This window comes from Athene noctua, chromosome Z, assembly GCF_965140245.1.
Source record: "Athene noctua chromosome Z, bAthNoc1.hap1.1, whole genome shotgun sequence".
Taxonomy (NCBI): domain Eukaryota; kingdom Metazoa; phylum Chordata; class Aves; order Strigiformes; family Strigidae; genus Athene; species Athene noctua.
This window is the reverse complement of record NC_134077.1, coordinates 72849789-72993967: the sequence shown is the minus strand read 5'-3', so window position 1 is coordinate 72993967 and position 144179 is coordinate 72849789. Positions and strand designations below refer to the sequence as shown.

At 40.7% G+C, this 144179-nt stretch overlaps 1 protein-coding gene across 1 annotated transcript; it reads right to left on the bottom strand.

Annotated features, from left to right (window-relative positions):
* Positions 1-45039: 45039 nt before the first annotated feature.
* Positions 45040-106797, bottom strand: ARHGEF28 (Rho guanine nucleotide exchange factor 28). Its single transcript, XM_074931371.1, is given in 29 exon segments — positions 45040-46179; positions 62649-62973; positions 65749-66216; positions 67968-68015; positions 68099-68137; positions 71927-72012; positions 72724-72855; positions 75497-75679; positions 76536-76624; positions 77308-77486; positions 79004-79080; positions 79966-80220; positions 81079-81196; positions 81558-81680; positions 82586-82836; positions 83292-83432; positions 84263-84381; positions 84487-84634; positions 85216-85267; positions 86767-86822; positions 87199-87325; positions 88693-88816; positions 89368-89407; positions 90411-90491; positions 92725-92836; positions 94137-94281; positions 96732-97033; positions 99436-99566; positions 106612-106797. Coding segments are annotated over 29 exon segments (4197 nt in total). The 5' UTR covers positions 106697-106797; the 3' UTR covers positions 45040-46018.
* Positions 106798-144179: the final 37382 nt, after the last annotated feature.

Sequence of the window (144179 nt, the reverse complement as noted above, 5' to 3'; positions counted from 1 at the left end):
TGCCCCATCTGGGAGAGAGAAATGCCGTGTTACTTTCTGGAATGCAGCCTCCCCTACATGTTGTAACCTCTCTAGGAAAGTTCATGCTAGAATATTCACAACCTTGGCATCACTGCAATAACTTATCCTTTGAAATCTTCAAATTAAAGGAGAGAAATTGGTATTTCATGCCCTTCAGGCCTAAACAGTAGATTTAGAAAATGAGTTCCAGTAAAATAGCCTGATAGAAAGAATTTTACAGGATTTGCTACTGCTGCCACATCCTATTGCAATTATCATAATTTGATGTATTTGATTTGCAGCAGTCCTTAGGAGTCAAAACAAGGAGAAGGCACCCTGCTGGGCTCTTTAGCACTCCTGGGTACAGCACAAGGGTCTTTGCTGCTCCAAGTGTTCTATAATCTAAGTAAAGTTTAAAAAAAAAAAAAAAGTATAAACTGTGCTGCTTGAAATAATGGTGGGGAATCATTACCTACTGTATTCTTCAGCAGACAGTGTCTGTAAAGAAAGATTCCACTTGATCTGTAATTGCTCCATTTGTACTCCCTCACTGTTTTTCTACAGTTCCTACACACTTAGAGGAAACAGCTGTTTTCCATGACTCACCTCAACTCACCTTCTGCATTGTATAGCACATTAAGCTCTACCATTAAAAATATTGTCCAAATTTGTCTTGTTTAAAAAATAATGATAGTACTCAAGTATGTCATATGTGTATATATCACCTCAGTTTCCAAACTGCTGCACAACGTGAGGATGAGTGAATCTTTACAATACTCACAAGGTAAGTACAGCAGGTAAATATTGTCCCTTACTCAATTATGAAAGTAGCAACAAAGATTTTTGTATGCTGTAGGGTTAACAGCATGTAGGTGCCACAGAGCAATAGTATGGTTTGCTTTATTTTCTCTGCCCTCTCACTGGTGTGTGAGGACCTGGGGTCTCTGCAGGACAGGAAGCTGATCTCCCTCATGGCATTTGATGTGCATTTCCTCATAATGCAGATACAAAAGGACAAACATTTCTAAGTGAAAACTGCACCCGAATCATTAGGAACAGGAGTTCATTACTGCAAATCACAGCATATCATATCATATCAATCATTAAAATCCCATATTTATTTGCATGCCTGCAGAGCATCTTGTGTTTTAATTATAGGAAGAAATCAATTTCACTGCAAGTAGTTTAGATAGTGGATTTTACTTTTCCAATGTCATTCCATTTGTCAAAAAGTACCAGTGTTGTTGTCATTATCACGCATACTAGCTAGAAAAACTCCTCACAGTCAAAAAAACAAGTAGCTGTGAGATACCCTGGGTACTTCATGCAAATAGATGGACTGTGAGAAACAGGACACTCTGAAACTCTCCTCTTGACAGGCTGTGTAGGAGGGTGAAAATGCTGTGTGGGAATAGGCTGACAGACAATCTTCAGTTTGGTCAAAAGAAACTCTTTTGCTAAAGGCAAAACCTCTCTCACTAGCATGTCAGATCACTAGGCTAATAGCAAGCGAACTTTCTGGGTTGAAAAAAGAACAAAAATCCTGCATAACAAAAGCTGAGTTCTGCATATGAACATACCCGTTCATCTAGAAGTCACAGTCAGATTGTAGTATTTGTCTGGCTGTAAGGAGGGAAATGGTTAGAAAGAGACAGCCTGCCTCATGGGCAGCTAGTCTTCCCTTTCCTCTGATTTGTTGTTGGAGATTTTTAATTACATTTTGATCTTCTTTTGAGGGATCGTAAATTGCAGTGAGAGCCCTCTCACTGTCTTAATATTTTAGAATGGCGACAGCAGGAGTAAGCCAATGCCTCCTCCTTTAATCACAGTACCATGCTTCAAGAAAATGAGACAAAATGACAGCCAACCCTTGCAATACCTCTTCCTGACAAACCCTGCAAGCTAGTGCCAAATTCAATACAATCCATCATTTTTGTTCAGTTTCTCTCTCAACACAAGTTGTTGCTTTCTTACTGTGGATTTTATGAAACAAAGCCCTTGGTTGGTAAATAAAAGGATATCCTTATCACTGTACCAGCAGCTCTTTCCCCAGTAAAAGATGCTGCATGCAGCTGGAAGAGAAACTCAGCCAGCTCAGATGGTGAGACGCCCACTGCAGGTCATGTCAAGACCTGCCATCCCCCCACCTGTCCTCACTTCTGGTGGGTGGCAGGACAGCAGCAGGGCTGTCAACACCTGCCCTGAGATGCTCACCCCAGCTCTCAGGGCATATGCCCCACTCTGCAACATCACCCATTTCAAATCCAGAACGACAATGATGCACCAATGCACTTGCAAGCACATTTAACAGTTTTGTTTTTTACACTGTACACTATTGTTACAATCTTACAGCCCTTTTTGTATTTCTACTGACTCTTAGCAAGGCAACTCACTGCCTCTCGTTGGCTATAAAAGCTGCAAAATGGAGAAGGCAGAAGCCTCATGTCTGGCCACAGCTGCAGAGCTGTTGGCTGCCCTTTGTGCACAGCCCCCAGCCCCAGCAGGTGCTGGGACTTCCTCAGCCTCCCCACATCTGGACCAGGGACTGCAATGGCACATATCTACCCCAGCAGGATGTCATGTGGGGGGGTCAGAACAACTGTTTTGTTTAGCAGTGAGAAAACACAAGGAGCTTTAAACCATAATTCAGAAAAAAAAAAAAAAAGGCCCAATTTTAGCATGATAACCTCAATCCTACATCACACTACTGGGATAAAATAGAGATCTCCATTCTTAATTCCTGAAGAGAGCACTGCAGAAACAGATGCTTCAGCCTCTGCCCCTCAGAAAATCACAAGGAAAAAGAAGGATCTTAAAAAAAACTCTTTATGGTCAAATGATTCTTGAAACAAGCTATTTTGACCTGAGGCCCAGAGACCCCTAGAACAATCTAGAAGATGATCTAATCTATATCCACTGCCCATGATGACAGAAAAACTCTTTGTGGTGAGTTAAAGCAAGGAGCATGTGCTGCTCCTAACGGCTTTACCATCATCCTGCAAATGGAGAGGTCCCTCCCTGTGGGGAAACGTCAGTGAGCAGCCGCAGCTCACTGTGAGGTGGAGGTGGAGGAACTCCAGCTGAGGAAGCCATTACCTGGTGTTTGCATTGGCCCCGGTCATCTGAAAAGGGGGATGAGCTTGGCATTTAGTTTTCTTGAGTTTCTGGAGAGAAGAAATGAGAAAAAAATATGGGCAGGCAGAAAAAATCTCTTCCTCAAATCTCCCAGCTGTCAAATTTAACAGGACAGCTAAGGAAAGGGAGAAGAGTAATCAGGAACCAGGAATCGCTAAAAGCAGAGTTATAAAATGTCCAGAAAATATGCTGTCTTGGCCTGAATTGCTCCTGCCTCCCACACAGGGTATAAAGGAGGGACACCTGCCAGGAGCTGTCTGTGCTGGAATAGGATGATAGTGGATTCAAGATTAGCTACTTAGTGATGGATGAGGAGGTTTCTGACCATCCTAGAGCTGCTGGATTTTAAACGGGCTGTTCAGGCAGCACTGCACCTGATCTTTCCACACTGAGTCTCAGGCTTTGTTGCTATGACTTTGATCCTCCCTCATGGGCTCTCATGCAACGTGTTTTCTCTCACAATCCACATATGAATAAAATATGAAAAGGTGACCCCCATCTTCAAGCTGCATTTCTTTGCTTGATGTAGATACTTTGGCACATATGCAGGCAGTGTTTGGTCCGAAAGAACAAGCCAGAAGAAAGGAAACAGAAGCAGTAGAGTAATAATACTTCACATTCAATCATTCACCATGCCAATGGCCCTCAAAGTGCATGTGAATGAGATTCAGAGATTTGCTGCTACACATTCACTCTTTTCCAACCAGCATTATTCTATTATCAATATTCTGCAGGCACCTGCTCTTGGTTTTGGTATGTGTGTGCTTGCATTGAACATCATCACTGCCTTCCCTGGATATGGCTGTAGTCAAGCACACTTATGCAAAGCAAACATTGCACAGCGGTAGCCTCTGAAAAATGAAATCCTTATGCTTGTGTCATAGCAGTAGGAAGATCACAACTTTTTGGTGTTTGATTCTGATCTCACACTTGTTCCCTGCTAACGGAATTTCCTTGAATTCCAAGCAGACACAATTTACACTAGAGTGAGATGCTCCTATGGCTCTGTGAGTGTAAACTACTCTCAGTCAGTTACACATACTGGTCCAGCAGAGTAATAGTCACTCCAGGACTGAGTTCTTCTACTCCTTCCATAGCTGACATCCCACTGAAGACTTGTTAGCAGCAGCAAGTATATGTGAATCTTTAATTTTCCAGTGTCTGACATCACATCGGCACCGGTGGGATTAACCAGCCAGGCCCAATCACAGCAAAAAGCACCATGATGACAGATTTTAAGCCTGACCCAATGCTGTGAGCTCAGCATTCATTTCCAGTGGTGAACTGGAAGGACCAAAATATGACAACAGTCTGAGAAGGGCTTAATCATCATTGATATTAATTGCAGTTTCCAGCTTGGGACCTATCGATCTGGTGAAGCATTTTTATGTGCTTGTTAAAAAAAAAATAAAAATGCCAGCATGAATTAATAATGGCAGGAAATATTAGAAGCTCCCTCAGGTACCAGCAGAAGAAAAAAAGATGCACAATTTTCTTTATGTGTACATCATTTACAGTGCCGAAAGAAACTAGCCTGCTGAAAGAGACAACAGCTTCCAGGTGAAATCTGTTATTGCTTTATCTCAGACCCCTGAACAAACACAGGGCCATTAAGGAGATGTATAGGAAAAGTTGGTTTATTACTGCTTTTAGATGCTGTTTTCTACACTGAGAGTAGGCACATGACAAATTTGATGGAGTCGTAATACCCTTCCTTGTGAGGACAAAGGACATAAAATATGGAGCAAAATCTTTATCAGATAAATTAATCTACAAATGAGTGAATGTCTGAATCTAAATATTTGTTTGTTCTTTAAAAAACCTCTAGCAATAGAAGCTGATTAAAATGAGGCACTGGAACATCAATGTGAGACAACAATCAAGATCAAGACTGATAGCTGAAAGTTTCCACAATAAAATTCACACTGACACCATTCGTGTAAAAACAGCAGGACAGCAACACAGCAAGCTATAGGAAAAAGACAATAAAGGATATCAGAGACTGAATGCGAGGCTTGAGACTGCCATCATGGCCAGATGAGCTTGCAGGCAGCTTTTCAGACACCACCATCATAACATATATAGACAGGAAGAACCCTGCTCCCCAGGGCAAGATGCTACCTCCTGGTTTTTGCAGTAAGCCACCAGACAGGAATGTGCAGCATTTCCCCAGCACAGATGATGCACTGCAAGTTCACACCCTGCCTTACACTACAGTGATTTGTTCCCACTCCAAGAGTTACTTCTGAGCATTAACTGTAAAAAAGGGAAGGCTGTTTGCTGACCATGTGAGGAGCATTTTCATGTCTTTGCCAGCTGTTACCAATCGTTCAAGAGGAAAGGACAGTTGGGAAGTTGCTCACAGGCAGGAGATGACAGGATTGAGCTCTGCAGGACTCACTGTGTCCTCTACCCAGACTCTGCCAAGAGTGCTGGCAGGCCCCATGGGCTCACTGCCTCCAAAAGCTGGTGGGAGGAGAAATCTTTCTCCAAAGCTTTCAGGGTAGCACTGTGCAGCCACTGTCACTTGGTGAACCTCCAGTCTGGGAGATGCACTTGTTCTCCTTGAGAGCTGTGTGTTTTTCTGACACCACAGCTGGCATCAGTGCGGGAAAATGAAGAACTGATGTATTTGTTCTGGCTGAAAAGCAGAGGCGAAAATGCATGATAGTTGGTGGGGGGACAGCCAGAACAGTACTAGCTTCAGTGTCTTCTGCTAGCATTTCCAAACTGGATTAAGCTAAATGGCAGCAGATCATCAGATTAAATTCTATGCATACTATACAATATGCATAAATACCACATGTATTAAACTATATGCAGATTACATGGCATAGCAGGGAAGCACAGGATCAATACAAGTGTAGAAATAGCTATTAGGCTTTTAAATTCCCACTTTCACCTTTTACACACTAATAGTCCTCTTAAATACCTCATGTAGCCAAGCTCACAAATCTGACACATTAAGCAATAGATTTTGTCAGACTTTCACACTATCCTAAATTATCTAGGTTTGATAAACCCTAACTATATCACTTTCTCCATTTTCCCACAGTGTCTCCTGGTGAGGAAAGTAAAAACTTTAATTTCCAACTACAATATCCTTCTCAGCTTTTAAATAAGATTTCCCCCACCCAGAAAGGTTAGAATTCAGCTTTCTAACATTGCTGCAAAACCAGTGTCCAGAACCACAGTGCACAGATGCCATAGCTCTGTGCTACTGCACAGTGTAGCAGGTATGATTTTTACACTGAGGAACCCAGAAACCCCAGGGTACCTCAACAGAGACTGCAGAATGCAACTAAGAAAAGTAAGACCATGTCAGCAGGCTAAAATGTACTATCTAGGCATCCGTGCCTTCACTAAAAAACAAACAAAAACCCTTAGCAACTAAAACCAATTCATATAGCACAAATATAAACTACAATTGATTTTTTGCCTTAGTGTGCGTACCTCTGGAAAGTTGAATTTTCCTCTGAAGAGGAAACAATGTTTTGCATGTAGTCAGAAGAGGGTCAGGTTTTTTGTTTGTTTGCTCTTTAAGGATAATAATCTACAGTCCATGTCAGAAATGAGTTTATTATAAACTACAGAGGATCATGAAGTGTTTGAGTTTTGGTGACACTCCTACTTACTTTGAGGGTTTTCGATGTTTACATGACCTGTGACTCAGGGAGACAGCATATGCTAAGAGGGTGTGAACGTTACTCGTCCACTGAGAGTTTAGCTTGGTGTTGGAGTAGTCCAGGATGCATTGCACTAGCCTAACTCTGAACTGGATTCAATGCCTAAGAGAGGAACAATCTGGAAAGAAGAAAAAAAAGCAAAAATGGTCCTTTTTCAGATTCAAGCATTTTTCTTTAGCTCAGCCTCGGGGTATCTATGGCTACAGCGATGTTATCGTGAGGCATGCACAGATCTGAGCAGGAATCCACCACGGAAGGAACTGTCCCTGCCTTCGAGGGACTCACCTTTGCTTTCATTTTCCTCCCTGTGCTGCTGCCTCGGGCTCTCTCCTCCTGCCCTGAAGAATCGGAGGTGTGAGCACTCTCCCTTCCATCGGCACAGAGTCCAACAGTCAGGGTTGTGGTCAGACTGAAGTGGGCACTGTGTAAATCAGGGAGTTAAAAATAGTAAGACGTCTGCTTTGCTTCCCTCAGTAGTCTATAATACCTGCCAAAAATGAATTGGATTGTTCTTAGGCTAATGTTTGTCGACCTGTGTTCCTGTATCGTGCAGGTAATCACTGAAACCTGTGTTTACTTTCTTAGCCTACCTATCATAATGAACCAAGCAGTCCATGATAAGATCAGTATGCATTTTAGAGCACATATAAATTGGGAGATGCAGGAAGGAAAGGACAAGCTGAATGCTGGAATTTGTGCCTCCCTTTGTTTAAATCCAAGTACAGAGGAGCTACCCATACAAATACTTCAAAGCATGTCATGAGTGAGCAGCTATTCAGTACCAGCTAACTCTATCATTACTGAATAAGTAACAGCATGCTATCAGGCAATATTAATGTTGGATAGTGGCCGGCAAAAAGCCATTATGGGCTTTGTTATTATTAGTTGGGGTTGAACAACTTCACCCTTAACATTATGGAAACAAATTCTTTCACCCAAAGATAGAAAATGCCCTCAGAGGCAACTGACACATTTTACTTGTGCTACAGTACTTTTGATTTGTCTGTCCTCCTATTCTCTCCTCTGGTGATAGGGATTTGGTAGGTGGAGGGGAAGATGTGATGAGGATCTAACACTCTCAGACTGTGTAATCGTGCTGACAAATTCAGTTTGCTACCACTTAGTCAAATTTTGATAGGATAATCAGCCTCTGGCCCCTTTGTAGCCTGCTCTGCTTAACTCACTGGAGGTTTTGAAGACTGGGGCACTGGTTTATTTCTCTCTCTGATTACTGCTCCTGCTGTCTCAATGCTCACTTGAAATCACCACAAGTAGGAGGACCAGGAAAGCCTGGGCATGCAGAGTTAAATCAATCCAAAGGTTGTTTGTATCACATTAAATTTTTCCTGCCATTTGCTACATATAACAAGAGGCTCTCAAATGAGGTAATGCACGTGGAAGGCATTGATAATATATTTTGACAGGTATAGTAAATTAATTTGGAGACTACTATAAACAGTGTGAGAACATAGATTTTATTGCAGTTTCATCTGTGGAGAGATGGCAAAAAATATCTCTTTTCTTAGTAATTTAAGAGACTGTATTTGCTTCCAAAATACTTTGATGAAAACTTCAGCTTCTTAGACAAGGAAGACTCCACTTGACTGGCCAGAGTCCAGCAGAGCTTTAGCAATTTAAACCAGCTGAAACCGTGGCCCACAATACTGTGTTTACACCCTCAGCCCTGGAGAACATTTAAACAGGACAGATCCAAGTTTCTACAGCCAGTGGAAAGACTAACATGAATTTCAGAGCTACACTGAGCCATTAGCCAAACAGTTGATTTGTTTTAGGTTAAATGAAGGCATGTAAGAAAACAAGTCAGATTTTCAGTTTCCAAAGCACAGATTTCAGAAGGTGAACTGATTACTGAAACCAATCAGGCCAAAGAGTTGTAAGGTACTTCAGCTGAAGGAAACCTGTAATTGTTTTCAATAAAAATTGCAAGGATCTCTCTGGAATTCACTTCACAAGAAAGGGAGGAAAACTTGCAGAAAGGGACTAGAGACTGAAATGGATGGAGAACCACCTTAGAAAGTCTGGCACAGCATCCATTTGGAAAGGAGAAAAGAGCTAATCAGCAAAGAAAACTTCATTTTAGAGGTCAGGAAGCTCAGGGCTGGGGTAAATATTGCCAAAAGTCAAACCAAGTTAGAAGTTTGCAGAGGAAATTAAATAGTAATAATAAAAGGAAATAGTAAAAAAGTTATTTAGCTATTGAAACACAAAGATTTTAAAGGACAAAAGAAGTGATGTTTTTTGTACTGAGAGGATTAGAGCTGGCAGAAGTGTGTGAAAAAGCTAAATGAAACTCAGCTTTCATTTTCTGTAAGAACATTAAAATCTGGAGAAAAGGAGGACAAAGATGGGGTGAGTGTCAGGAAATTGGAAATACCTCCTCAGGGGACAAGAAAAATTCTGAGAGCTGGATGTGCTCAGCCAGCAGGAAGCAGATCCCTCACCACAGGACACTTGGAGACCTGGCAGCCACTCCAAGTAATTTTGTTGAGCCATGAAATGGATCCACATTACTTGAGAAGAGTAAATACAGTATAAGAAAGTGAACTTGCATCTAAAGACATGTTAGGTTGACTGTAATAGTATGCAAGTGTGTGGGGTGAATTTTAAAGGTAATTAATCATTAATGATGTGATGATTAATGAAAAATCAAAGAAAGAACAGCTTGGGCCTGCCAGCTGCAGGGTACCAGGCCAGCCTATTGCCTTTCCTTGCAAGAGAGGGGGTTGATTGCTTTAAGGAAGGTAATTGCAGCTGAGCAGAGCTGTCTGAACATCAGATAAGCACACATGACACAGGAAATCATTAATTAAAGCGGTGGGAGAAAAAAGGAAAAGCACCCAAACTGTAGCAAGAAGGTAAGAAATGGCTTTAAAGGGACATGGCAACAGGTTGTGCTGAAGGAGAACTTGTAGCCTTTCCCAGGGGAACCAGGATCTTTTCAGCTGTTTCTGTCAAGGGCCATGGTTGAAAAAGTAGGGGTGTGTTAATAAAATTTGCTCATTAGCCACTTGCAGGAGACAGCTTGACACAGAAAGACACCTGAACATAGTAGAGGTAGAAACAGATAATCTACAAGCCTAGAGTATTAGTAGTAATGTGAAATTCAACACCCATTTCAAGATCATGCCTTTAGTATCTAACAGGAGTGTAATAAACTATTGTAACTAATTTGCTAAGTTAAGCAAGGTGGGTACTGTAATAAACTATTGTAACTAATTTGTTAAGTTGGGCAGGGCGGGTACAATACACTTGAATGATCTGTAAATGTTAAACCATAAAAATGTAAAGTGTGCCATTCGGATCGGAACAATGTACCCGTGTCTCAGAAACCCCACCCAGAGCTGACATGTAACTGCTGCTTGAAGAGAAGCCCGCCAAAAGGATGAGATTATGAGCCTTTTGAAAGATCCAATAGGAGAAAAGCGCGCCAGGAGACCAAGGCTTCGAGACTTTCGAAAGACCCAATAAGAGGAGGACATGCACCCCAGCAACCCAAATGACCAATGGAAAAGAGCAGGACAACTATCTGACGGGAGGGGATTGGTTAGAAACGATGGCACAAGAGTATAAAAAACGCTGGGTTTGGAACTTGGTGTGCGTGTGGCAGAGTTGCGGCTCTCCATGCACCCGGCGCTGCTTTGCCTATTGCTTCCCACCCTAAATCGACTGAACCCAAATAAAAATATATATTTTTATAAAAATTGGCTTTGTCTGATTTTAACAGGAGGATTTCTGCAGTAGCCTGGGGATTCACCCAAGGGATTCGCTACTCCATTTCTGTTTGGGGAAGTGACAGAGAAGGAGAAAGAATGATACAGAGAAATGATTACTTGTTTTAAGATTTATTTACTCATTTACTTATAGAAAACTGTTCAGCAACTTATTTACTTACTTATAGACTTATAGTGGTTTTAAAATTGTTAAGAATCCTGCTTGCTCAGATTGTTTTGTGAAATTTTACCAAGGACTACAGTATTCATCAAAACAAAACAGTTTACTGTGAAAATCTACCAGGGGCTACAATGTTCAGCAAAATATTATGCTCTGTCCTTGAGAAACAGGTGGCTGACACTAACTAGTTGGAATTTTGCTAATGAGTAGAGATAGTTGTAGACCAATGGTAGAAGTTCTATTGGTTCTCTTAGATAAGATAGAAAAATAAATCAGCTGGAAAACACTTTTGTTATTCAAGAAATTGGCCAAGAGAATCTGCGCATGCTCCGTGGAAAAAACAGGGTGAGAAGGACTACAAGCCTTCCTCCCAAAGACCCCCGAAGATGACCACCAGGAGACAATATGCAGGTGCAAAGACAACATAAACTGCTGACACCATGCTTTCTAACTAACCCAGCCCTACTCATGCATATGTATGTTTGTGTTATGTAACCCAATGAATATGGATATCTATACTCTACAAGTTTTGGTAAAATGTGCGGTGGGGGTGCAAGCTTTGTGGAGAAATCCCCTTGCACCCTGGTTGGAGTAAACATCCCTGCTTTATAACTCTATTTGAGTTGTAGAGTCTTTTTTTCCACGAATAAGAATGGGAAATTTTATTCACTTATACGAGTTACTATGAGTCACCAGGGTGATATGGCTGTACAAAATGCAAATGTCATACTAGATTTTGTTAGGGAAAGTACTTGAGTAGATATAGGGAAGTGTTCACAGCCTTGCACCCTGATCAGTATTACTTGGAATATCAAGAACAGCCCAATAACCCATGCTCAGGAGAGAGAAATTCATATGGAGGAGGTAAGACTAAAAACCCTAGTCTGTGTCAAGAACCTAGGAGAGTTTGACTTGCTTAGCAAATCAAGGGCTCTAGTGTGCTTGAAATACTGATGTCTTGGTTAAGTAGACTGTATAGCCAAATGTGCATTCTGGGTTCAAAGAACAAGTATCCTTGAACATATGTCTTCCTAGGGATCAGCCCTCATCTTCTAGTCCTAGTTTCCTCAGAAATCTCTGGGGTGGTACTGACGTGAGGGAAAGTGTATTCCTGACAATGCCTATCTCCATGTCTGGTAAAGCATATCCTGTTTTCTATCAAGTTTGGACTTCCTCACCTATTACATCTGGGAAGGGATGAAGACACACCCTTAAGATAAAAGGATGAGGTAATCAGAGATGTTGCTTTGAAATCTGTCATCATACCTGGACTTAAGTTCTAAAATATCCCTCTAGCTACAGGTAATCAGAGGCCTGTCTTATAGAGAGATAAAGGTAGGAGACATGAATCTTACATTAAGGGCTAGATCCAAGGTGTGCTTTCTTATTCTAAGAGACTCAGACAGGGAAACTTTTAGACAGTTTTTGATATAATAGCTCAATGTCTAAAGTACTTCTCCAAGTAATGGGTGAGGTGGGCTGAATAGCCGCCTCAGCCTAGAAATCTCAAACACATACCTTCCTCTATTTCATAAGAGAGGGTCCTAACCTATAAGCTGTAGGTGAATCCGGGGTATGGAGATAGTTCACCTTTAGTGTTAAAGCCATACCACAGGGCATCTGAAAACTAAGTATTTGTGAGGCTATGGAAGGAGCAAGGAAGAGGGAATGCAACGTATTAAAAGGACTTGACAGAGAGGAAGATAGGCAGACAGAGCAAACAGCATGAGCCTTGTTCCTTCAAGAAACTGGAATAAATAGTAGTTAAAGTAAGCAGAGACAGGAGTGCAACCTGTCATGTGATCTTTGTTATATCAGATGATCATTCCTTGGAAGACCTGGAAGATAAATGCAAGTGTCCTTGTGCATAAGGTCATGTGGTGAAATTTGGCTTGAATTACAAAACTCAAAGAACTTACATGTAAAGTCACACAGCTAGTGAATCCCAGACACACACAGGTGTGGAAATGGTTGCCCATCTGGCCATTTTACCTGTACATCATCTAGATTAGTCCTTTGGGTGGAATTCATCTCACCTGATCAATATGAGACGTCAGGTGGAAGCTAGTTCTCCAGGTGCCCCCATGATCAGTGAACGGAGACAGGTGGTTCAGCACTCCTACCTGGTGTGCTCACCCCATACCGAGGCAGACCAGCCTGCTTTCTTCACAGGTATCTCTTCTGGTTACAGGGAGAGCTGGACAGCCAGCTTAGATGACATACCCAGTGTCTGAGAGCTAATACCAGATGGGACAAATCCCACCATGCAGACCTTAATACATAAAGATCCAAGTCATGGGGACTTGGGCTGCTCTGGGGTTCAGATGTTTTTGGGAATTGTACCTGACAAAAAGCAGAATAGAGAATGAAGATCATCTTACCTGTGAGACACTTCAGGCCAAACAGCTGTGGATCAAAGTGTTTAATAGCTCCACTGGCGAACATGATAGATTTTTTTGCATGTTTAGCAAACCTAATCTCTTCATTTAACTTAGAAAATCTACAAGCTCTCCTGGCACACTTGTGGAGTTTGTAACCTCTGTGATCAGATTAAACCAATGGAACATATGTGTTACAAGTGCCTAGTAGTTCATATGTTCCTTTCCTTCCATCTTCCTTTAACACAGCAGAAAACCAAAACTAAAAAACTACCATTAAGACTAAAAAAATAGAGCATTCAGATCCCAGGAAATCTCCCAAATCAGACATTCCACTGCAGAAATAATTCTGTCCCACTTATCTTTCTACTTTCTGTGAGAAGTGTTTATCATCAACATACAGGAAGGCTACATATAGCGTTGTTCTACAGCTGGCAACGTTCACTTCAGGAGTATCTTCCCTGTTTCAGGACTTGATTTCTCAACCTGAATTTTTTCATTAACTTTAATGTTTTGCTTTTTATTATCCTCCCATTGGGAAATGACTTGACAAAATAATTAGGAATGCCATTTTGATGCAGGAGTTCACTTACCACACACCTACTGTTTTCCTGTTTGCATTTGTGTAACAGTGCTCTGCATGTGTAGATAAACAAAGAAGAGTCCTGCAGGTCCAGGAATAAGTCAAATATAAAGAAAGAAGCGGGCAAGCCAAGATAACTCCTGATTGCCAAATAATTCTGAGCTTGTTGGACACATCAATGGTTTAGAAAGAGCTGAGGTACATTAACAAGGAAAATGCTAAGAGTGAGCATTATGGGGGGGTTATGGCTACTCTGCATCCAGAAGGCAGCCCAGGCTGCCCCAGGGTGTGCCAGACACAGCCCAGATGCAGCAGTCCTGAGGGAAGGTGCAGTTAAAACCGATCTTCTGGGCGCATGGGACCCCCGCACTCTAACACCCCCAGCACTGCCTATGCACACTTCTGGTACAAGCTACCCACAGGCAGTCTCTGCAAGCTGCCACTGAGGTTGGGTGAGATGGCATAGGGTGGGAAGCATGGCTGCTTTGGGGAGCATTTTCCAAGGCAGTAGAGAGCTTTTGAGTACACAGTTTGAAAAAGGTTCACCTCAAAACACTTCACAAGGAAAAGCAATAGCAAAGGTTCATCAATGTTTAAGGTGGAAATTCTGGTAAGAGCTTCAGAGGTTTCACACTGTGGGCAATCCAATGCAATGTGCAGGATGTGAAGACAATCCTTTCTGTGTGAGCACAGATGTACCTGGCACTGCAAAGGTGCCATCAGAGAAGCTCTTGTGCCTCCTCTGACTCTTATGTTAAGGTAAAGCTCTTGCTACATGAACAACACCCTGAATCACCTCTGGTATTTACTACATACCGTTTAACTGAATGGGGCCCAGGGCCATGGCAATTTCACAGACAATTTTTTTCAGAAGGGGTAGTAAGTCTTGGCTTCTAGGAGTTTTCTGGAAGTGCAAGTGTGACTGTAAGATCAAGAAAGGTCATTATGAGAAAGGAGCCACAGTCTTAGTGCTGTGACTTCTGGCTTCTGTCTGGGGTGGAATGTGAGGTTTTCTACACATTAGGGATGTCAGGCTCTGTGAGCCACATTTAGTTCATTTCTGAATTAGGGTATTTGAATGTGGATCTAGATCTGCATCTTCTTTACCATAAAATCCAGAAAAGATTCTAACTAGGACTTTGGTTTGAGCTTGCCTCCAGAAACTTGTTCTTTGTCTTCACTATCTAAAATCAGCTTTTAAGTTATTTCACCATTTTTTCCTGTGTGCTTATGCACATGCACATATAAATTTCTTTTCCACCTTTTTAAAAGAACTGCCATCTTTTCATAACTAAAAATCAGGACGTATGCCTGCATTCGATAGTTTGCAACTGAAGAGCAGGCAAACTGGCTATTTTTATCCCTATTTCACCAATCTCCTCAGAAAGCAAGATCTGACTACCTTTCTCTTGAACTATCTTTCCTCTGAGCTTCTGAGCTCACTGTCAGTTGCAATCACATTTGACAGACGGACAGAAAGTCTTAATTCCTAGTTTTGTTAAAATTGGTAAGTACTTAGAGGAGAAGATTAACTTCTTCAATGGAGGCAAGTTTTCAGGGCACCAATTCCTCCACCAGCACATCTCACATGAACGCCAAGCCCCCCAGCTATCTGCTGGTGAGGCACAGCAAGGAGTTGAGAAGAGAGGACTTGGGGGGGGGGGGAGGATTTTGAGGGCAGAGGAAGGAGCTGTAGCTTTTCTGGGAACCATGACCATGAGGCACTGGTGTTGTTGCTCTGAGTTAAGGGTAGGCTGTTCTCATATGCTGAATCTGGTTTTGCATATGCCACTCATTGAATTCGGTAAGAAACATGCAATAATTTTGCCACATTATACACATGCAAAGAAAATGGTATTGCGCTCCCTTCAGAGAGAGTGTTAGTGTACCTAAACTGTTCCCAGACACTCTATTCTGCCAGAAAAAACTCCCATTTATCTCAGTATTAGTGGGAGCAGACCAAGAATGTTCCACTTGGAAGTGTTTTTTCTGTTTCTGATTGAAAAGAAATTTTGTCTCTTCTGTGCCTTCCTGGTTGGTTGGATTCACATAAAAGTGCCTAATTCCTGTGGCTAAACTTGGAATTAACCTATATGCAGGCCATCAAGCTCTCTCTTTTTTATATATTTCTGCAGTGGAAGAATAATGAAGTTCTCACTTGTTTCCCTACTTTAGGTATTTTTAGAATGAAATGTAGTGCAGGTGCCTTTTGTGCCCTTCTTTTGAACCAGGGGACAAGAAGACATTGCTGACTGGTAGACCAGCTCCAGGTCAAGTCTTTTACAAAAGTATAATTCTGTGTTACAAGCTCTAAACTACTTTTGAGTTCCTTGTGTGAAAGTGAGTACATTCACACTTGCTCTTTCTGATTGATAGGCTCAAACTTTGACTGTTGCTACTCATGATAAGCACCAGCCTGCATGCTTCAGAACAAAGTAATTCTATTCCCCAGCATTTGGACCCTGAGCACTTCTGCTCTTAGTGATGTGGAGTCTAGCAAAAGCTTCAATTTTGTTTTTTCCCAACATGTGTCTATGGACACATCCAATCCTTCTGCAGAGCCATGGAGCATCGCATGACCAGCTGCAGCATTTTCTGTAATGATGTAATTAATGCTGGTGATAGGTGCCGTTATTAGGAATTGAGCTGACCCTACAAGGTAAACCTGCAGAAGGAAGATGCAGTTGTTTGATCACAGTCACATCACTATAATCACAGTCCTCTTTCTGCGATCTCTCTGCTCTACTACAGTTGCTTTATGACTTTTAAAGTTCCACCATAGGCCAGTTTGTAGCCTGTTTCGTCTGAATTAGTGATGGCTGTGTAACTTGTATGACAACTTATTTTATTCTTAGTAGTGGCTAAAATTCACTGCCTTTGTTCCTAACCATGTCCTTACATCAAGTCCCAGGCAAACACCTTGTGCAGCACCTCAGGGCACACAGCATACACATGTGTCTGGTTGTTCCTTTACGTGCTGCATCCTGCCAAGCAGGAGCATTCACAGTCATGAGTCAGGTCTCAGTGCTGCGTGAGAGTCTCCTTAAAAAAACAATAATTCTTCATAATTTTACTCTTAAGGAACTGCTGGGGAGTTACAGCTTGCAAATTGTTTTACAGAAAAGTAGGAGGGTTGTTCCCATATTCCTGTGAATCAGGTTGCCCCATTCCCATGGGAGTTCAAGATTCCCACTGTTTTCATTGCTGCCTACCCGGACCCAGGCTGAAGGCAACGGAGAAGCTCTGAAACCTCCCACAGCACTTTTTGTTCTGGCCTGCTCTGAAGACGAAGGCAAGTGAGATGATATGGTTAATCTTTTCCAGTGAAGTCTAGAGAGAGGATCCTGAGCTATCTAGCTGCCAGCTAATGCTGCCTTGGCAACAGTTTAATGGGCAATGGCCTGTACTTGAATGACTTCAAGAAGAGATGTAATCAACCATTCACTATCTTTCTTCTTTTCATTAAGTTCAAAGTACTATATAATCACTTCAATTTTCTTTCAGCAGTGATAAGGCTCAAGTATAAACCACAAAGCCTGAACTCTCGGTCAGCCTCCATGTTTTATCCTGAATTTATCTTCAGCCATCATCAGGTGCTGTCTTTCTGCTGACCCCATATGGAAACTGGCCTCCAAGGAGGGTCAAGTATTCACTTTCATACTCCTCTGTGCTGAGTGGCTTTTCCTGGAAATATTAGATAAAGCAATTTCTTTTCATTTCAGGCCATCCCAAGTAGATGCTTTATTAAAAAATCTACTTTAAAGCAATTGTTTTTCTCATTTGCTATAGGTTTATAGATTGAGACTATGGCCAGGCTATTTTTGTATTCACCATGCCAGAAACAAAGCCTAGTCATTTATTCTGCTTGTAGAAAAAAAAAATATTTTTATCTTAAAAAGATATTTAGAGAATATTGTCAAAAACTCTCTTCCCAGTCACTACCTGGTCAGAATCTTCAATATGACTCAGAGCCAGATCCAGTAACAGCATTTAGGGATGCAGTTTAATTAAGTACAAATTAAGAAACATTTGCATTATTCCTGCATTTTACATTGAACACTCATTGATGAAACATAGAAGCAGTGCTGACAACAGAAGCTGGGATTTTCCTTGCCTAAGTCCTTGCCACATGGCTCTTCTCTTGCTCACCAGGTGAAGCTTGGTTTATTTGCCTTGCAGCAGCACCAACCCCAGGAAAGAGGAGACTGCAGTTTTCCTGGCAGCACTCCTATGGTCTAGTGTGGGGACATCAGCTGGGACAGTCTCCTGAGATGTGGGAAATAGGGGTTCATACCTCTGTGATGAAAGTATTTAAAAATCTCCCTTTCTGTGTGAATGGCCTTGCCACTTGGTTCTTAGCAAGGTGGGATCACACTTTCAGATGGCTTCTACAATGTACCTGAAAGTCTGGGGCACCACTGCCTTACAAGGACTCACTCACATGATGATGCTCCGCCTACCCAGCTACTCCTCAGCCCCCACCTCAGGCTGTGGCTGTTGGACCCCACAGCTCCTGCCCCAGACCTCTGCAGAGCAGCTGCTTCTTCCTCCAGACCCAAACAGGCGGACTCTTGGGCTCATCCTTCACCCAGAGACAAGAAAAACAAGCACCTGCTGATGTACACAGCCCATGTCCTCAACTTGGCAATGATCCTGCACCACTTTGAATGACACTGCTGTCCTGCCTCTTTTTGCTGCAGCCCATAGGAGGGATTTGCACAGCTCTGAATCTCTTGATGCAGGGGTTGTGATGCCAGAATGTAGTCCAGCTGCCCCTCTCCCTTGGCAATCCTCTCCACACCGTGGAAACAAGCTCTGCCACATGCGGTGCACTATTGTACCCATGCTATGCCTCCTTGCTTCGGGAAATATCTGGACTCCAAGGCCATGCCCCCACCTTTGGTGTAGGGGACACTGCTGACTAGATGCCCTGAGCAGCAAGGTGCACATCATCACTGGGGAGTGGGGCAACATCCTCTACTTTGAAATTAGTTTTCAATACCAAGACACAGTCACAGATCTGAAATCAGTCATGTGGTAAGTATCTCCAGTATCCTTGCACATGTGTGTGTGTTCATGCACATGCACCCACACACACATTTCATTCTGTACACATACAGGTACAATCCAGTGCACAGCTGGTGAACCTCAGTAGCCAGAGTACACCCCAAAAATGAAATACAGGTGTATATCCTTATTTCAGTGTCGATCATACAGAGAATGAAGGAGGTTCCTGGTGTGTAACAACATGACAGGACATGCAGCAAAAACACAGAGCACTCGCAACATACTTTGGAGCAGTGAAATTAAATATTAGAGGTAGGGCTGGCACCTCCACCCATTCTTAAGGTTATGAGAAACTTCCCATTGTAAGACCCTGTTTTCAGTTCCTTATACACCAAATGTTGACTGCCTGGACTGATATTTATGTGTGGCGGATGCTTGCATCAGGTTTCTCCAGTACTGGTTTCTGTTGTTGTAGATATTGTAAAAAGTTGTAGTTCAGGCACTTAAAATTACAGAGCGAGGAAAGTTATGTTCCTTTGCCTTTGTTTAAAAAATAGTCTTGAGGCCTTTGCTCTGAGCATCTCAAGGTGTCCTGCCACCTTTGGGAAAGATCTGACAGGCTGAATAAGACTGCTTTCACCCTATACATCTACCTTCTGTCGTGCTGTGAAATCATTCCCAAATTTGTCCAGTTCTAAGTTTAAAAAAAAAATCACCCCTACTGAGTGAAGAACTTGATTTTATCAGTTGAAATCCTGAAGACTATTTAAACACCACCTGCCCTGCACACATCAATGTGTTCACACCTGCAGAGCTCTTGAGTCCCCTGTCCATACACCTTCAGTGGCTGAGTGACCCACTCCAGTGGCAGAACAAAGTTCTCCCTTTTGCCTGCTGTGGTGGTTTAGGCCCTGCCGGGACCCGAGACCACGCTGCCGTTGTCTCTCCCCCACCCTCGGACTGGACGGGGCAGGGAGTGAGATACAAACCCGGGGGTTGAGATAAGGAAAAATTTAATACAACAGTGTAACAAATAATAAACCAAACAACAACAATAGCGATAGCAATAACAATAAACAGTAATAACAATGAACAGGACAAGAGATATACAGAGATATACCACAAGGATACAGCAGTCCCATTGCGGGTACCATCAGGGACAAAAGCAATCCCAGAAACTGTTCCTGTGATCTGGCACCTGGACCTGACATCAGCATGGTATTGAATAGCCCAGCTGGAACTCCCTCCCACTGCTGGGTAAACTTAACCCTACCCTAGCTGAACCAGGACACCTGTCATAACCAGAGCCCTGAATGCTAGATATAAGCCAAAAAGGCCAATCTCTACCCAGCTGTGCTACATACAGCCCAGTGCCTCCCCTCAGGGTGCTTGGGATGAAAGGGACTTGCTGAGACCAAGAAACCTGCTTCAGCTGAGGCAGGAGCAAGGAACGAGTGTCCACAGGAATGAAAGGGACTCCAGTTCTTGGAGGCACCACATATGTGCTTGCTCATCTGGGATCTCACTCACTTGCATTTTAAAAGTACCTTTCTTTTCCTATTCTCTGGGTAGAAAGCCACTGCATGTTTCTCTGATGTTTAAGCATCTTCCTTTAAATTACAGCCTAAATGTCTTTGTGGGAAGTTTGTAACTATTTGTTCTCATGCCAATTCTGCCTTTTAATAGCAGTTTTCTTGCTTAGGCATTTTTTTCTTGGCTACATTTGTAGGCTGCAGCAATACTGGTGGACTGAGCAAAGACAGAGCAGGCATGAGGAGCTCAAAGGGAGAGACTGGAGTTTTTGGTATGGGGAAAAAGCCCTGACTCCAAAGTGGAGATGGAATGAATGGCTCAGGGTCTAGGCCCTAAGCTGGCAGTGTTCACTGTTTGTCCTCTACTAGCTATAAAAAAAAATAAAATCTTTCACCTCAAGGGACCAAAAAAACCCATAACCCCAAAGCAGTGCACTGTAAGGAACATCCTGTTGTCCTCTGGGCAGGAGCTACAGTGTAGTACAAACTTCAGGTACATAGTCACAATCTGCTTTTTTCAACAGCATCCAGTGTGCAAGATAGACCAACCTCAAGGGTGAAACAAATGGACTTCCAATAACACCAAAAGTCTGTCTATAAATAGTCTAATATTCCATACACTCAAAAAGAAGTGTCTAAAGTTAGGGAATACTTCTGATCCTAACCATTCTATGCTTCAGCCTGTCAACTCTAAAACATAGATAACTCTCACCATCATCCTACAGAGCTAGTGGGAGGATATATTCATTATTGTTTGTGAAACAGGTTTCATAACGGTAAGTACCACAGAAAAGCCTATAAAGCAGTTAATAACTTCATTCTTACTGCAGGATTTATAGCGATGAGTAATAAATAAGGTATAAAAACTCATATTAAATAACAAGGATGGAAAAAAACACTGAATAATTGCTCACTAAGGAGACTTATCTGCCCAGTGTACTTAATGAGGCATAGATATAAGGGAAAATTAATATGTGATTGTCTCTAAAACTGTGCATGCTGCATAAGGTGTGAGAGCAACAGAGGTAAGAGTGTATAGGCGATCTTCATTCTGGCATTTCCTAAATTTTAATTAATTGATATAGCAACCTTAATAATGTGCTTTAGCACATGTCTGTGTGTTTGTTGTGATAAAAATATAGAGGAAAAAAGATACCCATGCATTCATCATATTATTTGTACAGCCTCATTATTGCTGCCTTTTTATTCTTCTGGAAAGCATTATACGGGGTTGCTGTATAAGGCAGCTCAGGTTTCCAGTACAATATCCTGGATTTAGGTGCTTGTGCCACAGAAAGAAATATGTGCCAGACTGGGTCTCAGCCTGCTCAGCAAAGCAGAGGGAGAGCTGAAAAGCTGTAGGCCTTATTAAAACCCTGTCACACAAATGAGACATCTGCTACAATGTATTTTTCCAATGCTTCCAAAAAGGATAAACTGTTAAAATTAGCATTTTTGTTACTACCCACTGAGCCAGCAGCTTTCCCAATACCAGCCCCTGTTTCTGCCCATGGTGCATTTGCTGGCAGTGATAATAGCATGTATGCACCTTGGCTGTGAAATGACTATATTTTCCCATCTGATTATGGAACTGAAATTGGAAATGGATTTCTTACCTGGGAAAGACCTTTTCAACTGCTCACTAAGTGAAAAACCTATGAAGGACTGAATGGGAGGTAACTGAGCTCTGTTCCCTGCTGCGTCCAGGTGTGATGGCATAGATGGGCCCCAGTGCCAACTCTCTGGAGTGTGGCATCCACTCTAGCCAGCACCAGAATAGGCAGGCAGCAGGGCATGATCTGATGGGCTGAAATCTGCAATACCTAGGGGATGTCCGGTAGCGGTGTGGTGTTTCCTGGGTATTGTTCAGCTCAAGAGAGCTACTAAGTTTAAAATAAAAATTAAAATGGACTATGCAATTTGGTTTTCCATGAATACAACAAACTTGATGCATTAAGCATCAAGTAGGCCAAAAATATAACACTTCATTAATTCATATGTACATATATAGAGAGACATATACACACAAACATATTTATATATGTTTCTGTATGTTTCATGTATAGCGTGTATCATGTTAAGGAGGTGGCACAATGTGCCCATAGTCACACAACAGGACAAGGGCGTGCCTGGGTTGAGCCGTCATGTTCCCTGCTTCCTAGTTCAACCCTGTCCTCTGGACTATGCTGTTTAGTATCACGGGAAACCAGCTTGTTAAAGGTACTGGCAACCTGCAACTCAAGCAGCCCACTGTAATTAAATGATGAGTGTCTCCTCTGCTGCGAAGAAGGGCTGAGAATTTAGGCAGCACACAAAGAGGAAAATGCTCATCCTCTCACTAGCACACACTGGACCTCAGGAGCAATGATGTGGGCACAGTTGTCCACACACAGCGCTAGCTCAGGTTTCCAAGGCAATATCCGGAGTTTAATGTACTGATATCTCAAAATACAGGTCCCATGCAACCTAGTGGGGTGGTATAGATTAAACATTTTGTTTAATGTCATTTTTAATGTATCTCCTTTATGGTTGTTCTTGCCCTTTTTATTTCTTCTTCTGCACTGGAATAGGTATTTTATGCGATTTCTTTGTTTTCACTCTGAATTTTATAGTTGTGGCTCCCTTTTTTGTTGTTGTCGTTGAACTTCCTGCTCTGTTACAACTTTTTTTTTTTTTTTTTGTACAGAGCAGCTTGCATCATTTCCTCTATCTCTCTCTGGAGTTTCAATAAATACATTTCACACGGTTCTTGCAGTGTTTCTCCTTTTTTATTTCCTACCCAAGAGATAAAGATCTGGAAATCAAAGAACACATGTGAAGAGATAAGTAAATGTGAGAAAGAGCCTCATTCCCTCTGGAGCAAGAGCATCACCTCCCAGCATCTCCTGAGCAGGTCCTTCAGGACCAGTGCACGAGTTAAGGCATTTATAGCTAGCATCACTCTCCTTTCTTTAAGACTTTCTGGTTGTGGGCACTTATTCTGTTTATTTCTGAGCTAGTTATTTCAGGCTTCTCACAATTTATGTTTCAACAGTGAAAACTGTCATCTGAAATACTCCCATAAATTCATTAATGACACCTCAGCTTTTGAAAGCTGAGATCACAAAATCCTCCTAGTAACATAATTTAATGTCAAAGTCCTAACTTCTTGACAACTTTCTGAGACTTACATGGACAATTTTAATTGTTTAACCTTGGTGACTGAGCCCTGAATGAGGAAAGAAAGCTCTCTTTTAGAGGTGTTCAGAGCTTTGCCTGAAGACTGCCAGCTGTACCAGGATGCACTGCGAAGGTATGCATTATTGCAGACCTCTCCTCAGTCCTTTTTTTATTATCTTCATCTTGCTAAGAAGAGCTGGCCATTGCCAATACAACATGACTTTGTGTTCTCTCCCTTTCCCTCATTCTCAGATGCAGAGGCCATTCATGGCAGCTGTCGATTCAGATGACAAAGCCTCCCTGATACAATATAATACATCATCTCTGCAACACAAAAGTTGTGAGGGAAATAAATCTTTGTCCCAACTGATTCAATCAAGTGTATGAGAGAGGTATATAAAGGTATGGCAGGCTTTCTACGAGATCTCCATGCTGCATACTGCATGCAGTGTCTAATAAAATATGAAACATTTAATTACAGTGAGTGATTACTCTCATTTCTTCAGGACCCTTAGAGCTGTGGTAATTTGATGAAGGAAGATTTGAAAAATGATATGTGAGAGCAGAAATGATGAAACACACTGCATGAAAAAAACTATGCTACCTAAACAAGGGCACTGCAGTACTTTTAAAAGAAACCTCTGAGTTTTGATCCAAAATAAAGGCATCTCCTTTAAAAAGAATGATGTGCTTCTCGACCAAGATACAAGAAAAGGCACCAGTTACACTTATAGGTTTCTCCATGGATTTATTATTTTTGGGGATTAAAACAGACTTGATGGTAAAACCCAGTGGGATGTGACCTCTGTGTTTAATCAAAATTATTATTCACTTGAAAGTCTCCTACAAGGCAACCTCACTGTATTATCACTCCTAAGCCCTGCTTATGCCTTTAGACCATTAGGTTTAGAACATGTGTGAGTTACTGTTCTATCACCCACGAACTTATTATAAAAGAGACTTAAGAGAGAAGGAGCTAAACTAATCAACTTGTTCGGCTATTATGCAGAAGAGCTGCATCCATTGTAAGGGCTACAGGAAAAGTACTGAGGGCTACAAGCTGGGAAGGACGTAGAAGACTAACTTACAGTCCTTTGCAGAGCATCCACACTGACATGGCAGTCCTGAGGAGATAGCACCAGAAAGAAAGCTAGGAAAGGGAGTCAAGGAGGATGTTAACGTCGCATTCACCTCTCTCCTGTGACAAGCTTTGCTTTTTGGTCTCCCCTCTCTTGCAAGATACCACTAAATGATCACAGCTGCTGAACAGCAGAACAGTCTGTTTCTTCACAAGTGACCACTTGAGTTGTGCACATTAATCTACCGCTGGGTACACAATGGTGTGGCAAGGCAAGAACACTAGCAGCTACAATTGCTTTCACATGCCAGTTTGCTTATTTAAATGAGTTAAAGCTGTGCATACTCCTGAAGTAGCCATTTTTATAAATGAGACTGGAAATGACTCAACTTTGCAAGCAATGATGCAGCTGTGATGGCACCTGTCCAAATGTCCTTAATGCTCATCACCTAGCTACTAGGAGATCCAACTCCTGTTTCCCAGGTTATCCATAAGCATCTGAGATCTAGCCCGTGTCTAGGCATCTGCCTTTTAACCCTGATGCCTCTGGCATATGACCACAGTGCAACATCTACCCAGCACTCCTTTTCTATTCCCTGTTCCTCAGGTGTAGTCCTGGCTCTTGAATGTAAGCACAGCCTGTCCCAAAAGGCTCAATTTTCTGTCCTACAAAATATCTTTGTGAAGCCTTCGAAAGAGAGAAGCAAGCAGACATGGATATAAATAGCCTTTTCAGAGACCATGTAAAGACACTGTCATGTTCCCTTACAAAATAAACCACAAGATTTGACGTCATTAAGCATTAAGTGTAAAATCTTCCAGTCCACTACCCTCTCCTCAGAGATCCCTGAAACTCTACCAGAGCCTGACCTCTCCAGCTTAGAATGATACCTAAGCCAAGTTTTCATGATCACCAAGCCCACACCTGTCTATGTTCTTAGCTTCCCCTGTGTCCCTCCCAGTGACATTTTTCAACTTGCCTTTCTTTGTCTTGAGGTTGGTAATTTTTAAGTTTCTCCAGTCCTTCAGATAACAGGAAGGACCACCTCCCCCCAGCTTTGGCAAAAGTACTATCCCCAAGCCCTTCATCATCTGTAGGTGATAACAGAGTTCACGCCATCACCTCTGTCTTGGTGCAGACCTGGCCCAGTCTGCCTGTGTGTGCCGGTTACTTAGGCAGCAAAAAGTACAGCAATTCATGGGGCAAAAATCTCATTGTACCTGTCAGGATCCACCAGCTGTACAAAGGGGCTCCCCAGATTGCTGCAGCAGTCCTGGCATGTTAACTGCATCTTTACCTAAAAAGGCCATAGACTCCAGACATGGGTGGTATTTCTTAGCCTGTCTTTTTCATTTACCTCTAGAGTGGGACTGATATAGCTTAAATGATATAACTGAAAGGTAAATAATAATTTAAAAAAAAAAAGAGCACAGCTCTACACCACAGGCAATTCAACAGCTAGGTGACCAAAAGATGCTATCATAGGAACCTAAATTTGTAGTTATTGTCGGTGAAAAATACTGAAGCCACAGCAATGTTTTTATCAGCTATTTCTGTGGGATCTTTTTTTTAATGAGATGAAAAACATTTATAAAGCATGATCTGCTGTATCATATAATTTTGATATTTTGATTTGTGACTATATATCTCATTTTTATTGCACAATGAGAAACGATGAAGGGAAAGCATTTAAATTTACTCTTGTATTAAGGTGAGATATTTTTGCCTGTGCCTGTGAACACAATATAACTCTTTGTATAGACTAGGTTTTTCAGGAATGACTTTCAGTGAAAAGTACCTTGTCTTTTACACAAATATCGATCAACAAACTTTCTCAGTGTGAGTTTGACATACAAATTAGATACACACACTTCAGCTGCATTGTTAATATTGCTCTGTGGTTATGTGCTATATATATTCTCTTGTAGCACTTGTAAGCTGCAGTCCTGAAACAAGAGCCATTCAGTGGGCACAGCTAGCATAGAAAAGCCTTACCCCAAAGACCCAGCAAGCCAAATATAAAAACAAGAAACACTGAAATAACTACTGTGTACAGATAAACAAGACAGTGTTGGTCAACATCACATACACTGTTCGTGGCTCATGACAACCTAGCAGCTGTCATGTCTTCGCAGGACACCATGGGAGAAAGGATTTTTAAATAGGTCTAACCAAAATTTTAGCTTGGACTGAAGGATGTGGTTCTGCAGCACAGACATATCTCAGGAAATACTGTAGAGCTGGACAGACTGAAGTTTATGTTCCTGGCTAGGACTACTCAGAGATAAGAGGTATGGAGAAACAACAAGGCAGCCAACAGCAGAGCTGTACAGGGTACTGCAGAAAGTTGACAAGGAGCATCCCCTGAACAATGTACCTCTCTGGGTAATTAGGGGATGACAAATTACAGGGGAATCAGAGGAAGATGTTCTAGTTCCATCATGAGTGTTAAGACATTTTATTGAAATGAAAAAATGCTAATTTAATGGCCTATGAGTAATTTGTTCTGAGCTCCTCTCACAGCTTCATACTAGCAGGCAGTACCATCCAATACTCTCACATCAGTTTCAGAGCAATTACAAAACAGAGAATAACCTGCAGAGAGAGGCTGGTTACTTATTTTCGCATTACCACTTAGACCAGTTAGAATAGCAGAACGTACTCCAAGTAGGATTTTGCTATGGCTTAATCCCAAAACAGAACATCTAAAGTACACACTTATTGGACACCATGAAATTTTCTTTCTGAGCCCTGTAATGCTCCCTTTTCATCCAAACTTTACAAGCTTTGTAAAAGCTTATCAAGGTGTTGTGATTTTATGAGTTGAGATCTTGAGTGCTTGCTATTTGTTAGTCACAGTCTTTGCCGAGCTAAATGTGCCTTACTGCAAGGAATGTACATATGCAGACGATTTCCTCTCACCTTTCCATCACACGCCTAGGCAGGCACCTAGTTTTGAAAGACGCTGAATTAGTCATGTGACTCTGCCTGTGGCTATTAATAACTCTCACATCTGTTTTCTTGGCATCAGACAAAAAATGCACTTACACATCTGAGACCTGACTCTTAGGAACATTAAAGGTGTGCACAGTGTTTAAATCTAACCACTGCCATTGAGGCAGCTTTTGATGCTTCTCTCCCTTGGACTTCATGTTCCAGCTGTTTTTTTCCTCCACTGGAAGGAAGCCTCGCTCCAGACACCAGCGCCTGCTCCTACTGAAGTCAGATGGGAACATGCCATTACCTTGGACTAGTCTCAAAGGGTATAAATCAGCATAACTTCTGTCTCCACTGTATGGGAGATATGCCAGTGCACACTCACTGGCTGCAGATCTGCCCTTGCAGGTTCATACATCATCTGCTCTGCAGTTTGCTGATTTCCTGGATTAAGAGCAGGAAGATAGGAAGATGCTCTCAGAGGTGATGGGTGCAGTCCTAGCACTGTATGGCATGGCTGTATTTACCTTGTAGTGTTAAACAAGCTGCAAGCTGCCAGAGAGAAACTTATTTCATCTAGGAGTACAAATCTGTAGGAACTTGCCAGCTTTCTACCATATCAGAAGTAAGGCCTTGCACTTCTCTTTCAGGTTCATTCACTCTATGACATGCCAATGTTGGTAGACTTCAAAGTCTTCCCTTTATTCTGTGGGGATCAGCAGTTTCTCAGCTCGGGGTGGGATGAGTAATCAAAGCTTTGTAAGCATGACATAGCATTTACAGGGGATATAATTCATACAGAAACATACAGATATATTTGTGGATTTGATTTCTGAACTTTCTGCATTCCATATGCAATGAAAGAAAAGAATTAATGTAAAATGTCACCAATCTGATGTGACATGTTTTACAGCCAGATCTTATTCTTCACAAAAGTGTAAATAACTCTGCATGATACAATCAGATGAATGAATCAGATATAAATACCTAAGAATCACTACTGCAGGCCTAAGTCTGAATGAATTCCCCATGAATGAAGAAAACTCTACAGCTGGCTCCAAACAACTTACTGCCTGCTTCAATAACATTTGCAATATCATTTCTAATTTTAAAATATCATGAATAAGACAGTAGGGTAAATTAATACAGCACAGCTGAGACATGCAGTGTGTTGGCCACACAACTTCTTCAGATCCAATGCTTGGGTTTTTTTCCTCTGCTTACTTCATGACAGCTCTCAGCCTTTGCATTTCCTTTATAACAGTCCCTGCTTTTTCATAGCAGTAAATGCCAGTACTGGCAAGAGAGAAAATTTTGCCCTTTCAGCTCTTTTTTCAGCACATTTCCCTAATTCAAAATGGGCAAGATGATGCATTTTAAGCACCATATTATGCTTCCATCTAATGTGAATAAGGCAAATATTTGCAGGCTTACTGCTTTCTTTTATTTCCTGAAACTGAAGATGTATGGTGACAATAATTAAATTACTTCAGACTGGTCCTAAGAAAACTAAACAGAGTTATGGTAAAAGTAAAGACTCATGTCCTGGTCCCTTACAATGATTTAACCATGTGCTGAACACTAAACAGAGATTTTTGCCCTAAATCTTTCTCCCATTTTTCCAGGGGGGATTACCATTTTCTCACTCTATCCACCTCATTTGGGAGTTCCTCTTGCTTGGAAAGCACTGCTCTGATTCAGTCCCAGCTCCCAAAGTAGCACAGAGAAAGACACTTCCTTGAGCTGGAATTAACATGTCCTGGCTTGAGGGCCTGGAAGCTGGTTTGCAAAACCAGCAGACAACTGGACCCAGCTCAGAGCTTTATCACTCTCTTTCAGGCAGTGGCAAAGACTTGGTCCCCATGGAAATCAGCAGCAATGGTTCTGCTGACGATCTGAGGCCACAGTTTTAACCCAGCAGCATCATAACTGGCCATTCATTTTCTAGGCCAGCAATCAAATACAAACACTAAGCCATTTTGCCATGTTGTCATGAACGGGAAAACTAAATCAATGGATATAAAGAGTGCTCACCCATATGGAAAGAAAATACCAAGGTGTGGGGCAGGCATGAACACTGAGAGGAAACAGTCAGAAACTATTCAAGCCCTGACAAGACATCCAAGCACTTTTGACTCGGTTCCTGGTGTGTGGAGGATCTCTGTTATGGATTGAGGGGAGTTGATTCATGGAGCAAATATACCTGTGAATCATCAAAGACCCTTCCTAAGGTTCTCACAGGATCTTCTCCACCTCAGGAATATCAAGAAAATCATGCATCAGCGAAGCAAGAGTAACAGAAGAGATGCCCTGAAGGCTCTATGATCATCAAATTACAGTTAGTATTTTCCAAGATCTTTTAGTTTCTTAAATTACCCTGATGAGGAGGGCAAACTGCTGCTAGGCTTCACTGCTACCATGGTACTTGTTGTAGGCTGTGCCAAGCCCTGGTTTCTGGCTTTAGCAAACAAATGATCCCACAGCCAGGGAGTCCCAGCCTGAGCAGAAACACAGTCCTGGTGATCAAGGACCATGAGCTTACTCAGCTCATCCCTGAACCCACGTAGACTTACAGTCCTTGATCAGAGTCTCCCCTCCTGTGTTTCAGCTGGTCTGGAATAGCCACGGACCCCGTCTCCTCTCTGTGCAGACAGGATTTTTAAGCTGCTTTTCTCTTCCTTGTGGCTAGGCTGCTGCAAAGCACCCAGTGCAGCCTTCCCTGGACATTCAGTATGCAGCCACAGCTCAAAGTCTGCAAGGCAAAGAAACGTCCAGGAGGCAAATCTGCAAAACAAGATTGTGGGGATGGGACTCGAACATGGCAGTAGTTGCCTGTTTGCAGTGTCACAGTTTAGAGCTAGGGGCAGCGTAAGGGAAGGATGTTTGGGCTTTTTTTTTGCGCCCAGGAACAGCCCCACTGCTGACAGGGCACAGTCCTGCTTGACTCCTGCTTTTCTAAGTATTAGATGGAGGCATGCTCCAGCCCTTGACTCAAGCAATTAATCATGTTCCTTAAACATTGTCGACAGAGGCTTGTTTCTCATTAAACCACCTGAAAGCAGATGTACTGACAATCTCAAGAGGAAAATAAAGAAGAAAGGTATTTCTTTCCAGACACAGTTAAAAGGCAACAAAACTAAGGACTGCTGAAATAGAAACAATTATCAGAACTGTTGAAACAGAAACAATGATCATGAATTTTTTTCAACAATCTGAGATAAATTCCCAGGAGATAGCCTACTGAGGGAGAGCCGCACTGTAGAGATAACTAGTCTCTATTTCATGTCTACCACATGGGGTGACAGGAGGTAGCTGGAGAAGTGGCAAATTAGTGGGACAAATTCTCACTCTCAACTAGAGGTGTAGATGGGTATGAACTCATTGAGGTCAAAGATACAGTTACAGGTTTACACTAGCATAATCAAGACTCTGGTTCCCATAGCTGCTCAGTGAAATATAGTCAGACAAGCAAATACAGATATGTTGAGAGACAGACAGACAGATAGAGCAATGCATCTGAATTTTCATGCCCCCTCTCTGCCATCAGGTCCAGATGATCCAGTGAAATGCTGATCAAATGAATTAGTAGAGCAATGAATACATATAGTCAGAAATATCAGCTCTCATCTGCAAATAGCAGGTTAAAACCCTTGTAGCTGGTGAAGGTACAGGAGGCTTGATGTCGACTGCAAGCCTGCTTTTTTTCTGATTTTTTTGTTTGTTTATATGTATTCCCCCTATATAAGTAAAATGCACCTGTTTTTGTGAAAGGACACAGCTGCACTTCCTCAGTCTGGATTTTGAACTCATTGTTTCCCAGAGTATACCTTATCTCTGTGCTTCCTGAAAAATGGCTGCAGTCTGGCATGCCAAAGAGTTAGGCTGTGATCAGGCAGATAGGAGAGTCTTAGGAAATCCATATAGAAGAATTCCTGGCTGTTAACCTTTTGGTGGTCTCAGCAACTCCATTACAACTTTCCTGGGCCTTTGCTTTTCTAGTATCCTGTATCATTCATGGCCTCTCAAAGGCTCTGTGCTTGAGGATTGGCTGCATGACCGTATGATGAATATGACCAGACCTCTGAGATCAGATATCGGTGCTGCTGAAAACTTTGGCACTCCTTGGTTTAGTAAATCATTGCTTCCTCAGCTCCCAGCCATAAAATGAAAATGAGCTTCACTTGCTCCTACAGTTGCACCCAGTTTGGCTCTGCAGCAACAACCAGGTAACCCTGAAACCTGAAGGGGGATTGATCATACCCCCTTTTTTCCTTCAGGCAGCAAGCACTGGTGGTGGCACAAAGGTTACAGGATGAAAAGCCAGGATGAGTCAGGAATTATGAAGATGCCTCTCTTCCTGCCTTTTTCCAGCAACAGAAACACTGAAACCATGATGCCCTTTTTCCTTCTAGCACATGAACGATAATGACACCTGTATCATGAAACCAGTTTCCTATCTTTCTTCCTTCTTCACATCTTTAGATCACTTGGGCTTGGAGAGGAGAGTGATGCAGCTATGTTGACCAGACTCCCATGAATCTTTAAAGTTTCTAATTTCCTTTTCTCCAAATAATTTTTCTTGGCTGTCAACAAGGAAAGTCACTCAGATCCCAATACTAGAAAATCAAAACAAGCAGTGACATTTAAGAAACAGAAAAAATGGGTATATCATCCTCAGATGTGACAGATGCCAGACATGCCCCCCTTAGCCTTTGTTCTTTCCTTTAGCAAGGCTGAAAAAAAAACCACTTTTCATGATTAATGAGAAAAAAAATTTGAAAATATCAAATAATACATCATCTCAGCTCACCACATCCCTGACATCCTGCTCTTTGTATCCAAGAATATCAGAAGTTACTTAATTTTCAAATAAATTTTACTAATTGCTCTCAGTCTGTCAGAAAGCTCATTATCTCCCTGCTATTATTTACTGATCAGCTGCATCCTACAGCCTATCCTTAAACCATCAGCTAAGAACAGTGCAGTACCCAGATGCTGGAGTCTTTGCTGGCATGACCTGTTAGCAGCATCTCCCAATGTCCATGTACTAACTCCTGGTGTAGAAGGTGCACACTGTGGCAGGGGGAGTCTGAAAAATATCTCCCCATAAGCTGTCTTAACACTCAGCATGCAGGATCTGACATTCTTTATGCTACATGGTGCTAGATTCAGCTCAGCCTATGCCTTTCTTTCTGAACCAGCCCCAGGAGTGGTGGCCGAAATGCTTTAACGTCCTTGAGAAAGAAATGCTTTGCATGCTGCCTGACTGGTCATTAAATAATATGATTCCATCTCCTTCTGCCAGCTCTGGATGAGAGCTGGGGATCTCTATGTTGCTGCTGGGAGGTAGATGTTTTCCTCTCTCCAAGCCATGGCTGTGGGCAGCAGTGCCAGGCAACCCCACCAAGGTCAGTGGAAGAAGGACCAGACACCCCCACCCTCTTTGTCACACCCATGATGACACACCATGTGGTCTGGTAATGGCTTTCACACCGCTATCACTTCTGTCCCTGGTAAATAGACACCTGTGTGTCTGGCTGGCACTTTTCCCAAATGCTCACAAGGGCATTTGTCCTGGGCCCATTAAACCCAATGTGAGTCTTCCCCTTCACTTCAATGGGTTCTTAAAAAGCTTAAAGAAAGCCCCATGTAACCTCAAACTTCATATCAGTGCAAGGGAAAGTACTTGAAATTCAATCCTCTATCTTAAAAATAATTATAGGATTTAAATGCATAAAAAAAAAAAGACAAAAATTTGAGTATGTATTATAATGCATGTGCAAAAATACCTATTAAGATCATGAGTTTTCAGCAGCAAATTCTATGTTAGCTAAGATTTTATTCTGTAGCTTTGATAAACAACTGAAACAATGTGGACTGATGTTTATTATGTTTCAGATCCTTGGTTGCCTTAGGTATTATTTCTAGACAGTATGTGAAGCCAAGCCTTGTGTTCTTCAGTCCAAGATGAATATTTTAAGAAAAAAATATTCCAGTTTATCTCCTGAACCTACCACCTACAGAAGATCAGCTAAATTGAAAGTGAAACAAAACAAATAATCCAGAGAAGCAAAACTCCTTTTTTGTGTTACACTTGAGGTAAAACAGTTACATCTTGTCCCCTACAAAGAGCAGTGAATGCGTAATAAAATCCAGGGTAAAGAACTGTGACCACTAGAATTGTATTGATAGAAAATAATTCTGTGTAATTGCAGAGTATGGAATTTTAAATAAGAGTAGAAACTTGTCTGTTCCACAGCAGTTAAGTACCTGTTATATGCCTTCTAAGTCAGGATCAGAATGAAGGACATGGTAAAACCCAAACGAAATGCTAAGACTCTAGTGGAGCAATGCAGACAATAGAGCTTTTATATACTGGTAGATGGGATGAGACAGGACAGATTTAATAGTGATTCTCACAAAATCAGAGAGTAAGCTGAAGGGGATCCCTAGAAGTGTATGGTCCAACATTCTCAAAGCAGAGCTAACTCCAGGTTAAGCCAGGTTGCCCAGGGTCTTGGCTAGATTTTGAAATATTCTTAAACATTCTGAAAATACCCAAGGATAGAGATGCCTCAGTTTCTTTGCACTACCTGTCACAGCATGTGATCCCACCGTGGTGAAGAGTTTTTCCTTTAAATGCAGTAGGAATTGCCCTTGCTGCTTTTCTCATCTGCTGCTTCCTGTTCTTTCACTGAGCAACTCTTGAGAGATGTCTGGCTCCATCTTCTCTATATTCCCCATTAGGTAGGTGAACGCAGCAGTAAGATCCCAGCTCAGGTCTCTCTTCCATGGACTAAGCCTTGTATGGCATCTGCTCCATCCTGCTTTGGACCACCAAACTCCAGTTTTCAATAACTGTCTTGTACTGGGTCCCCAGGCTTGAAATAGCTTCACAAGTACCCAGTGGAATGAAATAATTGCTTCCCTTGACCTGCTGGCTATGCTTTTGCTAACACTGCTGAATATGCAGTTCTGCATTCCCCACTGCAAGGGTACATTGCTTACTCAGCTTGGCTGGTACACTGGGGCCCACCACTCCTTTTCTGGGTCTCCAGGTCCCTTGGGTTGGATCCCCCACATTCTAGACTCACTGCTGCCTAGCATTACTCCAGCAGAGATGAAAGACTTTTGAATTTATCTTTATTAACAACTACTCTGTCCAATATGGTTTCAGGAGTGACAGGAGAAGCCGTATCAAAAACCTTGCTAAAGAAGTCAAGTCATAAATTCAGCAGTACGTGCTAGGGAAAGAAATTAACGCACAAATACAGAACATGAATGACACTCTCTGCCCTGTTCAATAGTTTTAGCACGAAACAACTCCTGAGAAAGCCCCGGGGGTTTTTGACATGAAAGATGCAAAACACCTTACTGATGTCCAAGGTCTATTTCAGCTAGCTAGCTTGGATACCACAAACACTTCTGATACATGTATGGCACTCACTGCATGTCATTCTCCCTGACAAGGAGTTTAGCACATGTGGGGCTTGAGGTTATCACAGCTACATTTTGTCTAGTGTCCCAGATAGTTGATTTATACCTAGCTGAAGGCTCTTAATGGTGTTGGTTTGTGTAGGCATATTCCAAGAACCTTTCAAATACAAAAGATCATTTTAAGAGTTATCATTCAGTTAATAGTTTCATTAAGGAAGGCAGACAATTAAGGACCTCAGGGAAAATAAAGATGAATTTAAAGGCTAGGAAAAAAGAATCGTTTGTGAAGGTGATCTAATAAGGAATTGTAGGAAGGCTTTCATGTAAATATAAAATCATAGCAACATTTCACTGTGTATTACTCACAAAAGGAACAAATAGTTCTTGACAGAAAAAGATGGCAAGTAACTGTAAGATCAGCCAGCAACATACAAAAACCCAGAGCCGAGGAGCAGGAACCAGGGGCAAAATGGTATTTGGGCATCTACCTGAAACTGAGAAAGCATCTAAATTGCCATTGAAATTGAGTAGCTGGTAACAAAATACATGTGTTCAGAAACTATATAAGGAAAGGCTAGAATGGTACATTGGGAATGTATGCTCTTGATGAAACTGTTCTATGTGTCTAAAGAGAAAATTCTACATGAAATTATAGAAATGGTACAGATTTCATTTGCTTAAAGGTTCAGGACTGGGGCAGAGACAAAAGTACATTTACTTGAACTAAATGCACTTGAAATTCCTCACAAATCTGGGACACTCCTGCTAGATGGATCATTTAATTTCTGACTTTTTCTAGTGACATGGTAGCTGAATCAATACCTCCAGTCTACTTCGGTCCTTTCTATTTAAAAGTTTATATATGTTTAATCTAGGCATATTCCTTTGATCTAAACTGCTCAGCCATTTTGAGTTGATTTTTTAACTTTCTTTCAAAGATTTATTTTTTCACATTGTGGATTAGATTGTATTTTTCTTTCTGTAAAAAAGTTTTCTAAATCAAAGTAAGAACAAGCAAGCCTCTCATTAGCAATGAGAAAACCAGAAATAAATCTAGATTCATTCAAAAAGCAGGCTGTAATCTTTTCTAATTATTTCCATAACCCTAAGGAAGCCACATTTCCCAAGAGAGCATCTGAGATAATCCTTGAATATTAAGAAACGAGCAGAAAATGCAGCAGATTTAGCAGGCAAATTGGAGAGAATTGAGCACCTGGGAAAGAGACATGCTTCAGCACTCATTAGACTGGCTGTTATTTCTCACAATCTGGAAAAAATCCATCACTTTTCATTCCTCAGTCACACAGATGATTCAGAGAGTTTTACACTACAAATAATTCTATTTAAAAACCCAATTATTTCAAGTACCTTATTGTTATATGAGCAGCAGACTTGAGTATGAAATTTTGCCAAATGTACTTAGAAAACAATTTTTTAAAATAGGATCCAGGATGAGAATTGTGCCATAGAAATATTTAACAGCTCTCAGCAAGTTAATATTCTTGCTCTTGCCCTCTACTTCTTTAAACAAAAATGTCTAATTTTATCTTACTACTAGGAGTGTTAAGAACAGATTTTCTAATCAAGAAATGCTTGACATTTGTCCTCTTAGAACACAAAGCTGTTGGGCTTTTGCAAAATTTCACCTGGGCACATTGCAAAGACTTTACTGTAGAAAACATGTGCAGTTCTGAGAAGCTGATTTCTTTACAATGAAATATTCTTAGAAAACACTATAAATACTTTTTGCATTTCTTTTTCAAGCAGCTACACTCCCCACACAACCAGTTATTCACAAATCATCCACAGCTGCTCCAGAGTACTGTATTCCCACCTCCTCAAAAAAACAAGTTCAGGTAATGTTTTTTCCATGGAATACCTTGTGATTTTCTTCCTTCCTCTTGCTTTTGGATAAGGCTTTGAAAATTTGGGACTGTTGACCTCCCCATGCAAGGGTGGAGGGAGAACAGGAGTTGTGGTGTAAAAGCACATGCCCACTACCACATCCACCTCCCTCTTTGGAGGATGCTGCTCCTCTCTTATGGCCAAAAAACTTTCTCTGTGAAGCTTAGGGCACATGCTGAAGCTACTCCCTCACCATCAGGCAAAGAGGAAAGAATTTAACGCTGTCTTAAAGATCTCAGGCCCTACTATAGCAATAGAGGAAATGCTCATTGAGCACAAGGAAAGAGGTTTGAAATTATGTTTCAGTGCTTCCTTTGAGCTCAGCAGTACCAAACAGACTTCAGTAAAACAGCACGGAGGCCTAAACTTTACATACACATGCATGTGTATAAGCCCTCTCTCTTTGCATGCATGAATTTAAGTATGCATAAAAAGGCTCCAAAAGTTATTATATGTTTGTGCTTTCTAGGCTAAACATTAAATGCTACTCTTTAGTCTTAATCTATTTCACAGGTTAACTGGCTCTTCTGAATTCCTGAATTTTGTAGGAACATGGAGGGAAGATGGTGTCTTTCATTCTGGTATTTTCATGTGAAATATAATGACCCAGTTAGATGTTGACTGATAGTCCCTTTTTTCCTTCTTTTTGAATCCATATTTTTAGTATGTGTAGAGGCACCATTTTTCATATACCAATAATTCATTTTACCTGAAAAGCTGCCACACACAAATTAACACGGGTATCTTTCTCTTTCCTTGTTTCTCATCCCCCACACATGCACATTAATTACAACTAGAAAGCAGAAATGACACTACATACTCCACAGCATCTGCTTAGGCCTTAATTAATCCAACTTTCACATGGTCCCCATGGCAACAATGCTCAGACTCCCCTGACTTGAAATATTCAATAGAGCATCTTAACACTACATATTTTACTCAAATTATGGCCACAGAATTATTTCTGTGTTAGCAATGTAGTGTCGGTGTTGATGGGAACAGAAGTAGTCCTTGCTTTACTTGACCCCTTCTCATGCATTACCTCATTAAAATTTATAATGGCATTCAAGCTAAGTCACATTAAAGTAGACACGCTCCTTTTCAAAGTCTAGAAAGAAGCCCATTACCACTTACTTAAGTTTAAAAGAAATTCTCGGGCTTCAGAAAATGAATAGGCGTATTTTGTAGTATTGCGCCTGCAACTCGTATCATAAAGGCAATTATCAAAGTATCTATAGCAAAAAGTTATTTCCTCAGTGTATGTACTATCTCTCTAGTTCTGATATCTTATCAATTTAGGCTCCAAACACTTGTTTTGTCAAGGTTTGATCCCCATTATTTAAATCTTAATGGAGGATGGAGTAACAGCAGCTGTTACAGCTAATGGAAGAGTTGCTTGTTTCAATTGTTGGGTGGGCAAGAGACTCCCATTCTTGATTTTCAGCCTCATGCTCTTTATAGCTACATTGAATGAGGTACTGGACTCGATGTCTCCACCATGATGGTGTCAGGCTGTTCTGCCAGCTGGGTGGCAGGACCCGGTGCTTCCCAGGAATAAAAAGCTCATCTCAGCCCCCTGTCGAAGGGAGTCCTGATGGCCAAAGGCCAGGAGCAACCCATTGCCCACCCAGCCTCTCCCATAGCTAGCATGGCACTGAGAGACTGTTTGGATAAAACCTCTTAGGACAGCCACAAAGAGGGAAGCATGAGCTGTCCCTGCTGTTTTCCGCGCAGGAAGTGCCTAACCCGGGGGCAGCTGTGGGAAGTGGCTGGCAGAGGACCCCTGTGCCCCCAGGCCAGGGTCCCTTGGTGGGGCTGGAGCAGGGTGCTGTGTGGAGCCAGAATCACACCTACCAGTTATCATCCTGTAAACCCACAAATTATTCTTCTATAAAAAAACAAAAACCCAAAAAAACGTAACAAGTGACTCAAGCGGGTGGGAAGGAGGCAGGAGCAAGCAGCTTCAGACTGTGCCTGTGCAGCAGTGACAAGTGGATGGAGGGCACGTTGGCTTGGAAAATATCTGAGTGTTTGCATCTCATACACTGCCATATCTTTCCTCTGGATATTAAAATAAAACTTTAAACACTGACAGCATACACACAGGTTTGAAAAGAATTATTTTGCTATTGTTTGCAGACAACTATGTTGCTCTGAAGATATGTACAAATTAAATGTTAATCCAAGTCTAGGGATAATCTAATTATTGCTTCCTTTTGAAGTAAGAGGAACAGTATTTGCTGAGTAAATTATGGACCTCTACAGGTAAAACTTGCTTTGAAGATTAAACAACACACATGTTATTATAACCATTCCTGACCTTTGTTGCTTTCTAAAAACATAAATTAATTTTGAATTTTCACAGAGATGTTGAATTTCAGAAGGCACTACTTCATATCTTTGTCTTTTAATAGTAGCTGAAATGGCAACATAACAGAGAGCACCAAATATATGAGAAACTGCTTGTGTGATATATGTAGTTCACAGCTACTCTACAATACAGAAGAAATACCCATTTTAGCATAGAGGGGACACTGGCAGCATGGGGAAACCATGCTCACCACCATGGGCCAGGCTTGTGGGCTAGATCCCCACATGCTCACAGCTCTGTTCTTGGGTAGAAGAGCCCTGGCCAGATGCCTGCTGGAAAGGGCCCAGAGCATCCTGGTTTTGTGCTGGGCAGGGGAGGGGGTGGCAATCATGGAGTAGTGATGGACTAAGAGGCAGGACCTGGCACCTCCAAGAATGGAGATAATCCTTCCTGCTATCTGGCTGTGAATTCTTCTGCCACATTATGTCCAGTCTATCATATTCAGCTTTACTTTCATCAGTGGAGATATCCAGTAATTTAATTACGTAATAAAGCCTAGTTAACAAAACCCCCAATCAAGTAACAAATTCATGTTTTAATGTAATTTCATAGAACTCCTATATGGATTTTTTCCATCAGTAACTCCCTCAACACTGTACAGAAGAAGCGGTTTCTACTATTTCTTGTGCTGTTTATTTCCCCAATCACTTGTTCTTGAGTCAGTATCACTTTGTCTGGCAGTTCATAATTACCCACCGTTCCTGTTAAGGGCCATCCGGAAGAACATGCTTCATAGCTCACCTGCAACATTAGCAAGGGCCTGTAGTTCCTCAGGGACTTCACGCCCCAACCATGGATAAGCCACAAGCAAGTTTTGCCTCCTGTACCCTTGAGTTTCACCTGATGATAAAAAATTCTGCTGTGCCAGACACAGAAAAATATCAAACATGCCCTCTAGTCTGGAGCTTTAGATGTTTATTGAGGACTTAAAACTAAAAAAATTTATCTTTATAAATCTTTCTACAGAAAACCTGGGCATCAACTGGAAGGTAGTCTGATGTCCTTAAGACAGGTTCCACAGCATTAAACAACAGCAACAGGATTTCCTACAGTCTCATGACTTACTGCCCAGACATTTTGCAAGGCTGTAGTCTACGTATCAAATGAAGGTCAGGCAAGGCCAGGACATCATTTCCATGGTGGGATAGTCTTCACATCACCTGGAAGATGGAAGGAAATCTTACTCATGGATATGGGTATGTGCCAGCTTTTTCTGTCCATAGGGCATCTAGAAGCACTGCCAAAGTAAATGACTGATTTGATGCATGCTTCAAAGAAGGCCACAAAGCTAAGGAGCTTTGGATCCTCGAAGTCCTTCCTTCACCTGCAGCATTGACACTGTTCAGACTTCATTGAGATACAAGCTATTTTGCTATTACTCAAGCATCAGGCACTTGGAGATAATTTTCTGAAGTCTGTGCCACCTTGCCAGTTCACCTGGTGCTTGCACATAGGTTTAAAATCAGACCACATCTGGTCATGTGGGACTCTGCAAAGGAAAGCAGTATCAGCAGAGAGGCAATTTCACTCCTGATATTTTCCTTTTCACTGACAATTTGAGTACATCACGCTGAAACCTTGCTCCTTACACATATGGGACATCAGTAGCACGTACTCAACAGCATCAGAAGCTGTAGAGAGGCCTCAGAGGATGAGAATGGTTACCCTCCACTGACTGAAAGCAGGAGATGCTCAGTCAGTGCTGTTAAAGTTATTTCTCTTGGCTGCCTTTGTATCTGGATTGGGTTTGGTTTGGTGAGTTTATAATTGATCCACAAAAGCTTGTTGTAGCATTCATTCAGCAGTGCTAGGACAGCTGTGTGCATGTAGAAAAAGAGGAAAACTTTAATTTCAGGTGAGGAATTACTTTAATCAGAAATTACACCAATTTCTCATGTTTCTTGCAGTATTCAAGAGGAGCACAAGTAGGTTTACAGCTTGACCTGAGAATCCTCAATGAGCTGAATGCGGAGAATGCAGACATCCTGTTCGTTCACTTGAATAGGAGAGCAGGGGACTCATGCTGATCTTGACAAACTGTCTTCAGTTCATGGGATTGTTCATCCATGCAGGCCTTTGTTGTTAGTGGTAACCTGGGTTAGCGAAAGGTTCACACCACTGCATATCTCCTGTAGGCATGGTTGGGCAGTTTTATGGAAAGCTCATAAGAAAGTTCCCTTGGGTCTGTTAAGCAGCCACCATAGGAGAAATTCTTTGTTTCAGCTTCACTGTCACTGTTGTAAATATCTGATCCTCACTCCATATGGCACTGGATTTAAAAAACACAGCATCTAAACCAGTATGTGATAATTACTGGGTTTTTTTCTCCAAATAAAAAAAGCTTGTTCCATGAAGGACCCTAGAAAACATACCATGGTAGGGGACACTCTTTCTGCCTTCTGTATACCCAGAGTGCCTTTTGCATGTTTCTTTTCTCTCCTCCTGGTCTTCACGCAGAATATTTCAAGACTCAATCTCAGAATTTGGTGGATGTTGCAGACCTCCCTGTGTCGGAGCCCTTCCATGTAAGAGATGGGAATATCCTCATCTGAGACTGCAAATGAATGAGCAAGGAGAAGAGGAAGAAACTTCTGCATAGCTGATCCCCAGCATAGGAAACATAGTTCTCTGCGTATCTGGGAGCCAACTACTGACCTGGGTAGAGCTGCTGCCAACACTGCTCTGCGTGTCAGTGAAAAGCACTGACATTGCCAGATGACATATCTGGACCATTTCACCACCATGGCCCACAAAACGCAAGTTCCTCCACAATCCTTTTAGTCTTTGGTGATCTCTTGATACAAGAAGCCCAGTAGTCTATTGTCTGATGCACTTCTGTAGAGAAAAGGGCTGTATTAACTCGAACACTTCAGATTAATGTCAGTAAGGTTATCCTATAAGGTTTTTCCTTTATACTGAAAAAATAAAACCTGGTTTCACATCAGTCTGCCAAAGGGAGCCTTTATGCAAAATTCAAGCTATTGAATTCAGGCCATCCTCGGAGTCTTATCTCAGAACCTTGCAGCAAGTGAGACAGGAAAACCTTTTTTGGAGGTTAACATGTAGCTGTGTTTATGATTAGGATTGTCAAGAATATTCACAGCTACTTCTGCAGTGATTCTACATATAGATCTTTACTAGGGATGAGAAAACAACAAATTCATCCATTTACCTTGGCAAAAAGAGTCACAAAGTGACTGCAATTCCCTAAGAAAGAGCAGACATCCAACCTGTTACAGTACTCTAATGGCCCATAATCTATGCTGTTTCTACCTCTGTAATACAAACTGGGCACAGTAAGGCTTTGGATGGGAAAGTTTTGGGGTTAGAATTCTTTTCAAACAGAATATTCATTAGAAGGTATCTGAGCAGCCACACTATTTCCCCATTTGTCATCAAATGCATAAGGAAAACTGCCTCATCTGCAACTCTGCTTTCAAAATTCAGTCAGAGCAAGTTGTACATGTTACTTACCACAGCACAGTCTGCTTTTCTCTGAATGAACATGATTTTACCAGTGTTATGGCACATTACTTCAGAATTTGCACTTAGCTGATTAAGAAGCAGTGAAAAATCTTACTCTTTTTTTTAGCTTAAATGGGCAGCATATAAGTTAATGCAGCCCACAGGGCACTCTAAGTAAAATGATTTATGTTCCTTATATGGCAAATATTAACATTTTTTTTTTTAAATCACTTTAGTAAACAACCTTTGGGGAGTTTTGCTGAGAGCCTAATCTGTATTTAATGTAGGCATTTGAAAATTACATGGCCAAGCTTTGTGAAAAATCTCTTAAAAATGCAGCTAAGTGTGTTGTTTACTTTAAACAGCAGCCAAGTGAAGCATTTGTTCTGTTTTGACCTCATTCTGTAAGTGACTAAATGCATAAATCTAAGGTTCTGGATCCAGCCCACTGTAAGGTTGAGCCCTTCATGAATTCCTTCTTTACCATTTTTACAGATCTGCTGAAAAAAGCTTTCTTGGGAGTTTCCCTTAAAAATCTCTCAAAGTTGTCAGATACGACAGCTTTACTAGAATGCTACAAAATTAAGGAGAAAATGCTGGACAAACTCTAGGTATGACAGTAAAGAAATCACCCCTTCATTAGACGATGAAAGAAAGTTAACAAAAGAAAAAACAGAGAGAAGCCCAGTGCAGTGGAGATTTGTGGTACAGCATTTGTTCCTTTAATTTAAACACCGAAATAAATTACTATATTCGATTTTGAGCTTTCAGAGGCGAGAAGCCTCGAGAAGCACAGCAGAAAGAAAACACAATATATGGAATGAGTTAAAAATAAAAACAACATGCCTTGCAAATAAATCCACTTCAAAACAATAATAAAGGTGAAGGGGAGAACTTCTGAATATATTTTTCTAATAAAAAATAAGACAAATCATTAATATATGCCTGACAATTACTGAAAATGGTGTCTGCTAAAACGGCTGAGTCTTGTCGAGGTTGCATTAAAATTCTGCTCTGTATTAAGAAATACCCAAATAAAGGACAGAGTTCAGAGTGCATAATAATCTTGTTACAAAGAGCACCTGCCGAGACCATACTGGCCTATAGTTTAAACATTTTCTACAATTAAAATACCTAAATCTAGAGGCCACCTGTTTCCTGCCTTTGCCTTCTTTGAGTGCCAGAAGTTTTACTGTAAACACAGGTGAGCAAAATAAGATGCTGCCTGATGTTAGGGGACTCGAGGAATTTGCACAACAGCTGAAGTTCCAGCCGGCCACTTTTTAACTCCCAGTCCCTCAATTAAAACTGATGAGAGAAGCAGTATTCTCTCTTCCTCTCCCAGTGGCAAGATGCTTACATGGGAATTCCCACACCAGGCTGGGACACCAGCTATCCATCCAGCAGCTTGGATTTGACAGTAACCAGTACCAGATGTTCCAACAAAGGCATAATAAAATGCAGAGAGAGAAATTGCAGAGAAAATAACTCAGATTTTCCCAATTTCCATCTGGTCCCTGCAAAATGCACATATTCTGGGACATACTACATCCCAAGAACCTGGTCTGGCTATTCAGAAATTTGCCAAAAAGCTGTCCAGATGACAACCCTGAATTCATTGCTGACTGGTATAATAGAGAGGCTGTGGACTGTCCTTACTCTAGGACCCTTAAGAGAGGTTGGATTCCCATTTTCATTTCAGTCTAACTGTGAAAAAGAAGGTAAAACATTTCCAGAAATCCTAAAAGGGATTTTTTTCTTATAAGGAGACATATTAAAAAAGTGCTGTCAGATGAGCAGGAGTCTTGAAGGCTGGAAATAGAAATCGGAAAATTCATCTTCAGGTTCAATCTTCCCCTCATAACACTGGCACACCAGTTAATACCAGCTGGGAATCAGGTCCTACTCATCAAGAATGTCAGTTGCTCAGTTCTTAACCCAAGACACCAACAGCTAGTCTAAGTAGCCCAGTAAGACTCATCTCAGAAAGCTCTGCTTTTGAATATTCCCAATAGCACGGAAGTTCCTGGAAGAGAATCCTCTGCATTAAGAAATGCTTGCTGACAAACACCTGTCTAAAACTCTGCCCCCTGCAAAAGATCTTCCACAATGCAAGGCTTAGGGTAAAATGGTTACCATACAATGCTTGGGCCTTATCCAGACCAACGGGCAGGGGCAATCCTGTGCTCCTCTGCCCCATGAGCTGGGCAGATGTGAAGCAGCACTGATCCAGCAGCTGCGCAGCTGCATCCCTGCTGCACTGCTGCCACTGCCATCAGCCAAACTAAGCGAGCACCTGGCCACTCCAGAGGACTGCCCGTGCCTTCCTGAATAGGCACATCCTTGGTTTTACCAGCTGAGGTGCCTGGAGCACAGCTTTGGCTGTGCTGGACCAAGGCAGGCACATCTGTAGCAGGGCAGAGTGTGAACCAGGCAAGGAGATTTTACTTTTTTTCCCCTTCTGGTATCAAACTTCTCTGGAGGACCCAACAATGAATTGAAGTTACAGTTTTGCAGAAACGCACAGAACATTTATTCAAGTCGACAGAAGTGTACAAATATTTCTGAAAGACAAAAAGGCATGAAACAGGTCCTGGCTTCTTACTGCCTAACACACTGATGATCCCGTGAACCTAAAGGCAGGAATCTAGCTGGCTTTTACGTGGGAAAGCAGCAGAGTTTCAGAAGAGTTAGCTAAAAGCCTACTATTTTTCCCCTTTCTTTTCTTTTGATCAGTGAAATGGCTTAATCTGGTAAATTTTAATGTGTAAGGGCACTTACTGAAATGAGATATTATAATACAATAACAAACTGATTTACACCATCTCTGCACAGAAACTGGCAATAGTACCAAAATGATGATAAGCTTTGGGACGTGAACAAACATTTAAAACTACCCAATTAAGTTGAGACCGTAAAAACATCCTCTTCTGAGCAGTTCCTGAGCCGGGGGATAAGGAAAGCAACCCAGTAGTTAAGGGTTCATAGCACATTTCAGCAAAGACTATAGCCATCATTTTTATATTGCTATATGCTCACATTATATGACAACTTTCAGAAGGTTAACGATCCATACTCTGAAATCTCAAATAACAGGCCCATCTCTCTTAGCTTGTCCTTTTAAAAAGAGGACTCTAGAGAAAATCAACACTAGCTTTCACAGTTCTTTGTGGCATTTTTAAAGTTCCAAATTGTAAGTCTCCTCTGCTACCCATCGCTTCTCACAAAGCATTTGAAATCATGTCATAAATTAAAGATTATGAAACAAAGGCTTCAGAATAATTTAACCATTATATTTATCATGGGGAAAATCTTGCACTGCATATTAAATACTATCCTTAAAGCCATTTGGTCTTACAGAACAACTATGGACATTCAGAAAAGCAAACAGAGTTATATTTCCAAAGTGCTACTGAGATTAGAAAAAGAGCCTCAGAGGTAAACAATCTTCTCCTCTACTCTGCCTCCTCCTTCTGCATCCTGCAGGCTCTCAAGCTGGTGGTTCAGCAGCTGTGCTTCTACCCCTGGCAGCTGGATGGGTGCCTAGTTTGGAATGCTTGTCTGGGGACACTGGGTCTGTGATGCATTCAGATCTGTAACACACAAGAGAACAATATTTCACAATGCATCTTCTGCCATGCCTGCACCATCGTAAAGAGCAAATACTGACTTTTTCATTAGCACCATTTCCTAGTTTGCAGCACCTGTTTAGAAAGGAAAACACTGCTGTATTACAAATTATACTAGAATCTGGTGAGAGGTACCTTACCCAAATTTACTGAAATCTCTTCAAGGCTGTCCACTGTCATCCAAGGTATGATCACTGTCGCTATTTTTACAGTAAAATAAATTTATAGCCCTACTTCACTAGCCAGACACGCAATAATAGAAAGGCATAAATGCTGTCAGAGATGGGCTGGAGGGAAACATACAGCACATAATTAGTATTTTTATTAGTAATAATACAATTGTAAAACTAATACAGTTTCCATCATTGCACAGAATTTTATTTTCAAACCTTCCTTTCACAGACAAAGAAGAATTAACTGAGTAAAAGTTAAAAATCTACTTGACTAACACTTGATATCTGTAACAGATGTATAACCATCCAGCTTTTTCTGCCAAGTTTATCTGTTATTGCACAAACTATCTACTCTATTCTTGTCTCAATCCTTTAAGTGTGACATGGAGATAATACTTGCACCCAAACACTAAGAAATTATTTCACAATGATCTTCATTTGTTATCTTTCCAATTTGCTCGTACAAATGCAGAGGATCAGGTACTTCTTTTCTAGCATTAAGCTCTGAGGGATTTTGTGATGATCTGTGTACTACTTAAAAAAAAAAAAAAAAGGTTGGGTTTTCTCCTTAGTCAGCTCACTGTACCACTTCAGGCCTTTGGGAACTACCTCTTAGCAGCTGGCATTTCTACATCTGTATTTCTGCAAAGCAATTTTTACCATAAAAACAAGCTGCATAACAAGGGAGCGTGTATGGTCACACCTAGGGATAAGAAAAGTCCACAACAGACTGGCTGCAATACTTTTGGAGAACTAGTTGGAGAAGCCTAATTACAAATTTGAAAAAAACCACAAAGAACATGCACCATCAGTACTATAATCTTGGCTGGACCAACCTCCGCTATTCCATCACGAGGGTTAACTTTTAATTCTTCCTTCTGCAAAAAGGACTCTGCAGGAAGAAGGGGAGCTTGGCACTGCTCCCACAGAATGGATAATATCAGAAGCAAGCAAACTCAGCAGTGGCATCCTTTGAGCCTCAGCCACTCATACAGAGCACTAAAAAGACATTTCATGCCTGCTCTGGTGCCTACCCCTTCTCACATGCACGTGCAATGAAAAATCTATTATAAAGGAGATATTTGGGGGGGTGTTTGTCTGTTTCTTTTGTTTGTGAGGGGTTGTTTTGTTTTGGACTGCGCTTTTTTGGGCTAGTTTTGATTTTGTGGGGTTTTTGGGTGGTGTTTTTGTTGTCGTTTGTTGTTGTTGGGGTTGTTTGGTTTTTTTTAAACACACCATGTCGCTCTAACTGGTGGCAATTTAAAATGACACCTGTCCACATTTGGCATTCCCCTGACACATGTGACTTTCACCAGTCTTGTTGTTTGAGGCAGGAGTTTAAGGCAAAACAAGCTTTCTTCTGCAAAGCCCAGGCTCCCAGGCTGCTCCCAGCCACAGGCCATGTGGAGTGGTGGGAGATGACTATGGACAGGCAGGTGGGAACACATCCTATTGCTGCCTCTGCCTTCAGCACCTTCTCCTCTTTGATATTCATTCACACAGATGGGGGGGAGCAAACAGGCTTTGGAGCTTCAGCTATTGGTGTATAAACCACATGTATGTTATACCTGCTTCGTCTATACTGTGAGAATGCAGTTACTGTGGCAGGGGCAAGGTATTTATTCACAAAAGTTGCTTGGTCATAGTGGGATGATACAGAAAGTTAAGAAAATTAATCACAAATTCCCTTTCTTTCACTGTTTTACACTGGATTTAAAGGATCAAGTTTTGGTCTTGGTGAAAATCCAGAGTAAGTCTTGACTGCAGGCGAGTTATTTGCAATACATAACACAGCAGGATTTGACTCCCTAACTTACTTAAACAGGCTCTCTTTGTTAAAGATGACTTTTGCATTTATTTCTTTTTGATAGCCACAATAGAAAAAGATTACAATTTGCATTACAAATTGGATACTTCAGTCTTATTTATTTACTAAAAAGAGCCCTACCAGTGAAAGGTCCTCTAAACCCTTTTATTTTGGGGTAATTTTCCCTACATTAATATTCCTTTTAAGTCCTGTGAGTCTATTCACCTTCACAAAGTTATGCGCATAAGAATACCAGGCAGTAAGCATTTATTTGAAAGCTGTTTCCAAAGTTTATGAAGTACATAATTGGAGAAGCCTAATTACAAATTTGAAAAAACACGGAAAAGAAACACCTTACGTGCAGTTATTTTCCATCATCAAAATTAAACAGTAATTGCTTCACCAATTAAAACAGTAGCTGTTTCCAAACCATTTCTCGTTAACTGTTACAACTCTTAGCAGCAGACCTGAGCAGTGGAAACCGTCAGTGTTCTGGAAAAACAAATCAGATTCTGTAACTACCAATAAATGATCTATCGCTACTTTAGCTGCCTTTTTATTCCCCCCCCTCCCCCCTTTTTAAAAAAATTTTTTAATTCTCTTGTATCCGGAGAACCTAAACAGCAGGATAGCACCCAGGAGGTGAGAGCCCAGCTGCCACTGGGGTGATGAGTAGATTGTTGGGCTGGAAAGGTTGTGCTTAATCCAGCTGAGGAGGGAAGGGGCTTGTTGTGGCTGCACTTCAGGTGGCATTCAACACAGGCTCTGCCTAATAAAAGCACAATGTGTCCCCGGGGTCAAAAGACTCAGCCTGCTGGTGGGGAGTGGGCCTGGTACCATGCTGGAAGCAGCCACACCAGGAGACCAGCTGGTATTGCAGGCAACAGCACGATGCACCCCAAGAGCAGCTGCTCAGGGAGGGCAGAACTGCCAGAGTTGGGAATAACAGCCTCAGGTGAAGCGAGAGTGGGGAAAGGGGACTGATCCACTAGTCAGTACTGGTTCTTGTTACGCAGAGAGCAGCAACAGCTGCCAAGAAGCCTCCCCCGAAGTCCCTGGTGCAACACAAGGAAACTGGATGCCCTTGGCCCCAAGGAGAATGGTAGGAGAAATCTTCCTCTATAAATGATTTTCCAAAACAGGGAAGGAAACCTCCAGAACTAGCCTTGAAAGCATCAGCTGCTTCCCACTAAAGAACTCAGAGCTGAAGGTGCCAAAAAAAAAATTTTAAAAGTGAAAAGAAAAACAAACCAGTTAGTCACACAGACGAGGCAGAGGAGGGCTGACAAAGGGGGCTGCTATCATAAAACTGCAGCCGGGAAGCTCTCCCATGCTTTCCAGTCAGCTGGGGCATGCCCAGGAACCTACTTAGCCCCTCTGTCCAAGCCCTCCTCTGCTGCACTGCGGGTGACAGTCAGAACTCCGTATGGATCAAGGCAAATAAGAACCCCGACCTTCTATGAACCTCCTTCGTTGTGGCTGTAAATCAACCGCCAACACTGGCCACAAAATGAGTTTTGTATTATTCCCTTTCTTTAAACTGAGCATTTTCTTAAGCTTTCTTCTGCTCCCTTCCAACCTGCCGAGTGATGCTCAGGCAGGCTGTGTTCAGCTCAACAGCGCACCCACCAGACCGGCACCCACATCACCAGCACCCAGCAAAAGAGTTCTCACTGCCCCCGCGTGAACCCCTCCTGCCTGGACAGAGCTCTGCCGGCTGTCTTGCTCCTGCACCTCTTGCACAGAAAGGGCAAGTGAAGGTGACAGTACCTGGCCACTGCCTTCCTCTTGCTCATTTACACCTACTTTCCTTCATATTTATATCAGGACAGAGGATATTCCCAGAATTCCAGAGCTTTAATGAAGCTGAGCCGTAGCTCAGGCCCTTCCATGAGGTCTTCTGTGAGTCCCAGGTCCCCACACCCTCCCATTTCTACAGCAGCCATGGGCTGTTGGCATCTCAGCACATGCCAGGCCCTGGAGGTTACGTGCAACCAGCTATGCAAAATTTATTTATTTCCTAAAGAGCCTGAGCCAGATCCACAGCTGCATCATGTACACCCTAGACAAAACTGAACTGCAGACCAGAAGAATGAACTCTTTCAGTGTTGGGCTGGACAAACTCTCCAGCAAAGAAGGACATGTTTGAGGCTGGAAACCAAAGGGTAGGTGAACCGTGACAGCACTTGCAACATTTTGGGGCCATGTAGCCTGTTCAGCTCAGGGCCAAACCACAGCACAAAATACACTTAAGTCCAGCTTTTTCTCCTTTTTATCTGGCTGACACCATTTCATTAAATAAAGAAAACCCAGGCATTCACTGTTGTCTCCCCTCCAATTTTCTCAAAAGGAGTTAGAGTCTGTTTCTAACAAATTCTGGAAAAAAAAAAAAAAAAAATCACAAATTGCCTAATGCACACAGACACATACTGCCAAATCCAACATTAAAAACAAATCTAATTTTTTCCCCATTTTCCATGAGTGTAGCTTCAGTACCATGAGGATAGGTATCAGGAAATTGCAAGAAAGATACTCCCCCAAAACAAAAATACTTTTCTAGGCAACCTAAATATAATGGTAACAGCACACTGCAGGCCTGTTGTGTGTGGGGCCAGCTTGCTCACAGCTTTTAAGGGGACCTCGAGTTCTCCAAATGGGGTCTGGGTCCAAACTCAGAGAAACGACAGCTCCTGGCTGAAAACATGCTAATGTTGTACAGGAAAGGAAAAAAAGGTGGCATTCCACATCCTAACGATCGTAACTTACCCTTCCTGTAGCACTAAGAAACAGCATTAGTGGCATCCCATAAACTGCTCAGAAGGTGAAGGACAAAGCAATGGCATTTGTAGGAATCTGAGATCAATACATACCAAAACAAACAGCCCGTGCTGCTGGGGGGCTAGGAGGGGTTCGGATGGTACAAAAGCCAAGTAAACAACTCATTATTCACACTGATTCTCACCTTCTGTCTGTTGTCATAGGATGTAAGCATTTCCACATCAAATAAAAGCCGCGGATTTTCTCCTTCACCCCTCCTCGCTTCCCAGAGGATCAGAACTCTCCAGGTAAGCTGGAGTGTCCACAGTGATGATTATGGGAAGGACAGGAAGATATTATCAAGGCACTAGGAAACACTCCAGGCAAAAAAACCCCCACCCTGTCAAGTCTGTGTTTTTAATAGAAAGCTTCAGTTTTTCTCCTTCAGCTCTGACCCTTATAGCAACACAGGTTAATTCATAATGGAAGGGATCTTAGGAGCCCTCTGGTTCAAACTCCTCCTCAAAGCTGGATCAGCTCTGAAGTTAGGCTGGATTAGATACCCTCCCTGCTGTTTACCAAAAAAAAAAAGGGGTGGGGACGGATGGACACACAAATCACGGGGGAGAGGGGGGGCGAGTCACCACACAGATTTTGCAGAAACTGCATATATACACTAAATTTGCAGTGATTTTCAGAGATCTGTGTCACATGTTGGCCCTCTTCACAAAATAAAAATTCATTAAATCAGAGATTTATGCCACTTTTAGCAACAAATTTTAAAAATTCTCAAAACCATTACTCCTCTGAAAATAATATAGAGAGTTAGGTTTTGGGTTTAACATTTATTTATAACAACTAGTAACAAGTTCATCTGGACTGACAGCTGACACATCAACTTCAGGCCAAAGCTATGTGAAATGGCAGAGCTGCTGTATTTAATCCCACCACTGGCACTCATGCATAATGCAAAGTACAAGTAGACACCTAAAGACCAGTGCTAAATCTGCAAGGTCTGGGATATTCAAAGAAATTCAGGGGTAACAGGTTCTCATTTACCATTACAGTTCAATAGCAAATGGCAGCTCATAAACTCCACTGGAAGTCCCCACTGGCAAATTCCACAGCACTCTCTGTCTCTAATGATGCTCCCAGTGGTTTCCATGCAGATTCATTAGCAACAGCTGATTCCCCAGGGAACTCCAGGCACTTCCACCTCTCTCCTTCCTCCTGAAGAAAGGCACTATGATCAGGTCTGATTGGTTTTTTTAGTGCCTACTAAGACTGTACTAATTTGGGATGGATTTTCCCTACCGCAAGTTCAGTTGTTTATGGAGCTGATGGTTGGTGGGAGAAAGGGAACCTCACTCAGCAGCACCAGACCTTCTGGTGCAGCGCAGCCCTTCTCCATGGAACAGCCAGGAAACCACTGCTGCCACACAGGTTCAGATCACTTCGTATAGAAATTAAGTCTATAAGCATTGAAGGTCTGAGGACAATTCCCAGTAGTTTCACTGGGAGTCGAAATCTCAAATACCATCAAGAAACCAGGCCTTCACATCTCAATCTGATTTCACAGCAGGAACTGAATTTGGTACCAGGTCTCAAAAAACACTGGAAAAAATACTTTGACCCTGAAGCTACCAAGGAAAGAGGAGCCTAATCCATTTCCCAGCTGACTGAATAAGGCAGGAAATCAATCTGGGAATTTTAATGGTGCTGTTTACTTTTAACCAGTTCAACCCCATGAAAAAGAAGCAGCTGTATTTCTTAGGCAAAAAAGCACCTTTCACAAAAAGCAGATGAGCAATTAGGCCATAACAGATTCTACTATAATTAGTCTCATCTGCTTTTGGTGCATTTTTTTTGTTACAAGACAGAGAACAGAAAGAATTCAAAGTCTATAATGTTTATGATGAATAAAGTCTGCAACATAACTCTTCTTCATGTCTATACTTTAGATTTTTGATCATGATAAAATTACTGGAAATGCCATTATTCTGCATGTTTCTGTTCTTTGTTTACTTGTTGGCTTAGGTAAAACAATGCAATTCAGTTTTTAGGTTTTGTCTCTAATTCTTGAGAAAAGTTTGATCTAGAGAATTGGGACCACATTCTTGGCTAAGACAAAATGTATATTTATTTCACCAAAACTGCTTTATCATAAAGCTCCATAAGGGTTCCAACTCATTTATTTGATACTTGTCTTAAATATCTAGGTTTTGGAGTCATATGATGATGCAGCTGTCTTTTCTTTTATTAAAGCCCAGTAAACACACTATTTTAACACTGTGTTATAAAAAAAAAAAAAAATTAAAAACATCTCAAACTCAAACACTGCCAGTGATACCACTTTAAGTTCATAGCATGCCCCTAGGTTGAAATAATTTAAAATTTTAACCTACTTACATGGCTATGCTATCAGTTATGTCAGCTTTAAAGCACACAGCTTCTATACTATTTTTGGGATTATGTTTTTTTAATGCATATCAATAAGAGACTTAAAAATAGGTCTGACTTGGAATCATAACTTGTCTGTGCATTAAATACCTACAGTCTCACCTTGGCAGGGCATCCTGCCTGACAACTGCCAGCTTCTGCTTAATATTAATTTATTTAGGTATGAATTCCCTATTAAATTGTCTTTGTGCTAAGCTTTGAAGCTTTAGACGGCCAATTGCAGACACACACATGGTCCAGTAGGTACTCTGCTAACAATGAACACATGTTTTATTGACCTACTTCTTTTCCAGCTCATTAAACACAGCTGCACTCAAATGATGAAGAGAAAAATAACCATAAAACCCCAAGAACACCATTCCTACCAAGGATCACAAGGAACATGACTGGCTGCCAGCGTGGGTCTGCTCCTCTACCCAGTGCAGCAGTGCCCACACAGGGCACCTCTACAGGGGCAGGGGCAATTCGTCTATTCACTGATGAAAACAGCAGGGAAGCAATGGGGAAACTCCCACAGACTCTTCATTGGTGTGTCCAATGCAGGTGTATCTGAACTGTTGTCCCTCAGCCCATACTCTTCAGAAGACATTTGGCCAGCAGGCTGAAGTCTAAACAAACTGCAGCCAGCTGCTAATGCTCCTGCTTAAACATTTGCTAGAGAAGCAGAAGCGTTTCCAAAGACTCGGCAGATGATGAAACCGGACAGCCTTTCTGTGCCCAGGCAGCACCCTGCAGGTGTGCAAAACGGTGAAGCTTCCTCTCCTTCCCTCCCAAAGACAGAAATAGCTTAAACCCTGAAAAAAATAAGTGTTTCTGGCACATAAATTCACTCCCTTTGAAACAAAAGGGGACATTTACACATCAAAACTATTATTTTGAGCTCCCTGTTACCACAGACAGACATTATTGTGCGATTAAATTTGCTTCATATTTTATGGATGGTTCGGGGGGTTTTTTAAACTACAGTTGTGCTTTGAAATAAACATTAAATCAAAGACCTTGGCAAACAACCAGTTTAGTTCCCAGCTTTTGGACAGTCTTTCAGGTACAACACAAAGGAGCGTTGTCTGGACTTCAGGAAACATTTTCTTGAGTAGCAGAAGGCCACAACTCTGTTACAAAAGCCAAAATGGGAGGTTATTTATAAACAATCTCAAGTCTCCCCCTAAGCACCTTGGTTTTATATTGCAGTTTCCCAACAACAGCTGGGAATCACTTCTTACTCACAAAAGCTGATGAGATCAAAACTCAAAGCCAATATACAAAATTACTGCAGAAGCAAATAATAAGGCAAAGCACCTGTTTCAAATCAATTACATACTAATATTACTCTTTAATAGAAGCTGCTTCTTGTTAATTAATGCAGGAAAAAATACGGACATTATTATAAAAGAGAAACCTCTTAACTGATAGTTACAGAGATACTTGTTCTCCCTTGAGCTCAAAACACAGGGAAATAGTCACTACTTTTTGACTGCAATTTGATTATTACCACAGGCGTTTTTATCCATTTTTAGTCAGTTTGGATGGAAGTATAAGCACTGATGTTTTCTTCTTGTAGTCATTGAAAATAACAGCAAAAATTGAAAAGTTGCACATTACTCAAGTTTTGCATCATACACATAGGAAGTTTCAGGGTGTGATGGAATATTTTCAAATGGGTGCCCTTTTTAATTGTTTGCTAAATGCTCTGTGAACATGTAACTGCTGTGAAAACAGTCTACATAAAAGCTAAAGGGAAAACTATACATCAAAGCCAGAAAAAAGCACAATTATCAAAAAAGTGCCTCCATCCCTTGAGCCAAGTCTTTTTCTTGAGTACACAGAATGTACTTGGATCCAATTTTTTCTGCTCCCACTTCTCTCTGGTATGAGCAACACTGGTCTTACTCTTAAGTCAAAATTCATCAGCACCTCCTTCTACCTTGCCTTTACTAGAAGTTGTCTTCATCTCCAGTTCCACAGCTGCATGTCTGTAGACCCAGGCTCTGCTTTGGTCTGACTCTCTCCAGTGTGTTCCCATCCCCTTGCTTCATGCACTGTAACTCTGCACCAGTCCCATCCCACCACTCCAGAGAGCGGGCCATTTCTCCACAGCAGAAAAAAACGTGATGCTATGTTTTTAAAACACTCTCCTGCATTCATTTTTTACCTTCAGTTCAAAACTGCCCGTGTTTAACAAGCCTTTCTTAAACCTTCATCCCCTTCCCATTGACACTGTGTTGTATTAGCAAGTTTCTGTGCATGAGACAGCTTCTCTGCACTTCTTGTTGTCAGCAGCAACTATTCTGCAATTCTCAACCTCAATTAAAAAAAGATCAGAAATGTCTTCTCATTCTTTCCACCAAATGTACCCTGTCTGTCATGTATTCTTTAACATGGAATACATTAAATGACTTTTAAAGGCCATTGATTTCTTTGATTTTTCTATGGCAGACCCTAAACAAATACAGTCAAATCAAATATAATTTCTTATCATTTATGATCCATCTCTAGATCAAACTTCCAAGGGACAGTTAAGGAATCTCAGCAGGTCACTGTTGGAAAACTTCCTATTTGATTAAACTAAAAACAATCTCAATACCAACACAATGGTTCCTCCCCTCTACTGTCCCACCAAAAATTTACACTCAAAGGAAGGTTTACTATAGCATCTGGGAAGGCAGAACAAGATACTCCATGAAGTCTCCTCTAGCAGCTTGGCTACAGCCAATAGAATTTATGTGGAAGGCAATCACGTGCTCATGTGATGAAAGCCAGTAAAAGACAGACAATCTTCCCCAGTTTCCCAATAAATATTTAACAGCAGATGCTGTTGAGGTTTCATGCTACTAAGACTTCATCATTTTACACAGCATGCTACAGGCCATTTCCTGGAATATGTAAAGTATTATATTAAATAATTAAAATTACATTGTACTTTTCAAAATAAGCCAGACAGATATACTTGGTGATTCAGCTATGTGATTTTACAGGGTGTGTTTGCATACTCAGTATCTTGCAAAATTTGATCATCCATAAACAGCTTCTCCCAGTCATTAGGATGCATTATTTATTCACACTTGTGCATCTATTTCAGGCTCTAATTCCATTACAAAACTTACATAAAACGTTTTTAATGTACTAAAGCAGGGCACGCAGCCATGTCTCCACCCACAGATCATACTACCTGAGGAAAACACGGACCTCCCAAGGTATCTTCCTCACATCAAACAACAATTAGCAAGACTCTTGTTTCATGACTGCTTTCCTGAAGGATCATGTCTTTTCCTGCTGCCAAAGTCACAACTCTGTACAATCCTGAGCTGGAGCTGCTTCACTACAAACCAGTTGTCTGGCAAAAGATTCCCCACCCAGGGTCTTTTGCTTCTGTTTCAAAATGTGCTCCTTTCCCTCATTCTACTTCCCTGAACCTAATATCTATTGGAACAACCTTACTTAAGAAAAGAATAAATTAGCATATAAGAACTATGGTCCAAACCATTCCAGTTTCATTTGTGCCAGTAATTCCACTGACAGCAAAAAACACTGTACTGCAGCTGCAGGAATCATAAATATGAGGAAAATGATAAAATATCATCCTATTGCTATTTAAGAAGTCTGCAGGCAATAAAACCCTGAGTATGGTGTGCAGATTTACACCAACACCGGTGGTACTTCAAAAGGCAGTGATGGACTTCACTCCATTCATCACCTCAAAGATGTGCACTATTTTAAACTCCCTTCCTAATGAATGAGCTCTAAATGAGAAGACATTAGAAACAATAAAATCAGCCATGCATTACACTGGAAATTCTATACTTACATTAGTGTACAAAATAAAATGAGAACATTATTAACTGCTTTAATAAAAGGTTATGTAATACTGCTGCATCTACTGTGGTTGTGTTCAGAAATAAGAAAAAGTATTCTGAGATGAGAAAATTCGAACTACAAAATCCTAGCGCTGAAAAGCAAGTGTTACTTGAAATACCTAATTGCAGATGACATATAATGACATATCTTTCACTTTGGTATCACACTGCCATGTGATTTAATCCCTTCTGCCATCTGCTTTAAACAAATGGCAATGTTATTCCCAAGAGGAAAAAAATACTTGCCCTGTGATTCACTTCCACAAAGTACCATACAGACACTGATGTCTTATGGCAGAGCATGAAACTCAGTGTTCCGTGGTATGGAGAGGAGGCAAATTTGCTGTGATCGGTTGCAGAGTTAAAAGTAAGATTTTACTTGTTCTAATAAATTGATGCGATTTTGAACTTGGAAGATGTGGGTGCTGATGTTACAACTTTATATTCTTATATCATTGCATTTAATTTTATTCTCATTATAACTTATGTTGAGCAGTGAATGGGCTCTGTGCTCACCTATGCACCCATCCATGCTAAGACTAGAGGGCTATGTTGAACACAGAAAGGGAAATTTGTAATCAATTGCATGTTCTCAATTTCGCATCTAATCAATTAAAAAAGAAACAGTTTAAAGTAGCTCAAAATATTGCATCTGCTCAGGAGGCTCACTCAAACTGGGGGCTCCACAGTCATGTCATCCTTTACTTTTAAAAGATTTCCCTCCTTCTCTCTTCTCAAGTGAAAGAATAACAGACAGAATTTGCTCACTGAGCAAACAGTAAAAAAAATTGCATTATTCAAAACACTGTGAACCATACAAGAAAAACTCAAAATAGTTAGAAAAGCATCTTTACATGCTATTCTGCAAGTAGCAAGGGGTTAGCCTGCTGTTGGCAGGAGGCGTGCAAAGTGTGTGCTGTACTGTACAGAGCACAAATACATTCCAGCTCAGAACACAGGCAGGTCAGATGTGCTCAGAATGAGTTCATACAGCAGGAGTAGTACAGAAATTAACTCGGAGTTGTCACACATGCAGACCTGTGATGACTTTTTTTGCATGAACTAGTAATTATTTAACAGGTTCCAAGCAATGAAAGCGATCTCATTCAACAAAGTTCTCAATACTGGATTCCATTAACCACCTCCAGTGCTGGCAGCAGTGGCTATGCTTATCTGAATAAGGCCCTGAGTTAGAGCTTTGCACCTTGCCAAATCCTGTACTGACTTGGAATCACAGGGAGACAGCTTGTATGTCTTCACATGACTTTTTAACACTGTAGTGCAAAGCATATTTCACCTGGCTTGGGGTTTGTGGTTTTTTGTTTGGTTTTGTTTTTTTTTTTTAATCGCACTTGCATCAGCTTTACATTGTATACCTCTTCTGAGGGCAGCATTTGCTTTACACAAATATGAGAAGAAAGACAGGACCATACAGCACCATTCTCAATCTCCCTGATGCAAACATATGCAGGTACCTTTATACAATGTCATTAGGCCATAACTGATGTTAAGGTAGCCAAAAAGTAATGTGTTGTTCTAAACCTCATCTCAATTACCAGTGGGAAACCAGAACAAATTAATCTGATCTACAGTTTTAAGAACAAGTTCAATAGAGCAATCACCATTAGCACAATCTGCCTTAAGGAATGGGAAGGGAATGTCTTTTTAAAAATAAGGAAAAAAAATGGAGTTACAGAATACTACACATTGTTTCTGGGGTTTCTGCTTTTTCTACTGCAAATTACAGATTTTTACATCTCTAGAAACCACTTTCCTTGATGAAATTCACTATAAATGGATTATTTTGCCAAAATCAAACTCTCTCATTTGCTTATACGCATATATGTACAAATTGCTCTCCTCTAAAAAAGATTAAAATCACATTAGTCAAATAGAGCCCTATTTTTGCTCCCTGGTTTGGCATTCAGCTGTTTCCAGGTTTGGCTGCGATCCTGAGATCTCAGGTTTTTTTATGTTCCCCATAAAGATTTAAACTATATTTTTCACTACATCATGCATAAAAATCCTTCCATGCTAACAGTGCAAATGCCTGGGGAAATAAAAACTCCCAGAAGGAAGATTCAGTGCGGCTTTTGAGATTTATCACTTTTCAATTCTGTTCCTGTAGTTACAACATCTGAATAAAAAAAAAGTAAAGTCAGTACTAGTGAACAATGCTGTTCACTTCAAAGCTTAAAAGAATTAAAATTGCACTGATTCTTGAAATCAAAGGGGTGAATCCATAGGTAAAACCTTAGGCATCACTTCAACTAGTTAACCTGTCATGTCAATTAAATACAAGAGTAATTTATTCAATTCTCAGTCTAGTCTGACACAAAACATACACTTCCCGACTCCTAATTAGCCAAAGTACCTGTTTGCTTTCATGCAGATAATTTCATAACCATTAGTGTAGAGCATTAACACGTTTTCCTTTCAATCATATTTCCCTATTGTTGATGACACACCTTTTCTATAGTGAGTGTACTTGCGCCAGTTTCAGCCTTGTGAGAACTTGCCGCAAGGTCTTTAGTTAAGTTCACTCCCATACACATAAAACAATTGTATATAATCATGATGCTAGCTATGTGAAGAGACATATATCTTACCCTGGAAAATATGAAAGGAAAATTATGCACTGGAGGAATGTAGCCATTTACATTTGAGTATATTTATGAAGCTAAATTGCATAGTACTTAACATACAGTGGAATGCAGCATGATTAACTCCTTGACATGTTCAGGTGGTGCTCCTCATTAAATAACTTAAGGTTTTTTTCTGACAGACTAGACTTCTTACAGAATGCCTAATAATTCTAGAAAAGTTAATAAAACCCAAGAAATTCCTTCTGTCTACACACACAACTTACTATATGCAAGATCTGGCCATGGTATCTGGTACATGGCTATTTCCAATAACCCATACTCAGTATTTGTTTCTTAGTTCCATTTTGACTTATTATTTAGGAATGTTTTTGAAAAATGATTGTGAGACTTTATACACAGAGCCAGTTGAAAAAAATGCAGAAAAATGTCATGAAACATTCATCCACATGAAAATATTGAAAGTTTTGGCTAACTTTCAAGTTCTTTCTAGTCTTTCTGCATCTCTGTTGGTTTTACTTCACAGTGATCAGAACTGACTATATCCTGCAGTGCTGTCAGGAAACAGAGGTACAAGGTCAGAGATCTTCTTAAACTCTACAAAACTCTCTCAGGGAAAAAGCACAGCCAAAATAAACGAAATCAGCTTCCTGTATGAAATGTTTGTAACTGCTCTGCTTGATTCACATTTGTGAAGCTTCACTTCCATGTGCAGAGCCTTGGTTGCCATCTGTCTTTCAGGGGGAATTTTAGCATTCTCATTCCACACCCCCTGTACGGTGGCTCCTGATGCATGACAGAAGCAAGTCTGAATCATGCAGACTCATGCACTGCACTATCAGAGCATAAAATAGTTGTCGCCATCCAATCACAAATTTGACTGTGGAACATGATGGCACACCTCTCTGGGGGAGGGTCCCAGCCGTCTGCTCTAGCAATGTGTTGTGGGGCTTTGTAGCACCATCTGCACCATCAGGATGCTACAAGGATTTGCTGCATTTTGCCAAAGGTGTCTTGTGACTCAGTCAGGACAGTAACTGCAGTTTTTATGGGATATGACTTAGCCAGAGAGACTTATACTGATTACCTCTTGGGCACGCTTTGTAGCCAGTGCTTGACCCAAGCTGCTGGGACTAAACTGATGCCCTGTTACCAGAGTAAGATAAGGATGTCCACACAAAATACAGTGGCAGCAGCTGAAGACAAAGCTGACCAATTGTAGGTGAAAAGCAGCTTTACATACAGAAGCTCCTCCAGCTTATCTTAGAATCAGTGCAATTAAATTGGTACAAGCCAGTTTAATTAAACCAGACACTCTCATGTGGGCTCAGTAGAAAGTTCCCTGGTTAGCTTGCATCTGAACATTTGCCAGTGCCAGCTAATCCACTTTTGAGAGGTGTCAACCCACATATGTGTTCCTTTTCAAATCTGCACTCTTAGCTAACCTATTACTAAAATGACAACTTCATTCAAACTAGAACAAGTTTCACCAGGCTAATTATTTAGGCATTTTTAGAAATATTAATATCTTTCACTAATCAGCTTGGTTTGCTGATTGTGGTGATGAGATAGCCTGCCCTACCACCTTTGATTATAAAACGCTATTTTGGCAACCCATGTACCAAGGACTAGTAAGGCTATAGTAGATGCCTGCTTAATACATTACAAGGAGTACTAAGGAGCAAGTTCCTTAATCAAGGACTTTTTTATTTGAAAAACGTCAAGATTTGACCTAAACCAATTAAAAGCCATTGGTACCTGTGTATGTTTTCAACTGTTTTTAATGTGACCTGACCTGTATGCAGCTGGTGGGAGGACAGAAGTCATCCTGCACTGCCAGCTACAGAAAAATGGGAGCTCAGGCACTGCTACAGGGTTGACTTGCCATGTCTCACCTAAATTTCACAACTGTGCAGGAAAATCCCCCAGATTACTTAATCTATTACATCAAAAGCATACCATTGTCCCCTAAGACTTTTAGCTGTTGTGTTTTAACATGCTGCTCTGCAACTCTCACAATAATGCAAGAATGAAGACACAAAGTCAGATCAATACTAGCATTGTGCAACATAAGAAATAAAACCCAGATAATTTAAGAGTTTGTCATTAGTGAGTTTTTAAGTCCTTCAGGGAATTTTCCGTGCAATGCAGTGCTCAGATAGGTGGCTTCTTCCACTTGACAGCCACTGTCAGTAGCTGTCATGCAATCTACATATCTTTGGGGGTTCTGATAAAATACAAGAATAAAAAAAGGTAGTGTAGTAAAAGCTGTTTTTACTAACATGGAAGCTTGTTGTCAAAGATTATATCCCTTAGAAGGATTTTCTCTCCACAACTATAGAGCCTTTCAAGATATTTCCATTTCATTCTCAATGAAGAAAGAAGAGGATGTTTGACCACTCATTATCATTTTAAGATGGCAATTCAAAAGCTATTCTAACTAGAAATCATCAAGTAATGCACATATGTTCTAAAATAGCCACTAAAATGCACCTGAAACAGCAAGAGTGACTTCAGCTTGCAAAAAAACCCCACCAAGGTCAAAAAGCAGTGGGAAAAGATATCAGGAGAACAACATTCCGAGTACTGTTATGCAGACACAAACTGGGAGTTTTTTCAAAAGTTTCCTGGATTTTCTGTTCATTTTCTCACTTGCCTTCAACAAGCTTGCAAAAGTGTCATACAATTATTTTAGGAAAATCTATTGCTTCCACTCATAGCAAACTGTCTTCTTTTCTAGGACTATTCATTCTGAGAGGTGGCAAACTGCCAGTACTACTTGTTAATTAAATAAAGTGTTAATTATCATTATTAAAAGCATCTTTGTTGCTTTTGCAGGAAAAAGACATCCGCTGGTAAGGACCAGTGGATTTCCACAGTGCACTCAATGTTGGCAGACAAGAAGTGTCCATTTCAAGGTCGACCTGATTTTCACTAGTCTTTGCCATATCAGAATTTGAGATGTTCAGCCCATACACACCATCCTCATAAATGAGAGAAGACTCTGATCTGTTGAGACTGCTTAGAGACATACACACTACAGCTTCATTTAAGCAGAATGTATTTTTGCCACATAATCCGTCTGATTGATTATGTCCCATTATCTGTAGAAGGGGGAAAAAAAACAATCAAAAAACCAACAACGTAACAGCATTTTCACCTTTGTCCAGCAGCAGAATAATAGAATATCTCGAGCTGGAAGCAACCCATCAGGATCATCAAGTCCAACTCCCTGCTCCTCACATGACTACCTAAAACTAAACCATATGACTAAGAGCATCGTCCCGAGGAATTCTTACACCAGGATACATAAAATGAACTGCCAGACAGAATTTTCCAAAAGTTAACCTCAAAACATATTAAATGGGATGTGAGTTCGGGGACAAACAGCAGTAAACTAGCACATTTTGCCTTAGCTCCCCTCAAAACACAGGAAAATTCAGACATAATTGTGAAATAGCAAATAACAAAGGGCTGCTACTTAGGAGTCACTGAGTTCTGCTGACTCCTTTCAGTGGGTTAAGATTTTGCCCTATGGCTCAATGAGGTACCATTTCACATATGTAAATCTGCGTACACTGCAATCTAAAAGTAACACTGTACCTCCCATAGATGTAATCATAGAGAATAGGACTGCAGCAGTCAAATCGGGGATGGCAAACAGCATTCAGCAAGCAGCCATGGCTCCCAGGGCAATGCAAATCCTGCAAAGACTTCCTGCCTGCAGGTATTTATGCAGGCTGAGCTCACAAAAAAGCAGGAGTAGCAGTGTGAGTTACTGCAATGTTTGGCCATCCAAAACTAGCTAGGTTCTGTATAATGGCAAAACCACTGGGCTGGGAATATTGGCTGACTGGCAACCACTGAGCCACCTCTGCTGCTGCAAGAAAGTGGAAAACTCAAAGATGATTCCAAGGCCTGGAATGCATCCAAAGTCATGTAGTTAACTTGAAATAAAAATACACATTAAATATTAGGAACTACTATTCTTTGACACTCAGCATTTTATTATTTTGCCTCAATCTGTGTGCAGTCCTGGTCATCCCTGCATCAGACTATTGTCCCTCAACTTCCTTTCCTGTAAAGATTTCAGAAGTCCCATCCATTAAAACTGATGGGTAAGTTCAGTTTTGGTTTTATCATCCACTTCTTAAGCACTGCCAAACAAGTCAAAATTGTACCACAAGCTATAATAGTAAGAAGCACCTTCATCCTTTGGGCTGGACAAGCATATATGGATAAGTCATGTTCACAAAAGCTGGATAAAAAGGAGGAGGTCAGAGGCCAATCCTTCACCCTCTCATGCGGGCACAGGCTTAGACGCCAAATGGTCACTGCCCATTATGGGTCAGTTGGCAGCTGAAAAACCAGGGAGGTGACAGCCTGAAGAAAGGCCCTACAGATTTTCTTGTGAAAATGAAAACCTGGGGGAAACACGGCTCTGTGGGTCAAGGAGTTTTCAGTATATGCAAAAGCCAGGAAAAATGTATTGATTGTCAGGTGCTTTAGAGAACAGTAATGGAAGTCAAGACCATACCCACCAAGGCAGGGACTAGAAGCCAGATCCCACCTGCCAGGTGCGCACCCAGACAGTTGAGTTCAGAGTCGGCTTCTATCTTTCACCCCCAACAAAAACTTAATTATTTTTAGTATTTAATGCTTAAGCAGCTTCAGAGCTACTTTAAATTGCATTCCCTAATAATGACAATCTCCAACAAATTATACTGTCAGGGATGTAGCTGCACACCAATCTCTTCTCCTAAGCGGTTGCTTGTTTCAGGGAAGTGGGACAGCAGGGCCTAACACATGGGGTTCACAGGAGCCTGGTGTTTCCCACTCCCAGAGTGACCAATTTCCCTCGCTGGAGACTGCTGTTGTCCAGGAACAAGGACAGTAGCCAAAGACTTCACTAAAAGCTTTGTATGCCTCAAACGTTACAACAATTCAACTTTCCTACAAAAGGCAGGAGACACAACGTGTCTTGCAAACACAGTAGCAAAGCAGAATAAAATACAGGTTTTCACAATTTCTGTCTCCTCAATTTAATACCCATCAGTGAAGTCTGGCTTCTGTAGGCCACCCATCTTAAAATCCCAGAATGGTTGAGATTGGAAGGGGCCTCTGAAGGGTCTCTGGTTCAATCCCTCTCTTCAAGCAGGGCCACCCAGACCATATCGAGACACCTTCTCAGTATTTCCAGTGATGAAGACTCCACAACCTCCCTGGGTAACCTGTGCCAGTGCTTGGTCCCCCGCACAATAAAAAAGTGTTTCCTGATGTTCAAAGGGAACCTCCTGTTTTTCTGTTTGTGCCCATTGTCTCTGGGCACTAATAAGAACCACCATGAGCCTTTTATTCTACAGGCTGAACAGTCTCAGCCATTCCCCACAGGGGAGATGCCCCAGTCCCTCAAGCATCTTTGTGGCCCTTCACTGGACACCCATCCCCATCTTTCCACCCCCCACACCATAGATCTATGTCTCTCTCATACTGGGGAGGCAGAACTGGATAGAGTACTCCAGATCACCTCCTTTGACCTGCTAGCAATACTTTGCCTAATGCAGCCCCGGAGACCACTAGCTTTCTTTGTGGCCAGGGCACATTGTTGGCCTTTTCTGCAAAGCTGCTTTACATCTGGTTGGTCACCAGCATATATTGATGCATAGGGTTGTTCCTTCCCAGCAGCAGGACTCTGCACTTCCCCTGGTTAAACTTCATGAGGTTCAAACAAAGCCCTTGGATATGCCTGAACCTCAGCTTACTATATGCTCACTCGTTACACTAACAACCAACAAAACCCAGATGTACTAGTCTATTCATCAAGGAATGTATTTCTAGGTCTGCAGTCAGGGATATAATTACAGCAAGGAACCACATACCTCGTAGCTCCCTGAGGATGAAAACAGGCTACTTTGATGACAGTGCTTCCAGTGCCAGAGGAGCTGCTTCTGCATTTTCACACTAGCTCTTTCTCTCTCCACCTTTTTCTGGCCCTCTTGGAGTCTCTCCAGGCTCTGATGGTACTCCTGCAGCTGCACAACCAGTTCCTGTTGGCTCCTCTCCAGCAGCTTCTCCTGGTACCCGCACTCCCTCTCCCGCTGCCCCAGCCAGCTCTCCTTCGCCTCCAGCTCCCGCTGCCGCTCATCACACTCATGCAGCCACTGATGCTGCTCTTGCTGAAACTGCTGCTTTAGTTTGTGTATGTTGGCCAGCTCTGCCCTTTGTTTTTCCAGATTCTGGTGTTTTTCTTGTTCTGGAAAGAGGTTTAGCCAAAAACCGGTCTTCTCATTCTCCTGGAGGAGTAACCTATTGAGCTCTCTGTGGCTGTCCTGGATAGCTAGTGCTGCCTAGACACCACAATAAAATCAAGACACAAATGTTTAAATATTAGTATTAATTCATTTCTGTTTTTTTACATAGAAGTATTATATAAAAATGCTTTAACCTCCCATAATATCAGCAGTTTATGCTTTTTGGGTGGTTATTTCTCATGCAAGTGGACAAAATTCTGTGTTCATGCCTTTACCAAGAGGTTTCTAAAAGCATGCAACCATTTCAAGCACTTTTGACTGGCTTCTGGTTTACACTTAGTATTATAACATGTTTATGTTACAGCTGTGCATAGGTACTTCAGTTACTACTGGGGTCCTCTTCTGTCAGAGGATGTTAAGACCCAAAGGAAAAATGAGTTTTCATGGTTAAAGAGGGCATTAAGGTGCTGGAAATACTACACTCAACAATGTATTCCCAACATAGATGTGGCTTATACAAATAAAACTGTACTGTTTCCAACCCTAAGGCTCTCCTTGCTAACCTGCAACAGTACAGTCCTACTAACATCAGTCTTACAGGCACCTGCCAATGCAGCCATGTCATCAGGACCATACTGCTACAGGCCCCTGACCAAGGTATCTGGTGGCAGCAGAAATCGGCAGTATAATAATGATTTCAGTTTTATTTTACAACTAAGAGTGCTGTATTCCATCCTTCACAAGGATGTTGTGACATTGTTTGCATTAAAGATTATGACATCCTCCAATAACACAAAAAAATATAGCTGGGATTAAGAAAGAAAAGCAAGAAAGCCTTAGATCTGCTGAGGCACTTATTGCACAGTCTGTCTTCAAGAGCAGACATGGGAACCTAGTTTGGCAGACATTCCCAGAGAATTCCTGCAGCCCTGTTACCCCATGCCCTCCACCACAGGAGTTTCTAACTTTATGCAATGTGCAGTTCCCACTTCTTGGATCTTACTCCAGTATTGGGTGAGCTCCAGTGATTTGTAAACAGGGCAAGGACAGGATCATCTACTTGTTTACCTGCACCTATACTGCCAATTCATGGTCTTAACAATGAAGGAATGCTTGGGCATTACTTTACTGCCCTTCTGATGTTAAGCTATCTGTTTTTTAATTTTTTAAAAAATTTACCCGAATTAGAGCCTTTTATTTTGCTTTTGCATTGCTTTAATCCACTTAACATTTAGGACCAAGGTCTCCAGGATTATTATGAAATATGCTATTAATAAAAATTCAACATACTCAAATCAAATATTTTAAAATAGAACTATAAAACTGCATCTAAATAAGAAAAAACAGGTTAAAACATTCCAACTTATCATGAAAGATGCAAAAACTTCAGACTAAGATCCTGCAGAATATACACAACAATTAATTGAGACTGAAATATCTAAAACGGGTTGAGTTTGCTACCTAAGTGGCAGAGGCACTGTTTATTAGTAACAAAGAGAATATCCTAGACAAAATACGAACATTTTTCAATATCTTGAACTATAATTTCTGGAATTTGTACATTAAATTACATTAGTTCAGTTAAAGCCATGATTTTAATTTCCCCCCAGAGTTTTGGGCTTTACACATATCCTTTTTTGCGTGCACTGACCTCCAAGCAAGCAAGAATTTTTCAGTTTTTAAAAAGAAACCTGCCACTGATGTAGAATAAAAACATTTTATATGACAACTTATGCAACAGCCAGTAGAGATAAGTATCCACTGATATAATGTCTAAATGCAGGGCAACATGAAAACAAACCTTAAGTTATTAAGACTAATTACAATGTTAGCAGTGGAGTAGTCACCTGTATGCTGTACAAGAGGCAGGTTAAATTCTGGATGGCTTGTACAATCTAGAAAACAAAAGAGAAGGATTTTCAAAGGTTTGACCATCATTAACTAAATAGTTACTACACTCTGTCTTAAATAAACTCACCTCTGTCCCAGTAGATCCTGGGAAACTCATACTTCCTCCCTAAAATAAACACATGTTGTTTTAAAAAGTAGTTTTTAACTTTAAAATTGTATCATCTAGGTGATTAAAAAAAACCCAACAACCAACTAGTGGAGACATTCATATTGCTGAACTATGCAGTGCTGAGTCAAACCTTCTTGTGGGTATGTGAAAAAAAACAGAAGCAGTAACCTATGAAGACTAATAATTCATCAACACTGGAGTTTCCATGGGAATCACTAGAGATTCTAAGCACAACTGTATAAACAAAAATATTTCATCCACAATTTTAATCCTCTTGTGACTAATGCTGCACAGAAAAGACATTTCCATTCATTTCTTGTTTACTTGACAGTTTTGAAATATAGAAACCAGACTTCTGTATATACAGCACACTGGGTTTAAATTAGTTATAGTAGGATGTAACAGCACAAGACTCTTCAAAAATAGAGATATTAATGTAGAAAGAAGCTAGCAGAAGTCACATTACGGATTGCAGCAAATGCCTTAGATGTACTGTGAGGCACTGAGCAAAGGCTGTGTGCTCACTATACAAAATGCACGTGTGGTTACAACTGTCCACTGCAGCGAAGCTCAGCCACTTCACACTTTTCACCCTGCCCCCATTTCCTAAGAAGCTTTCTAAATTTATGGGGTGATGCCACCCATAAGCCCTTCATCATGAAGAACAGCTCCTCTGAAAAAGATAAGGTGAAACAGTGGAGAAATAAAACATCTCTTCTGAGACTTCCTGCATGATTTTTTTTTTTTTTTCCTTCCAGAGGAGCAAAGGAGGGTTTGGGGAATATTTGCTCTCTCTCTCTGATTCTGCTAAATTCTCTACTGAGGCTCATTTCCAACACAGAAAGCAAAGCAGCTGCTCAATTTATCTGTGATAACTGAAAATGAAGATAAAAACCCCCAGGCCCCAATATAGAGTTCAGTGCAGACAAGCTAGGGAAAAAAGGAGCACCAGCTGCAGCACTTCCTCTACTCCTCTTCCTCCCTCTCTCATTTTTTCCCTTCAGTATTTCCCTCCCTTGCCTCTCCACATCTTCACCTCCTGCTCCACTTCTCACTGCACCCATGAGCCACATAACTGCTCACCTCTGCTGTAAGAAGCAGAGGACTTTGCAGGACTTTTGTCTCTGTGCAGTACAAGGACTGACACAAGGGAGCTCCACTTTCCCTTTGCTGGGTGGCCAAGATGAGCAGTGGGCAAGGAGGAAAAGCAGAGTCAAAATGAAGAGAATGAGATGTCAGAATGAGAAAGAGTGAGTGTACAAAGGAGAGCCCGCATGCTGAACATGAGTGGGGATTCCTTCAGTTTTTGAAGCCCTTTTTAATTCAAAAAAGGAGGTATACAGGGGTACCGAAGGCTTGGCTGGCTTTGGTATGGCCAAGGGGTAACAAGTGGCCAGCCCAAGTACCTCTGGTCTCCTCACTGCAGCACCACCTGAGCACTAGGGGATGAGCCCAAGGCAGATTTAGCTGTGCTAGCTAGGGTGACAGCAGCATTGCAGCTGCACCACTACAGCTTCAGCACAAGCCCTGGTAGTCCAGCTTGGTCTGAAGCAATATATTCAACTACTTAACCTGTCCTGCAGGGTGCTTCCACCTCCCTGGCACCCCTCCCTACCGCCTTGGTTCAGAGCAATGAGCAGCAGAGATGAGGATGGTCAGATCCCAGCACACTGCCTCAGACAAAGCCCCCGGAGATGTGATTACAGGGCAGGAACTGGGGGAACGAGATGGGGACCACCTCTCACAGCTGCCCACTTGGGACTTCACATCTTGCACAGACGACGCTCTTGTTTCTGATGGTTGGTCAGCATCTAACCCCCGAGCTGGAGGTTTTTGCACTGGCTCTCCACCTCTTGGTTTCCCAGGCTAGCCGGCCTGAGCCCGATGCTGCCACCCCACAAACCCATGACTGCACACCCAGCGACTGAAGGCAGGCAGGAGAACATCCTCCACCCTTGAAAGCACTTGCCTTGCCTGTTTTGTTTGCTCATTCTGCCACCTCCTGGTAAACCTGATTCTGACATGGTAAAATGTGACGACTCTTGCCCAAACAACAGGCCAGACCAGAACAGTAACTTAGGGTGGAATAGTTTGCTGCAGATCCCTTTAGTCCAGCTGCAGCTCAAAGCAGGGTTAGTTTCAAAGTTAGATGAGGTTGCTCAGGGCCTTCTCCAGTCAACTCTGGGATAGCATGAGGGATAATGGCTTTAAACTGAAAGAAGGTAGATTTAGTTTAGAGATAAGGAATAAATTCTTTACTATGAGGGTGGTGAGACCCTGGCACAGGTTGCCCAGAGAAGCTGTGGCTGCCCCCTCCCTGGCAGTGTTCAAGGCCAGGCTGGACGGGGCTCTGAGCAACCTGGTCTAGTGGAAAGTGTCCCTGCCCACAGCAGGGGGGTTGGAACTAGATGATCTTTAAGGCCCTTTCCAACCCAAACCATTCTGTGGAGACCGTACAACCTCTCTGGACAACCTGTTCCTGCTTGATTTCCCTAGTTTGGTTTTTTTTGGGTTTTTTTGGTTTTTTTTCTCCTTATATACAGTCAGAATTTCCCTTGCTGTAACTTCTAATTTGGGATGCTCATCCTTTTGCTGTGCACCTCTGAGAAAAGCCTGGCTCTATCTTCTCTATAACCCCAATGGCAATGTTTTCATGTGGAGCTACTGGAACTTTTAATGGGCTAAATCAGAGCCCCTCTATCCTCCATTAGGTTATTTTATTTCCCCTCAACTGGTTTCTGTGTTCCCTCACTTGGACTTTTGTTTTCATCCTATTTTTTCTACACACACTCTTCATCCTACACCCTTCTAACACAGCAATCTGGTAAGTAGGATGACCTAGAGCTGAACATGAGGCAAGTTTATAGGGAGATTAGTGCATTAGCAAAAGTCTTCCAGAAATAGCTAGGAAAAAACTCCAAAGTTTCAGGCACACAAGTGCTCTTTCAGATCTGATGCAAAGACAATATGTTAACATTAAGCATCACTTTTTCTAAAGCAAACTTTGCTTTTCATTTCAAGTCACATATCTTCTCTCTCCCTTTTATGGTCCTGCTTCTCCATCTAAGGACTCCACAATTACAGTTCACTTTATTTCCACACAGTAATTCATACTGCTCTTACTCTCACACTCTGCTGCTATATAAAATTTGTCATTCCTAATTTTGCCCAGGATTGGCTTTTGATTCTGCTTTTTCCCCAGATTTGCTTATGAGTTACAGGACTTTGAAAAATGGACAGTTTCTCTTCTATTCTCTAATGCTCCATTTTGTTTTAATTCATAATTCTGAAGCAAGCTGGTGTAATACAATCCATCCTATTTTTTGTGCTTGTTCTCAGGACGAAGTTCTTCCAGTGCATAAGTCTTTCTTGCATTAGCTGAGGTGTCTGTCATTGCAGGAGACTTTCATCATCCTGTGAATAGGAGGAGGGAGTAGATGGGATACTATTGTCAGATCCATAGAGATGGATGTATTGAATGATGACAGCAGAGGACCAGGCTCCTAAGTGGCCCATGCAAGTGGTACAGAAACAGTGGCCGTTATTACAATCCAGCAATCTGTAAACCTGGCAGGAAAATTGTTCTGCATTTGGATTGTTTATGATTGCCTTTTAAAAATTCATTATTAATTGCAGTGACTGCTATTAAATTGAATTATCTGGATTTAGGTGAATTGTGCCTATTCCATGCTTTGTGTGTTGGAACAGTCTTTAGATACCCCACAAAAATTTGGACAGTGCCCAGAGTGGTACGTGCAATGCAAGAAGAAAAATCGGTTACAATACCTTATCTTCTAGATTGGCATGTACCAATGCCTTTTCAACACTGAGATCAACTTCAGATGATTCTTCAACTTCTTTTATTTCTGCGTCTAACAAATAAAGCCCCAATAAAATGCAAGAGAAAGGTATCAAAGTATATTCTGGCTAAAGAAACAAAGGACTCACTATTTTTACACTTCCTCACAGGATCCTTAAAATAGAGATTTACATAATTTGGAGATACATAATGGATTCTAGGCTGGGGAAAAAAAATTTGGAAGCCAGGATGGCACAGGTGGGACAATCCAGTTTTCCTACAGTAAAAATAAGTAGTGTTTCACTTAAGAAAGGTTGGAGGTACATATAGCCATATCACTAAAAATGCTCTGCAGCAATGGTTTTTTACAGGACTTATTTGCGTTTTGTTGCAAGAAATCCACGCTACCTTTTATAGCTAAAATTATTGGAATGTCAGTCCTGGTTTCCAGGCCTTCTGATAAAAACTGGCTGACTTGGAAAATGTATGGATTTGCTGTGGAGCTGAGCAACAGTGATGAGAAAGTGTATGGAGATATGCAAATCTGATTCAATATTGCTGAATGAAGGCATATGCTACAAAAAAGATGCAGTGGATGCAAGCCATCCATTTACTTCAGTGAAGTTACATGACAGTTTACACTATCTGAGTAGTTGCCCAAAGACAACTTTTGTTACATTATTTTCTATTGATTCTGCCATAGACTAAGAAAGCTTTCAAAAAAACAGTCCAGTATCAGTTATTTTAGCACTCTGAATATGTAAAAGCATGAAATTTTACTCACCGCTAGGAACAGGTTTCAAGATTTCATTGGCACTAAATCTGTCCTTCACACTTAGTTCCTCAATACCTTCCTCTGGTGATCTGTCTGTTTCACTCACTTGTGATGTCGTTACAGCAATATGTAGACTTTCAACTAGAGAGGAAAACATGCAGAATTACAGAGGCCCCTTAAATAGCTCCTGAATGCATAAAACTGTGACATCAAATCATAGAATAATTTAGGTTGGAAGGGACTTTCAGAGGTCATCTAATCCAACACCTATTCAAAGATGATCAAACTAAATTGGGTTGCTCACAGCTTTGCACAGACAAGCTTCTAACATCTTCAAAGACTGAGACTTCACAGCACCTCTGGGCAACCTGTTCCAGTTTTTGACCACCCTCATGGTATATAATTTTTCCTTTCATTTAATTGTAATTGCCTGTGATCCAGCTTGCACCTATTGCCTCTTGTCCTACCAATATGTGTCTCTGCAAAAAATCTGGCTTCTCTGTAACCTCCTATTAAGTCAGCTGAGGACAGCAATGAGATCCCACCAAGCCTTCTTCTCTCAAGGCTGAACAGAGGAGCTACCTCAGCCTCTTCAGATGTCATGTGCTCCAGTCCCCTAGTCATGTTGGTGACCTTCACTGGATTTTCTCCAGTTTGTCAATGTCTCTCTTGCCCAGAGAAGTCCAGCACTGGTCACAGCACTCCAGATAGGACTCACTACGAGTAAGCAGAGGAAGGATCACCTCCATCAACCTGCTGGCACCACTTCTATCTAATGCAGCAGCCTGGGAGGCAGTTGGTCTTCTTTGCCACAAGGGCACATTCCTGTCTCATGGTCAACCTGCTGTCAAGTTGGATTCCCAGGTCCACTTCTGCAAAGCTATTTTCTATCTAGTCAGTGTCCAGCTTGTACCAACACATGGGATTACTCCATCTCAGATGCAGGATCTTGCATTTGTCTCTGTCAAATATCTAGGGGTTTCCTTCCCAATCTATAGAGGTCTCTCCAGCACATTGATCACACCACCTCATTTGGTGACAGACATGAATTTGCTAGGACTGTACATAATCCCTTGGTTAAGTTCATTAATAATAGCACTGGTCTTAGGATCCATCCCTAAGGGAATCCCCTAATAACATGTTGCTAGCTGGACATTGTATCACTGATCACAATCCTTTCAGCCCAGTAGTCCAGCCAATTTTCCACCCAGTTATACAGTTCACATCTCACCAATTCAACTGTAAGGATACTACAGACAATGCAGACAGTGTTGAAGGCCTTGCAGATGTCAAGGTAAACAACATGCACCACTCCCCTCTCATCATAAAACCTGTCAGGCTGGTCAGACACAATTTGCCCTTGATGAATCTGTGCTGGCTGTTCCCAGTCACTTTCTTTTCTTCCATGTTCTTGGAAATGGTTTCCAGGAGGATTTGCTCTATCACCATCTCAGAGATGGCAGTGAGGCTGACTATTTCTTAGTTTCCTATGTATTTCTTCTTCAAGAGGTGATCCTTGTGATCCTTGCCTTCAAGTCATCAGGAACCTCTCCTGATCGCTGTGACCTTTTAAAGATTATGGAAAGCAGCCTCACAATGACATTGGTCAGCTCCCTGAGCAGCCTTGGATTTATTCCATCTCATCTCATGGATTTCTATATATCCAATCTGCTTAAACACTCCTGCTCTACCGTGAGACTTTATTCCTACAGACTCTGCTATTAGCTCAGGGACTTAGTATTTCTGTTTTGGAAAATAATCCCCATGAATTGCCTACAATATAAGCAATTGCAAGTTCCTTACAGTGTGCTGAAGAATCCTGAAATCCAAGACATCATCAAAAACAACATTAATATGAGAGAAAGTGAAAATTAAAAGTGAGCAGAATAAGGTGTGTAAGTATAGGCTGCAATTTTAGCTAAAACGACATTTACTATTTCATCACTGACTTATATTCCCTACTCAAGTTTTATCAGTTTTGTCAATAAAATGCCCTCTGACTTCCTAATGATGACGGAGACCAATCTTCACTGCTTTATTGGTTGAAATGTGTTTCTTAGCCCACAGCTGTCAGTTTAGGTGATGCTAAAATCTTGTAGTCCTTCTCAAAGAGCGTATGGCGTATACTGGATATGGCTTAGTTTACCAGGATTCTTTTCATCTGAGTTTAGCAGGAGTTAGCTGAACTTCCAACTAGGCATAGTATCCACAAATACCGTTCCCTTCCTTCCTTCCTTCAGAGGACAGTACTGTACGTAGCACAAGACTATCATCTCTCTGTTAGATAGTATGCAGAAAAAACATGGCTCCTACAGCAGTTCTGGCAGGTATGTCAGCAGATCTGCCAAAATCATGTGCAGTTTTGTCTGTATATGACCCTACATGATTCTGATCTGTCATCAAATCAGCGAGGGTAGGTGAAGGTCAGTGATCAGATGCAGTATCACACTGCATCCTGTGATCTGCTTCACAGACCTCTACTGCGAAGAGGACAGCTAAGGAAATAATCCTCAGGTGCAATCTAACACCTTGTCCCTGCCCACTTACATATGATGCTAAGCACTAGACATATGCCTTATCTTACAATCTGACAGGTATCATCTCATGGATCTGACGAGTATGAACTTGGGAGACTTCTCTTCAATGCCCTTTGCTCAGTTTTGACTGCCAGTTCTTGAGACTTGATAGAATCACAGCACAAGGCAACACAGCTGTACTTTGTTACCTTGAATTATCTGCCCATGTGAAGAGCCACCAGTGCTCTATTCCCATGAAAACTTACCTTCTCTGAGTGCTGCTGCCACCAGTGAAGCAGCCTGTGGAGTTTCTCCAGAATTGGGTTTGATAAGGAGGTAAGGTTCTACATGAACATCTTCAAACCCACTCACACCTCCCAGTTCTGCATAGATACGCAACTTCTCTTCCAAATAACTACAGATCTGATGGTCCTGGTTATTCAGTGATTCTGCCAAACAAAATTGAATGTTATATTAATGTTTTTTATTCTGCAGGCAAAGTACGTTCCCCTATCACCCTTCTAATCCTTACATCACATATACATGACTAACACAAGCTAGGCCGTTTTTAACTGTCCAGGAACCAAATTCATCCCATAGTCTATCCTACTGAAAGGTGGCACAGACCCTGGCAGAAGGCCAAGTGAGTGCCCTACCCTGATGAAGTGGCCTTGGCTGCACTCTGGGGCCCTCTGCTGTTACCCATATAATGATCAATGCTGTAAAAGCACTTGACTCGGGCAGTCAGAAGATGTGCTGATTCAGTACCTCAATGTCAAAGAAGAACATTACTCTCAGCAGAGAATGCCCTGTGGCTCTCTACAGGAAAGACACTGGTCAAATTTCTCTCCTCACAGAAGTATAAAGATGTGGAAGTTAGATGTAGGGGAACCAAGAAAACAGATTTTATCCCTATCAGCTACATTTTCAGATAAAAATAATAGCAGTGAAGGATGAAATACCACAAGCAAACACGAAGCCACACAATTACTGAATGTTTGAGATATTTCCACAAACAAGAAACTACCTGGCCCTGATGTTAATCTGGGAAATTCAGTGTTCTGAAAGCATTCATTGTTCTTCTTTTTTAGCAATGGTAAGGTAGAAAAAATATAAAGTGTTTGGAAGAAAAATGGTTCTCTTTCAATAAACTCACATCATACCATCAAACGACCCCCAGCCTTCTCCACTGTGACTCTGCCTATCGAGCCACTCTGAACCCACCAGCCAGTATATGCACATGATTCACTCATCCTGAACTCTCAGGATGCAGGAGCTTTCAGGCTGACAGAAAAGGTACTGCACCTTGACATTTCTGAATTCTGGATGCTTTGGCCTCAGCAATATGTCTGTCCTCATCAGATTCATTCATTTTTCCTTCTTCCTGTGGACAACTTCAGAGACGAAAGACAAACAAAGGTGGATAAAGCAAAATCTGCACATCTTATATTCATCTTAAATACAGTGTTGCTTTCATAATAAATAGAACTCATCAGCACCAACTTTTGGTACAAACCAGAAGCACACCATTTGTCTGCTTCTTTAAAAGGCAGTAAGGACATAAATCTGAGGGATTTGTAAGAATGAAGAACTCCTTTTAATTCTGTCAGTGCTGCACCATGCAACAAATGGGTGGCTAGCCCTCAAGCTGGTTTGCTGTGCCAAGCATAAACTTGGACCCCATGAGGAGCAATGCTTTCCCTGACAATCTTAAGGGGCTCACACAAAGATAACAGGCATGATTGGGGATTTCCCCAAAATGGTTGTATGGACACCTGCAGGACTCTGGAAAGCATCCAGTGCCGAAAGGAAAGGTAAAGCAAAGCTTACAGTGGCTGGTAAGGACATCTAATGGGGAGCAGGGAGGCTCTGCTGATTCAGTGAGAAACCAGAAGTAGCGTGGGAAGTTTTGCAGAAGTGACAGTGGGGTCTGTGAATCCTGAACTCAGAGGAAAATCCAACCTCACAGGATGAATCCAGAGCAATGCAGAACAGAGAGCACTCTGCCATGAATATCCAACTGACCTCCCATCTGCTTTGGGCTGCCAGGATGAAAAACAAAAGCCTTTTCCTCTACCTTTCCACTGCGTCTTGAATATGCCTCATCCAGTTGTTACGTTCTTCTTTGGAGTTGGTATGAACCTCATACATTTCAGGCCCTGCAGATGACGTGCTAATCAGAAACATCCCCCTTTCTTCATTGGCTACTTCTCTTACTATGAGCTTCTGAAGGGAGATAACAGAAGGCTTCTGGTCCTGGGGGAAACAGTCACAGCACATGAAAATAATAAATGGCTCTCTTATAAAACATCCCACTTTTAGAAGAGCACGGTTTTCAATTAATTGAACTAATTCTAGTCCTGGTATAGTCAGACTACATATGTTTTCACCAGGTGTAAGAATCTGCAAATTTGGAGTATTCAGACATCTTTTTAAACTTTAAATTTTAAAAAATACATTCTAAGATTGAGTGCATCCTCATCAAGTTTGCTGGTGACACCAAGCTGCATGGTGTGGTGACATGCTGGAGGGAAGGGACGTGCCATCCGGAGGGACCTTGACAGGCTTGAGATGGGCCCATGCAAACCTCATGAAGTTCAACAAGGCCAAGTGCAAGGTCCTGCACATGGGTCAGGGCAACCCTTGGTATCAATACAGGCTGGGGGATGAAGGAATTGAGAGCAGCCCTGTGGAGAAGGACTTGGGGAAGTGCTGCTGGATGAAAAACTGGACATGAGCCAGCAATGTGCACCTGCAGCCCAGAAAGCCAACCGTATCCTGGGCTGCATCAAGAGAAGTGTGGCCAGTAGGTCAAGGGAGGTGATTCTGCCCCTCTACTCCACTGTTGTGAGACCCCACCTGGAGTACTGTGTCCAGTTCTGGGGCCCCCAACATAAGAAGGATATGGACCTGCTCAAGTGAGTCCAGAGGAGACCACAAAGAAGATCAGGGGGCTGGAGCACCTCCCTTGTGGGGACAGGCTGAGAGAGTTGGGGTGGTTCAACCTGGGGAAGAGAAGGCTCTGGGGAGACCTTACAGTGGCCTTCCAGTACTTAAAGGGGGCTACAGGAAAGATGAGGAGGGACTCTTTATCAGGGAACGTGGTGATAGGATGAGGGGTAATGGTTTTAAACTGAAAGAGGGTAGATTTAAATTAGATGTAAGGAAGAAATTCTTTCCTGTGAGGCTGGTGAGACACTGGAACAGGTTGCCCAGAGAATTTGTGGCTGCCCCCTCCCTGAAAGTGTTCAGGGTTGGATGGGGCTTTGAGCAACCTCGTCTAGTGGAAGGTGTCCCTGCCCATGGCAGGGAGTTTAAGGTTCTTTTCAACTCAAATTGTTCTGTGATTCTAATAAACAAGTAAAGCACTGGTATGTGCTAAAAAGTAAATCCCAGAAGATCAGTGATACTGAGGCACAGTATTCATAAAATGTTTATATTTAAACAGTTTAGGAACTTCTCTCCATGACCTTTCATACGTTTTATGTGTGCATTTGCAGTTAAAATTGTTCTGGTTTTTTTTATGGAACCAGAAGTTAACATTTATTTTAGATAATTGAAGAACCTACTCTACTTCCTGCCTTCATAATCAGATAAGGCATGGCACTAAACATATAATTCTGTTATTTCCATCATTCTTCCTAAATCTTCGCATCTTAGAAAAAAAAGAAACATACATACATGTGGGAATAACCTAGAAAAGGACCAGATTTTCAAGAAATATACAAATAAAAGAACAATGTGTAAATTCAAACATCTGATAATATACTTACAACAGCTGCAAAGATGTATTTTTGATCTTTTTCTTGTAAGAACAGTAGTACATCAGTTAAAAGCAGAGCTAAGGTGTCTTAAAATGAGAAAAGGAAAATAATGTTTTTTAAATTAAAGTCATTACAATTATAGTTCATTTCCTCTTTTATCTTTAAAATGGGAGAAGCCCTGATCAATAAATATCTCACAGAATCCTACAGTAAACTATACAAGAAATATCTAGATTAGCCTATGATCTGCATGAAGTAACTGCACCTTGTATCTCCCAGGAAAGATCACTCTTTCAGCTATCTACCCTCCTGCAGCACTGTGCTGGAGCACTGGCCCAGTGGAAGAAGAAAGCCTCACTCCAATGTCAGTAAAGCTTCCCCAGGCCACTCACAGGCGACCTGGCAAACACTATCCTGCATATATTTTGTTTTGCCTATGCTGCAACATATACTCACAGCACAGTATTACACTGGTAAAAGTATTTTCGGAATAACAATGAGTAGATAGCTTTATAAAGTTGTTCAGCAAATATTAGTAAGCTCCAAAAAACCCAATCCCTCCATGTGATTAACACCAAAAATCAAATTCTGGGCTTGAATATAATAATCCTGCTCCCGTCAAACGTGGCTTCGGATTTTCTTTTCTACTGCAAATGTCCCAGCATCACTGAAGAACAAAACATGATTTTTCATGCATTATTTTCAATGGTCAGTACTGTGAACAATATAAACACACAAGCCAAGACTATGTTATGGGATGAAACAGCACATCAATGAACTGGAAGAAATGCAGCCAATGGCTTTGTACATGAACTACTCTTCTAGCAATTAGCAGCATATTCTCCATACCATTACCTCATAAATTGTTTGCAATACAGCATAATAAAGAGTTTTCATTCTTAAATCCAAACCATCTTCATACGTTATTTACAAATAAAGTGTTAAAGAACTTCACTCCTCAGATGGAATACCTTTGAAACGACCAGTTGCTGTCTTCCAATACACTAAACCTTCATGAAGAAGTATTATTTCTTTCTTCATCAAGTCTTGCTTCCTAAAAACATGGCCATTTTTCAGCTTTGTATATGTTTTGTTTTCCGTTCTACTGAGAATTTCCAACAGCTTTTGCTTTTTCTCATATTCATTCACTTTCAAATCTACTGCTGCAATCATGTCCTTAATTAGACAAAGAGCTTTGCATAAGTTTTTATGTTCTTCTGTTCCTTCTGTATGAAAAAAAAAACCAAACATGAGAGTAGTCAGCACATCAAAGAAAAGATATAATTCCTTACTTACTGGGAACAATCAACATGATGCAAAGCTTAAATTGATAAATATGTCATTTTAAGTTGAACCCGACAATTGATCTACTAGGAATATTAGAGGCATCTACCTTTGTTTGACTTGACTATTAAAAGATTACATGTACCTCAGATATATTCATTAGTCAAAACAACACAATGAATAGTTTCTGACATATTTATGAGCTGTAAGCATTTTAAAAAAATTACTGCCTAAGTAAAAAAATCCCTTGAAACAGGATTCAAGCACAAAGAGTTTGCATTTGGATATGCAGCTTTCCACAACACTCATTTATTGCCCATTGGAAGAGGAAATACCTGTATGTTATTAATTTTTAGATTAATATATTAATCTAAAATGCTCTACAAAATTCCAGATATCCTTCAAGTTTTGGCTGAAAAACTGCAGAGAAATTTACAAAACATTTGACTAGCCCTACTTAAAAGAGATTACACCGAATGTCAAATAAGATGCAGATGCATGCCCAAATTAGGAAAAGATCTTGACTAGAGGATGTGAACTAAAACAAGTATGCTTTTCTGGACTTCCACAGCTTACCCACCTGGAATACTAAAAATCTTCACAGCATTGTCTTGACAAAAATTACATACAACAGACATGCTGCTTGGGTGACATTTGCCTAAACAGTAGATACATACATTGCCCTGGTTCTCTACAAAGCAGTGAATTTCATCTTTTGTTATAGAGCAGCAACGCATATTCCTTGCATTAGAAACACGCTAGGATTCCAGACATGAAGCAACACTTTAGCTTTTATTCACCTTTTGAGTACTGCAATATCCTTTCAACCAGAACAGGGTATTTGGTGATTCGCTGGGTGACAAGCAAAATGCACTCGGGGATTCCTCGGCGTCGTGCCAACAGGTTACTATTTCTCAGCTGCACAGACACAAATATATACCTTAAGTAGTAAATGCACATTAAACCACCAATTGACTAATAAGAAATATGATCTAAATGCATTAGAATAAGCTAAAACAAAATGCTGGGTTATCTGAACCATCCCCAAGGAACAGTTTCTGCCCTGAGGGTTGAGGTGTACTGTAACAAGAACATGTGTAATACAGACTGGATGCCAAAGTTTTCTAAAATTTGAAAGAAAAATGTAATTTATCAGCTCACAGGTTGAGGAGGAAAAAACTTCACTATTTTTATTAGCTATTAAAAGTGAGTTACTGAATTTCAATCCTAAATCTAAGTAAAAGCTGTCCATAGCAATCACATTTTGATGCAAACTTACTTTAATAAAATTCTGGAACTTCTTGTTTTGTTGCAATTCTTTGAAGAGATTAACAGCTTCTTTTTGATGGCTGCAAAACTCTCCATATATTTTCTTCATTTTAGTTGCATTTTTCTCTGAAAACTTAAGAAATTAATAAGTGAATTGTGGTCAACATTGCATCTAACAGGAAAGTGTATACCTTTAACTAATTAATGTATTTTGTACAAATATGGAACTTTTATGCTACTTGTTTCTCAAGTTTTCTGAATTTCATTACCAAGGCCTGTCATTGTGGAATGAAAACAGGCTAGCCATTTTTAGGAGCAAGAAGAGGAATGTAGACTGAAGAAAGTAAAAGCAACCTCTGCTACAGTCTTGCCATAACAACTAGAACAATTATAACAGTGTTTTATTCACCTCTTTGCAAACACAATTTCTTTGAGGCTTATCTGCATCTGTCTGATCTTCACACCACTTCTAGACAAAGTAATGGTTCAGCTTCTTTATTTCAGTGGAGTGAAAACTAACTGATTGAAGGTAAAAAGCCACACTCTCCAGTTTGCAAAGAACTGAAGTGTGACCAGCAAGCAGCTAGTCTGCTGTTCTATGGCCACCATAAACACACTGCGACCATCCCTTCTCTAGTGAGAAACAACTTGAGATGCACCATGCCAGATCACTACGAGAAATGACCAGGTATTTTTTTCCATTATCAGTCAATTCTTTATCCCTCTACTCAACTGTTAAAAAAGTGAATCCATTGCTTCCGTCTTTCACAGTCCATGGTATGATGGCAGCAGCCTTCTACTGTGAACAGAACCAAGTTAATCACTTTCCTCATCACTTGTACCATACATCCTAAGTTCATTACAGTTACCTGTCAGTAATGATTTTCTCTCACTGCTATTTCACCCTGCAATAATCTGGAGAGGACAGTCTTTGAATTTTGAGACAACCATAGTCCTCTTCTTGCCCACAGAAGTTTTAAAAGTCAATAAACTGGGAACCTTGACTACCTAAAGGATTAACAGAGCTGACGTCTCTACCTGCTGCACAAGAATGTCTCCAATTCTGCTGATGATAAAGTTATGTTCACTCCCCGCCTCACATGATTCCTGCCGTCTCTCCTTCATTCTGCAGAAGAATTGCCTGTGGATCTCCAGCAGCTCATCCAAGCAGGGGAATATTCTGTCCACTGTGCTGTGGTCCAGCTGCAGTTCTTCCTTCATCCCCTTCCTGAATATTTCAGACATAATGAACAGGGTATGGATGTGATGCACTTCTGTTTGCATCAGCTCTGCAGTATAAAAGAAAACAGCATAGTATAGTAACACGAACATTTTGCACAGCTTCTAAGATACACTTTAGCAACATTCAAATATACAATCATAATAATTTTTCCTGTGTGACCCTCAGACCTCATAGATTATGTCAGTAGGAAGACCTAATTTATCTGGCTTTCTCAACTGGACCCCACTGAACAAGCTGGGGTTGCAACTGCTTGAACTGGGGATTGAATGAGGTCCTTTCCAACCTTAACCATTCTGTGAACAGGATAGACATGTCTCTGATACTCACTACTCCATTTCCTTAGGTCTAGGACACATTTAATTTGCAACAAAAATGTTCTTCGAGAGTTGTTATTTTTCTGAGTTGAAGCATTCATTCTTCTGGGCATAAAATGTACAGGTTCCCTCTTGATTTTCTATGCCAAATTGTTTTTAAATCTACACAAAGCTTTGAAATACTGACCGAAAATTACATCCTGCCTCTTGACAACATCCTTTTCTTGCTTGCTACAGAACATTGGATCCACAGCAAGACTCCAGGACTCTGCCTCAAACTCTTGTACATCTGTGTGGAGATCAGTCCACTGAGACAAATCCACATCATCTATGACAAAATGTATACCTCATTAACACCAGGCACATGAACAGTCAGGGAAGTCCATTTGCACATGCAGATCTATTCATATAGTAAGGGGAATGCGTCACAGAATTCTAGACAAGGCTTCTGCAAACACTGGCAGTGACGTTTAAAAAGAGACGCTTTCTAGATGTCAGTATCATCACCAAAGTGGAGAAATGCAAATGGGGAGGGGGGGAGGAGAATTTTTAAAAACTGCCACCCTTCTTTTCTCAGGTTAAACCCTTTTTATGCTTCTTCACTTGAAGAAACCTTCTAATATTTAAAATTCAACATTTTCAAAAGTAGATGTCCAGTGAGAGATATCTGCATCATCCTTTGTAAGTGAATGCCCTTCAGCTTTGAAATTCAGTCTCACACTTAGCTACACAAAAAGCCTATTTCTATTCACTTCACAATTATATGTGGCCATTTTAGGAGGGCAGTTCACAAGTGAGAGGTAAGGTTTTGGGGCTACTCAGGAAATACAAGTGATATAGGTTTACATTTTGCAATGTACACTGTCAATGGGGATGATTAGATGAGTGCAGAAGAAAAGTATATTGCTGTTCTGGTAATACTGTACAAAAATATTCTAAAAGTTATCACAGAGTTTGTTACAAGGAAGAAAGGAAAAGTTGTATTTTAAGACTAATGTATCTGACTAACATTTTAATGAAGGACACAATTGTAATTATCAAAAATAGGTGCTCTTGTTTTAGTAGACGCAGCAGCTTCCTATAGCAACTAAGGAGTTTTTCTATTTTGCCGTTTCCAATACAGGTTATAAAATGCAACATCTGTGCAATACTTCTCACCTTCCATCATAAAAGGATCCATTGAAGCAAAGGTCCCTACTCCTTGTAGCATCTCTTCAGACTGTGACTTGGAACTCCCGCTGCTATTCTCAGAGCCTTGCTCAGAAAATGGAGTAGGTCTACAGCAGGGGAAAAAAACCCCAAAACAATTATTTAATGTTTTCAATTTTTCTAGTAATGCTAAATAATGTATTTAGCATAGTCCCCTGGTAGCTTCCCTTTACCTTTCAAAACTGGCACTGGAGACACTTTTGGACAACAAGTGGGACTGTTGCAAGGCTTCCCTACTTCCAGCAGCCAGTCCAATAGGCATAGAGGAAGAAGGATGCACTGGGAAGAGCACTGTTTGAGAGACATTTCCAGGCGGGGAATCTGTGAGGTAAAGCATAAGACAGTATTTTGACAAACAACATAGAGTATGTCATCAGCAGCACACTTATACGGAGAAATGCTATCTGGTGTTCATATTGACCTATTATTGACCTATAGTGGGTATCAAGAGTGTCCATTTGCCATGGTACAAGACCATGATGCTCTCCCATGGCATATAAAGATAAGCCTATAGGTAAAGTGGAAGAGCTCTGGTGTGGATATTAAGAAAAAAATAAAATAAAGTAAAATCATACACATTCTAACCTTGCAACTCGAAGACAAGAGACCCAAATATTTGTACATATGGTAAATGACACAGTCAAAAGCACAAGACAGAACTAACTACTTGTGATTTTCATTCTCACTGGGAAAAAAAAATAAAAAATCTCTCACTCATTTTAATAGATGAGTTAATTCAACAGTAATTTCTTTAAAAAATCCTACTCATATTAGACACACTTTCTTACAAATATTGAAATGAAAAATAGAAACACACAAAAGATGCAGGAAAGTTTGTGTTGTCAGTCCCATGATTTTTAATCAAGCACTTAGAAGTGCTACATTTACACCTCCTAACTTACTTGTTACACCAGCCTGGGGTTTGTTTTTATTATGATACTTCTCCTGGGATTTCTGAAAAAAAGAATAATTTTACGAAATGGTAATGAAATCATAGCTGATAACACATTGAATAGTCAAGTCAGTAACTCACTTCCATATATTATCACACAAAAGGGCTTCAAGAAAGTGGTCCTATAGTCCTAATTTCTACCAACACATAATAAATCCAAGTTTATAGGATATTGGTAAATAACAATATCCAAAGTAGAATGATATTATTTGTACTACAATACCAAACTGAATCTGTTTATTCTAAACCAAGTCACTGCGTTGCAGCATTCTACTTTAAATGAATACTGCCTGTGAAAGCTGCAAGAAAATAGTTCATATTCACAACTTTATACTCAAATACACTCAAAGCATTTGTGGCAGGGCACTAGTTGAGCAAGCTTGGGTATCAGAGGAAGAATCAATCTCCCTCCCAAAGTGGACTTTTGCAATACCTTTTGCTACTGCTGTGCTTAGGCATGTATTTCACTTGAGGTGGGTCAGTGAACATTTTCTGCACCTCATTCTTGTTGAGATGAGTGGGAAGTGGTTGGGGCTCTTGCTTCCTGTTGACAAATAACCCACCAGCCCCAGTGATTAAAACCTGCCAGTTCAGCTGTCCTAATGCCTTAAAGTTGCCCAGAAATTTGTGCAATGATGTGACAGCTATAACCAAAATAAATAAAACCACCTGATTTATGTCCAGTTTAAAGCTTGTTTACGCTGAAAGAGTCTGTACAGAAACATGTTCTCCCTGCAAGCTGCCATGATGCATAAGCCAGCAACTATACATCAGAAAGACACACTCCACTAATTTGAAAAATGACCTTTCTCACTGTGGCACACTTCTTTGCAAGTCCCACTTTATTCCATGAGGACAGAAGACTTAGACATCTGGTTTTGAAAACTGTCTTTGTTATGATAATGTCACTATGCATAGATTCCTATTTAAAAGAAGGCAGTATCCATCTGCCCTAGTGCTGATTTTGCCCTGTCTGCAGTGACAGCTGAACACTGGGAGCAACTGCCTAGGCGGGTTGTGGAGTCCTCCTCCAGAGATTTTCCAGAACAGGTCAGACAAACATCTGCCCAAATTGTTACCCAGAAGTGAGACTGCCTGAGAGTGAGATAGACTAGGTTGCCTCCCAAAGTCCCTTCCATCTCTTCTTTCCATTATTCCAGACATACAGGATACCCGCTTCTACACAAGAGGCTATCTGTGGTGTTGAGCTTTTCTTTTTAACCCTTTTTGCATCCCTCCAGGCACACAATTTGAGCTTGCAGTTCTTCAAAAATAGAAATATCTTTTTCAACTAATTTTTTACTCTCTTCTAAAAACTGTTATTTAAGCACAGTTCTTGCTCTGTTGCTCATGTTAAGACATTTTGACACCCTTTCAGACCTTTGCATACAGAGACTGGGTCTGGGCAGTCTGTGTGTACTTTCTTTTTTCTTCATGATGTTTCCAGATCCCTTGGAAAGCATATATGCTCTAGTAAGAACAGCGCAGTATAGGAGGTTACCTTGGTGCACACAGGAGCACACTCCCTGCAGCTCTTATGCACAATCACGTTGCAATCTGAAAGAGAAGGCATGTTTCAAAGCCTGGCACCTAACAGGGTCCCCAGCCTACAGAAAATGGTACTCTGAGGCTTCACTTTTTTTCCTCCTCCAGGTCCACTTACTAAAGTAGCCCTGAGGATGCTTTGATGTTACAAGCCCCTGGCTATGAGGAAGTTTTTGAGTAAAGTACAGCTAGGAGATGGCCATGGTTCCTTCTGAAGCTGTCATCTGCCATACTTCCTCTCTCTCCCTTGCCAACCTCATGTCATTACAAAAAGGAGGTACATCCAAGTCTAGGCAAAGTTTCTTTTTGAAACAAAACACTGAATCAGGATCTCAAAGCAGGATTTGGAGCACTGTAGGTTCACATGTGAAAGCCATCAACTACTTACGAAAGCACTGCAGTGACTCCTTTCCTAGGAGGGCCTTTTCACAGGCCATACATGGGATAACTCCTGAGAAGGTCCCATTTGTAAAATTGTGTCTGTTCAATTTCTCTTTATCTTTGGTATTTTTTGTCTTCATCCCCAACATCAGTGGCAGGAAAAAAGAAAAAAAAGGGGGACATCAGAAAAGAAGATAAAGCGATTCAGTCTTAAAAGCACTAAAACTTTCCCTCGTAAGAAGAAATTATTCTAAAGCATTTATTCCCTGTCCTGAAAGACTTGTAACAGTATACTGTATTATTACATCCAGCATTGCTGAATTCCTAAAATGATGCAGTCATTGCTTTCACTGGCAGTTAAGCCGGGATGCATTACCATGAAAGACTGGCAGAAATGCATTTATAAAGCTGCAAAAAGGCCAGAAAATAAAAATTTAAAAAGTGTTATTGACTTGCTGCACACACAAACAAATATCAATGCCTACAACTCCCTGAGGCATACAAGCAAACTCATGCCTCTGTATTTAAAGCTGCAGTTATATAAATTAAGACAACTTGTCTTTAGATCTTAGAAGACATTAGAAATAACCTATTTTTAACAAGTGTTATTTAATAAAGTCTACCTATTTTAACAGTACTTCCATTGATATGAGTATACATTTCTCCAAGCATCCCTGGTAGTTATACTTTAGGAGATCACACAGACACAGGCTAACATATGGCTGCTGGACCAGACATACATGCTCACAGTCAGTTCTGCCACTCGTGAAGATTGTGTCTCAGTCAACCATCTTCACATCTATGTACAATAGGATATCCTGGGGCACAGGAGGGTGCACTAGAAAGCCTGCAAAACAGCTGAAAGTCCAGCTGGAAAGATCCTGTAGGCCAAATCCATCTTTCAAACTGCTAATTGATGCTATTAATCTGTATTTCAGATGTCTCAAAATTAAACCACAGGTAGGTTCTAATCTACCTTCCATGGTATGCATGTTTGACTGTGCAGGCCACAAATCTTCAACTTTCGAACCCTAAGCAGTGCTTACTCATGCAAGAGGTCCCATTAACTTCAAATAAGGCAAACTCAACAGGTTATGTGCCAGTGTAGAAGTTAGAGACTCAATTAATCACTGAGAATAACTGCAAGAACAGGCCCATATTTCTTAATTTTATTTAACAAAGAAAATTATTTTTTAAAGGCAATTTATGCATTTAAACTTTGGTTAAATCATCAGATGAGATTATTAACAACATCAAAAAAGTCAAGGGAAATACTTGATATTGCTCAGCTAAGGCTATTGTTTAAAACGAAAGCTAGGTTTTAATGTGAAGGCCATTTCAGGGTATCCTGAATAAGTTTTAAAAATAAAGATAAAAGTTCCTTCCTATTATTTATGTGGTTTAGTAATAAAAATCAACTTACTGTTAGATAAAAATTTAGATTCTTATAACTACAGTGATATAATTATACATAATAATATAGACATAAATCCCAAATTACCTTGCACTTATTCCGTGTGCTGGTCATTCTGTTCATCAGAAAGCTGAAAGTCCGACTCATTTTACATTTTTCAGAGTCATTTTTTGAGGGTACAGTATATTTATACCAGTCCTCCTTCTGAATCCTAAAACAGAGATCAGTGAAAAAAACTCATTCCAGTGGTAACAGCCCCTTAAAACAGAGCAGAATCTGGATGGAGCTTGTTTCACCTAATATGTACAATTAGGTGTTTTATTATGGGTTTAGTTGATGTTTTTAAAAAGACTGCAATCCCTCTTCATTAAAGGGAGTAATGCTAGCCCATGGAGTGCTCTGAATGTCCAGTGTCTTACAAGCTTGCCTAGATCATGGTTGGTGTCAAAAGCTTCCTTCCTTTTATTATGATGGTTTGGATATTCCTACAGTGGATAGGACCATATCCCTACCATACATGTCCCACAGTGGTGTACAGCAAATCCCCGCCGCAGGACGTGGGCAGTGAGAACAGCACTGAGAGAGCCGGTCTGAGCTCAGCACAGGGTTTAAGTGTGGGCTTACAGATCCCCTGGAGAGGGAGTGCTCCCCTAACTCGCTGCTAAAAACCCTGTTGCGAGGGGTGCCAAGGCCTCTTCCCGCTCTGCTCCCTAGATGGCATTCTTGCCCAGACCTGCTCCTGGCTGCATCAAGAACCCATACCTTTTCTCTCGGGATTGCTCAGGCAGACTGTATGCTCGTTCTGCAAGACATAAACAGTTATCGGGCACTCAGATTGAAAGGTCATCAGCTTTATTTGAAACACATGACCTCCACCAGGCCAAAAGCTTGTCATTAAGGACTTGCGATGTCATTTGAAAATTAGGAAAGCAAAAACATATATACATTAGAAGCAGCTTTTCCTAGGGTAAGATCACTGCCTACTAAGTTGCGTTTAGTTGACAGAATCTGCCAGAATTGAGAAGGATATCAGTGAATGCCAGCCTCTACAGTCAGTTTTTAAAAAAAAAACAAAAAATATTTCATTTTTCTTAACATCCCAGACTTGAATGATTCACACTTCATTTTGCTTTTTACATAATCTGTTGTAAAATATCTTGATGACATTCTTTTAACATTTGCAATTACCTGTCTTAGGCAGCTTTATCTATAGTATTAAAAAAATCCCTCTATCTAAAGAGGAATATTACTACTCTATGTATTGCATAGGACATGTGATGTGTTACTAGTTTACATCCTAGAAACAGTAGAGAGGACTCAAGGAGATACTTTTCAACAAACCATCTAAAAAGCAAAATAAAAGATAAATAATTCAGTTGGGTTGTTGGGTTGTTGGGGGGGGGGGGAAGAGTGAGAGAAAAGGATAGCGACCACTCTACCATTTCAAAATTAGAAGCTATTCCCTTTCACAGACATTTTTTGCAAAGCTACTCCAAGTATGCTTCAGAAAGATACTTAAACACCTGTCTAAGTCAAAGCATGAGACTATGCCTTCTTTAAAGTTACATACAAACTTAAACACACTTCACTAAATCAGAGTGTCTTCAGACAAATGTAGACTTCAGGTTAGTGAGAGCTAGAGTATTTACCAAAGAAGCAGCAAGACTAAAAGGGCATTTCAGTTAGTTGTCAGGCACAACCTGTGCTGCCGGACGCTTTTGGAAGAAAAAAAGGCCATGTACCCATGGAACATGAAGACAGCCTCATGCAAAAAAGCACTGTGGGGTTGGCACTGAGGTACTTACTACAAGGGTGGAGCAGAGACACTGACTTAGAGAGTGAAAGAGCCTGAAGGAGGGATTGACCACTGTTCATGAGCACACCATCTTCAGAGCAGGGACAAATCCTTTACTGTTACAGCCTGATAATACTTTCATGAATAAAAGCAGGTAGTTGTTTTAAACCTGAGCATACTGAAAAGCTTCTATCAGAAGTGGATGGTCATTTCCCACTTTCTTCTTGTACTTTTGCAAAAGACCATCCTGTTGCCATCTTGCATTTGTCTGCTGTGGCTTACATTTCATTGCAACGTACAAGGTCAGCTGCACCTGTCTCCTGCAGAGCTAAGGCCTGACTGATATGTCCAAACAGAGGGCAGAGGGGAAAGGGCAGGTTTTCAGTATGCAGACACCTGCACAGGCCCAGACACAATCCCACTACAGCCCACAGAGATCAAGATGAACTATCTGACCTAGCTTCTTGGACCAAGCTCTTGAGCTAGTCCCATACTCAGCTGCAACTGCTCAAAGTGAGCACAGCTGTGCCTACCTCACACAGTAATCACCACTGCCAGCTGCCAAACTCTCTTCAGTACTCCCATCCTTGCAAAATGCTGACAAGGAAGGGACAATGCAGGAGGTGCTGGTGGCAGGGAAGCACCAGCAGGCACCTCAGCAGACCACCACCCTCCCTCCCAGCAGCACACAGTATCTGGTGTGGGCTGCAGAACAGCCTGTTTCCAAAGCATGAACAGGAAAGGGTTTCCACCTTCTCCACAAGAAAGGTAAAGGTCCAGCACCCAGGAGGAAGGGGAGAGAGAATGAACAGGACATGGGCCTGAACCTAGATCAGGCCAGAGCAGGTAATGGCATCTGGATGAAGCTTAATGGGCTGTGACACCAACAGTCCCTTAGCTGCAAGGTCAAAAGAATTCTGTTTTAACTTTAAGCACACACACAGCTTTGCTGATCTGCCATCCTCTGCTTCTGTGACATACCTCCCTCTTTTTCTTCTGCCTTGTTTTGCCAAAGACTTCTCACCTAATCTGTTGGATACAAATGGTTACAAATACATTAAGTGATGTGGAAAAATACAACACAGCTGTGTGCTGCAGGCTGTAGTACATACTCCTTACAAGGGGAAATGAAATCTTACAGTGAATTTGAGCAACCACAAACAAGTTATTTACTGCACTGTTTAACACAATTTCTTAAGGAAAAAAGATGTCTGCAGTCGCTATGTGTCTGCCCATCAGCTTCTTCCATCTCACCTTCACAACAATTTTTGAACTTGATAACTGGTTTCAAAAGTCAGCAATAACATTCTCACAACTTTTTTTGTGTTTCCACATTCAGGGTCATAGAATCACAGAATGGTTTGGGTTGGAAGTCCTTCAAAGATCACCTACTCCAACCCCCCTGCCATGGGCAGGGACACCTTCCACCGGACCAGGTTGCTCAAAGCCCCGTCCAACCTGGCCTTGAACACTTCCAATGGCAGGGTATCCAAAACTTCTCTGTGAGTTCATCCCATGTGGTTTACTGTAATTCACATGTCTTACCTCTTGCTCAGGACTAGTGGAAAGCTAAAGGTGTACTGGAGGGAGAGACCAGCTGGAAGTACTGCAATGGCCAGGGTTATAGGGACAGAGGCCAAGTCTCTTGAAATGCAAGGGTTTAAGTGATGTGATCTACATGAAAAGCACAGTATATGTATTTCACCCTTTGTATGTTTTTCAAATACAGCCCATACCCTTACTGCACAAAGTGTGGGTTGCCTTCTAAATATGAAACTATGTGTCTAGAAATAAAGCATGTTAGAAACATTTTGTAAAAAATTATAAGCTTCTTGCAGAGACATCTCTGACTCCACTTGATGGAGAGGATGGGTTCTGCTTCCCAGCCTGTAGAGGTGACAATAGGCTATCCATGTTTCAGAGATTCCCCGGTATCCATGGGAAGCTGGGGCCATCTACCTTCTTTGACATCTCTTCTGTGTCATCCTGAGCTTCATCGTGGTCTCTGCTGGGCACACCCAGCAGGAGGCTGGGGTAAGGATCTTCTGAAAAGATTACTGCCCTTGCTACATTACTTTTTCTGACTAATGGTCTCCTAGTTTGGGTGCCCTCCCAAGGATCAGATAGTGTATCAGGGGAAGGCATGATGAGGCAGTAGATGGGAGAAGAGCAAGGGATGATGGTAGGGGTACCCAAAGGAAATCAAACCCTGCTTTCACATGTGTTGGCAAGATCTGTGTACACAACAGCCCTGAATAAAGCTGTCAGCACTGTGCCAGCAGGCACGAGATGAGGCTGTGCAGGTGCAAAGCCAGAGTACTGACCTTCATTCGAATCCCCAGCTGCAAAGTCCTGAGGAATGCAAGGTCTTCCTAATAAACCTTTGGGCGAGGAGTAGGAATAGGAGCGTGACCGAACCCCAGACACTGTGCATTCCTACAGAAATTGCAGCAAATTAAAACTTGTGTCATTTCGAAAGGCATCAGCAACAGAAACAAAATAAATCAGTGACTGAATTTCTGGAAGACAGACAGCTGACCACATGTATACATTTTCTTGGCTTCATTAAAGCTTTAAGTTGAAGTACAATTTTTTATTACTTCATTTGAATTCTTAGAAAGCCTGTCATATTTCCACTATGATAATTTTTTGTACATTACAGGAGATAATTTCTGGGTGCAAGTTAGACTGTGAGAAATCTTACATTCTTCTCCAGTTTGGTGGCAAGCACCATCCAAACCGTCATTTTGGCCATTATTTCTGATGACCAAGCTATCTTCTTTTACCAAGCCAGCCATTAATCTTAGTACTTTAATACCTCAAGACATTTCATGGAGACTAATGCCCTGCTTGGTAATTACTGATGTCAGAGCTTCCAAAGAAAGGTGTGAGCCTCCTTCTCTTTTCTCTCTCTCTTTTTTTTTTTTTTTTCGCTTGAAAATATTTTCTGATTCCAAATATGTCAATGATAAGGATTGAAAGGAAACCTCCTGATTTATGAAACATCATTTGCATTTCAACCGAGCCTACTCCTAAACTGCTTACCTTACTGTTTTTAAAATTAGCCCTAACAGAATTTAGTATTTGTGCTGGACTCTTTCTCCCTTCATGTAATCATTTGCTGAAGGTCAGATAAAACTCTACAATGACAAAAAGTCTGTCTAATAAAAACATAAAGAATCCCTATGAACAAAAACTAACTCTATGTGTCTGAAGATCTCAGAAATGGCACCATGGTCTAATGAAAATGAATGTAGCCAGGATACTTTAGAAAGCCATTAATAAAGAGGAGAGATTTGCACTGGTCAATGCACAAAACCCAGCTGAATTTCCCTGTGTCTAGCAATTGTTTTAAACAGGCAGCAGGCTGGCTTTATACTTTAGAAAGCTGTTACCCTTTCCCATATCTACAGCTGGTTAAACATTTCCTCACTAAATATATTTTTATTAGGAAATGCTGATTCACTGAACCTGAGATATTTCTTTGGAAACATTTCCGATAAATGATGCTTTTTTCAAAGCTGAAGCAAATCTCTGATGGATCCTTCGCACGGCTGCTGCCAACCCCAGCCACAAACAGGGATCTCCAGCTCTACAACCCTGTGCATGCTGCTCTCCAGAGACTAGCACTGCCAAATAGGAACTAATTTTTTTACATCAGATTCAGATGTTTCTCACATGTTTTCAGTCATTTACTTAAAAGGAAAACAATGCAAACCAAGATAGTATCAAATACCTTGGGTTGCAGACTGGTAGGTGAGTCTAATCCATCTCCACTACAAGCCATGGCCTCTGAAGAGGTGAGGGGAGGGTAGTGAACACAGGGTCTGTCCAAAACACCTCCACTTCTGCCATCTACTTCAAGGTCACTGAGACTTGTGCTGAAGCAGAAAACAAAGTCTTTGAGTCACATGAATTCTAGTAACAATCCATCTCAACCTTAATGCAAACAAAGATACTGCTGAATACTCTGATCAGTGACAACCCAAACCACCATGATTATGTTTGCTCAGTCGTGCTCCAAATCCCCTCTCAGGCTTGTGGGCATCTGGTCAGGGTCTTCAGCCACTCTGTACGGGACTTGTCTGACACAGCCTTGTGGATCTGCAGCACAAACGTTTGCATCACCCACAATCATGCAGACTCCAATGATTTTCAGACCCATGTTCAGCATCTCCCTTAAAATGAGATGTTTTGTTCCACACATGTACCTGCCTCTCTATACAGATAAGGAGTCCTGAGACAACTAGCTCAGATTTCAATACGAAGATATGTGGGTATATATGGATATTTTGTGCATGTGTCTATTTGAAAGATATGATGTGGTTATTCACAGACATCTTTTTTTCTACATCTGTGACTTGATGGAGGATGGAAGAGAAAACTAACAAGGGAGATGAAGGAGGGTCTGAGATAGTTTATGAGATTCATTTCAGAAGATATAAACTTTAAAACATATAGGACTACAGAACGAAAAATCTCTGACTAAATCACTACTTCAGACACCTAAGGACTATTCGATTGGTGAGGGTTCCTGAGCAGGAGAGTGCAGTATTGTTTCTCAGCAGTACCAGGGTTTCCCAGGATGGCCCCCATTAGCTGCGAGAGCAAGTTCATGGTCTCTTCATCAGGTGGCCAGAAGGAATGGTTGACTGATTGCAATCACATTCCAGCCTTACAACATAAAACTAAATTATGTGTGGTATTTCTAAATAGCCAGAGTTCCTACCAGGAATAATAGCACAACAATTCCTTCACACACTACTACAATTCACTTTGTCAAAGAGGAAATCTATTGATACTGTCCAAAATTACTACTTTATTACACTTCTGGGGACCACTTTTTGCAATGTTTCCTAGTAATAGCCCATGTGGTGTCTCAGAAACAAGTTATTTACCTGCATTATCAGCTACTGTCACATTTTAAAATTGGAAAAGCAATATGTCTCTATGTTAGCAGACAAGTGCACATGTCTTACTAGGGTTAACTTACCCGAGGAATTTTTCTGCCACAAAAAGCTGGTTAAAAATCTGCTACATAACTTACCACATCACCTCAGATAGTTCAAGGAAGGTGTTGCTGGAATTACATACTAATAGTCTTTTTTCATGAGTAATGTTTGAGTCACCATTGACATATTAAGGTCAATCGTATCTCCCTGAAAATTCATACAAGCTCTTAAAGCTCATACATAGGTACCTGACCTAGGTCTTAAAAAAGGTGGGAATATCTAAAAATGTATAGGAGAAAAATGCTTATGACAGAGAATGAGAAGAAGATTATTTATAGTAAACTACATGATATTCCCATAGCTAGCAAAAATAAAAGGTTTGGGAAAGAACAACTCTTAGTCTGACATTTGTTGTCTTATCTGTGTTAAAAGATTCCTCCTAGTAGGACTTTATAGTTGTATAAGAAACTTAAAATTAAGGTAGAGAAAACAGTTATTGTACACTTCAGTCAAGAATGGAGAGACACTACCACTTCCTTATTGTTTTTACATAGAACTGATGCCCTCCCTCTAACTAGTCCAAACACTCTTGAAAGGTGGGAGATAGATTCAAACTTCCTCCTGTACAAGAAGGAACTGATTTCATGTCTCTTCTATCCAAAGAAGCAATAAAGCCCTTTTATTAAGGAACTTACTGACTGTTAAAAACAATAATTATAGTTTCATCTTCATCTCTCTGCATACCTGAAGCCAACCTGTTCCCAGCATAACCTGAAGTCATCTGGAGGAGGGTCCTCAGACAACTGGCTCTATTGGCAGCAAACCTTGTGTCCCAGCAAAAGGGAAGGAAATCAGCTTAAACCTATCAGAAATGTAAGCTGTACTTTGCATTGTGTCTTTTGAAGTAAAAAAATATATGCAATCAGGAATAAGTTGGTCCATCTAGAGGTCATGCAAAGAATGGAAAGATTCCCAGAGAGTTCAACAGATTTTGGATTATTTTCTTAATGGAAGATGTAAGTGAGGAAAACTAGGGTGAAATTCTTATTTCTGACAAAAATGCCACACTACAATGAACAGCTGTTTTGTTGTGGGTTTTTTTTTTTTTAAGAATACATACCAAAAAAAGGTATAAAAGTACAAATTTGCATTAAAAATGAATTTACTTAGACGCCACCTTTTATTTGTTAAAAATGTCTGTATAACTAATTTACAAAAACAGATCATTAATTTAAATTTAATTTAAATTTCAGTCATTGAAAACAGTGATTTTACCTCAGTAATAGTATTTATTACTCCAGATTCTACTTCATCTTTTGAAATAAAAGTTTATCATAAATAATCCTTATTCTGGCCATATCATCAAGGCAATTCCATACCTTCTTCTTTTCATGTCAGCATAAAGTTGGCCCCGATCCTTAATAAATCCCTGGGTATTTAATGGAAGGTATGAATCTGCTCCACATGGATCAGAAGTTGAAACAATATGTCCTAAAGCTGCATTTTCTCCATTTTTCACCAGCCTTTGATTTCCTGCATTTGGAACATATATATGTTGGTCATTCTCCTCAAGGGAGGGAGATGAAGAACTCTTAGCCATCAGGATTGAGTTGGTGGGATTCAGACATGTATCACTGCTGACACCATCTCCATGAATATAGTTAGTCTTTGTATCTCCAGCCTGCAAAGAAAAAAATGAATTCTGGTAAGAGGCAGTGACAAGAGGTACTGTCAAGGAACAAGGACCAGATTAGTTTGCCATTTTATTTATGGTTATACATTTTGTCTTTTTTGCCCTATTACTTTTTACAGCACATGAACTGAAAGCAAGTTATGTGGCTAAGAGATTGCAAGGGCATTAATTTTTTTCCATAATTACAGGAGCAGTGAACTGGTACTTGCAAGTCTAATGGATTTCTCACTCATATTTATACCTTTTGATAAACGTATCAATATATTTATAGCTTTTATTGAAAAATATCCTTGTGTCAAGCACAAAATATGCATAATACGCTAGCATGCGAGATATATGGAGGAGAAGTCAAACACTGTGCAATTTAATTTGGAAAAAAATCAGCCTACACATCATGCACTTTTATTTTTCCAGCACCAGTTCCCTAAACTTTGAGATACATATACATGACCTGCAACAAACGTTATCCAGGGGAAGAAGGAAAAGGTATCTTTATTTTTTGTCATTAAGCAATTATGGTCCTGAAACACCCCTCCTCTTGCATAAAGACAGGAATAGAGTTAGGAATTATGATTTCTCAGGTACAGGGATCCGCATTTAGATCCTGGTAACAAATAATTCTTTGTGCAACTGATGTTGAATTCTCATGTTGACTCTGCAGAAGATACTAAAATACAGTTTATTCTCAGTCTTCTAGTTAGATGTTACTGTCATCTATTTAGACGCTGAATAATCCTGAAAAGTCATGTGGCCAGTGAAAACACTCAACCCCCAAAAAGCACCTGTTTAAAAACAAGAAGAAAGAAAGGATTGTAAGCGCCTCCAAAACCCTGGTCTTTCAGACTGCTGACTTCCTCCTCTCCAGCCCCATTTGAGATGTGTTTTCATCCTCGTCATTATGATGCTTCTCTTAGTAAAAGACAGAAGGAACCGCTGTTTTTTTACAGCAGACTGTATTTGCATTCAAAGATATGGCCCATGCAAGTCTGCAAGTACTTTTGTTGCATTGTGCAGATGTGATGCACAAAGGTTAAATGCTTCTCTTAGGTTTTACACAGCTGTTCCTCCCTTCCAAGTTACTCCTGCCCAGGCAGAGCTTCTGGGCAGAGCTTCCTCTCGGCACCAGAAGGACTTCCTCTGGCAGTCGCTCCAGCTCCTGCTGTGTGGTGCATAAGGGAGAATTTGGCCCCAGTCAGCAATTTAACAATGTTGAACGTGGTTATGTATTCCGCAAAGGTTAGTAATCCAAATTGAGAGACCCTTTAGCAATATACTCAGGTAACATCTGCATCTGTAAAGGAGCTGCACGTCTGCAGCTCTGTCCTCCCAACCTGGATATTGTTAAAATCAAGGGTTTACAAATTGCATATACAGTCCCTTGCCAGGTGCTCACTCCTAGGTCATTATTTCATGGATCTCTCTTTAACCTTAGGTGTATTTTGAACATGCTGGCCTCTGACTGAAACTTTCATCTCAGCTGTCACAATGACCTGGATCTGCAGTGAATGCAGTGGATGAAGTGTTTTAAGGAAAGGAAAAAAAAAAAAAAAAAATCACACTTGTAAAGTCTCAGCCAACTTCTAACATTATGATCTGATCATTTCACCCCAGGGAGAGTCCACAGCAGCTTACAAATAAATAAAACACTTCACCCATCACTGAAACAGCTACAGAACACCAGAATTTGGTGTCTGTATAACTACACACAACCATTATACATAAGAGTTGGACTATTCCCCCTTGCCCAAGTTATGATATCTGAGTGTGACCATGGTGGAGGGATTTCAGGTGCAATATAGTGATGTAAAATATAATTTGGTCTGAACACTCCAGCTCATCTCCAGTGCTGGTGACAAATAAATCAGAAACATTAATACTAAGCCAGAATCTCTAGTATCAGAATGCTCTGTGACAGCTGTAGGACATTGACTTCACCTTTTCAGCAATATCTCATTTTTGCTGAGCCTATAAGCTTATAATTAACTTCTGAAATTAGCCAGCATCAGCAAATTCATCTCCTTGAATGTGCATATAATTCAGAAAATCTGAAGTTCACATGAGCAAGTTACAGTGTGTTAATGTTTCTTAGAAAGAAGCAAATACCATTTAGATCACAAACACACAGAAAAGACACCAAGACCTGCCATAGATTTCTCCCTGCAGGCTAGGGATAATAATTCTTATCATCAGCTGAATCTGTTAAAAGGGACCTCATAAATGGGTTATAAAATGAAGCTGAGAAGAGTAAGGTATTGCCATTTTTATTTTAGAGCTTTGCTAATTGAACCCACACCACTTCTGACAGATGCAGAAGATGCTACTATCACACAAATAAGCTACTTTAACAGAAGACAATGAAAACTTTACCAGAAGTTCACACATAAGCTTACTTGGTCTACTACCATGCAGTTTGCATATACTTCATCACTTCCACTCATCATGGCAGAAAGTCTGGTTGCATCAAAGGAAGTAGGTGGAGCCTTGAGTTTTCGGAATACATCAAGGGTAGAGTGTCTCTGCTCTGGAAAAAATAAGTTGTGGAAAATATGCCGTTAAATCTCAAACCATTTTCTACTCATGTACATATACTGTCATAAAAATGGCCAAGTTAAACATTAAGCACCAAATATTAGGATTACAATTTGAGTAATATATATGTGGTCACTCAAAAACTTGCCCATTTTGTAATTGCCTAACACTTGCTATATGTTCCAAGAAGCCTACAGTTGACAAGACTCTAAAAGGTACCCCAGAGTCATTCATATAACTTAAAAATAAGTGTTCTTTCACCTTGGTTAGTAAAACTTTCTATTTTCCACCTAAGATAGAACTTCGTAGAGATCTGTGGCTGCAGAACGACATACAACAAGATTTACGGGCTGGGATGAAATATGCATGATTCTGGCCTTTGTGTCAAACACCTAACATCTGTTACATTATATGAACGGAATAGTGTTCAATTGCAGTCTAATAATGACTTTCCTAAAGCATTCTACCTACTGGGAGCAACATAAATACTAACCTTAAACCAACAAAGCAGATTACTCTTTTTTTAAAAAAAAAATAAAATTAAAAATCAACAAAATTGTAAGAGGGATGTAAATAAAATACCACTGATAGTGCTTTTACAGGGTAATAGCAATCTATCAAGATATGACCATGAACAAGATGTTTGGGATGAAGACTGCATCTGATCTGCTTTTGGTACTGAAATGAGAAATTATCAGTTTCACCAGAAATCATTAACAGAAGTTCATAATTTAGTTTTCAATAGTGTGCTCATGACTGCAAATATTATAAAAAGCTGCATGGGCTGACTTAATAAAGAGGCTTTGAGCCACAGAAAACATAACCAAGTTGTACAGAGACGTCAGTCTGTCCTGCAGGCCCACTTCTCTTAAAGCTGGTTATATGTATGAAGAGCATGCACCAATCCAGCATTTGAGCTGGTACTCAAGGCCTCATATTATCTTCTGATTGTAAAATGAACAAAATTTCACAAAGTGGAAACCAATCTTTTTCTAAACTGTGTAAAAATAGGCTAAAAAAAAATTTTTTTTTAAATCACAGTTGTAGCATAATTTTCCTTATTTTAAGATGCTGTGAGTCAAGCATTGCCATTGGACATCAACTGAGATAGAGTAGCATAAGAACAATGTGATAAAGTATCATATATCCAAAACCCAAAACTCTTAATAAACTTAATTCCAGTTTGACTGTTACTGAAAATTATGCAGAAGACTCTCCTCAGTCTGCATCAGAAATTTATTTTCTGTAAGGGTGAAAAGGAAACAATACCACTTTCCCCAGGCTACATTGCTAAAGCAGTGTAACTGCATTTAGATCACAGAATGATATAGCATGGTTTTTGGAAGGGAACTTTAAAGATCATCTACTCCAACCACCCTGCCATGAGCAGGGACATCTTCCACTAGATCAGGTTGCTCAAAGCCCCGTTCAAGACGCCTATGGCCATAAGATTGTAAGAACAGATATAATGAAAAAATGACACTGCATTAGAAACTACACTTAACAAGGTCTGGGGCATTTGTTCTTTTGGAAAGAAAGAAAGAAAGAAAGAAAAACAAAAAAAAGTCCCAGACCACTGCCAAAACTGCAATGCTACCCCATGGCTTTTATTTAATTTTAAGATGCTATCTCATGAAGCTCAAGAACAGTAAGCTCTGTCCTTAGAGAAACCTGGAAATTCCCATTTAGAAATGGCACACTATGAATTATTTGGTTTCTAGTCCTGGCAGGCCTTGTGGGACCTCATACCATTAAAACATCCTCACACTTCTCATTTTGCTTCTCCCTCCTGCCAGAATTTTAACATGATTTTAGAGACTGCTATCCTGAGAACTGCTAAAGCTACCAATCATTTCCTTATGTCTGACAAGATCCCAAAGCTTTTGTTTATAAATAGTACTAAAGCATTGTTTTCTGCAGCAGTTCATCAGACTTTGGCAGCTCAAATCACATGGACGTGTGATTTGGCAAAACTGGAAGTACTTTCTTGTGGCAAGGAAATCTTTCCAAGGGATGGTCTTAAACCAATGGCCAGGAAACATAAAAACATCAGACTCTCCATTGCTTCTTGTATGCTTATTACCTTCCCCAGCACGCACTCCCTCTCATATACAAACCCACTGGGTACAACTGGCAAAGGCAGTATTGGGCTCCAGTGCTACTTTGCAAAGGTTCAATACATATCCCTGAAAAACAGCCCAGGCGCTAGGGATTCCCAAATCATGGTGTAAAACCGAGCTTATGGAGACAGTTTCTTGACATTATCAACAGTCCCCACTGCTGGGGTCTCCACAGACAGTTAATGGACTGCAGTACAAATTATACATCCCAAGCCAGTAACAACAAACTACTTCACATTTTTGTTTATATAGCAACTTCTAATACCACATTTTACATTATTTTAAAATTCTGTAAGAGACTAACAACCTAAGTAACAGCTTCTGAAGCAAGCTGTTGCAAATACAACAAGTTATGTTAGAATATGTTATCTGCAGTACTTTCCATTGGTAAATCTTTGATTATCACTGCTAAACACCCTATGTTTTTCTGGTGGTGGTCTAGTCAGTCTGTTGTTAATGGTGAGATTTCTAAAAAAATATTCATTGGGGTTTTAAATGAACAAACAAAAGGTATTTGGGGCTTCATTTTGCAGTATGACCCCACTGTACTTCCTTACTCTCACCCCGCTCACCAATCTCAAACACGCATGAAGGGATGACTACATCAACCTAACTTTGTAACATGAGAAGTATTTAAAGACTTTGATGAATGCAGAGGAGAGCATAATTAATTACACATTGACTGTGCTAGTAACTTATTTCCACTGGACAGGCCTGCATAGTTTAAAAAGTGACAAAACTCTCACAAACATCCACATCACGCACTGCATTCATACAGCCCCACTAATTGCCTCCAGCCTGCCTCAATGGCTACAAGTCTTGGTCTTATGGGGACTATCAGCAGACTTTCCTCAAGGTTAACATGGCAGTAAGTAATATCTCTCTGCACTGGGTACCAGTAGTAATATGCAGCAAGGCTGTCCCTACCTGAAAGATGAGGAGTATCAGCAAAATGCATGTTTAAATGACATGTCTCAAAAATCTTCCCTACCCATTCAAAATGCTTTTTCTCATTGCAGATGAGCACTTGAGCACAGATTATGGAAAGACACATAAAACTGCCAGGGCAAACTGGCACTTCTTGTAAGAGTGAAGGTGTCCCAAAAAGTTTTAGCTCTGAAAGGTGTTGCTAATGGATGTCAAGATGCTTACTAAGGTAAAAATGACCTAAATACAACACAACAGAATTGACTCTGGTACTGAAACAACCCAGCAAGTACAGCTCACCAAGCTGATCCCACTGCCAGATCTGAATGCTCTCTGGTTGTATTCTGTGCCATGACCACAGAAAAAGAATAAAATAAAGGCATGTCTCCTTTAGCAGAGCCTTTGGCTCTCTGCCATTTGCCTGGTAAATAGTCAAGAAAGATGTATATGTTATTTAGATGTAGGTCAACAAAAGCTACAGTGCTGGGAAGGATAATCTCCAAACATGGATAAAATAAATATCCTTGATCAATGAATAACTAGGCACAAGATCTCTACGTCTTCTGTAAAGTTGTCATCAAAGTTACACAGCAAAGGCTGCACATTTTACCAGGCACAAAAGCTTATGAAAATACTTTTAAAAAAATCCACATGATCATCATAGCAATAATTCAAAACATGTTTTATGTTGGCGTAAGAAAATGTATAGCCTTGAATGACCTGTGTTGGAAAATGGCAAGAATATAACACTGACTGTTCCATAAACATCAAAACTTAAATCGTTCTATGAGAGAGCACACAGAAAAAGAGGAGTGAAGTACATCAACGTCACCAAGCCAAGAGCCAGGATAAAAATTACAAATTCCCTTCTCTCGATACAGTGAATAGTTTTCGGACAGCTCATCACATCTACCCCCAGCAATCTGAGCAGGCGTTAATGTATAACTGGAAGTAACAGAGCTAAAGAGTCAGTGAAAAATGCAGACAGCTAAGCACATGGGTCATGCAGGACTGCAGAAATACTCCTCTAAATCCAGAAGTGGTCACCTGAATTTGGAGAAAGAAGCCCACACTTTCCTGGTGAGGGGCCAACTGAAGTGACATGCACATCTGTAGATATGGACCATACAAACAGTTTCAATGGGAGATCTTAATCCCTAATCCAGGTGTTTTAGTGCTTTTTTCAGACAGTGCAACTACTCATAACAGCAAAATTAAGCAAGTATATAAGAACGGCATTACACAGAGGGTATAGCAAGGTAGACTTTGAAGTACTGTTGTCATAAAGATGAACATTTAACTGTCCTAAATCCACAAAGTAGAAACCAAAGCACTGCGTTTCCTGTATATTACATGGAGAGAAACAGGCATCTGGATGCTAGAAATCATACCATTATGTCCGAGATGTGGTCCTAAAGTAGCCACTAAGAAGAACTGAGGATAAAGACACTTTTCAATCACCGACTTTGATCTTTGTCACCTAAACATAGGATGTGAGAAAGCATCTCTTTCCAACATGGGATTCACAGTCCTGACCTCCCTCCCTGAAGCAGGCACCTTACATACTATACAAATGCATATACAAACAGAAACAAGTTGGTGTCTCATTTTATACAACAGCACAACAGATAAAGTACTTTGATGCTCAGTTTCAACTCCGTCTGCCCAAGTGCACTTGGTGCATAACTCCCACCTCCCAGCACAGTGGGACAGACTTGTCAAAGACAGATATTCTCAGCACCCCTGAAGGTTGTTAATGCCTCCAGAAAGGCTCTGAGAGTCACTGCCTCTGAACAGGTAGGACTATGCATAGCAAGAGCAAGGGAGAAGAGACCTGCTTTATGGCCATTTCACATTAAATATCAAAATAAATAGCATTAGGGATCATGCAGAAAGGAATAAAACTTAGATTCCTCCTTTCCAGCCCTATCACTAAGACACAGTCATGTTCACATACTCTGCTGAGCCTAATTAACCTTTAATTATGCCATGCACATGCAGCCTCAGCAGCAGGGAGTGTGCAATGCATGGCCCAAAAGGTGAACAGCCGGCACTTGGTTCCTGCCAGCCCCCACGAGTTCAGGGGGAACACAGGGGCTTCACCAACCAGTCTGAGAGGTCCCCAGGCAGGGACAAAAGCTGACCTTGGGGCATGCAAGGAACTTAAAATCTGAAAAGCCTGATGCATAGGGTGCAAAGTGGTGTGTGAGACTTTCCACTTTGGACATTTCCACCGGAGTTTTGCACAGTTCCTCTGCTTCCCTGGGGAAGCAACCCCAGACCAGGGAACCAACAGCCGGCTGATTCAGAGGAGAAAAAAGGAAGCTGACATTTCATTGCCCATATTAGCTGGAGCACCCTGAACAGGTACACAATGACTTCATGACTTTCAGGGTGGGGAGGAAGAATACCGCCCTGTTTCCCACCGGGCACTAAAGTGTCTTTTTCACTGAGACCTGAACTTCTGCATGAAGTAAGTGCAGCTGTGGTGTATGTGCCCCACACCTGCACGTCAGGATCAACTGGCCATGTCCAGATACTACCAGAAAAAGACAGAGGTCATGAGCATAGATCATGAGTCTGCTGTTCCCTTGCAGAGGCACTTCTTCCACCCCACAGGCAGACAGGATTTCAGTTCCCCAAGCACAAGTGAACCCTTGGACTTTACCACTAAAACATGCACCCAAGAGCACCTTCTTGCTCCAATATATTGTCAGCTGTGCATACAAGCCACATGTGTTGGTATACTATTAACAGGGATGGGAAACAAGATACAATACTATAACATGAAAACACCAGATTTGTATACAGTGCTTTACAACAGCTGAAGTATTAAAAAAACAAAAAACAAACCTGTCTAAAGGTAAAATAAGTAACAACAGAAGTGCCATGGAGGATGGGTGCGTTACTACAGCATTTACAGATAAAATGAGTCCTTATGAGAGATGTAAAGAACACATACCATGCAACTTGCAACCCATGTCATCTTCTTGACAAAACTGCATGTTCATTCATACACATTGCAGAAACTCCTATGTGCTTGGGAAATATTTGATTTCCCCATGAATAAAAGTAAAAAGTTCAGAAAGTTTTAGGCATATTAAAATGTGCAAAATACACATTTTTCACTCTAAAACTAAGTCAAAGTCTCAGTCTGTGTAAACATGATTCTCCTGGCTCACTGACTTTAATGACACTGATGAATCTTCTCCTATTTTTTCCCTTTCTGAAACACAAAAAAGCAGTTTTATGGAAGGAGGCACAAATTACATTTTTGCCATTCTTTCTCTTAATTTCTTTGCTTTTAAATGTAGGAAAAATTTATCTTTCTTCATTAAAGCTTTCAATGATAATTCTTTCTAACATAAACTTGCTGGTCAGTGCCTTTCAACATCCTTAAAACCCCCTTTTCCATACTGACAACATTTATAATGCTGACCTCCCAAAGGAGGACAATGTCTAACTGTGCAAAGACAGTAACTGACCCTGCCACCAAAAAAAGTAACTGACCCTTTCTTTGGAGAAGCAGAAAGATTTCCCCCTTTATTTTGGTAAGATTTTTGTATATAATTTAAAAAAAAAAAAAATCCTGTTAGCTGTTGAGGTGTATTTGAATTAGCAAATGCTCCCTAATGAAAACTGTAACCAGCAGAGCTTTCTGCAGCAACTGCTGACCTGTGCAGCTCCCAGGGTGTCAGAGCTCCTCAGGGAGAGCTACACATGCTACCAGTAGAAAACAAAGCCCTAAGAGAGTAAAGAAATAAAAGCAGTTTTAAAGAACAGTACATAATTTGGAGAAAACACTTTCTTCTTACTTAACGAATTCCAACACCATTATCTACAAAAGCATAACTAACAGTGAGGCAGACTTTTGATGGGAAGAAAATCTACCTTATGGAAACTGTTTATAGCCACCTGCACACAATCAGACAATGAAAAGAAGGAAGAGCTATTAAGCAAAAATGATTTAAAAGAAGACAGTTTTTCTACCTGATTTAGATGCCCTTCTTCGAATCCTCATTTTTGGTAAGGAAGGCCAAGAGTAATTAAAAGGTGAATCAGAGTCTGAGTCCATTTTTGTGCTAAATAAACAGATTCCCAAAGTTGCACTTTGTTGTTCTCAATAGCAAGTCAAGTCTAAGAGTGATGTAAAATAAAGGAATGGACAAAGAAGGATCAAATTGCCCACTAAACACAGGGGAGGGAGAAGCTGTAAATGTTTGCTCTCTTCAGGCGTCCAGGCATGTAGACAGATCAGGCTGCAAGTATTAAGGCAGAAGCAAGAAGGTTAAAGTATGAGAGCTTCACGTCGAGCTGTTGCATCGTGGTCCAGAGCTATTTGAAAGGTCACTGTGTGCCAATGAATCATTAACTCACCTTTCCATTTTGATGTAAATGAAAACAATAGGAGCCGAATAAGAAATGAGAGAATACATCTCAAAAGTAAACAAACTATTGAAAGCTTTTTCAAAGCTTTGTTTCCATGTTAAAAGTGGGATTTACAAGGATTCTCCAATTAAGGATAGGCAAAATACTAGAATTAAAGAATCCAAAGATTAATAGTAAACTGATAGCACTAAACAATCTGATGAACCCTATATTACTGCAGAGCAATACCCCACCCCCCACCCCCCCCAGCATTTCCAACTTTGGCAGACCTTCAGATGTTGCAGCTGGAAAAGCAGCGATAACCCACTCAAAATCTGTCACTCCCATCTTTCTAGATCAAATGAGCTTAAACCTTAAGTGTTATAAAGAAAGATTACACTGTCATTAGAGGAGCTGTCTTTCCAATACTATTTAGTCTGAATAGTATTTTCTCCTTCACACAGTCACCAAGTTAGACAGTGAATCTTAAGGATTTTGTAGAGCTGGCATCTTTACAGCTCTGGTCTAACCTCACAGCAATGCACAATACTGCTAGTGACTAATTTACAACAAATCCTCCATTCTTATACAGTCTCCCTGAACAACTCGGAGGCAATTAGTATTCAGTAGGAACTCATTATCCCTTCCCCCAACATCTTTACACTACACAAACTACTTTTTTTTTTTTTTTTTTTTAAAACAGGCTCAAATGTGGCTATACAAAAGCTAATACAAAAATAACACGTCCACTGTTTCTTAACCAACTCCACCAAACATTTCTTTTAGTTACACCACAATGTATGTGTTCTTGTATTCCACATAAAGGGGAGGAGAGAATGTGGATCAGCTTAAATGTCAGGTTTTGGAAGACGATGACAAGCTTGTTAACATTCCTTACTTCAATTATTTTTCAGGCTGCTGAGGTCTGCAACACTACTTCTGTATTATGTTTCAAGCCATTCCTCAATCCACATTTCAGTCAGAGATAACAATGTATTTGTTGAAAGAAAACTCAATTCAAATGCAAATTTAATTCAAAACCCATTAGAAAAATATCTATCAGGTTTTCAGGGATAAAATAATTATTCTACAAGTACTTCATAAAGTGCACAAATCACATAAAACACAGTTGAAACACATCATTGTTCAGGCCTTCCCTTAACTGGAAGTTCTGCCAGCTTTGTTAGGTCTGAAAAGAATAATTTGCCCCAGACCCTGGAAGGCTTAGACTTTCACTTTAAATATTAGACACTCCCATAGACTTTGTTTGATTTATATATATGTAATTAACAGCCCCAGGGAATTATAACAGACAATGGATGACTGAAAATACAGACAGGATATAAATCCATGCTTTAGGCATCCACTTCAAAATATCACCACTCCCTGGAATGTCAGATTCAAATTGCACTGATAAATCCCCTGGGCATGAGGAAACACAGGCACTGACATACACTTTCCCACCTGCACACCATTCAGGGCACTTGCCTGCCTCCCATGACGGCGGCAGTTTGAGAGAAAAGGAAAGGATGGAGCATATTTTTTGAATTACTTGTTCACTTAGGAAATGTCTTCCCAACTGCTCCAACACAAAAGATTTCCCCTCTACACAGCCATTTTCCCTATCCTCTCTCACATATCAGATGTGTTTAATGCCAACCAGAATGAAAATCTTAATTTCAGATGTTTACAATAGGCAACACTCCATGGGTGAACAGCAATTTACATTTAGAAAGAGCCGTATGTTTTACACTGGCTTTAAAGTGTCTCACCTTTCAATTTTATCAATTATTCCTTTGTTCCACTTTATAAGTAATAGTAAATTTTGCTATCTCCATTTGTGCATCTTTTCTCTAAACTGACCAATTCTGGCTTTTTTCACTCATATATTCAACTAAAATGCACCTACTCACTCCCATTAGTCTTCCTGGACTTCTGTTTAGTCCAGGGAGGGATAACTAGAACCAAACAGAACACTCAGAACAATGTAGAAATCCAGCTGATGTATTTAATTGCATTAAAATATTTTACATGCCAAGACATTTACTCTCCTGAATGACCTCTATATGCTACATAAATGCTTTTACTGGCTGTTCAGTTATTGCCGGCTCCCTCCCTTAAACTAGCAGCATTCATTTAGAACCTTCAAATACAAATGAGTAATTGAGGATTATTAAATATTTTTTTTAACAACAGCCCTATTACATAACAGTCAGAGAACCCAGCTACTAAATTTCTGCTGTGATAAAAACCTGATCATTTACTCTTGCCATTTGCCTTCTTTTTTGGCCAAGTTTTTGGGCTTTTTCCACCCACTTACTGCAATCTCCCCTAAATAGTATCTCGTACCAGAATTTATCAATGGCAGTCTGAAAGCGCAGATAAATTATTAATGTTAACCCATATTTCTGAAGGGTTAATTGAATATCACATTATTTGCTCTGTTCGGGCCTTGTGAAAGATGATTTTTTCTAGTTTGTAAAACTACTTTATGCAGCCATGAAAGACCTCATGCTGGTTTCTGCCACAAAGAAGGGCTTTGCCTTACAGTCTTTGGCTAAAAATATTTTTCTTCCCCATTCTTGCACTATGTGGGATGACCCAACCCACTTTTCACCTGCCGCTCTTTGTTTCCAAAGTGGTTTTGCATGCAGCTGGCATAGAGATCTGTCAGCTTATGAGGTAAAAGGTTCTTTCTGCCTGGAAAATATTAACCCTACTTTCCACTGAAAAAATGTTTTCAATTTTGTATACCAAGGTATAGATGTGAAGATAAAGAACAAGTGGGGGTTTTGTGTGCATTACCTAAGGCTAATGCTTCTGATAAATAATGTAATGCCTTCAATTCTTTCACTTAATGCTTGCCAAAACACATCCATATGACATAAATGTCTTTCAGAGATATTACAGTCTATTGTGTAAGTATTCCTGTGACTTGTGGCAAGATGGAAGGAAGCAGAGGAATCTCACCAGCCTCTGCAGTCTCCATGAAACAGCACCATCACCTCCCCAGTGCACTCAGAGGACAGTCCCACAGCACCAAAGCAGGTGGGCTCCCTCTCCCCAGATGCTGTTAAACGATGGGCTCAGAGCAATCACTCTCTGGCAGGCCAGAAGGAGACAACCCCTCTGGGCCCACTGTCCACTCCCCAGATGGAGAAGGGATGTACCTAGCATGGAAAGCTGGGCTACTGACCCCAGAAACAGGGCTGGAGAGGGTCACTGTTGGACACAGGTGAGATGAAAGCTGTCTGAACAATGACTTTACCAAAAATGCCCTGCCCAGTTTGCTCTGGGCAGTGTCTCTCCTGACATTTAGGGATGAAGGTGATTCCCCTCAGCCCCAGGACCAGTAGAGCTTGCAATCACTCCCCAAAGCTGTGGAGAAGACTCTGACAAGGAAAGATAGTGTAGAAAGGTCCAGCAGCCTCTGTGACCCACTGGCATACGTGGCTTTTCTGCCTTCTTCACTCCATTGTTTTTACTAATTAGAGCTCATCTTTCCACAGAGGGCACCAGCCAATGTACCTGGACAAAATATCTGCATTACCCTACATTAGACTTAACAATCCTGTTGGCAGCTCAGCAGATGTGAATTTAAAACAACTAAAAGCAAAATGTTACCAACCAGATCCCACACACCAAGCACCCTCCAACTCTAATGCTCTTTCAACTTGTCCACAATGATGACACGATGGCTGTGAAGACTGCTTCAAGCAACAGCCTCACATGTCTTGTAGGATGCCTTGTCACAAACTTTATTTTTACCACTTCTCCGCCAAAGACCTTAGTCTTATGAAAATTTGCCACATCATTATTCTCCCCCTCTCCCTTTCACAAAATTGTTGTAAAACACAGAACCAAGCCCAGACCCTTAAGACCTTGGCAGATAACCTCCCTCATTTGTTTTTATGATCTTCCTTATTGCTAAATTTCTGATGGGCAATTCATGCATTCAGTTTAGGAAAACAGCCCATTTATTTTCTTATTTTGTGAACAGAGATCTGCTCTCCCACAAGTAACATGGCAGTTTGGGATTTAAACTGTTCAGCAGTGGATCGCAAAAGGTCCAGGCAGGCAGTCACTGCTCATCATCACTGCCTGACATATGACAGTATTTGATGGATCCCACCTCTCTCACTAGCGTCCTGTGGCAGGCTCCCCATTCCACTTCACCTGCAGAGGGGCAGGACTGGAAAGGACAGGGAGCAGGGCAGAGGGAGAAGTAAGAGGGAGTTTCTTGCACTGCACACTTTTCATTGCAAACATGCCTGCTTTCCACTGTTTCAACCTCAGGGAAGCCACAGCTTTCAATAAGGTGAAAGACCATTAGTGTTCCCTCTTCCTTCCACTACCGGTTTAACACAGCAGATTTTGCTCTCCCAGAAAAGTGTAGCCCTGGGTGAACTCAGGTACCAAATTGACATGAGAATAAATGGCCCTGATCTCCAAAGGCCCCAAACCTCCCACACACACCTCCCCACATGCAGGTGTTCTCCACTCTTCCATTCATACAGCTGATAACAAAACCCACCCACACTAGACCCCTTTTCTGTAACAAGTGTATCCTATAGATGCTGTGTAGGCAGGCGCCAGAAACACTAATGAAAAATACAAAGTAACAAAATGGTAGTGTAAATTTGGGTCATTTTTCCTTGACTTATTTGTGCAGTTTCTCAGACAGTAGCCTGGAAATGAACACAAAACAGCTGCTGCCTTCACAGACACCCTGCTGAGAGTAGCAGGCCACCCTACCCATCTCCAAACATGCTGTTCTACACAGACCCCCAAGTCTACTGAAACACCCCGCAGTCACAGCAGGCTACAGGATAAGCAGAGTCAATTTGTGTGTGCCACTTTCTGGATTGCTTTAAGATACAGTGCCTGTTGAAAAGCTTTTATGCTCCACCGCATTTACTTTCATATGGATATATCCTTTTACCAACCTCAGACAGGGCACACGGAATAGTAGTGCTGCTTTAAACCATCCAGGTTGAGGCTGAGAGGAGACCGTGCCATCTAAATTTACTCCTTACTATTCCCCAGTAGGTATATTTCTAATTATAATGTGAATTATGAAATTAATTTTTAAGGCTGTTCTTTTAATGTTTTCTTGAAACCAGGGTGAGAACTACTCAGAACAGCTATTACAAGAATAACACTTTCAAGCTAAAAATATCATGCTCACGATATTCAGTGAATGATGCATCATCCTACAAAGAGCTATTAGCAATATTTACCTCTTTTGAAAAACAACTGTTTGTAAGTGGTGGTACTTAAATCTTTCTTCTTTGACAAACTATAGAAGCAATGTACCTCTAAAATTTAAGAGACACAGCTCTGCATAAATTCTATCAGTACTGCAAGATTTGGAGAACACCCACAAGATTGGGATGAAAAAGTTTTTAAAAAACTGAGGCAAAAACATGACCTTTGCCCAGTCCTAACTCAACATAGCTCCAAAGAGCCAGTGGACATACACATTGCATTATATCAGGCTTTGTCTTAAACTTTTTCTGTTGTCCTGCTGTTAGGATTTTACAGTGTTCCTCCAACTCAGAACCTACTGATGTCTGGTTCAGGACTGATCGCAGGTTTTTTTTTTTAATTTCCTTTTTTTACCTCACTATTCATTTGATGTGGTTTAAGATAACAGATAACAAGTTCAGTTTAGGATAACAAGCTCATTAATACTACTTTCACGTGACAGCGGTCAGAATGCCCTGACTCTTGAAACAACCACTGAGCACTTCCAACAAAGTACATAAAGAGATAATTTGCCTAAAATCTCCTCTTGTCCAGTATCCAGTCATGTCAAAAGACTAGCTGGGATATGCAGTACAAATATGGACGAAAAGCTCATCGCTTTTTGTCCTGCACCCTGATGAAAAGCTCCCTTGAGTTTATTTGCAAAAGCTTGAGAACCAAGGTCTAGAGTCAATAAAAATATCTTCGTGGTTTCAGCTTCACAGAGGCCTGTGTGAGCCCCAGCAACACAGAGAGAACACATGGCCTCACATGAAAGCAAACCCGTCTGACTTGGGCCTCTCTCCTACTGAAATTTCGTCAGTGACTTTGTTGTTGAGTCTACGCTTACACTGACAGCCTGTGCCACCAAAAAGTTCACCAAAGACCCATCTCATTAGAAATCCAATTTTCCATGTTTCAGGGAAGACTTCAAGGGAAGGGCTGCCTCTCAAGGAGGAAGAGAAATATGTTCATGTGTGCACTTTCAGGACTACAACTGGTTTCTTCACAATGTATTTCTGGGTCGTATTTCACATTAAAAGAGTAACTTGACATCAGATATATGCCAGATTGTTTATTTATGTTGGTGTGAAATAAGACCAGGCAGAAGACAGGCACAAGAGCTTATTTAAACACTGGGGGGGGGGGGGGGGGCAAAGAGCCTCTTTTTGAAGGACTATTTTGTTCAGCAAATTTGTTTTGGATTTTAGGCAGAAGAGAAGGACAAGTTCTGGGAAGTTCGACAGCACATGTTTTTAACTTGTTCATTTTTCATTCTGTCTTCCTTTTGAGGTTAACTTAAATTATAATGTCTCAGAAAATCAAGAGTGGAGGAAACTCCAAGAAATAAGAACAAGCTTGTTTTAGTGCCTAATGCTGCCTCTTCCAAATTCCTCCATGGCTTTTCAATTAAGTTCAGTTCAGGCTTAACTGAAAAGTTCGGGAAGATTTTACTTCCCACATCTGCAGTCTTCGATATTTAGTGTAAAACTATTCTGCAGTCTTCAATATTTAGTTGTTTATAGACACTCCAAACAAATAAAAATGTTTTACCTACTGAAATAAACTACTGCCATGTTTAAAGGTTGTTTTTGGCAGGACTCTGACAGACTAACTCCAAGTTAAGCCTCTCTTCTTCAATGTGCAAGAAACCATGCAAAGGTTTTGCAAAAGTAGAAGCAGCAACATAAAGATATCTGAAAACTGCAGCAAAAAAAGGGCAGAGTTGCAATTGCCATTAGCTGCAGCAATAACTCTGGAGTTTTCTTCAGCTATTTTTTTTTCTGCAATTTTCAGACCACCTATGTTTTGACTAAAAATGAGCTTTAAAAAAGCCTCCTTTACCACAGACTGACCTTCCAAAACTTCTTCAGCACAACCAGCCTGAGTAATTGCACATCTCCAGTCATCCAAGTATTGCAGTACTTCTTTCTCACCTCACTCTCTATGGTCTTCCTTGTTTCAGGTGAAAAACTGAGACACAGGGAAAAGATAAGTGACATTCCCAAGGTCCTACTGTAAATCCATTAAGGAAAGAAATTCAAGCAAAGTCTGCAGCTCCTGGACTAGAGATGCTATGGCTGGATCACCAAACCTCTCTCAAAGCATACATAAGGGAAAAATAGGATTGAAAACTGCCAAGGAAAGATAAAAATGACCTCAAACTGAAGAGATCTGCATAGCCTTAATCACAGGTCTCTTGTAACTGTCTCAAAGAGGCAAGACTTAACATGTAGCTTTTATTTTTATCTAACAACAACCATAACATTATTTTCTGTAGTTCCAATGTCGAAACAGGCACACTTGACTCAAAACACTTCCAAATGCAAACATTGTGTCCACCAAAACCTAAAAGCAAATGAATACTAAAAAAGGAGTGAAAGATGTGAACGCAATAAGTAGAAAAACGAATCATTTTACAGACCTAACAAAAACCGTTGCAAAGGCAGGACTCCAGTCAGGAGGTCCATGCTTTTTTCTGTCTTAAAAAAAAATCACCTTTTAAAATCTTACCAAGTACGGTAAGGAAATCTAATTAAAAAAGAATAAAACAGCAACATTGAAACCAGATTTTTCTGCAGATTACAGTGTAGCCCTACTGGTTTACACAGAGAAGATCATTATGTTCTGTTCCTTAAACTGGTCTGTGGTTAAACTGGGATTTCTGTGGAACCATGAAAATCAAAGGGCAGACTCTACTAGAAATGTTTTGTAGCTGCCTGGTCACATACAGCGAACTGCCAAAAATTTAGCATCAGTATTTTTATCTCTCAAAGTGCAAAACGTGGCTTACAGAACTTTTTCACCACTGGCAGAGCAAACAGAATAGATTAGACAGACACTATTAGGTCACTGGCACTGTAACTAGGAGAGCAGGGCAAATATTTTTAAAAGTTAACATCATCCTGCCTTCCTAAAGTTTGGGGGGTGGTGGGGTGGAAAAAGTTGTGTTTCCTTGGAAGGGAAATGGGGGGTTAGATTTTTCTTATTGGAAAAAAGAAACTTTTGCAGCTTTATAACTGGCCTTGTGAAAATCCTCTTTCCAAACCAACTATGCAAAACAGGAAGGAATTATAAATGTTTAAAAACATATGCCCAGCAGTATGTCACATGCCCAACAGTAACAGCATTCAGCTGTCACCTCCTAGACTCCCTTCCAAAATGTACAGGGTTGCTGACTCCGAGGATGACAATGGCTGGCAAGAATACATATACTTAATATTGAAAGGAAAAAAAAAAAAATCCTCTTTTTTTTGTTGCTTTCCATTTTGCTTCTTTCATTCAGTCTCCCCAACTGATATTGGCTTTGTGTCTCAATCTTTCCAGTGTATTTTCTATTAATTTAAAAAAAAAAAAAAAAAAGTATTATTTTTTTCCTCTTGTAAACACAGAAGACATCTCCAACAATTTCCAGGGGAGACAGAGAGGGGGAAGATCGGCAGGTGTGACTAGCACTGAACTCAGGAGTTTCTATTAAAATCCCCTGTTCACCCTGGTCCAAGATGCTGTTGTGTCCCACAGTTTACTCCTACTTCTTTAAATTCTTGAATATGGCAAACCCCAAAACCATCATCTGTAGCTCACATGGCTCCTTATTGTCCCATTCCCACCCTGACATTCACAGGGGTAGGACCTCATGGGCTCTGCAGTGATCCTGGAGGATTCAAAGCCTCTTGCACAAAAAAATGAACTACAAATTCTCAAAATTGAACTACAAGACTCAAATAGTGCCCAAGGCAGCCAGGTCCCAACCCAAAGATGAAGAGAACAGGGAGCAAGGAATGTCGGTACCCTTTTAAAATCCCACAGACTGTTCAGAGCACCCCTGCAAAGATATACTCCCAAAACTTTGTTGGGTGTGGGGGAAAAGCCGTAACAGTCAATATGCTTGAAAGGGCAGGCTGGGGAAGAAAACAGCAGGAACAGCAGAAGCCTTTCAGGAGACACCACTTCTTTAAAAGGTCCTTTCCAACACAAACCATTCCGTGGTGACTGATTTTTGGTAAAGGTTTCTAAAAGCAAGAACCACATAGACAAAGAAGTGAGAAGCAGAAGTTGAAGAATTTGTACCCATTCAAACAGCACTCACATTCTCACTCTTAGAAGTCCTCTTTGATTTACACATCCAACTTCCTAGCGAGATTCCAGAGTTTGTTCATTTCTATTCTTCACTCAACCCTCCTTAGCTGTTTTCCCTCTTCCTCTCCCCCACTGACAACTGTTTCCATTTCTCTCCTTATCCCCTACTGTGTGCTTTTCCTGTCAAAAACTTTGCCATTTAACAACACTGCCAAGCAAACAATTTCTTTAAAAGTAGTTTAAGGCAATCCAGGATAATAAAACTACAATATTTAGCAATAAGTTTATGTGAGTCAGGTTAGAACACATACTGATTTTTACATTCAAGTAAACCAATAAAACCAGCTTAAGTCAACTTATAAATTTCTAGTTGTCACCAAACTCTATTTTTGTCCTTCTTCATCCCTTCCCACTTTCACCTTTTATTGCGTATCTGATAGCCCACTCACTCCCCAGCCTGCACTTCAGCCGCATGAGATCTCATACATGGTGTGACTAGAAGCCCTCTAGGCTCTGCTGAGGTCAACAGCAAAATCCCATCAGATGTCTACGCTATGAGCATTTCAGTCAACTTTAGTATGCAACCAGGAGATGGGCAAGGAGAGCCCACAGCACGGCAGCAAGTCCATGCTCCAGCCCTTACATAGGGCAACCAAATTCTCAATTATGGTAACTTCTAAAACAAGCAGAACCAGTTTTGCTGTAGCTTCTCCAAAAACAAGTCAACTTCGTAAATGTACTACAAAGTAATTAGAATTTAGGGAAGAGACAGAGGGTTGGTTCTTTTTCAGGTAAGAGGTACAACAGGGAATTTTTCTTAGTTTAATATAAACTGAGCCCATACTTAGGACAAAAGGTATTTATATACACATGTATATGCACAGATATATGTATATCTACACATTTATATTCATATTTATAATTTTACTTTATACATATATAAGATGCCTAAGCAAATATACGTAAATCAAATTTTAAGCACCTAAATCTTGTTCCAAGTTGTGTGCAAATTCACCTTTTCTTTTTTACCCTAAAGCTCCTCTACCACTCCTAACAGTATGAATCATGGCCAAAGATGCTTGCTTGTCCCCTGTGGAGGACTCAGGATCTGCTGTAGCTGCCCATCCAAGCATCAGAGAGGAGATTGAGCTGGTCTGAAGCCAGAGGGCCTGGCTCCTGTTCCAGCTGCCACAAGTAGCACTGTGCAAATGATGCCTTAGAAGGAAAAGGCATTTCAGGGTCAGAAAAAGAAGTATCAGCTGTAATTTCAGGGTGGAGAACTTCCACTCTGTCAGCTTTTAAACTACCTTATGTTCCCTCCAGATGGTATAACTGAAGCAGAGACTGGAGCAGATGTGGCTTCAGATTAGCAAATCATAATCACTACCCAATGGCTCCACACCCTCCTACACTGAGATACAGTCAAATACTTTGGTCTCACTTCACAAAACAGATTTGATCATATGGGCAGTAACATTGCATGTATGTGCATTACATTTTTGAGCAAGGCAAGGACTGCTATGCTGTACTATGCTCAAAAGCACTGAAGTCAGGATAACTGTGAATACTAATATAGTTGCTACTACTCTCAATTCCCTTATGCAATTCCTGTATTCCCTGGATGGAAGACTGTGACAAACATGATTAAATGGTTGAAGTACTGGCATTTGACATAACAATGACTGGAAAAATAGATAATAGATGATTATTTTAATGAGAGATTATTAAATCTGCCAGCTTCTTATTTCACAACTGTTTCTCTGAGTTTACATCATCTCATTTCCCTCTAACATGGACCACCCCCATTTACACACATATATCCCCTCCCTTTCCACACACACAGAGCAACTCTTCATTTTGTGGCCACCGAAGTTTGCAGATGGGCTATCTGAATGCCACCAGCTGGGCTGTTCTTTCTGAGCTCAGAACTGGACCACAGGCAAGTGATGCCAGCCTGACGTGCTCTGCCTGGCACGGCACCTCTCACAGGCAGAGCTTAGTTACTTGTCTTTTTCCCCCTGCTGTGTTTTGCATGACTCCATGTCTGCACATTGTTCTTGGAGCCTTCCCCAAACTTGAAAATACCCCCTTTTCCATTTGAGTTTCAGTCTCTAATGCACTGTCAGGTGCAGCTGGCTATGTTCTCCTACTACCCCACAACTCACCACTGTGGCATCCAAAATTTCTACATGCTTCCTTTCATATTCAGTCACATATATTGACTTTATCAGAAATTATTTTGAAGAGTGTTGTTTCTACAACAGTTAATATACTACTGAAAAATCCTAGGGTGTCATGATACTGCCTATCTATACTAGAGATGGTTTGAAAGATGGTCCCTCTCTGACACAGATATAACTGATCTTTTGCCAAGCTAGGCTGCAATGTCAATGACCTTCACCTCTTTTAAAGAAACCGCCTTGTGTGTATTTGGCATCACAGTACATATCAACAGCTTTTGGGAAGTCAGAATGATTAATTATTTCTTACCTATGCCAAATAGGACACAATCTTCTTTTTCTTTAGAAGCAATCGCAAAGTCTCGGAAAGGCTAAAAACAAAGAACTTGAGCTATATCTTTGAAGACAAACAGTTGCATTTGTGCTTAGTTGCAAGCTGGGCTACAGGCTTTCAGAATTCAGTTCAAACACTATCAAGCAGCAGTCACTTCATTTTAGCTATTTTAATAAATGGAACAGATAGACCATGCCAACTTCTGACTCTAAGATATGATATGAACCCTATGGACTCAAACTCTAAACACAGTCAAAGAAGAGACCAAACCATATCTCACTTTCCATGCAAACTCCAGTTTTCAGCCTGCTCTTCTCTTACAAAGTTTAACTGTGCCCTGACTAGTCAATATACAGTGATCTTGAGGAAAGAGCAATATATTTCTAAGATGCCTCCTCTAATGCCTGAGCTGTTCACACCTGTAGAAATATCATAGGTCAGTTCATTCATTATAGAGTCAACTACAGCCCTTCTGCTAGATCAAAACAAGAGACAGTCAATATGGTACCAGAACCTTTGCCCCCATGCAAAACTCATGAGCTGCGACACTCAGCCTCAACATATGTCTTCAATATTGACTCCAGAATGCATGTATACTGCAGAGATATAATTCCAAGATGACATAGATTACAACAGAAAAACATGAATCCCAAACAAATGGTCAATCTTCTGCACAGCTGGCACTCAAATTAAAAAAAAACAAACTAGAGTTCATCACTTTTATTATAATGAACTAATAAAAGTGGAAGTCTACAACATTCCACTAAATTCCGATGTTATTAAAAAAAATCATTAGCTATTAAAAAGATACCACCTTTACCAACTTTGCCGGATTTTACCAGATTTTGTTTCTCTCAACCTAAATCATTTTATTAGCTTCACACCCAGTTGAGCTAATAATCAAGATCCTGCTATAAAAGGGGATAAAAAAACACTGAGACAAAGATTTTCTGGTTTTGCAAGCAGATACATATATATAAAATGCAGAATATAAGACTATAGATCAAATACAACTAAGTAACCATAACAGGACTTCTCACAAATGTGGTCCCCCCACAAAAGCTATTAGATACCTCCACACAGAAGACAATTAAAGTGTCATTTTTCACATCAAGTATTTTTCCCAGTTAAGTCCAGTTAAGGACTCAGTTACCCATAAAGTCTCTCTCAGAGACTATGTCTTCAGATGTAATGAATCATGCTATCTCAAGGATGAAGCTTTTGCAAGACAGATTGTGCTCCCTCCTGACTGGCAGCTGACCTGCAAGCTCCCTGAAGGCAAAGGTTCACCATAAACACAAGAGCTTTCTGGTCCAAAAGCCAGCTTGCTTCTCTAACCCAGATTTCTGGCCCACAACCACATACAGATTCATTCAAACAATAATAATCTACACACATAACTATTCCTGCAGTACAGGAACGGGCAGGAAAAGTCTGGCAGGCATTAGTAACCTTATTTATTTGTTAGCTCTGGGAGGTGTTCAGCCAGACAGGAAGAGGTTGCTGCTTCTCAACCTAAATGGATCTTAGCCATTTGTATAAGGAGAAATATGTACCTTTGCATTATCTTGGGACAATTCATCAGATGCCAGCTTCAGAGGACCTGTGAAAGTAAAGATTCCTGCCTTTCATAACAAGCAAATTCGGTTTGTGTCTGCTTTGGTTTCTGCAGCTGGTCTCTCTGCTTTTTCGAAAAGGAGGGGAATACAAGGAGCAGGCAAACAGGCAGGCGAGCCAGAACAATGGACATGGGAGCCCATGCATCCCTCCACAGTGGCATTCCCGTGGGCAGCATGCGAGCTGGATGCACAACAAGAGCTATGTTATTGTCACAGTTACATCCAGGCTAGGCAAGCACGGCGATTTGTCAGCCAGCTGCTGATTAACCCCCACATGCTCAGAAAATTAACAGTTTTAGCACCATGCCTCACACCAACTCTGCAGAGCAGCTGTGCCTGCTTTTCCTCTGCAGGGGTTTCATGTGTTTTCTGAATTTATGAGATTGCATTTTCACCCCAAAAACTAAAATATAACTTAATTTCTATCACTCTTTTTCTTCCTAGGACTCTGGGAAAGCGCACAGAACATGCAAAACAAGGACCACACTTGGCAAGTTTTGCCCAAACGCAGCCTCATGGACTATTGCGAAACAGCAGAGAGGAGTAATCTGGCTACAGGAATGCAAGTGAACACCAGCATCACTCAGGCTTCCAGAAACATTATTATTTAATAATTATATTTATAATATAATAATAATAATAATAATAATAATATAGCCAGAATTATGCTGGTAAATGTGTTTCAATTTCTATGTCATCTTTCAACTCAAGGTTTGCGTCTGTTCTCAGATACACAAATCCCTCTCCATTTTCCAGCTCCAGCAAATAGTTAAACTGAGTCAGCAGCCAGCAGAGGGTGCATTGGGAAGGACTGCCTTGATGAATGTGGGGTTCTGGGACCTCTGTCATTTCTTGGCATTGCACAAAGTCTATATCGAGTTTTTTAAAAAAGACCTGTATCAATATATCTTTGGAAAAACAATTCAAAGACAACTGCCTATTATCTAAATTGCACAATCTTCAGCAACAACAATCCTACCTACCCTGCAGGTCTCCCAGATGAAGTTCTGGGACACAGTTATGGGACCACTGCAATCAGTGTGTCTGTTGTCCCTGACCTCAGCAGTGCCCCTGGACAGTAACAACAGTCAGGACTGGGTCCATGCTGATCAGTATCTCAGTCATTAATTTTTAATTAATCCACCATCTTTAATTAACCTTCTGAGCAGTCACATATATACCTCCCCTTGCATTCTAATGGAGTGCAATCAAAGAGCACAAAATCACTGATTTTGTCAAAAAAAGCATCCTAGGCATCATCTTTCAACTAGATGGAACAGACTATTTCTTCTGTAACTGCAGAAGCTTACTTTAAAAGCTTCAGTAGGAAGATATTTTTTACAGTGTTGTCATGCCATTGGCATTATTATTATTCAGTTTCACAGTTCTCAGAAATAAAAATCTGTTTGCTCTATACCTAATATTTTGTAGAGGCAAATGGCTTGTCCTCCAGATAACAGTATTCAGTCAACTCATAGGCATGGAATTTCATGATCAGAAAACAGAAAAAACCTACAAACTACTGAATTAGATGAAATACCATCTATTTCACCTTTTGTTCTGCATCCTCAATGAATAATATATCACTCCATGTATTTGAATTTAATTAAGTTGCAGTGGGAGATCCACTGCTAAACTAGTAGCATCACCTTACACTGACCCACTGCTTTCGTATGATCATATTTCACGAGAAGCAACATACTGCTATAGCAACCTCTGCTTGATAATAGCTCAGGGTTTCTGATAGCATTGTGTTTTAAAGGTCTGTTGATCTTGACTTTAGACCCACCCAGAAGCAAGTAGCTACTACTTCTTGGAATGGCAGCAGTTTTAAAATCTATGGGGAATCCTTTCATGACATGAAAGTACAAAATTAATGTCCTGAACTTAGCAGCCGCTTTATAAAGGAAATCACTGAATACAACTGAGAATGTAGTAAAAAGTACTGTCAATCATTTCATATAATTTCTGCTACTAGCAGCAACAGTTTTAACTCAATCTTGAAAAAAGTTCTTTTGGTCTCCTGAATGCTGGCAAATGGAGAGTGTAAAACAGGTTACTGGTCAGCAGTGACGATCATTCCTGATTTTTCAGAATCTGGATTTGGTGGTGGTTAGTGAAAGAGGCCAATATATAGAAATATGGTAACTAATGACAATATCAAAACCCAAGATTAAAAAACTTTGTTGCTCATCAGCATACAAACCATTGTTACAGGCTCCTCATGTCTACAAGTAGATAGCACAGAGTGTAAAACATGGAAGTGTGATTACTACAGTTTGTTTGTATAGGAACTGAAAATATATTAAAAAAAAAAAAAAAACAGACACAAAATAACTCTAATGCATTAAGGCACAAAAGTGGATAGCTTCCACTGAAAACACAAATAGGTAAGTGTGCCTCTGTCAATATCTATGCTAAATATCCTTGGTGTAAAGTGAGGATGAGAAGCTTTACAACCAGAATCCAAAATGAGACTAGACATTGTAAACTGGTGATTCTCTCTCTGGACAATCAATACCCACCAATGTTCATTATCTGCTTCTGCTAAGTCAGCCTGAATTAAAACTGCTTATAGTGCAAAATATCAAAATAATCATCACCTAGAAGTTGTTTGCCCAAGATACTGCCACATACAGTGCTACCAATCCAGGCCATTCACTTTCTATCCCCCAAGAGCAGCATAAAGATAACGTTGCTCACAGTACGGCACTCAGATGAATACCCAGACTCAATGCATTTGCACACTGCATCACCAAAGTAATTAACAAACCTCGTATGGTAAATTGCTGCATACATTTACAGTAACAGATGAATAGTTTGCAATTGCTAACAACTCCTTATCATTTCTCTGCACATTTGCCTTCTAATGGCATAACACTCATTGCCTGAACACTGCTGAAGAGGTTGGATATAAAATTCCTTTTCCAGCACTAACAACAGCAGCCTACATGTTTAAACACCAAGCTATACAACAATGGTGTCCCCATTTTATCCATTTACTTAAAGTTAATAGCTGATGCCACCTGGAACTGTAATCCCATACCTTTCCCTGAGTATGGTCCTGATCCTGTTGGCAGATTCTGCAGGTGCTCACATTTCTGCTGCCCTCAGCAGAGCTGCCTCCAGCACAGACACAGAGCAAGACCAAGGCTCTCACAGAGCTCACAGTTTTCACCTTGCTGCTTCATCCAAACATATAGAGCCAGCCACATAAGAAAATCACCAACTGATGAAAACTTTTAATTAATTCCTAACAATCATAAACAAACACCCAAAGCATCATACTTCTCATGTGGAAGAATGACCTTTTTTTGTGACCTTCTTTTCAGCACTGAGATGCCTCCTCCGAGGTACACAGAGATGTATTTCGGTAATGAAAGAGCGTTCTCATCAGCAAGCACAGTCCCGCAATCCTTAGAGGTAAACCTCTCACCGAAATATTGAATGTCTAACTGAAACACATGGGAATTTTGCCACATTAAGAAGTCTGGGCTGCATCCCAAAACTATTCATACAAAACGTTACTCTGCTTCTATCTTTATTAACTCATTTGGCTTTACTGGAATTTGGAGTGTTCATTTAGTTAAAGACTGCCCTCTCCTGGAAACTTCTAACATTTTTCTGACTCTTACAATAAAATTAGTTAAGGCTTTTCCAGTCACTATAAATGCCATAACATTTTATTAACAATTTCAGTCTGACACTGGAAAACTGATGCTCTGTAGGCAGCATCATGATTTACACCACTCTCGTAGTGTATGACTTGCTTATTCCACCTTTTTCCACTTACAGGTCTCTAATGTCACATGAAACATGTGATCTTCCTGATTAAATAAATAGCGTATGAATCTGTGCCAACTTTCCAGAGCTTTCAAAGACTGCAACATTATGGAATAAAAACCCTGTACCTTTTACAGAGCTTGTTGTATTGCAGGTTGTTTTTGGACCTTCCACTGTCTCAACTTGGCTTGAATTAATACTCTACAAAAAAAAAAAAAAAAAAAAAATCAGAATGACAGTAACTGTATTTGATGACCATGACATTTATCTGAAAACTCAAAAACAGTATCAAAGACTAGCAAACAAGTATGTTATAAGCAATACTAAAATGACTGATCGAGATTACACAGAGTATTTTATCAGCTACCCTCCGAGGAATCTGATAGCAAATTCCTTAAAAGGGAAATCAATAAAATATTTTTGGCTACAGAGAGAATTATCTTCTGCTTACAGTACACAAGGGATGGAATGGATCAAATTTACCATTTGTACTTCATTGTTTATAATGTCATTCTCTGTGATAAAAGCAGCACAGCAGCTTTGCACAACAGCTCTGCTCAGAAGTCTAGTTAACCTTGAAAGCATCCCTATAAACCAAGCAATTCTGATGGATAGGCAATACAAAGAGCCTAAACTAAAACTAACACTGGCTACATGGTAAACCCAGCCTGGAAGGCAGGAGCTATACTCTCCCTGTATCCATGGCCCCTGGCCGGCCTGACCCCTTGCTCGGATACAAACACGGACTGTATCACTCCTGCTCAAAAGGAAGAGGGGGCTAAGATCCAGTCCCTTATTTTAGCAATTACCTTCAAAGATTATAAATAAAGGGGGTGGAGGAGATAATTTCTCCTTTTGCATAGTTCTATCTACAACTCTGCTTGCTTCTAGTCTTTTCCTCTAGCTAGGTTGCCTGTGTATTTGCCATCTACCAGAGAAGCAAACAGAGAAAAGGCATCGTAACATGTATACAAAAGAAAAACTCAGGGACAACTCTGGGCTAAATATTACAGCCAGACTTATTTGAAAGCCACACCACTGTCAAGCCAGCTATATCCCACTCACCTCAGTGGGCTAGCTTCAGTTTCCTCTGCTCGTATGTTGTTGTGCAAGACATTTTCCTATCCCACACCTACCACACAGAAATATGTCAACTACTCTGTGGGAAGCTGCTAAATCTGTCTACCACTAGGCAACACAATTACATAAATTATCACAAAATTTTTCAATAAATTTGGATTATTATCCTGGTTTAGCTTTTTTTTTTTTTTTTTAATTATCCTGACACCATTTCACATGTGCCCATTAGTCCCCAGATTTGTTTTCGTCTTGTGGAGGAGCTCTCCCCTGAACAGGCTGTGCTGCCTTGGGAAGCTGAGACAAATACCATCTCCACATGCTGCTTAGGTCTCTGATGGAGGTTCATGATAAACCACACAGCCTCACTGACAGTTGTTGCTACCAGCACGGCAATTTCTGCCCCATGGAGGTTGCACAGAGTTCAAGCAATTCCACACTTTCCCTCATCAAGAGAAGAAATCTCAGTATTGCCTAGCACAGCACAAAACCTATGCGTTTACACTTTTTGAACTGCAGAACCCCTGAAGGTTTCCTGTGAAGGCATGCCTCCTGTATGGGTAATTCCAGCTTACCAAAAGCATGTTTGTTTTAAGTTTTCATTACTCTTTTAGTGTCCTTGTAAGGACTTGTAAGTCAAGGGACTAAAAGAACCCACAGGCCAGGGACTGAAGAACATACTTGAGAAAGACTTGGACTTTCTTGCATGAATAAACACAAAAATAGTTTTTGCTGCTTCTAGGGACTTAGGGTCATACATTTCACACACACAAATCCAGTGCTGCATGCCACCATAACTGAAACAAGCTCCTTCTCTTTAGTCCATGTCTTCTGACCCAAGCCTAAAATAGCAGTGTGGTCATTTATGCAGTCTTAAGATATAAGAAACTACATGTACAGTCTTAGTCTGCTGTAGATGAGATGAATACTCCAGTAAAGCATAAATTCTACCTTTATTATTAAAAGACTATATATCATGAAAACTCTTAATGCCCACCTTATGCTGCAAATCCTTGTTTGCAACAGAAAGAAAATTAATTTTAACGTACCTTTCGGACATAATACATAGCCTAAATATGACAGTTTGATCATCCCCCCACATACACTTCAGGATGATATCTGGTGTATAGAAAATTACAAAGCCATGTGATTTTCCCAATTATCCTGGCTAATTTCTGCTTTATTAGAAGTAGTGCAACACTTCTGTTGGAGGTGGGGTGGGGTGTGTGGTGTGTGTATAGGGTCCCCACAACGGAGGATCTAGACTGCTGCAACTAGAAGAATGGGCAAAAGGGAAACCCACAAGTGAAAGATAACAGGCTTTTTCCTGAAAATACCAAGTGCAAAATTTTGCAGCCTTAAAGTCTTTGTCTCCAAGAGCTATGCAAACATCTAACATGCACACTTTCTTTTTCCATTTCAAAGACTGAAAGAAGAACAAGGATTTGATGAGTGCCCGAAAAAGCCAGTAATATAAATAACAATACATTCTTCATTACAGTCTTGGTTTTGCTATTCAATTTACTATTGTTTCCACGGAAAAGCCACACATAAACTGTAGGTATTCTGCAAACTAGAAACACAGAATAACTTCTTTGTATTGGAACAAATCAAAATCTTGGCAGTGCAATTACACAAGATTACACATAAGGACTATACAATACATCACACCTTAAGTTTTTGTGTTAAACACATGTGGTTCATTTTAACTTAGAATGTCTAAGTTTAAAAAAAAATGCAGAATGCAATAAAGATAATTTAAGGAAAATCAGCACACAAATAAGGAAACCTGAAGTTAAGCATGGAAAAGCAAAGATGAATTTTAAGACCGGAAAAAGAGAAAAGCCTGTTTTTAATGTGCTTTTAGTTCCCTAGTTTTACATAGTCATGCACTCTCAATCTAAAACCACACTGTGCTTTCAAGTGTTCTCCTCCTCACTTTACTGAAATTGAGAGATGTCCTGAAGAAGATCGCAGCAGTGCTCCAGACACCTCATAGCAAAATAAGACCCACTACACCATAACTAAACTCTATAGCAAAAGTCTGTACTCTATTTCTGCTGTAAATAGTAGACTGGTTTTGACTCTAAAGTCTCCCAGGCATTACACTACTAGACAAATGAATAGAACTAAATTAAATATTTCAAAGTACCAACATGAATACAATGACAATGCAATTAAACACACAGAGATTTCAGGAAAAGATATTCACTCTAGAGTCCACAATGATTCAAAACCAACTTGGGAAGTAAAGGAGGCTTTGGTAAAGTTCTCAACATCTCTTGTCTTCCACCTTCACATGTACAATGTGCTACACTTACACAAAGCAGAAGCCCACAACAGTAATCCCACAATTATGCTGACCATTAGTGACACAGGCAGCTTAACCTAAAAGCCTACTCAAGAAAAGCCTACTCAGTCTATAGCTGAAAATTACTGAAGAAAATCTGTGACAATGTCCTGATCTAGATAGGTACCTACCTGGTAAAGAAGAGGTCTGTCCAAGAAGTATTTTCTGAAGAGCTTTATGTCTGACTCCAGCAGGTGCTGTGCAGTGTGGCTGAATGTCAGCGTCAGAGTTCCTGATGAATGAACAAACTGCACACAAGCACCCTCGCTGATCTCCACTCTTGATATGTCCAGTGGGTGACTTCCCTGGAAACTGGAACGACATGCTCTTTAACTAGATGCTCTGTGCACAGGTAGAATGAAAACACTCAGTAAGCTTCCTGCTCGCCTTCAGCACAGCCCATTGAGAACCCAACACACCCACTACAAAAACTGGAACCAGAAAATCTGAGACATCCACCAAAAATACAGCTGGGCAAACACTTACCAATGACTCCATTCAGGCCTAAGAACATGCAGCTATATCTAATCATCAGCAGGGAAAAAACAGTGTCAGCACTGGATAGTTACTAGTAAAATAAGACAGAAAGAGCAAACCATGACAATATCTGTTTCTCCTTACCGCTGTAAATCAGCAAAGGTCACTTACAGCTAGCAGGGGTGTTATAACACAACACTGAAAACCAAAAACTGTCTCAAGGGGATACAGCATTGTTTGGATGTTACGAACAAGTGTCAGTGTTTTAAGTATTCTTTTTTCAAACAGAAATACAGATAAGTCTCACAGAAACCATACACTGCATGGAGCCAGAACTGAAGGAGCCACATACTGAAACAATAATGTAAACTAAATAATGTGTATTTCTCTTCACAAGGTAAAGCCAACAGTGAGAAGGTGTGTCTGATGCTGAACATTTTGTACCCCAAGACACAGAAACACACACCCACCATGCAGCTCCTCAGCTCTGTACAGAGGAAACTCCAGACAGCTGAAACATGCCAGAAAGAAATTTGTCCTTTAAGTCAAGAGCTTTTGTGAAAGTCAGGTCCTATGGTTCTGTTTCTATGTAAATATTTCTCTATATATGTTTTAAGGGATGTATTTACTTGTTGGTAATGTGTCAGGATTCAGCTGTGATAGTGCTAGGAGAGGTACTTTACAGTGCCGGTGGTCCTCTGTCATTTAATTGACTATTAATTGATTTACAAATGTAATGATGGACACAAATCATAAACTTCCTTTAATTCTAAATACAAGTTTACCACTTAAAATGGTAATAATGGGAAAAAAAAAAAAGGCGACAACAACATAAAATAGGCAACTCTTTTGAGAAAAACAACAGTACTCCTCACATACCTTAACTGATAGGCATTTTTCAGAGGAAGGAGCAAATAGTTCTGCTCACCTTGCAAAGACATCAACAAGTTTGGAGTGCCCATTTTGTAACGCCAAATCTAATGGTGTTGCTCCATCCTCATTAGGTAATGCTAATGCTGATGACCCTCCAGGCTGGGCTGCTAAGAACTGGGAAAGCTTAACCAAGCCCAATTTCATCACAAGGTGGAGTAGAGTTTCTTTATGTTTAAGCTCTGAAGAAACACAACAAAACAGACAAAATAATCAGTAACAAAACCCAGCATTTTATTTGCTAGGAAGCATCAAAAGAAACTTGTTATCATCTGCAGAAATATCACAGCTCGGGTTCAGATCTAGAAAAGTACTTGGGCAGAATCTGACTTTCACTAAAATCAACAGTCAGGATACTTAATCGCATCTGTGGAGCTATACTAGGATATCCAAATACTGTTTAATTTCAGCAAACAGTTTCGATTAGACAATCTCAATATTTCTCTCTTTCTCTGTCTATTTACAGCATTCAGCATAAGAGATGCTCCAGTACACTGCAGAAGATAGTTAAGAGGTAATTTTCTAGCTGCTTTGCATTGCCCTTGCAACACAAAACATCTGGCAGCATGTCAAATATCTCAATTCTTAAAAAAAAAAAAAAAAAAAAGAAAGAAAAAGAAGGGTGTGATTTTTCAAGGCAGGCTGCTTATCAGCATAGTAAGAGAGCCTTAACAGCACAGTGAGCCATAAGCTAACACACATGTGGGTAAAATATATAGGCTAATTCTTGTGTCTCTCTTTTCAGAAAGGTGACTTCACCTGCCAATACTTCACTTTTTAGCACATCATCAAGCTCAATGGGATTAAGTTTAAAAAAAAAGAGGACACAAGGATGATTTAGTCACTAGATGCTGATTCTCCATGCAAGCCTTTCCCTAGCTTTCATTCAAGGAAGGGTTTATCTGTCTACATACATTCTCAAACACAAAGCCTCTACAATTTAATGCCAATAAATAAAATTAAGCTCAAGTGCCACTCAACCTGCTCCTTACACTGATATTTTGGTATGAAATTATATATAAGGGTACTTGCACTGGGTCAGGTATTTAAGGGCAGTTACTCTACAGCTCTCAGAAAAACTGGCTGAAATCTATTAGGTTTCCAGTCATTTATGAAATTCCATTGAAATTTATTGAGCTGATTCAACTGACTTTTTCCTTCCTATTACTCAACCAGTTCAGAACATATTATTGAAAATTATACGCTCCAGTGGCAAAGGAAATGTGAGGCTCCTGAAGCATATGTAGAATGCGCACACATTTATGTAAATAATACGGCTAAAATCAACAGCAAATTGCTGTCAAATTTCCACGCTGCATCAATATTTACAAGATAAAATTGTGTGATGGAAAGCAATCCCCAGCAGAGAAAGCAGTTATGTAGCTAAAAAGCTAATGAACATGTTTTTCAGAAATACTTATGCATTTAGCAAAGGTATCATGTAGTTACACACAAATACAGTGGCTCATGACCGACTCTTATTCAGTTTAAGTACTCCCTCTGAAAGCGTCAGCAATATTTATTTTATAGAAACATCAAAAAAAACCCCTTTGAACAGTCCTCAAGAGGTCTTAGTCCACTCCTTGCCTTAAGGCAGAATCCACTCAACCTAAATCGCTCCTGACAGATGTTTGTCTCATCTGCTCTAAAAACCTTCCAACAACGAGGTTTTCATACTTTTACCCTCACAGTTACAAAGATTTGAAATGCTTAACCTAGCTGACCCTTTCTCAGCATAAACCTGCCGCTTCTTGTCCCATCTAAAATGGGCATGAAAAACACTCACTTGCAGCTTACTTTTACATAATCCAAGGCTACTGTCAAGTCTAAACTGAGTACATCCTCTCTGGACACTTTAACAGGAGAGTGGCATTTTGGAATGTCCTCTCAGAGCTGCGGGCCAAAATTATTAGCCTCCTTTGAAGATGTTGGACTTGAATTGTTAAAAAATTTTAAAAAACTTTATCTCCCCATCTCATAAAGCCAGAATGGCAAGGAACCTAAGGAACTTGCTCTACTGCTCCAAAGGGAGAAACAATGAAATCTTCACTGCTGATCAGTATTTGCTCTGAATATTTGGTAGCAACCCATCCAGACTTTTTACCTTTCTGTTTCAAGTGGAATCAAAACTTTCAGATGGGGTCAAATCACAGAAAACCATGTCAAGCTTCCTTCAATAAATCAAATAAATTCCAAACATCAGAGTAAAAGGGAGCTTCAGGACACAGACTCTAGCACTGCAACAGCCAGCAAACCTCTATGTAGCATCTGAAACCTTTATTTCACTGCAGTTTTAACAGAAGCGGACACATTAACAAGATGCAGAGGGGATCCATTAAACCAGAATATCACTAAACATATACCCATTATATACTTAAGTATTTCTAGAACGTACATATGAAACTTTATGTCATTTACTTTTTAAAAAATCACCTTCAAACTTCCATCTTACTTGTGGCTAGCTCACATGTGATCTGGTGTACTAGCCTTCCCATGCAACACTTATTTTCTCCCTGGGTTTTGAGCAATAAAGCTATTTCTCAGTATCCCCATTTCAGATTCTAGGCAAAAATGTGTCCAGCTGGACACAGGATCTGCTCCAGGATTCTAGGGACTTTTCCTCAAAGGTCTGCAAAATATTTCTAATTTCAGACTTTGGAGACAATGAACATTGCTGCATTTTAGTTACCAACATTAATCATTAATGGTATGAATTATAGTGCTTGCGTATCTGTTAAGTGAGATGGCATATATGTTTCAAAGTTTTCAAGTACATGCAACCTTTAAGTCCACTGAATCCAAACCAAGCATTTGCAGAACTGCTTTGCTAAACAGCAATATGGAACCATAGCATGGTTTGGGTTAGAAGGGACCTTTAAAGATCTCCTAGTCCAACCCCCCTGCCATGGGCAGGAACATCTTTCACCAGATCAGGTTGTCCAAAGCCCTGTCCAAACTGACTTTTGAACACTTCCAGTAATGGGACAGCCACAACTTCTCTGGGCAACCTGTTCCAATGTTTCACCACCCTCATCATAAAAAGTTTCTTCCTTATATCCAAACTAAATATACCCTCTTTTGGCTTAAAATCATTGCCCCTTGTTCTGTTGCTACAGGCCCTGGTTAAAAGTCTTTGTCTTTCTTATAAGCCCCCTTTACATACTGAAAGGCTGCAATAAGGTCTCCCCAGAGCCTTCTCTTCTCCAGGCTCATAGGAGAGGTATTCCAGACCTCTGATCATTTTCAAGGCCCTCCTCTAGACCCACTCCAACAGGTCGATGTCCTTCTTGTGTTGGGGACCCCAGAGCTGGATGCAGCACTCCAGGTGAGGTCTCACAAGAGCAAAACCCACACAGTGAGAGGCTGGCTAAAGTCAGCCCATGGGGAATATGGAAGCCTGAGGATCTGACTTCAACCCACAGCTTCAAAGTCCAGCAAGCACTACTCATCAAATACCTTGGTCTGCCTGGATCTGAGACCTTCTTCTATGGAGAAACATTTAAATTATTAGGGCTCAGGCTTCCCAAAACCCATCCAGAGACAGTAGAAATGATGGCTGATGTGCCACTTCAAAAATGGAAAACCTCAGTTCAAATTCCTCCTCAGTCAGATGGGATTTGAACCTACACACATCTTCAAACTTCCTCTGATCACTATTCTGGTGGGAGTATGCCCTGTCTCCTCTGTTGCAAAGTGAAAATGGGTCACAGTTCAGAAGGAAATGCAAGGGATGCAGGGCAGAAGACCACGAAATCAGCAGACTGACTACAATGCAACAATCAGCTGGGAGAAGCCTCTGCTGTTTGAACACAGATGCATTTCTCATTATACTGTCATCAGATGTGAAAAATAATGCTGGGAGCCCAGGTGTCTCCCTTGCTCAAACGCTCTCACCATTCAGACACAGTATGAAAACATGTGCCAGTATCTTTGGTCTCCCTACCTGTGTTTCTGAATATAGATTGATAACATCATCTGTGCTTTGCACTGGCCTCAGTGCTATTTCTGTACTTTAGACTCTCCCCCTCAGTTATTTTAGCAGACTCAGGGCTATGCCACCTGTCTGGACCCCAGCAGAGCACCACTGGAGGCCAGGCACCAGTACTCCCTTGTCTGGTGTGTTTATATGTACAGTGGGAGTTTGAATTTACATGCCACAAGGAATGCTGTGGTCCAAAACATAGCCCCTGAACAAACCTCATGCAATTTCAAGTTAAAATGTTCACTAAAAAATGAGCTTTCAGAATTGCTCATTGGTCTGGAGTAGTTAAATTCTGCTGAAGTCCCACTTTAGGCATCAAAGTGGGTTCTTCGGGTGCTTCCAACTAGTCCATTTTTTCTATATACAGTGTTAATAAACGGACAGCATGCAAGTCCTTCTAATTAAAACACATGCAAATATATCAACCAGTATTAAGCACACTAAGCATCTGATTAGATACTAACCACACCCCAACCCTCAGGCTAAAACCACAGAAACAAAAAGTCAAACTTTATTCTGAACTCCATCCTCTGGTTAAAACTTTGGCCTGGGGCCATTGTAACACTGTAAAAAAGCCAGGTAAATTTTCTGTGGGTAAGATAAGATTATGACTCTCCCACTCAGCAAAAAGGGAGCCCTTAAGAAGCCTTACCTAATGAGGGATAGCCTTCTCTCTGCTTCGACACTGTGGCGAATAAAGTTATTCTTCTGGCAGCCAAAGCTTAAAAATGGTCCAGTATGACTACTTCTGCTACAAAAGAACCTAATTTCAAAACCAGCTAATAAACAGTAACTAATCTCTGTGGTCTTAAAACACCATCTACAATAATACGTTCTATTATCTCACTACAAATATTCTAGTAACTAATTTTCATCTGCCCAACCTAACAATCTTCATCTAACCTTAGGCTAAATTTGTTTCTGGCTAGCTTGAATGCACATGGTAGCAGAACCACCCAGCAGCTCCACCAGCTTTCACCCCGATGTACTTCACAACGGCACTCGCATTCCTCTGCACGCTTCACTTCTATAGACTATGTATTTGCTGGGCTACTCTCCTCTTACTACTCCCACCTGGCTTGCCCAGGAGTAAGCAGAACGTGTTGACATAAAACAACTACTAATAGCTTCATGATACTATAATCTGAAATACAAATTGTAAAGTCAGAAGGATAAATTGAAAGGTAATATGATCCTTCAATACAAGGAAAGTATTTTTCACCATGAGGATAGTCAAACACTGGGACAGGTCACCCAGTGAGGTTACAAACTGTCAGTCCTTGGAGGTGCTCAAAGCCTGACCCTGAGCAAACTGATCCAAATTTGAAGCTAGTCCTGCTTCACATGGAGGGCAGGACCAGGCCATCTCCAGGGATCCCTTCCATTCAAATTCTGCTGTGGTTCTACTCCAGAATCAGCAGTATCAAAGCAAAAACCACATGATGACTGGTAATAAACCTTTTTAACAGACTTGCCTAAAAATAAAAGATTTGCACTTAAAAAGGCTGAAGTTCTGAAACAATTGGGGTTTAGTGTTTTTTCTCTTAAGAACAACTTCCATTTTCAGTTCTTCTCTTTTACCATCTCCTCTTAATAGCTCCTCACTGTGACTGAAGAAACAGCATTTTCCTACACTTTTCACTTTCTTTTCCCCTTCCCTTGACGAAGATTTCAAATGTGGCAAAATGAGGGGAAAAAAAGAACCAAAGGAAAAAAATTACAAAAAGAAAAGCATCAAGAAATAAAAAAGAAAACGTGGTGTGAAAAAACAACGTAATTAACTCAACTGCATTCAGCAGCAAACAGTAAGAAAATAAAGAAAAAATGAAAACACAAGGCTTCTTTAACATATTCATATTTAAATGGTACAAAATACTGTTTTCCATTAAGACACAAAACCAGCAATTCATACTAGGTCGGCTACTGCAAGACAGGTGGCGCTGTAAAAGATAGACACTATCAGGACGTTGTTTTGCATCACATCCCATTCTCCAGCCAAAACACTTTTGAGTTACACCAAGCTGAGCCAAACACAGTCTGTTTTAAACATTAAATAAATCCTTTTGTTCTTCCCTGCACCTGAATCCCTTCCTGTGTCCAAAACAATAAACTAAAAACAAATATTTCTCTCTGACAGAAATGACTAAGCCCTTTCTGGGCTATGAATCTCATTCATTTCCTGGAAGGAGACTAAAAGCCTCAAGACTTGTGACTTGAGAAGCAGGGGGAGACATCAAAATTCACTGACAAATTCCAGGTTTTCCTGGCTCATACTTTTATGCATTACTGTTCATTTTCTCATTTTTCTGTTAGGTATGAGATTATTCATAAAGTAGTCTTCGGTGCACCCCATTGCTGCAGAAACACACACAAACAGTTTTGTGAATAGTGGCCACAATGTACAAAGTCAGATATGTGATATCCCATCTGAAGGCAGGGCTGCGCTGACATCTCCCCTTTCCACTTAATATCTGGCATGCCCCCCTTTTCTTTATTTAGTTCCCCTATTTTTCATACCTTTACCAGGTAATCCCCTAAACTGTCTGACCAAAACAATATTACCTCTCCTCACAAATCTCACCACACTTAGAAACATTTACCTGCTGCTACCAGTGTTTTCCTAATTCCATAAAGGAGAACAGGCACTTTGTCCTCTTCTCCGCTTCCTTCTGCAGGGAAAAAGAAATCTAAAGCTCCAGTTAAGGAAAAGACACAGAATTTTCTTTAATTTAGATCAAATATATGACATGTATCAGCCTGGTTTGAACTGGTGCATCTTAGCAGGAAAATGGTTAACACCAAGTGGAAACAGTAACAGGATTTACAAAGGGCAGAGAGAGGGTAATAAAGTAAAAAATGTCACAGAAAATGGAAGTGTTCGCCAAAGCTAGACTGTAAAGCAGCGAAATTTGGTAATACACCACAAGACCTAGATATTACTAGAAAACAATTATGAAGCCTTTATGAAATAAAATGGAAATTCTCTTTCTTCATGAAAGGGAATTAACAACTATAAACACTGTTCCTTACTCTACAATCCACAGTTAATTTTTATAATTCAGGCTATAATTTTACTGCTTCTATTAATAGCCTTAAACCTAAAATAGCACTCTTCCTCTTGAAAATAACTGCAAATAGGGGCAAAGACCCTATTAAAAGCAACTGCTCTTGTTTGATTACCAGCACAGTTAAGTCACGCAGACAACCTGAACCCACGCTCCCAGCAATGCCCTTAAAACATCCAGAAACTGAGATGCCCTCAGCCTCCTGTATGTAAGGCGGACTCCTTTGCAAGGTCCACACTCATGTGCACCCACTCCCCCTCCAACAACCAAGGGACATAAGCCTGAGTGTGTCAAGGACAAAAAAGTTGCAATGAAGACACTGAACCTGTGTTTGATGATCCTTGAGTGCTGCCAATCCTAGAAGACTTCCCTAATCTGATGGTACTAAGAGAGGAAAGGTTGCTTGGAAGCACTTTTCTCATCCAGATTAAACCACTCAATCTTTTGTCTTTTTTTTTTTTGATAAACTGAAAAACTGTGGGAAATTTCTCTTTTTTGTTTTAGCAGCTCTAACAAGCTATTTGGATTAATATTTAATATTGATTATCTCCATAAATTGAACAAGCCAATTTTCTGAAGGAAAATGTCCTTTATGACGGTGCAATCAACAAGAAAATCAGCTTCTCCCTCACCGTCCTCCCTACCACTCCTTCAAACCAACCAACAAATGTCTAAGCATTGCACCTCTGTTGGGCCCCCAGTTTCCTCTAGCAGCAAACGGCTTGCGGTCCAGGTGATTTCAGCAGTTTGTGTGAGTGAGCAGCTCCTGACATGGTTGTCACACAGGCACTTATTACAAGTGAGGATTAGAGAAAGGTTTGTGGTTCCTTCTTTCTTTTGTTGAACTTTAAATAATGTGGCTAACAAGTCCTGACCTGTGCAACTGCACTAAATTCCTGAATTATTTGCAATGCTCCCTAGACAATCCAGACTCTATCCAATCATTTTTATACCTTATAAAGGGAATATACAAACACTTTTTTCCGAATACCAAAACCCCTATGAATAAACTATTCTTCTATCTTTCCATCAACCCATATGCCTCTAAATCCTCATAAAAATGAGTAAGGTCCAAAAACACCAGCTGGTACAATAATTTTCTCCAGCAATGTGTCACTCAAAAGTTATTTTCTTCCAATAAAAATAGCCCAGCAGCTCTGAAAACTGACAGATCTCACAAGCATGAGGTCTTAACTTGTGATGGATGATAGCATCTATGTCTTTCACAACACCAATACTAAAAAGAACATCCTGACACTGTCAAGTGTCAAGACACCATCAAACCTTTGGGGCAAAGAATTTCAGGGACAGCAGGCAGGGAAAGAAGGTCTCTTACTCTTTCTAAATCCTTATAAATTCCCTGTTTCTCATCCATTGTGATCTTTTGGAGCATGGGAAATAAACAAAGCACTGGCGCAACACTTAATCACCTCATGGTGGAAGGCAAAGAACAATCTATTTCTCTTACTTGTGCTGAGATGAAGCCCTCCTGACACAGTTCGTCCCCTTTTTCCTCCTTCTCCTTCCCCTGCACAAACATAGCTCCCTCAGCCACATGCAACCCTCATCTGAGCATTGCCTCTTGGCTTTGGGGACAACAGCATCAGGAAGCAACATGAGTCAGTGCTTCTCAGAGTCAGGTGAAAGGAGAATATGGCTGTAAGAAGAATTAGAACTATAATTTCAGGAAGGAGAGAGAGGATACAGCAGCCAAAGAAAAAATATACAAACTGCTTAGAGGATACCAAAACAGATGTCAGGCCCAGCCCAAGCCCAGACCTCAGAGAGAGACAGAGTATGACTGATCTCCCCTGGCTGAAGGAGAAGCTGTCTGGAAAGCTTTCAGGAGCCCTCCACTCAACAAGAGTGGCCAGTAAGCACTGCCCAGGCAGGACTGCACTGAGAGCTCCTCACTGTGCATAAGCTTCACTACCAGGCCTCAGGAATTTGGATCAGGTTTTGTTTTATTCAGAAACAAGGGGAAAGATCCCAGCTTCATTTAAGAGCAATGACTGGTGTACAACGGGAGATGTCACCTTTTCAGTCCAACAGTGCCCATGAGGCAACCACTAATGCAGCATGCTCAAGACATGTTCATCTAACATTTCAAATGTTCACAGAGACTTTGCATAGTGACTGGAGCACATCACCCCCTGATTTTCCACTGTATTGAAATTTCGTTTATATATAATATTTAAATCTGAAAAGTAGTGAACAAAGTATAAAAAAGTCATAGAAACAAAAAATCACAAGTCCTATAAAAGTCTCATGAGGGCAACATACACTTTGTCGTATAAATGTTGCAGTACACCTGAAAACTAACAATTAGCATAACTAAAAATTAAAGAATTTTGCCATGGATAGCAGCTGGCTGGTAACCTGTTGATGATTCTGGGTTGGGCTTCAACTGGTTTTGATGAAAAGCTGAGACAAGTCTGTGGTCAAAACTACAACTGATTGCTTCAGGCTTTGAATGAAGGTCTTCATTGCTCTCCTAAGATCCAACAGCCATGCCAGCAGTTGAGTAATGTGAACAAATATTTACTACACATCGAAATGAAACAAGTAACAAATTTTTTTCTCTCTTCTGTCTAGCCAGTATTTGAATGAGTCTTGCTATTTGCTTTTATATCTCTTGAAAGAGCTGTTTACAGCGGACAGACACAAACCAACCTTCTCCTGAGGAAGGCAGTAGCAGATTTCAAACTATCTGTCATTAAGAATTAGAAAGATTTAAGATGGGAAAAATGCTCTCACCCAAAGAAATGGGCTAAGTGCTGTGTTTTTACTTTGCAAAAGCTTGCATGAATCTCTTTTTCAGTTTGGCTCATAAGGAAACTGCCTGCCCTCCAATTTTTAGCAATTTAAAGTACTAAAAGCAAAACAGCCAGAAGTACCAAATTTTCAATGAAAAACATGTGAAGCCATCAAGTTTAACACAGTTTCCAACCTCAGCTATAAATCAGCTGGGTCTGCAAATAAAATTATACTCTTCAGCAAAACCTAACTGCAGTTTTCTGTTTGCAATGAAACCTGAAACAAGGAAAATTTCACTATATTTTTCAAAAAATTTTTCAATAGTATACCCTAAAGTAAAGTCTCCTGTATATTTTCATCCCACTTCCTCTACAATTAAAAAAAAACCTACAAAACTTCTTTAATGATCTTCTCCCCAAGGAATGACCACAGTCATAAATAAAGCATAAACACAGACGAACTGTGATAAAAATTGTATTTACTCTGTACATCAGAATGCCTACAGTAACACATTCTTCTTGTTTATGACTGTCTCCTTTTTGTCTGCATAATTAAAATATCTCACTTGGTTGGAACCATGGCAGCAAAGCTTCACTGCTATAATTCTTGCTTTTTTTAAACAGATAGTTCTTTAATCTTGCGAAGGCAGACTCTATAAATAAAGAACTGCATTCACAGTGACTCAAGGCATAAAAAGCTTCTGGAGAGACTGAGCTACAATAACCATTATTATCCTTTTAAAACCTCTGGGCATAAACCAAACCTCTGATTACCCCTCTCATACTTGAACAATTTTTCATCTTAACCACAAAATAAAACATAAGAGTTGAGAACCTGGATAAAACAGTGAGATACTCTGCTCTGAAATGTGCACCAAACCACTGTTAAAAGCTTTCCAACTTAAACTAAAACCTTACCACCTTTTGAGCAGCTTCCAAGGATGTTCCAGGTTGATGGCAATTCTTCATGAGCAATGGCCATCATCAAATCATTATCCAGGGACTGCAGATCTTTTATCCTTAGACCAAACTTATCCAGCAACATCTTGTGAGTAGCAGCAGTGACACATTCTGTGTGATTGACCAGAAAGCGAGATAACTTGCAAGACAGATTCTCTCTGTAAGTGACAGGACAGCTGCCAAGGACCACAGGTGAGTATCCCTTTGTGTACATTAACACAGAGACCGAAACTGCTTCTTGGCATCCATGCCCTGCAATTGTAATGTAAATTAATTACTAACATTGCCTATGTTCAGAAAATACATTAGTTTTTTCTCATTTTACCCCGCCTCTAAGAGCTGTGACTTCTCATCCAGAACTATTTTGTTCCTCCCTCTAATTACGCCTATTTGTAGAGCATCCACCAACCATCTCTGCTGATGAACTTGGATTCCACTAGACTGTGCACTGTCAATCCTCCCAATTACACTGACATAATTAATTCTAGAGCCAGTCTTTTCAGGTGAAGATTCTATAACCACAATGGGAAGAAGAGGTAAGGATGAAATCCCACAAATCAAAAGCCTGAAGGTTCTTGGATAAGAATTAAGAAAAATGAGACAATCATTAAAAGACTGGCAGAGTGAGCTGCAACATGAGCTCTGAGTAATATATCGAGTTATTAACACCCATTTTGTACCTAACCAGTATCTCCATACATGCCAAACCAGAAGCTTTTAGCTAATACATGCTTTGTGTTTTTGGTAAACAATTAAGTGCTGTATCAACTCTAACTTACAGCTGGGACCCTCAAAGTCCAAGGAACTTTTTCTCTCAAACGTCTTAAGCATCTCGTGCATTCCTCCTCCCCATATACATCTAAAAGAGGTGCAAGCTGTACCTCTCACTGGAGAGCTAACCATGACATACTATGGGTGCAAATCTAAATTTTCCCAAATACTCCTGATTAACTACAAGTATATATGCAATGTAGTAAGTGCAAAAGAAAGCATGTACTTACCACATCTGTAGTTGTTTTTAAAGTGCTCTGCTTATGTTTAATTTGGCCACTACAAAACAACACTAACATCAGCAGGGCTATATTTTAACCTTGCACTTTATTTTCAGCTGTTCATGGCTTCTGTTGGGAACAGGCAGAGGATTAAGTGTTGCCTGTAGCCTTTTGTTTTTATTCCTAGCCCAGAACCAACCATTTAACAGTGTCATTTCAGGTCTCTTCAAAAAAAAAAAAAAAAAAAAAAAAAAGCCTTTGCAATCCTGAAATAAGCCTAACATTGCATCTTGTCCAGTTGTAATCCCTGACAATCATTGACCGTTTATAGGATCAAAGGAGCCACCATGTAACAGCAGTGAACTTTCCCTTTTTATACTCAGCAGTTATTTTAAGGCTCTAAATCCCCTTTAGAAAACAAGAACAAATAACAAGCTGATCCTATTGCACAGGTACAGCATGTCTATAGCCACCTACTCACACCAATGAAAAGGTCACAAAGCACACTATAAAGGTGACAACCAGGGTTTATGTTACATCCATGAGAGGAACAATGCCAAGGCAGAGTACCAGCTGTAGCAACACAAAGCTCCCCTGTTTGCAGCAAGGCACCCCTGGAAGAGTTTTCCTGACATGTCTGCACTGTGTACAGCTCCAGCAGAGCTCCAAGCATCGCACACCTCCACCATAAGGGCCTTGCAAGCTGGGCTGACTGCTGCACCCAGGGAAGGCTCAGACAAAAACATAACTTCTGCAGGTGTTAGGATGCCCAGAGGTGAACAGTTGTGGCACACAATTAATTCACTTTAAAATGATGCCATCCCTGAAGACTGCACTTCAAGCGCACACCCAACTATGCAAGCCCAGTAACACTGTCTATGCCTGATACTGTGCCAGTGTGCATTGCTATGAAAGGCAGGATCACCTATGGTCAGTTAAACTCAGACTGGACGCTAAAGACCATAATTCAGTTCCTGCATTTCCTCCATTACAGAGACATAAAGCAGAGTTATATCAAATCATCCAGTTGTGCCCAGCTTTGCAATGGGGGCGGGATATAGCAAAAAGATTTAAAAAATAAACAGGAATTAACATTCACCTGGAACAATGGACTGAAGAGCATTATCACTAACTCGCTCAGCAAACATTATGTGCCTCTTCAGGGATCCATCGTAAACAAAATAAAACTCAGCATCCTCTGGGAGGTAAATCTCCTTGTCAAATTTTGCATGTATAGTCACCTGTCCCTGAAAAATTAAAGAAGTTTCAGAAACATGCAGTAAATTTCTCATCTCCAACAAACCCATTGATATATACTTCAGATGCAAGTTTATTATAACCTTTTCAACTCTGCTATACAGATGCTGTGATCCAATGACAAATCTGCAGTTTTCTAGTTCCACTTAGAAAATCACATTGGTCTTCTTATGCCTGCACAAAGAAAGGTGATTTTAAAAACTACCTTTTAAACAATGCCTTTCAACTAATTCCCTTCATTCTGACCCCCACAAATATATTGACTTTTTATTTAAAACGCATCAGGACAAGTCAGTGAACCCAAGTATTTTGCTATTTACAAAAGGACACATTGTGTTGAAAAAAATTTAAAAATTCAGAAGTGCTTGACAATGATCTTAGACTCAGTTTACAAAACAAAAGCACTGATGTAATTCTATAACTGACTGTGCTGGTTTCAAAGAATACTAGTTCCCAGATATCTGCCTATGGGTTTCTTTATAGTAAATAGAAAGAAATGAGCCAAGAAAAATCTGTCATACAATAGCTTCAAAAAAGAACAGGAAAGGGATCTGAGAAGCAGAAAACAATAACAAATGTCTGACATGTCTGAGGGAGGAAATTTAGATGAAGTTGCTTTTCCTCAAAGAGGACAGTGTGCTCCACCACGGTCCCTGGCTGTCACAGTTGTTGTAAATAAGACAGAATTGCCCCAACATCTGGCAAAATGTTGTTTTCTGGAAAACACACTGCAGAAGAATATGTCAGATATTCACACTTCCAAACATTGCCTGCCTTGCCTCTACTCAAAACAGTTACCACAGCACTGACTCCACTGGCTTCATAAACAAGTCTGGTAAAAACCTGAACCAAAGCATGACACAGTCACACAGAAACTTCCATGGTTGAAAACTGCAATTATGCCCCTGACCATCCTGACAAGCATCTGGAAATTGGCCAGTGTGATGCCCATCTATAAGAAGGGTCAGAAGGATGATCCGGGAAATTACAGGCCTGTCAGCTTGACTTCGGTGCCCGGGAAGCTGATGGAGCAGCTCATCCTGAGTGCCATCACACAACACATGCGGGACAACCAGATGCTCAGGCCCAGTCAGCATGGGTTTGTGAAAGGCAGGTCCTGCTTGACAAACCTGATCTCCTTCTGCGACAGGGCGACCTGCTGATTGGGTGAGGGAAAGGCTGTGGATGTTGTCTACTTTGACTTTAGTAAGGCTTTTGACACCGTTTCCCACAGCATTCTCCTGGCAAAAATGGCTGCTTGTGGCTTGGACAATCGCACGCTTCGCTGGGTAAAAAACTGTCAGGAGGGCCGGGCCCAGAGAGTTGTGGTGAACGGAGTTAAATCCAGTTGGCGGCCGGTCATGAGTGGTGTCCCCCAGGGCTCAGTTTTGGGGCCACTCCTGTTTAACCCCTTTATTGATGATCTAGACGAGGGGATCGAGTGCACCCTCAGTAAGTTTGCAGATAACCCCAAGTTGGGTGGGAGTGTTGATCTGCTCGAGGGCAGGGAGGCTCTGCAGAGAGACCTGGACAGGCTGGAGCCATGGGCTGAGGCCAACTGGGGGAGTGTTAATAAGGGCAAATGCCGGGGGCTGCCCTTGGGCCACAACAACCCCCAGCAGCGCTACAGGCTTGGGGAGGAGTGGCTGGAGAGCTGCCAGTCAGAGAGGGACCTGGGGGTGCTGATTGACAGCCGGCTGAACAGGAGCCAGCAGTGTGCCCAGGGGGCCAAGAAGGCCAATGGCATCCTGGCTTGTGTCAGCACTAGCGTGGCCAGCAGGGACAGGGAAGGGATCTTACCCCTGTACTCGGCACTGGTGAGGCCGCACCTCGATCACTGTGTTCAGTTTTGGGCCCCTCACTCCAAAAAAGGACATTGAATGACTTGAGCGTGTCCAGAGAAGGGAAACGGAGCTGGTGCAGGGTCTGGAGCACAGGTCGTACGAGGAGCAGCTGAGGGAACTGGGGGGGTTTAGTCTGGAGAAGAGGAGGCTGAGGGGAGACCTCATCGCCCTCTACAGCTCCCTGAAAGGAGGGTGCAGAGAGCTGGGTTTCAGCCTCTTTAGCCTAGTAGAAAGCGACAGAAAAAGAGGGAATGGCC